Genomic DNA, 142,272 nt, shown 5'->3' with positions numbered 1-142,272 from the left:
TCACGTGGAAAGTTTGATTTCTGAAAACTAAATATCACATAAATACATCAGTTTGTAGCAATGTGAAAGGGACAGTTGTTTAGAGTTACACATATCTGGCATTTGGTGTGACACCTCCACAACAAAACGAAGGTAAACTATAGGAAAGTTCACACTACCTTACAACTGAAAGCAGTGGCTACATGGAGTGCAATAAAGATCTTGAAAGTGCTTAGAAACTGTTAACAGATAGAACTTTGAAAATCTAGTGTGAACCCTTGACAAGCTGCAGCTTTTGCTACCCAAAAATCCGATCACATTACCACGACTGAGAAGAGACCACAAGATATTGGCAAGCAAAGATACAGCACCTCTTGTGCTACAGGCACTTGCTGGACTGCGTGAACCTGGAGCTGCTGCACTTGTCCCGGTTTAGCAGCAGAGCTGCTGTTCTGGACAGGGGAGCGCTGAAAGGCAAGGAAGGAGACTTTACTTTTGGGTATGGACAAAGGAGCAAGGCATAACTGCATGATGTACTACTGTCTCAGAATTCATGCTTACTTTCTCTCCGCCTGGAATCAAGTGGTGTCCCTCCCTCAGTCATGGTGCACCCTACTTCTAAGAAAAACTTCTACATGGTCGTTATACTGTTGATGAACATTTTATGGAAAAGAAAGGTTGTCCAGAACTACCAATTTTTATAACAAAAAAGCAGGAGGGGACACCACACACACTGCTATATTCTTTGCTTAAGTCTGTCGGTTAGCAGAGGGACACTGAGTTGTGCCCAACATTGGGGGCCCCGTCACGCGCATCACGACATTGTGCAGCTGTCACAGACCTCCCAAGTGTCTGTGCAGCACCTCCCAACACTGCGCAAGCAAGGCAACTTTCTGCCAGGCCACACCGCTCCATGCAGTGTCTCTCAAAACTGTGCGGCTGGGGTGACCTTCAGGATGGTGGAGGACCATGGACAAAGGGAGGAGGGAGGAAGGAGACAGGCGAGAAAGGGCTCAGCCTCCTTCCTCTGCCCCCTCAGGATGGAGGGGGATGTTCAGCCCCATCGCAACAGATATGGGGGTGGGGCTGAAGACGCCTCAGCTTTATAGAGTTGGTGCCTATGGAGGTCAGAGATCAAATATTCTAAGTCACTTGCATTTCCTCCCAGGTTACATATGGTGCTATCTTCTAACAATGGTCTTCTATGGTTTACTGAATGTAGGTCCCTACAAAAATGACAGAATGAACGTAAACTGGATATTGAAAAATGGCAACACACAGAAACCAGTCCAGTCTCGGTCTCCTAGGACATTAATTGTCTAACCTGTATATTGAAGCTTTACGGAAACAACAGAATATAAGACTGCTAAATGATCACAGCCTGGGCACAGTAACACACACATACACACACGACGCAGAACAGACATGTCTTCTTCTTTGGCGATCACTCGTAGTCGAGTAAGATTGTCTTCCATGAATATGGTCTTAACAGTGTGTCCGTAAGTGACTGTGGAGACCAATTCTAGGGAGCGGGTGGTGCTGTGGTCTAAACCATTGAGCCTCTTGGGCTTGCTGATCGGAAGGTCGGCAGCTTGAGTCTGTGCGACAGGGTGAGCCCCCGCTTTGTCCCAGCTTCTACCTACCTAGCAGTTCAAAAGCATACCAGCGTGAGGAGATAAATAGGGACCGCTGCAGCGGGAAGATAAACAGTGTTTCTGTGCACTCTGGCACTCGTCATGGTGTCCTGTTGCGCCAGAAGAGGTTTACTCATGCTGGCCACATGACCCAGAAAGCTGTCTGCAGACAAACGCCGGCTCCCTTGGCCTGAAGCGAGATGAGCGCTGTACCACACAGTCAAGTTTGACTGGACTTAATCGTCCAGGGATCCTTGACCGTTACCTAGCAGGCATGTGGTAGGGCTGTAACCCTTCAAGTAATCTGTCAATTTCTTTAGGCCACAGTAACTGAAACTCATCCTACAGCCCTAGAATAGCCTACCCCAACCTCCCCACCCCCAATATCTTGGACTACAACCACCATTGGTCCCAGTTAACACAGATGAAGGGGCTTGTAGTTTGCAACACTGCAGGGCACCAGGCTGAGGAAGGCTCATCTAAACAAGCTGATCTGTAAGCTAGAGGAGTCCACATTAAAGCAGATACAATCTACTTAATCCTCAAAGTGGCTAACAAATATGATACAGCAGGTTTCCAAGGGTTCTGATGTCACCCTGTGGGCCAACTTCAAGTAGGCTCCCAAATCACTTGGAAAAGCCCCACACGATGCAACTGTGACAGAGAAATTTTGTGTTTTCAGTGCCACCACAAAGTGGGCTCACTAATTAAATCTTTTTTGATCAGATTTGCACTGAGATTTATGCTGTGCACATCCTAGTAATCTTTCATCTTGCCTCATTGCTCCTACCTCACTGGTAAGCCAGGGAGCAGACTGAGCTCTGTGATGTGCGAGAGGATGCTTAGGGGCAACTGAGGTTGGATAAGAACCCATTGCCAGGTAATGAGAAGATGTTCCCAGGTCTCACAGAATATGATAGTCACAAGGGAGCTTAAGAGGAAACTGGAAATGGGCATCAACTGTGGAGGAACCAGGAAGTAGCTGATGAAGAAAAGAAGTATTGGGCTGATCAGGCAGATAAATAAATGAGCAACATCATTCAACACAGTGAAGGCAAAACTAGGCTTTCTTTGACTCATGGCGGATGGAACATCTGAACAGGCTTTCCAAACATCTGGCCACCCACCTCAGGTGAAGAGTGGACCTGCTGCACACCATGGACGGCCAGCGCAACAGCTCCTCCTTTACTAGCCTGTGAAGTACTCTGTACCACCAGCCGCTGAAACAGGATGACATAAAAGAAGCAAGCCCTGGTTAATTACCGTATCTCCAGGAGACTGTTCAGAAGCTACTGACCAGTGGGCTACCAAAGAACTGCTCACCAACACGCACACCTGGTGAATTATAATATGAGCAATTTTTTTACTAGCTACCTTTCACGTAGGCAATTACCTTCCCACCCCACCCTGCACTACTCACTGTCGTTTTCTCACTCAGTTGTCAAGGCAGCCATACCAGCTAAGAGAAGGGTTTTTTGTTTTTTTTAAAGAAAGAGATTCAGGAAAGCCTGTTGAGAGGATCAAACAAAACATGGAACCACCTCCTCAAATGGGATGCTCTGCAATCAACCACTTCCGGTTTGCCACCAAGGGGAAAGGAAGCCGGAATCACTATTGCAGCGAACTGGCTGCTGTTTTTGGAGTTTTGGGGTGGCTCATAGGCAGCGAGCGCCCCAAAGAAGGTCCTGGGGATGACTAGGACGTCAAAGGCTCCCGCTGAGACCAAAAGTGAGCTCCCAACAGGTCTGATGATATTATGTGCTTGTAAGCATCTTTAGAGATGGGTTAAAAGCTCTGAAACCAAGAACTGAGGATTCCCTTGGCCAGACAAATATAGGTTAAGTGTACTACTTTTTAAAAAACATTCTATTTCTACTTTTGTGCTTCTTGAATACTATGTTAACTCTTATTTCCTTAAATTAATGTAGTGGATTCTCATCTGCTTTTGACTCCCTTTAACTGCTTTAAACCCTCCAGGAACTTCTAGGCCTGGTGCAGATGTGATGCCACAGATGAATGCAGAAAGTGTATGGCATCACAATTATGTGTATTCTACATATATCTTGTCCAAAATATATCATGTCCATAAATATAGATAATTGATAACAATGTTAGTCATTATGCCTGGATTGGGACAGGAATATTTTATGAAAAATCACTGAAGGTTTATATTATAAACTTCACAACAAAACCTTTTTAAAGTGTAAATCTTACCATTATATAATACTGATTTGTTACAATTGTTTCCTGCCCTTCTTCCAGTGAGATCAGCACAGCACACATATGCCATTTCTATTATTCTAAGGACATTTTAAGCACAACATACAATTCACTAGCAGGATTTCACTGGTTAATAAACAGGCTTACTAAAAGGGTAAGATTATTAAGGTTGTTACTACTGCCTGTTTAACTTTTATAGGTTGATATTATTGTTTTATACTATTGTAATGATTGTTGAATGCTACTTTTTTATGGAGGTTGCCTATTTTAAAGTTATGTTTTATTAGCACATTTTTGTATTGCATTAGATTGTTATAAGATGTACATTTTTTGTTTCTTCAGCTTGTAAACCGCCTTGAGTATTGTAAGATAGAAAGGCGGTATAGAAGAAGAAGAAGAGGAGTTTGGATTTGATATCCCGCCTTTCACTCCCTTTAAGGAGTCTCAAAGCGGCTAACATTCTCCTTTCCCTTCCTCCCCCACAACAAACACTCTGTGAGGTGAGTGGGGCTGAGAGACTTCAGAGAAGTGTGACTAGCCCAAGGTCACCCAGCAGCTGCATGTGGAGGAGCGGAGACGTGAACCCGGTTCCCCAGATAACGAGACTACCGCTCTTAACCACTACACCATACTGGCTCTCAGTACAAATTAAAAATGATGAAAATTATGATGATGATGCCTGGTGCCTGGTATGACACTGGAAAGATTCAACCAACCAACCAACCAACCAACCAACCAACCAACCAACCAACCAAGTGAACTATGGCAAAGATACCAGAAGGTTTAGAATGCACAAGTGACAAAGAAGCGTTGAAAAATAATGCCCTTGTCAGGAAGGCACCTAGACTCAAATTCAAATATGTACAAAGCTAGCTAGTACACATAATGAAAGCCAGTTGGCAGGAGCCTCTTAATATTAGGAGAAGTCTGTAAACTGAAGGTGAACATCAAGATGTTGTCTTTAAAGAAGCATTCATTCTTTGGCAGTGGAAAGTATTTCTACTAAAGACTGTACCTAGATATCATCTCATGAAATGGCACCACACAATTTTAAGATGCTTCAGGTGAACATGCAGAGAAAGCAACAAATAAAAATTATGTATGCACTCACCCATCTATATCTATGCACACACAATCATATCACTCATCCTTCCAAATGCAGAAAAGAAGAGCAAATGAAGTCTTTGGACAAGCTCAAAAATACCCAGATTGTCACCCAACATATCCAAAACACAGGTGACTAGGGTACATGAGCCCTGCTGCACTTAAAAGCTTAACCCAACCTCTTCCAGGGTCCAAGCCGATACAGCCTGTTGCCTGGGTCAATTTTTTTACACTCCCAACTGTTGCAACAGGTCAGGTCCCAAAGCATGAATGCAGCCAATCCACTACACCTCTTTGATAGGAGATTCCCTGAGCACCTTAGCAGAAGTACACAATATCCAACAGCTCATTTATCAATTATTAAGATTGTTTTTGCCATAAAGCGGCCTACTTCAGTGCAAGAAGACAGAACCGATAGCCCTGAAACACACATACAGTACAAATCTTACACCATGTTTTGGTAAATCTCGCCATCAGTGCAAGCAACATGTACTGATACCCCCACTCGCCACACTGTTCTGGGGCTTCTCCTGACCACCCTAGAGCCAGTTTCAGGGGGTTCCAAGTCGCAAGGAAGCGGAAGGGAAAGTCCTATTGCACAAATGGAAGCTCTCAGGCAGGGTTTGAACTGACAGGACTTGTTTGGTGAATCCCACCCTGAGTGAGTCCCATGCAGAATCATTAGTGGGATGACCACAAGGTTGAAGTTTCAACTAAAAGTACATAATTTTTAAGAGCTGGGAAGGGCTAGATGGAGAATCAAGAACAACCACTCACCCTAATGTTTGACAGTGGAACAAACTCCCTTGGGAGGCGGGAGGCTCTCCTCCCTTGGAGGTTTTTAAGCAGAGGCTGGATGACCATCTGTCATGGACGCTATAGATGTGATTCCTGCATTGCCTGGGGTTGGACTAGATGTCCCTTCAAACTCTACGATTCTATGATTCTAATAGATTCTATACACAGGTGACTATAGAACTGTAGAGATGGAAGAGACAACAAGGGTCGTGGAGCCCACTCCCTTGCAATGCAGGAATCTCAACTAAAGAATCCACGGCAGATAGCCACCCAACTTCTGCTTAAAAACCTCCAAGGAAGGAGAGATTTCTCCAATGAAGGAGAAAACCATCAAATAAGGATTCCCTCAACAGAAATACTGGAAACTGTAGTTCTGCAAGAGGTCTATGGGTGTCTAATATAGAAATCCTAGCAACCTAATAAAACAATTCACCCTTGGCAAAGATTATGCTACTTTACAGCTATCTGAGTTAGTAGCATACAGGTGCCCTATTTCTCATGACAATAAGCTAGAATAGCTAGAATATATTCTCAGGACAACATCTGTATCACTCAGATGCAGACACAGCAGGCAGGCCGGCCACTGGGCAGAGGTATGCATTTTAAAACTGCACCAATTACTTGTGGCAGCGTCACAGAGAAAGTTCAGACTCACCTGCTGGGGTACTTGTACACTTGTGAGCTGTAGAGGTGATACCGTTCCAGGCTTCGTCTGCACACTAGCTTGGACCAATAACCTCTGCCAAAACAAAAACAAACTAGCCAAGGATCAAGGCAAACAAAGGCAATTCACAGGAAACATTTTATCTGCTGTCAGTTTCACCTGCATTCCCCCTCAAAGATAGCAAGGCTCACTGTAAAGTCCACAAAGCACTGATATTTGCATTTAGCACAGGGGGATAATGATCCTGGCTGGGTGAAGAACCTTTGCTATTGGTTTCTCATACACAATTTCAGGAAAAGAATATAGGAGCTCTTACTTCCAAACCTCCCACCCTACCTACATGGCCGTGTCCGTCTTTTGCTAAAGACTTTGCACCCTTCTTCCAACCCATATAACTGAGAACAAAACACAGAATTACCTACTTCTCTGATCCACAAAACAAACCCACTTGTTCTGGTTTCCAGGACCCTTCCCCTGCTCTTACAAACAATATCCCATTCTATAGTTATGGAACCCAAGAACTTTATTCACAGCTCTCCTCACCTTTTATTCTAACACCACTAATTCAGAGGTATCTGGACTTTTAAAATGTCAAAGTAGTCCTGATTAAGAGAGTGGCCCCATTTGCTTCATTACAGGGTGGCCATTGTTGAACTAACCACAGAAACCATGGCTGAACTACATACCTGCTGAGTAGCCTGGACTTGCTGGACCACCTGAGTTGGCACCCCTGACTGTGTGGCTGTGGAGCCTGGACTGGACTCTGAAACTGTGTCACTGGGCCTCATGGAGCTTTCTGTAGAGAGGCAGATGAGAAGAGTTAATAGCACAAGCCCCAACTCTCCAGCCATCTATTTAAAATCTCAACAGCAAAGTAGGTGATGCGTAAGACTAGGCTCAGAACCCCCTAGCTCAACATTGGGAGTTCAGGTGTCCATTGCCCTAGTTTATAATATGATTCAGTGAAAACTGGAAGGCCAAGAGTAATGATTCCTGTGTCTAACTGCTAGCTCTGTGGAGTGTTCACACAATACATTCTGCCACCCGACATAGTATAGCACACAATGAAAGGACTTTGCCCCAGCATCTCTTGCAACATTGCAGGGAATCTTGGGCCACATTTTACAGATTGCACCTAAATTATCACCCCCATAAACTTTGATGCCCCAAGCAACTGCTTGAGATGATGGCCCGTGTTTTGGAGGGGAAGAAATTCTGATCAGAACTACATTTCAATGAATTTTGACCTATCCAGAACTTTCACTATCCAGACCCCAACCTCAGATAGTAAAAGGAATTGTATGTAGTAGTTAAACATATAAAAGGCTGACCTCCCTGAAGCAGGAATAGACAAGAAAATATCTCCCTAGAATATTTCCAAATTACTGTTATTCGTTGCAATAAGCATGCAGCTGTTACTTGTTTGTGGAGAAGGTTCCATAGGTATTTCCTCAAGGCAGTGATTGCCAAGGGGATATCTCATTTTCTCAGCACTCAGTCTGCAATTTCTGGTCACTACAATTCTAATGTGTAGTAAGAAGTATGTACCCTTGAGACCAATGGGGGTTCTTCCCAAGTAAACTGTGCATAGGACTACCGCCTGAGAAAATGCTATTTGCACGCAGTCACAAACACAACACTCTCTTATCACATTCATTGTGAATTAGTGCTGTGTGAAACAGGCTTGTGTGTTACAGCCACCTAATGGATACTGCCTGCAACATAACTAGTAATAAGCAGCACAACCCCTCTCCACCACTCCTGCCATTTTATGAATTTTAAAATGCTTTGCCAACTTTAGAGTCTGAATGAACTCTCTCACCCTGTCAGAATAGCAACAACAACAAAAATAAATACACCAAAAAGGCTACCCAATCCTGCCACAGCAACATTTCACTATTTTATAAACTCCTAAAATAAAAACAACGAAACTCTGACAACCATGTGCTCCTATTCCCATGACTGGTACATGGATATTCTGATTTTTTAGATGTGGCAAACAGCTGTATGTCTCTCTCCTGCAGAAAGGCTATCTCCACTGTATAAACCCACTCTCAATTATGTCAATATAGGATACTGTGTCCCTGGCACTTAATCCAAACCTGATGAAGTTATCGTGCTATAATAAATAATTCCAGTGTTTCTCATTTTCTAGCTCTCACCCCTCCCCTATTTTTCACAAATTGGCAAAGGAAGCAGGTACATCTATTTCCCAAAAGCAAGGACTGACCACTTGAGGCAAGCAGTAGTTGTGATAACTAGGAAGCTTCCAGTGCCAAGTGCAGAATTATGAACTCTTGGTGCTCAGGAGTTGGTTTTAACAATGCCCTGCTTGAATAGAGTTTGCTTCTTTTTTGCTGTAATTCCAGTGACCACAACAGATTTGCAAAAAAAGCAGAGAATGTGATTTAGAAAAGCTCTGACCTTTGTCACAATTGGGCCGATCCTAAGCAGAAATCCCTTCCCAAGTACTTACGGTCAAAAGGCATTGCATAAAGGCAATCATAATACATGGTGAGGCTGTAAAAAGGGTTTCAGTTCTAGTTGTTCCTTTCCTTGAGAATAAAACAGACAAGGCTTTTATAAACTGTAACCTTGGCCAGATAATCCCTGCTAGTTCCTACCAAAGCTCCAGACAGGTTGGTTTCAAATAAACATTCGCATTGTAGTAGGTACACCCTCTGTTCTTCTCAGGATGGGGTGGCGGATGCCGGCTGTTCACCTGATTGTAATCACGAAGCAGGAGTTCACGTTTCACGAGTGTCTCATTTAACATGCACAGCGGGAGGGAGAAAAAGGGCAGGTGAAGTCACTCTGGGCCACCTGCAATAGGCTTGTGCATTTATGTCCTTAGAAAAACTAGCGTCATAAGTAGGGTTTCAAAACCGTTCTGTTTAAAAGCTTCAGCTCTTTTAACATGAAGAATGATCAGCAACTACATAACCAATATGACTATGCACATGTCTGAACTGAGGAGTGCAAAACCATATGACAGACATCTCAACGATGAGAGAGTGTTCCATCTACAAAATAGCTGGAAGAGATCTATTCAGTTAATGACAAGGCGCTTGCAGACGATCCAATTGTCGCTATTTTCCAGGGACGTCCCTGACTTAGAGAAGCTGTCCTGGTTTCTGATTTGATCCTGGAATGTCCCACTTTTCCTTAGGATGTCCCTATTTTCATTTGAGAAATGTTGGAAAGTATGGTAGGATGTCCCTATTTTGATTGGAGAAATGTTGGAGGGAACAGAGTTATCTGACCCCAGAACCGTCTGCAGGTAACCCTATTTAAGTAAGTTTTTTTAATGTTTAATGTTTTATTATGCTTTTATACATGTTGGAAGCTGCCCAGAGCAGCTGGGACAACCCAGTGAGACGTGGGGGGTCTAAATAGTAAAATTATCAATATGGAATGGGACGTCCCTATTTTCATAAGAGAAATGTTGGAGGGTATCCGCTTGTACCTCCCAACATTCACAGAGCTACCTTCAGTTCTGGAACTCTAAAAATCCTACTTTAATCAGGATATTCTGCTGTGGCTAACAGAGGGCCTGGTGTTCTAGGCTAGAGGGTCAACAGACTGTCATAATGAGCCTTCCTTGAAAAGACAACTATAGAAAATGCAGGCAAGTTATCTGAAAGCAGTTGCTCTTTTCTGGGGAATGAGAGCATATAAGATCAAAGCAAACAGGAAGAAGCAGGACCAGAAAAAGGGGGACTGAAAAAGAGCCCGACAAAAATAAAAGTTAAAAGGGTTGGACCTGTGATAAGAAGAATTTAGCTTGCAGTGATTGGGCTTTACACTGTACAAGACCTGAACCACTGCCAGATGGGAGCATTTTTGAATAGGCCCTTTGCCTGGAATGAACAAGCATTCTGTTCAATGCCCCAGTGACACAATTTCTAGATTTGCCAACTCTGACACGCTAATCAAGGAAAAATGGACAGGCTTTGATCCCTGGAAGGGAGAACCTTTCCACAGCTGCCCCTCCTCTTACTACTGCTCTTACCTCAAGGCCCAAAGATAAGCAAACTTTCATTCAATCTTTCTTTTCCCCTTGCTAATTTCAGGACATTTTGGTACTAGAACTATTTTTACCAGAGTATTAAAGGAGTATACTTCCAATTACAACAGGGTTTATGATCCCATGGGAGCTCAGCAGAGGAACAAGGGCATGTATTTGCACAAGCGTGTGTCTGCATGCACACAAACACATATGAACAGCCTTAACTCCTTTTGGAAACAAGTCACAGGAATAAACCTAAAGGAACAAAGCCCACTGGAATTAGCACTGATCCTGGCAACTTTGCATGGCCGGTATCCTTATTCCCATATTGCAGAATGGACAGGTGAGAGACTTGCTTGCCTAAGGCAACCGTGGTTTGCTGACAACCATGGTTTGCTGACATTGTCATTTTGTTAAAAGAGAAAGAGATTATCAAGCATCTCTGTGTTCTTTTCACTATATTTTCTGGAAGCTTGTTGCCTGCCTTAATTTTCCATTTTTCTTTCTAGGCTAATGTGTACTGTTGCTCTGGTTTGTCTCCGCCCTTAGTTGAAACATCATCTTAATACTGTGACCAGATGCGGACTCCATAGCTTCAACATAAGACTTTTGTTTGTTTGTTCTTCACTTTCCATGATTTTGTTTAGCATCTAGCCCAATGAAGAGCTGGAGAACTCAAAAGCTTTCACACTATTTGGGGATATATTTTATCAGCCAAATAAGGGTATTGCCTTGATATGGATTTTGGAATATCACTGCTAGCCATCATTTAATGAGGTACACACTTTGGCAACTCAGCTGAAGGACATAATTTAACTAGGATTTGAAAAACCTGAAAAACAATAATGGCAAGATTATCCAGAAAAAATCTTTGAGCAAAGTCCTCAGCTGCTATAAAACTGTTCAGTTCGACTTCACTGAAATGAAGCAGGACTGGCTATACAGTATACAGTGGTGCCTCGCAAGACGAAATTAATTCGTTCCGCAAGTTTTTTCTTCTTGCGAGTTTTTCGTCTTGCGAAGCACGGTTTCCCATAGGAATGCATTGAAAATCAATCAATGCGTTCCTATGGAAACCGCCTTCAGACCAGGTCCGAGGACAGTCTGTCCCCCGACCTCTTCTGAAGGCTGGGGGGGGCGGGCAAGGGCTTTTCTTCCCACCGCCAGAAGGCTGTTCTGAAGGCTGGCGGTGGGAAGAAAAGCCCTTCTCCCCACCTCCCGCCCCGCAAGCTCCGGGGACAGGAGGGCTTTGCTGCCGACCGCCAGCATTTTAAAAGCCCCCGGGACAGCGGAGACTTCTCCACTGTCCCGGGGCGATTTTAAAATGCTGGCGGGCAGCAGCGAAGCCTCCGCTGTCCCGGGGCGATTTTAAAATGCTGGCGGGCGGCAGCGAAGGCTTCGCTGCCGCCCGCCAGCATTTTAAGATCGCCCGGGACAGCGGAGAAGTCTCCGCTGTTCCGGGAAGGCAGGCGGGGGGAGCAAAGACTTTTGTCCCCCGCCGGCCTTCAGAAGAGGTCCAGGACCTCTTCTGAAGGCCAGCGGTGGGCGAAAGTCTTTGCTCCCGACGGCCAGCATTTTAAAAGCGGTCCAGGATAGCGGGAAAGCGCAGCGCAATTCCCTGCTATCCCGGACCGCTTTTAAAATGCTGGCGGTGGGGAGCAAAGCCTTTCGGCCCCCGTCGGCCTTCCTGGACCTCTTCTGAAGGCCGGAGGGGGGCGAAAGGCTTTGCTCCCCACCGCCAGCATTTAAAAGAGGTCCCCGGAGATTTCCCTATGGGCTTTCTTCTTGCGAAGCAAGCCCATAGGGAAATTCGTCTTGCGGAACGACTCAAAAACGGAAAACTCTTTCGTCTTGCGAGTTTTTCGTTTTGCGAGGCGTTCGTCTTGCGAGGCACCACTGTATCTCCAGCACCAACCCAAAGAGAAACCTGCTATGACCACAGATGCCACTCTGCCAGCTCGCTCAAATGCGCTCTGCGTTGTTTGACAAAGGAGGGGGCACAAGGTAATGTGAGTTTTCTGAACATCCAAATAAAACTCTCACTGGCAGCGGAATGTCTACTCAAAAGCAAACTGAATTCATTGGGGCTTATTCCCAAATGAGCAGGGTTATGATTGCAGCCTGAGAAAAAGTTTCAAAAACAATTTAGCAGAATACATGAAGCAGGAGAGTTGGACTTCATCTAGAGTGAATTTGAACACTCCCTTCCTAGCCATCTTTATTTCTGTTTTTCAGTGCACTTGTTTTTCAGTGTAGCTGAAAATTAGTGGCTTTCTTCCATTTGCTGAATGAACAGGTCAGTGTAACTCGAAACCCTGCATATCCCTACATCAGCAGAAGATATCACCTTACTCTTTTGTGATCTCTGATTTTGTCCAAAGCACGTGTTATAACAGCAGCGGAGTAAAAGAATAATAAGAATAATAATTCTGACAACTTACAGAAAATGCGACTTTAATATTAATGGATTGATTTTTAAAAGCTGATAAATTCAGACAATGTAACTTGCCAACAAGTAAATATAAACTGAGAGAGGTTGTGTTTTCTGTTTTCTAAACAAGCACAAGCATATAATTTGCCCAGTGGTCACTTATGGGATACAAAGCAAGAAAGAAGGAGATCAATAGTGGTGACTGAAAATAAAGATTTTTAAAAAACCCAGAGATCTGTTCTAGACTCAGTTTCTCAAATAAGAGGAAAGGAAGAAGCTGTTTTGAAGTAGTGGACTTCCCCCATCACCTGCTACTTGATTATTTTAACTGGAGCTGCCAGGGATTGAACCTGTGGGCTTCCCTCTGAAAAGCATGTATTCTACCAATGAGCTCTGGCCCTTCCCCATGAGGCAAGGTCAAATATTATTCCACTCCACTGCTGAAACATATGAAGCTGCCATTGGTCTGCTTAGCCCAATTTTGGCTGAACTGACTAGGAATGACTCTCTCTGTGACTGTCTTTATGCAGAGCCTCTCCTGTCCATTTACCTCCTCGCCTTCTTGTCCAGTTTTGACACAGTGTATGAAAAGAGCTATACACTTAAGTAGAAACAGAAGGGATAGCAGCTGAAGCAGGGAGGAAAATGTAGAAATGTGAAACAGGCAAAATGCAACCAATATCAAACATTTTCTGAACTCACAAAAATACCACCCTTCCCTCATCTATACGCTGTTCATGCTTAGAGGCACTTTCCTTCAATACTCCTTCACTTCTTCTAAGATTAGACCCTGATACTGAAAACAGAGGTTCCGAGTCTGGATCCTGGTGAGAATGTACTATTTTTTAAAGGATTACATGAACCTTCGCTTGAAAAATCCAGCAGAGTTTCCAGCTCTACTGACTGAAAAGAGTAAGAACTAAGCTGAAGGAAAGACTAGAACTGGGAGAAAACACCAAATCCAACAGACATTCAATATTTCAACAGGACTCAATAGTGTGAAGTTGAATTCTGCCGGTTTTTTCAGTTGCTTTCCATACATATGTAAATCTACACACTCTGGAAAAAACTCAACCACAAGGCAAATCAAACAACTTCACTCTGCAGCTTAGGAGCTACCTGATTAGAATCAGAAGCAGTCCAGGTTTCTTTGGATCATATTTCAGGCCAGCTTAAGTGCTGCATTACACTACGAAAGACAGCAGGAATTCTATCTGGCTGTTTGCCTTGCCTTCTTAAGATACGGAGAAGGCTCCACCAGGAAGCAAGGCAACACAACTGATCCTAGGAGCCATTAAGATAGCAGAATTGAAGACATGACAGACATGACCCATCAAGCACAATGTCTGTGCGACCTCTATCCATTTTAATGAAGCGTGCACAGAAGAACTTCCTAGAGGACTGCATCCCATGTCAATTAGCAGATGGCAATGCATTTTCTGCCTCAGCAGCCAGAATATCTTGGGCCAGCTCTGTCAAACACACACACACACACACACACACACACACACACACACACACACACTTGTACAAGGACCTGAACACCCTTGAAGTGGAGCAGATCATAATGTATGGCTTGTACTGATCACCTTTGTTTAGAGTTGTACAAGTGCCATGGAAGGCAGTATCATTCATGTGTTTCTTCCACCAATCAGGTCAAAACATTCAGTGAAAATGGCTGCAGAGATTTTCCCTCTTAGTCTAATCTCCCTGGGTGCCCATGGCAAGAAACGGAGTGTGGAGAGTCCAATGCAATATGCTGCAGCAATCAATGAGCTCAGCTCTAAATGCCTATTTGTGGCATAATCCAGTGAAAGTTAAAACATTTTCAAGTATCATTAACGTATAAGTGGAAGAGTTCAGTATGTGCTTGAACCTCTCCCATTTAAATTGGCTGGAATCTCACCACTGATCAGTAGGCCTGCGCAGAGCTCTGATGCAGAGTTCATGTCATGTCTCCCAGTAGACTGGATGCAGACTATAGACCAGAATAACTAAAAAAATATGTAGATAATTTCACTGACAATCATAAAAAACTGATTAGTGACAGCAAAGACCTGCTGCGGAAGACTAAGCTGCGTTCTATTCTCATTGCCACACTTAAGTTCTAAATGCAAATCTTCATTGTTGATGCTGGAGCCAGAAAGAATTCTGCAAAACTCTTTTATCAACTGCAATTCTGTATATACATTCTAATTTATTAACCTTTCTGAAGTGAGGCTACTGACCCTACTTTATGGATCTGCACCAGAGCCAAGATTAGGAAATGACTGCTTTTTCTTTTATTAGACCTGTGCAGCCAGCATATCTCTGTTCTGGTTCTACTGGATATATTTTTTTTAATACCTATTAGTCTGTCTTGAAAAGCAGTAGGCTGACCTGCAGAACTTTTGTGGGTGGAGTAGGGCATCTTTTATGCTTTATTTATGGAATTTACAGAATTTTAAGGGGACTAAATTTTAAAACATTGCCAACATCATGACCTTTTGTGGACTGACAGCTGTGCTTTTCCATGACAACTGAGAAAAGAAAAGAGTGCTGGCAGCTTATAAATAACAACTAAAAAGACAGGAAAAACCATATAATCAGAAAGTCAGGTAAGCAGGGGCCGAAATCCTGATGCAACTTTAAGCATTCCAAATTTTAGCATATTGCGATGGGGATCCGATATCCAATTATCTTGTTGTTGACATAGGTGATAAAGTTATACCATGTTACTACAAAATTGTCCAATTTTGTATGCCCACGTGGAAATCGAAGCTTAGAGGTAAGTTTTTCTGAAAGAGCACTATGCCAAATTTTGCCATGCCACTTTGAAATCATTGCCCATTAGGTATTTCCAAAATCTTGCTAAAGTGAGACGATCTGCAACCAAGGTGCCCTAGAAGCTCCTTGCTATTCAAATTCTCATTCACACCAACAAATACATTTAAAAGTGCCAGTTAAGGTGTTTTGTCAATTTGTTGATGCATGCTACGTTGCAGATAGTTGAAGATAAGGATGCAGAACTATTGTGCTCAGTGACAGGACCCCTACATACCACCATTACATACCACCATTTCTTCCAAGGAGCTTGAGGTAGTGTAGATGGTTCTTCCCCGCCCCGCCCCCGTTCATCTTCACAGCAACCCTGTGAGGTATGTTAGGTTAAAAGATGGTGACTAGCCCAAGGACGCTTAATGAACTTCATGGCTGAGGGGGGATTCAAACCCTGGTCTCCCAGGTCATAGTCCAACACTCTAACCATTACGCCATACTGGCTCTAATAGCCAATGTAAGAACCCCTGGCTTGGTGCAGATAATAAGCCTAGGGAAGTTGGCATGCACAGTGTTCAGATGGCAAGCCAGTTCAAATTAGGTGTTATGAAGTGTGCAAATAATACTGCATAGCCACAGCCTGAGAAGGACCGCTTGAGAAAAGATGTCCTGAACCTATGAACTATTATGGACAAAAATTCATTCAATGTTTGAAAAGCAAAGGTTGACAGGTGGAAAGAGCTGCACATAATGGTTGCCAAAAAAACCCTAGAAAATAACCTTCCTTTTAAGACCCATCAAACATTGAGCCTGACAATCCTTTTTAAGAGTACAAAGAAGTAACTTTTTTTTAACTAAACCTGACTTTTGAGTCAGGTTTAAGCTAGTAATCAGTTGGAACTATTTTACAAACACATGGATGCATGCACACACACACACACACACACACACACACTTGCTCTAAGCTTTCAAGATGGTCTGGGAGATATATTTAAATACAGTTAAAATTGTGCACTCTACATGGGGGGTCTCACACAGAAAGAAGGGCCTATACCGAGCCTATAATGAATAAGTTCCAAAACAAGTAAGTTAATGCTATTTGCACATATCTCTCAGGACTAGACAGACCTGGTTTTGCCAAAAAACTACCAAAAGACAACCATCTGTGTCGTCCCCCCCAAGTACCCACTGAGGACAGGATAAGAAGCAATGGGATGCAAATCATTCAAAGGCAAATTTAAGGTAGCTATTTGAGGACAATTTCATAGAATTGTGAGCTTATGCCTTGATTGGGTTCAAGAAATAGCTGCTGACGAAACTCTCTCCTCTGCCATAGGTGACTGTTTTGTGATGACAGAGTCAGTGGAGGACCCTGGATTTTTCTACAAACTACTTGCCTCCTTTGCAGGCTGTAAAATGCTTCACCCGTTCAGGTACCAGGACACACCCTTTCCCCCTTGCCGCACACATACTTACCAGAAACAGTTACTACTATGTACTGCTGTGGGGCTGGCGTTGGTGTTTGTTGCCCAGTAGGTGGAGCCTGTGTCTGGGGAGGTGGGATTTCCGAGACATACTGTTTCGAAGCAGGCTGTTGCTGCTGCGCACTTTGCAATTCTGCCACATATTGTTGCTGAGCTGCTGCCACCACCACAGGTGCTGCTGTGGCCACTGTTGCTGCTGGCTGTTGCTGTGACTGTTGCTGCTGTTGTGACTGTTGTTGCGCTGCCTGTAATTCTGTAACGTACGCCTGTGTTGCCATGCCAACAGTGGGGAAAATGATAATAAATAAGGCTTTTTTTTTGCTTCCTTTCGGTGAAGAAAAAAAAGAGGAAAAACAAATAAAAACAAAAAAGAAGGAAAAATTAATCAATTATAAAGCATTCCATAGACAGAAAAAGCTCCGTACAGTTCTATTCACTGAACACTAACTTAATAACACACCATGCTTAATACCTAAATGCAGCCAATTACAGAAAAGAGTGGCAACAGGTATGCTGCAGAAGATCTGCCTAGAAATCTCGGAGACCAGAGAACACCACTTTGCATTTACTCAAGTGTATTCTGAATGGCCGTACAAGTCGTATTTCACATTCACAACTTTCTGAAATTCAGTATTCTACCAGTAGCAAACAGATTTACCCCATGTCAGATACGAGAAACTGAGGGCTGAATCACAAGCTGTACAATCTCCAGGATTATTAAAATATAAAAACACAAAATTACATAGCATAGTAACAAACAGAAACAATACCCACTCATTCACCTTCAGTTTAAAAGGTCATAGATTAATTAGTCAAAGGCCTGGTTGAAGAGGAATGTTTTCGCCTGGAGTCTAAAGGTGAATGCACCAGCCAAACCTCCCTGGGAGAATATTCCACAAATGGGGAGCCACTGCAGAAAAGGCTGATAGTTACAGGGTCTGGGTCGGTTCATGTGGGGAAAGGTGGTCCTTTAAGTATTGCAGCCCTGAGCTACTTAAGGCTTTATAGGTCAAAACTAGCACTTTTAATTAGGACCAGAAAATAATTGGTGGCCAGTGCAGCCGGGCCAGGATTGGTGTTATATACTCAAATCGTCTCGTCCCTGGCTGCTGAATTCTGCACCAGCTGAAGTTTCCAAAGCATCTTCAGAGTCAGCCCAACGTATAACACATTGCAGTAATCTAACCTAGAGGTTACCAGAGCACAGACAACAGAATTTCGGCTATCCCTGTCTAAACAGGGGCGTACCTGGGGCACCAGCCAAAGCTGATGGAAGGCACTCTGAGCCATTGAGGCCACCTGAGCCTCAAGTCACAGCAATGGATTGAGAAGTACCCACAAATTGTGTACCTGCTCCTTCAGAGGCAGTGTAACCCTAATAATAGGACCACAGAAACAAATGGCAAAGGCCCAACACTTGGTAATGAGCAGAGAAGCATCTTATCAGGAAGAACAATGGGCAATTCAAGTGCACCAGGCACTACTATGATTTACTAACTGGGTATGATGAAAATTAAACATGCAAAGAAAATTAAACATAGAAAAGAAATAGGCTTAATTTATGGAAAAGCTTTCCTCTGAATTAGTACTGAACAACCCAAAAAGGGAGGTACATCTGTGCTAAGTCCCCTTACCGACAACAAACTACACCAAATAAGCTGTGCTATTTTTTACTTTTACTGTAGTCATATCTGTTCTTATTATAGTCAAAAAAACACTCAGACCATTCTTATTGCTTTGCTTAGGGCTGAAATTAGATGCCCTTTATGTTTTATATCACACCACAGTGGTTTTCAAACTCCTCCAGGAAACTCAGGAATTCTATGGTACGATAAATCAATAAAAATCAGTAATGGCAGACCAGTTTCTGGGGGAAATAGCTGCCCACCACTGCCAATCTTCACTTTCAATCTGAAGCTTTAGAGGAATGCAAGTGGGTATTTTAAGACACACCTTTGGTTTACATTATTATTTGTTATTCTCGTTTATTAATTTATATACAGTATTGCTTATATGCCAAAATATCTTCTAAGTGGTTTACAACTATAAAATCAACCCGTAATTAAAATAGCAATAAAATTATCTTTAATTAAAATATACAATTAAATGAACAATTGAAAAACAGAACAGTTAAAGCAGTTAAAGTAATAAAATCACAATTTCTGCTTAGGGAAATGCTTGCCTAAACAGGTCCCCCCCCCCCCCCCTCAGGAGCTGGCAGAATGCCCACACTGAGGGGGACTCTGGTATTTCAGCAAGGAAGCATTTCAAAACACTTGTGCCTCTAGTGGAAAAAGTCTACCCCTATGTTAACGTAAGTCAAAATCATCAGGCCATGGCAAAACTGTATTCCACTGGCTGATCATGGTGCCCTTACTGGGTGATGAACAAGAAGGCAGGTTTTTTTGTAACCTGGTCCAGAGTTATTTAGGGCTTTGTATGTAAGTAATAAACTGGCTCTGTGGCTAATAGGCAGCCAGGGCAGATTCCTCAGCACTGGCATGCTGAATAAAGAGCAACCCCCAGGCTATTCCGGATCAGCTGCAAGCGAAGCCCCACACAGAGTGTATTACAATACTCCAGACATGAGGTTGCAAACGTATGTGTCACAGTGGCCAAGTTATCCCTGTCCTGGAAAGGATGCAGTTGACACATCAACTGAAGCAGATGATAGGTGCTCTTCAACACAGAGGCCACCTGAGTCTCTATGGGCAAAGATGGTTTTAAAAGGAGGCCTAAACTGATTACCTGTTCTTTCAGAGGGAGCACAACCCTTTCTGGAACAGGCAGACTCCCCAGTTCTTGGACCTGAAAACCACTTACCCCCAGTGCCTCTGTCCTAGCAGGATTCAGCTTCAGTCTAATAATTCTCATCCACCCAATATGAGTGCATTCAAGAACTGGTTCAACATCCAGGTTGCATCCAGGCACTGGTTCAGCTGACAACAGGATGACTAACCAGTCCTGGCCAGTATCAGGAACATGTCACACTTTTTAAGGTAGACTGCTAACAAGGTAGTGTGTGAATAGGAACAATATGTGCAGAATAATGTATTAGAGAGCCAGCCTATGCAGAAAATGTTCTCTGAAGTGTGTGGATTATTGTTATTACTTTGCATCTTAAGGATATCTTGACGAGCACAAGAAAAAGTGTATTGTTTTTCAATGGATCCATTAATGTAGTTGGTGCAAAAGTATGCAGTCATACCTTGGTTGACAAACGCCTTAGCAGTAGAACGTTTTGGCTCCCAAATGCCGCAAACCCAGAAGTGAGTGTTCCAGTTTGCGAACGTTTTTTGGAACCTGAACATCCAGCGGGGCTTCCACAGCTTCCGATTGGATGCAGGAAGCTTCTGCAGCCAATCGGAAGCTGTGCCTTGGAAGTTGAAAAGTCTTCTGGAACAGATTCCATTTGGCTTCCAAGGTATGACTGTACTAGCTTTCCAGTATCTATCTGTGCCTGGGGGGAGGGGGTTGCCCAGCAAAAAACTGCAGCCTTTGTGGAATTTAAGAAAGAAGACAGCTCCATCTGAATGGTGCACTACTCCTCAAGGTCAATGCCAGAGGCCAGTTGACTTAAAAAAACCAGAAATTGGCATCCTGTACTATAGAATTAATGCCTCAAAAAATAGGTAGTCCTGGATGACTGCAGGCCAGCTCTCACTATTTGTGACATAGCTTTACATAGAGAGCCAAGGAAAAACAAGTGCTCCTGCAGTTACTCCTGTGGTGAATCTCTTCAACAGTATACATTTTCCTTCTTATTGCCATACATCCAGAATTTCCTGGACATAGCCAGAATACAAGGAATATTTGGGTGGAAAATGCTGAAATGTCCTGGAAAATCCAGACGTATGGCAACCCATGTCGGAAGTCTAGATTTTGTTGAATTTCCTTAAAAATAGCCAAAAACTTCAAATTTCCAAAACAAAAAGATTTTCACTGCTTGAAATATGGCGACCCTATCCAATAGTAATCACTGCCAGCAGGAGACCATTCTTCCTGTGGCCTATTTATTCTCTTTCATGGTACAGACTTTTCCTTACAACCATAGTGACACAGAGCTGCTCCTTCTGCACTTGGCAGAAGGGAGAAGACACTTAGCAGTTCAAACACCAAGACTGAAAATACTGTTCTCTTGAAATGTCCAGCTTGTCTGATTCAGCATTGCTCCTGGAGATGCAGTGGACTTGGTGCTACAGTGAGATCCAGGTTAGGGCAGCTGCCACTGTAAGGGATCATTTTTTTTTAGTGGGTGATCTGGCCTCCTCTGGAATTGAAAGTGTAGCATGTATGTAACAAAATGAGAATTTTGCCTGTTTATTTTTACACAAGGATTGGGAGCCCAGTTTAAAATGTGTTCTTCAATGGACTCTAGTCGGAACACGGTATGAGAAATATGACTCAGACTTGTAAGCAGCCACCTGTGTGTGCCCCTGCAGTGATTATTCCTAGATAACCAGGTAAGGAAGCTTTTGTAAAATAACGAAACTCAATTTTCCTCACTCCCATCCAGCTAGTTATAATACGGGGGAAAGAAACTGCTGTGCACTTAACTGTATGGGCAAAGCGGCTGTCTTATTAGCACTGGTATTTACAGTAGCAGAAAGCAGGGTGAGGCAGCAGTACACATCAGACCTCGTCACTCACATTGATGCTGGATACTGGGGCAGAAAAGGGAAAGGCAAGATGGCAGTGAGGTCAGTGTAGTGCAAACCCACCAGCAGGAGCATAGGATTGCACCACACTTACCTCATCACAGCAGCAACACAGGCAACCAGAAGTCAGGTGAAGTGAGAAATCACTTCTCCTCTCTGTCTGCTAAAGGTTATTTATGGCTTCAAGTCTTGCTTCTGAGCTGTCAAGTTTCCAAGAATCTACTGGTGAAAATTGTAAGGTCTAGGATAAAGCTGCCTTCCTCAATTTTTCTATCCTCAATTAAATGCGCAAAACAATCTTAATATTATTTTGAGTTACACAGTTTGGCAACCTGTTGGCTATGTACATCTGAAGCTGACTTATTTTGAGTCAGACCACTAGTCACCTGTAGCCCAGGACTATCTACTCTGAGCGACAGCAGCTCTCTAATACCACTACATTTTTCATAGTTCTATACTTAAATTCATACTCTTTCTTCCGGTATGCTATGAAAGTAGTGCGAATAAAATGTCAATACTCATTCAATTCTAAGTAAATTTTGTTCAGCCCTGTAGAGGGCTGATGTCTAAAACCATGATGGAGGCTGCTGGGAATCTGACCAAGTTTTTTCAGTCCTAATTCCAAACAAGTATCCCTTCTTGACTTTTCTCCCCTTTGGAAATGTGCTGGTAGCTAGACTTTACCTTCATGCCAATGGAGTCAAGAGAGACAGGATCATGTCATCCACAGCGCAGTTCTCTGCTTAAGCTACATTCCAAAGGTTCCAATACACTTGGTCACTCCTTTTGGAACAAGCCAAACTTGGAAATGACCCGGCTGTTTTTAGATTCAGAGAGTCACAGCGAAGAACAACTGGGCCTGATCCCAATCAGAACTGTGTACTCAAGACTCTCACTGGCAGACATGGTCCATTATATTTGAAGCGCAAACTCTCGGCAAGTTGCTAGCTTCAGAGGCTCTGCTGACTCTTGCTGCTCACATTAACCATGTTCTCCTTTTCATAAAACAAGCAACTATTCCTATCCACAGAACTCCACAAACAGGAGGGGGAACAGGAAGTACTCTCTGGCCTGCAGCTGATGGTATCATTATACAAAAAGAGAGGGGAAGCAATCCTGCACTGACTGTCAAACATGACTTGGCAGCAGAGTAACTATATCTATGTCACTTGTTGGATTTACCTCTTGAATTGCAGCCATCTCTGAGAAGGAACACAGATGTCTGAATGCAGACAACATTCTTATTTCTTTAGGGCTTAAGAAGAAACCAGGGGCATTGCATCTCATTTCGCTACTGGAAGTGAAACGGGAAATGCCCCCCTACCCTGCTGCTGTCGCCCAGCACCCACCCCACCACCTGCATTGGTGCCAATTTCACAGAATTTCACAGAATTCTCATGAGAGCTTGTGTGCTCCACAAGATCTCCTGAGATCTCACTGAAAATACTGCTTCTCAAGCAGCAGCAGCAGGGTAGATAATTAAACTGAAAGGTTTAGTCTTGCTGTATATGACACACATGTTCAAAAGGGCTCAAAAGGGTCTCTGTCCAAAGCAAGGAATGACATTATTCTAGACAGAGAGCTTTTCGGAAATGTTTTTGGCATAATCCACTGGGTGAGAAATCACACAAACTCCAATTGAATAAACAGGAGCTGTGCAAGACCACAGGCAACCAATACATTTGGCACTGCTGCTGACGGAGGATTATTTCCAGGGCCTAGGTCAGGCATAGGCAAACTTGGCCCTCCAGCTGTTTTTTGCCTACAACTCCCATGATCCCTAGCTAACAGGACCAGTGGTCAGGGATGATGGGAATTGTAGTCCCGAAACATCTGGAGGGCCGAGTGCCTATGCCTGCCCTAGGTTCTATGTGGATTTTTAGCTGGTTGACTGACTGAACCCAAAGAGTGCTCACCAATGGTTTCTCGTCATTCCAGGGGAAAAGTGACAAGTGGGGTGCTGTAGGATGCTGTCCTGGGCCTGTTGTTGTTCAGTATCTTTATAAATAACTTGGATGAAGGCATAGAGGGGATGCTCACCAAATTTGCAAAACACACCACACTAGGAATTTTCTGTTGCCTCAGAGAGTGTTTTTGTTGACTAAATCCAAGCAAAATAGCTTAAAACTTTGAAACGGAAAAGCTTGCCAAATACTTATTTGCAACTGACACCCATTTATTGTTATTAATGAACTCATCAAAGAGAAAATAAAGCACTAGAAAAATTTCTGCATCACATCACTGACTTATTTGGAAGCAAATATCACTAAAACAAGTAGGTTTACTGTCAAGTAGAAGTGCTTAAAATTGGGCTGAATGTGAGGAACTAGTGACCTTCCAAGGCAGAATGGGCACTCCTATTGATAGGGTTGCCAACTGATCAAAAAGTATGAACTGCTCTTGTGCCAACAGTGGCTTGTTGTACGCATATCTGCAGGTTAAGTTTCCCAAGGCATAGAGATAAGCATTATCACCACCTAATGCCTACATCTCCGGCTGTTGTTAAAGATACAGTTGAAAAGCTGGTAACATTCCCTCGGGACAAAAGAAAGGTTAGGAATGAAAAAGGCTGTCACTGTGTTCTCCTTGCATTCTTAGTAGCTTGTCTTGTTTTTGAGATACTGTACAACATTTCATTATCACCATTATCATATGCCTTCTCATGCAGAGAATTTTAAATTCCTGCATTGAAACGTATACAGATATTATGGGCCAGGAGCCAAGGCAAACGTACATCACTGGAAAATGGAGACAGAAAGTTAAAATCCATTCCCAGCTTACCTGAACTAGTGCCAAAATAAGCACATTTTTCCAGGCACAATGAGTCTTTATCCATATTTTCCTGAATTGTCTCACTTTTGTTGGCAGGATGCTGTCTGAAAGTATTCCAGAGTCTACTCTTTGTCTAAAGAATACAGTTGCTGTATACTAAAACTTACCTCCTTCCCAATACAATAACTGAATAGTATTTTAAATCACTGGGCAACAGTACATCATGCCATATAGTCAGAAGAATACAATTATCAGATTCTTTAATATATCAGCACACTGTCTTAGGCCTCCAAAATTTTGCCTTCACCACTTAATGGAAGGAAGGAATCAATCAATTAGGAGCTAAAGTTAAAGCTGTGTGCTATGGCTATCCTGGCTGCAGCTTCCACGTGACAGCCCTGCCCACACGGCACAAATTCCATCTTTTCTGTGATGCAACCACATGTTTGGATGGAGCTACAACCTGGGCTGTCATATAACTGACTCGCTGTAATTTCTGTCCCTGCAGCAGCTGCTATGAGCAAGTAACAATGTGCTTTTCAGCTGCTGGTTTTCGGCTGTTAGTTGAACTCAAGATAAAAGAGCGTTTTGATGGCATATAATTAATACATTTTGGGACACAGGGGGGATGGAACAATTCTCATATACACCCAAGTCATATCATCTAGTAAATATAATGTATCCTTTAGCATGTAACCAATGGAGCTACAGACCTAACTGGCCTGTAACAGGAAGAACCATAAATCATGTTGAAGTCCAATATTATAATCCAGTCCAAAAGAAAGGATCAGGATAAGTAGATACGGCAGCTTCAGCTTCTCCTACCCTCAACAGCCCATTAGTTCCTCTTCAGGGGATACAGGTCAAAAGCCCAAGGAGGACAACTACATGTTTATTAATTATTTTTAAATTTCTGCTCTGCTTTTTCATATAAACAACACAAGGCAGCCAAAAGGTTCACGATTTTAAGTAGCCCCTGGATGCTGAGAATATATCAGTTCCAAACATTCCATAAACCTGGATGGGAACAAGCCCTCTATGCTGTTGCACTTCCTTGTCCCCTCTGACACACCACTTCAATTAGTTCCCAATTGCATCTGAATCAGGAAGTTATGGTGTGCTCTTGCCCTCCCAACCAGGACTGACCAAGCCAGGTAGAAATTTATTAAAAGTGCTCGTCTGAAGTAGCAACAAGTCTGTTTATTGTGAACCAGCACAAATAAGACCATTAGTGCCTACTCACACTCACTCCAGTTCTCAAAATCTTTCTCAGACTATCTATGATCCCTTAATGGGAGATGCCATTGACTGAACCTAAGAACTTCTGCATAGAAGGCAGGTCCTTTCTCTGTACTGAGATACAGCCTTCCAGCCCTTTAATATGTGTCAAATATAAGTAACTGACTCATAATTGGGAAGGCCACTGGTACATCTTTAGGTCAGTACTAACCATCGCCTAACTGCAGCTCTCTAAGGCAGCCAATATTTCAGAAGCTTGAGGTTCTTTTTAAATTAGAGATTGAATCCTGAACCTTCAGAATCCCTTTATCTACTAACCTATGGGCTCTTCCCATAAAAATCTCACTTATGGAGTCACTATGACATCATTCCTCCCAAAACACCATAAAGGCACCAATGTTTTGCTTTACATCACTGTAGACTCTCTGAATTCTCTGCTGTTACTACTATCTATTGATGTTTAACCACGAAGGGAGGCAGTGATTTTTATTATTATTATTTATTTATTACTGCTGTGCGACGTCACAATCATTTTTATCCAAACAGGAAAAAAACCACTACTCCACTTGACGTCACTGCGACGCCATGACGCGTCCGTGAGTCACTGTTTTTCTCTCCGTGTCTATGAGGGAGCAGTCGACGCCCGCCTCCCCGTAAACTCGATTGGCTAATCTCAGGGCCTCAGCCGGCGCCTATTGGTCCGCCCGCCCACCAATCACTGCGGAGCGCCGAAGCCCCGCCTGTCAGGGCCTGGGCCCTTTCCCGACAAGCCCTGCTTGGAGTGGCCGCCGCCGCGGGGGCCAAAGCCCGGAGAAAAGCCGCCGCTCACTCGCTTCACCCTCCTCGGCTGCCTCGGGGAGTCAAGCGGGAGCCGCGGGCCCCGCCATTTTGCAGCGGTGGGGGGGGGGGGGAGGAGGGGAAACGGACTCGGACCCACCTGGACCGTCCCGGCCCCGCGAGGCCGCGTCCCCTCAGGGGGAGGGCGGGGACGGAGTCGCGGCTGTCGTGCCCTTTCTCGATTTTGGCGGGAATCGCGCTGAGGAAGAGAGGGTGGGCGGTTGTTGTTGTTGTTGCCGGGTTTCCTGGTCGCCACGACTACGGTGGCTATGGCGCCCTCCGTGTTCCCTCACCGGGGCAACTGTTGCTACCCACCTCGGCGAGGGGAGGGGAAGGGAGGGGGAAATAGGCGGCTCCCGGCGCCGATTGGACGGCGTCGATGGCCCATTGGGCTGTGCTGCTGTCAGTCACTTGTCGGCGCTTCCTCCTCTCCGTTGGTTCGAAAGCCGCGCCCCTCACCGGATACTTCACCCTTTTATTGGCCAGTCAGGCATTCCGCAACACGGATTTGACTGGAGGCCTGTCTGTCTAGTAGAAAGGGCGAGCCCAATGGGCGGCTGTAACGAATTGGGAGTTGGCAACTTTCTACTGGCCGGAGGCCTTGTCAGTAAACTGACGCGTCCGTGGAAACTGACTCATTATACAGGAGGCCGGGACGCATGCGCAACTTTCGGCATGCTGGGAATTGTAGTTCATAATTGGCAGGAGAGCCCGGTTTAAAGGCAAGTAGGTGGCGCGCGTGCTCGTCGCTTCACTGTGTTGCCCACGCCTTGTGTCAGAAGCAGCTCTGCAATATGGATATGCCTGCGATAGTTGTAACTGTGTGGTAAAGTAAAGGTAAAGGGCCATTAGGTAAAGTAAAGGCGGGGCCATTAGGTCCAGTCGTGACCGACTCTGGGGTTGCAGCGCTCATCTCGCTGTATTGGCCGAGGGAGCCGGCGTACAGCTTCCGGGTCATGTGGCCAGCATGACTAAGCCGCTTCTGGCGAACCAGAGCAGCGCACGGAAACGCAGTTTACCTTCCCACCAGAGTGGTACCTATTTATCTACTTGCACTTCATGCTTTCAAACTGCTAGGTTGGCAGGAGCAGGGACCGAGCAATGGGAGCTCACCCCGTCATGGGGATTCGAACCGCCGACCTTCTGATCGGCAAGTCCTAGGCTCTGTTATTTAACCCACAGCGCCACCCAAGTCCCAGTGCATGTCTAGTTGGCATTTATTGCTACATTACAAGAGTCCTTGGCAACTGACCTACCTGTTTGTAATACCCTCTAGCAAACCCCACTCCTATCTTGGGTAAAAATGAGCAGAGGTCCTTTCTTTAATTTTCTGGTTGTGACTGAAGGGAAGGCTGAAACACAGTTGCATCATTGTTTGAAAACCAGAACTCTCATTATGTTGGCCAATAATACCAAGCCATACTTAAAATCATCACCTGTTTATGGCACCTCTGGATTTTCCAACTCAATAGGGCCTTTGAGTGTCCCATCCTACTTTCAGGCATGATATCTAATAAGGGGAGCCTTGATTAATAAGGGGTAGCGGGAGACCTTCTTTTCTACCTCACCAAAGGTGAGCTCACCCCGTCGTGGGGATTCGAACCACCAACCTTCTGATCGGCAAGCCCAAGGCTCTGTGGTTTAACCCACAGTGCCACCCCCGTCCCTATAAGTGTGTGGTACCTTACCATAAAACTGAAAGGACCGTTTGCTCCAGCTCAGTGGAAACATGGATTAAAATATTGTTGGAACAAAAAATATTAATTTCATGTATACGCCCATGGGAGTGAGGCACAGCTGTCAACTTTCAGATTTGAAAATAAGGGATCAGCAGCCTCGAAAATAAGGGATCAGCAGCCTCACCTGTCCCAGGGACAGTCTACGGGATATCTAACAATCCGGGATAGCAGTGGGAAGTAGCGGGAAATGGCACTGGAATAAGGGAATTTCCCACAAAAAAAGGGAAGGTTGACAGCTATGGGGTGAGGTGGAGGGGGCAGATAATGATAATGTGCGGTAGCTGTGAGAAAGGCAAACTCCATACTAGTGATTGTTAGGAAAGGAACTGAAAAATAAAACTGTCAGTATCATAATGCCATTTGGAGTACTGTGTACAGTCCTGGTCTCACCTCACCTCAAAAAGGATATTGTGTAACTGGAAAAGATTCAGAAAAGTGCCACCACAAAGATCAAGGGATGGAACAACTCCCCTGTTAAAAAAGTTGCAGAGTTTGGTACTTTTTAGTTTAGAGAAAAGGCAAGTTAGAGGCAGTGTGATAGGGTTGGCATATTTCAAAATATGAAAATCTGGACACAAAAGTTGGGGGAAGTGTTTTCCCTCTCTCATACCCCTAATGGAAAGTGAGAATGCATAGAGGTGAAATTGTGAGCACAGTATGTGATATAGCACAATGTCTGTACATGATGACATAAATTGTAGCAAATTATTGGCCGATGTTTATGCACATGTGTGCACATACAGTTGTACTTTATAGAATCTCTAAGAAGCAGTCACAGGATTGTTGTTTTTTTATCTTCAAACTTATCACTAAGAGTAAAATGCAACATCTCTTCCCACCCCAATGTTGGAGTGAGGTGGGGGTGGCGATGTTGCCCTTTACTGTTAGAGAGTAGGTGGCGGGGTGTGTGTGTGATCTCAGTGCTGTGGTGCTTAGGGCTAAGATACAAGATCATTCTGTCTGCTGTTTGGAGAGGAATTGTAAAGATAAGGCAAAATGCTATGTCTCCCTCCCAATTGGATTGGGAGATAAAGTTGCATGGCTGACAGTTCAGTTCCTGGGACCTAAGCAATCCAAATTTCAGCCTATACACTTGATAGGAGAGTTACACCTGACCTAGGCCACGGGTGAACAAAAGCTAGAGCAATATCTACTGGTAGATCTCTGGGTGGTTTGCAGTAAATCCCAGTTGTTTAGCAACTATTCCGTTAAATACCTTGGCCATCATTTTGCACCAAACTCTTCCATGCTCGATCTGGAAGCTGCAGTTATTACAGATTGCAGCAGCATGATTGCTGACAGAAGTGAGGCCTTGTCAGCATATAACACCCGTGCTCAGAGATCTCCCCTGGTTGCCGATTTGCTCCCAGGTCAAGGGGTTATTGTTAGCATATAAAGCCCTTAACAACTTGGGACCAGTTTACCTATGAGATTGCCTTACCCCACATGTGCCCACTCAACTGGTTTGATAGGCATAATTAGCACTACTACAAATGCCACACAACGCCCGTTCTATATTTGTCAGAACTCATTTAGTGTGGTGGCACCTGCACTTTGGAACTCCCTGCCCATTGAGATCAGTCAGGTGCCTTCAGTGTACTCTTTGGTGCTGGAGGAGACTCTTGAGAGTCCCATGGACTGCAAGAAGATCAACCCTATCCATTCTTAAGGAAATCAGCCCTGAGTGCTCACTGGAAGGACAGATCCTGAAGCTGAGGCTCCAATACTTTGGCCACCTCATGAGAAGAGAAGACTCCCTGGAAAAGACCCTGATGTAGGGAAAGAACAAGGAGCAGGGGACGATAGAGGATGAGATGGTTGGACAGTGTTCTTGAAGCTACCAGCATGAGTTTGACCAAACTGTGGGAGGCAGTGGAAGACAGAAGTACCTGGCGTGCTCTGGTCCATGGGGTCACGAAGAGTTGGACATGACTAAACAACAACAAAACATTCTTGGAAAGGAGGTGATTTTAATCTGTTTTAGTAATTTAACTTTTGTATGTTTTAAAGTTGGGTCATAATTTTTTCTTGATTCTGTTTTATTTTCTTGTAAACTGCTTTGAAGTTTTTGTTTTATAGTCAAGCAAATTTATGAAATAAATTTTAAAAAATGAATTTGGAGTGTCAGGTGCAGAGATCATCTATACATGTGACAGAGAGCAAAACTGCACAAGCTAATTGCAGCTGCAAGTCTATTTTTTTAAATCTCAGAAGCATGTTATGGGACGCCATAGCAGGGTTTTTTAGCTTTGTTTCCTACCACCTCTTGTTTCCCCCCACCCCGACCCATGCCTCCGTATTTCCTGTACATGCATAGACTCTCTCCTCTCACATATGGTGGGTGGGTTGTTCTCTGGGGTGGGCTCAGATGTGGGTGTGTTTAAAGGTCATGTACCACAAAGTGGTAAGATAGAAACTTGAGACTTCCGTTTAGGTTAACAAAATAGGAGGGGCTTGTGCAAGACAGATGAACGAAAAGAGCTGAAAAATAATTTAGGCGACGAGGAGGTTAAGGCGGTAATGACACACTGGGCTAAAGATTTTGGTCGTAATATTTATTTCGAAGAGTGGGAAAAACTTTGGAAACATCACCTTAATTTTACGGCCTGTGTGTCACTAAAAGAGAACCTAATGAAAATGTTCTACCGCTGGTATTTGACCCCGGTAAAACTAGCCAGAATGTACGGATCCTGCAACAAATGTTGGAAGTGCAAAGAAAGGGAAGGGACCTTCTACCACATGTGGTGGGAATGCCAAAAGGTCAAAGAGTTCTGGGAAAGTATATATAATGAAATAAAGAAAATGTTAAGATACACCTTTACCAAAAGACCAGAGGCGTTCTTACTAGGTTTGGTAGGAAAGGAGATAAAAAAGAAGGACTACAAACTGTTCCAATACGCTACAACGGCAGCAAGGGTGTTGATAGCTAAAAACTGGAAACAAGAGAGTTTGCCGACTATAGAGGAATGGAGAGCCAAACTACTAGACTATGTGGAGATGGACAGGATGTCAGGAAAAGTTAGATACAAAAAAGATCAGAGGTTTGTCAAAGATTGGGAAAGTTTTACGGAATATCTGGAAAGCTTAACTGATGAACAGATAACACTAGCGGGTTTCAAAGGTGTTCTGTAAGAAGCTAAGGGTAATGCCTATGGAAAATGGAAGAATGAGAACGACTTATGGCATTACACATAAAAGAATGCGGATTTACTTTTTTGTTATTATGGACGATTCGTGGAATGGCAGAAGGAAGTCCTTTTTATTTTCTCTGTAAAGCAATAAGAGTATTGATATAGTTTGATTTGTATTTTGATTTTTACAAATTAATAAAAATTATGCATGAAAAAAAAAAAAAAAATAATGTCCCTAACCTGAAGTGAGCAAGATGGAGCATGTGTATACAGGCAACTCCCCATTTGTTCAGGGATTGCGCTCCAGGTCATTGCATGTGTGGGTGAAATTGCGCATAATCGAAAAAGCTTGCGAACAGGCTATTTCCGCCCCTTTTTGCTCCCTCTCCCAACCAAGTAGGAACTCCAAAAATGTCTCTTGGAGAAGTTAAAAGAGTACTTGGGAAAGTGGGAATAAAGATCAAGGATGTATGGTTCCTCAGTACTGGAGTCAAAGCTGTTATGCTGGACTGGAGGAAGACTATGATGAACTTTTATTGATAATAGTATTTGGAGAAGCTCTTTTAGACTTTTTGTGTAGAAGGACAATGAACTTGAGATGCCCAGAATTGAGTACTGGAAAAAGATCGCCTAGCAGAAGGAGGAACAGTTGGACACCATCCTGGAGCAAACATTTCAAATATTTTGAAGAAATATTGTATATACAACTTACAAACTGATAGTTGGAAGTCCTTTTTATTTGTATTCTTTCCTTTTCCTTATCTGTTTTTCTTTTATTATCTTTCCATTCCTTTATTATTCTTATATCTTTGTTATTAGTTCTTTTCCTTTTCTGTTCTGTTCTTGCTTCTGTTTTGATTTTCTGGTGTTGCTGCTGTTGTCCTCTACTTTGGGGTAAGGAGGGAATTGCATGCAGATGAAGGTGATGGATTGTTGGAGAAGGACCCTGTGTGAGAGGATGGGAAGGGGAGATCTCCTAGGGTGGGAGGCCAGGGGAAGAAAGGAAAGCTCCCGGGTGAGGGCTGTGGGAGCTCCCCTTTTCTGTCTTGAACAAAGGTTAAGATATACCTGTGAGAGAGGACTTTGCATCTTTCTTTCTTTCAACTTTTGTCTAGATTAGTTTCTTTTTTATTGTATTATGAAAAGTCTTAATAAAATTTCATTAAAGAACAACAATGTCTCTTACTTGTTGAGGTGTTGGAGAGAGAGAGAGTGGAATTGCTCCTTTTTTATAAAAAAAATAATGTTGCATTTATCATGCAGCTGAAGGCAAACTAGCCATTCAGCATTTGGGGCAAAGTTTATCTCAGTTGCAGAAGGCTTGGATGGTGGCATTTGCCAGCGGCCGGGGAAGCGGTGGATTTCTTATCGCAGGGCAGAGAAGCAAGGTCTCTTATCTTCAGCAGGCCGAAAGGACAGTATTCTGGGAGATAAGGAAAGTTCAGTGATGCTCTGGCTGCCAGCGCAGCATGAAAGACAGTCTTATGCAGCAGGGAGTCGTCGTGGCTCTGCTTAAGGCCGCCTCAGCTATGTGAAGGCAGCAAAGGGGGAGGCGAGCAGCTCTCACCCGGATGTACAATCCACTTAGAGCAGGGGTCAGCAAACTTTTTCAGCAGGGGGCCGGTCCACTGCCCCCCTTGTGGGGGGCCAGACTATATTTGGGGGGGGGAATGAACGAATTCCTATGCCCCACAAATAACCCAGAAATGCATGTTAAAAGCACACATTCTACTCATGTAAAAACACCAGGCAAGCCCCACAAATAATTCAGAGATGCATTTTAAATAAAAGGACACATCCTACTCATGTAAAAACACGCTTATTCCCGGACTGTCCGCAGGCCAGATTTAGAAGGCGATTGGGCCGGATCCGGCCCCCAGGCCTTAGTTTGCCTACCCATGACCTAGAGGGCCCTCGTTTGCAGAGGGTGGTCCTCTATTATAAAGTGCTGTCAGAGGATGGTCCTCTAGGACAGTATCATCTACACAGCAACTGGCAGTAGCTGTCCAGAGTTTCAGGAAGTGAATCCCAGTTCTCCTTGGGAATCTTCATGCAAAGCAAGTGTTCTGCTATTGAATTCGGCCCTCCCCTTTAATGTGGGATTATATTAAGGATTATTGCCTATAAATGTAAGGAAACAGTTACACAATGCCTCTGAGGTCTCTCAAGGAGGTATTCATAACATGGGGGAAAGTTCAAACATGTGAATCCCCACCCCCACATCCTTGGTTCAGACCAAGGAAGAGGTTTAACCACGGCTTTTTTTCAGCCAGAACTCGACAGTTCTGGCACATCTCACGTGCACACCATTGCCATTCTCAGAGAACAAAGGAGGTGTTCATGGAAGTGTTTTCTAGAAAAAATAACTGTGAGTTTACCTACTTACTTACCTACTTATTTCTGCCAAACATAGAGTTAAACTGTTTATTTGTCTGGGCTACCAGATAGACCTTTGAAACATGAAATACAGTGGTACCTCAGGTTACAAACACTTCGGGTTACAGACTCCACTAACCCGGAAGTAGTACCTCGGGTTAAGAACTTTGCTTCAGGAGGAGAACAGAAATCGCGCACTGGCAGCGCGGCGGCAGTGGGAGACCCCATTAGCTAAAGTGGTACCTCAGCTTAAGAATGGTTTCAGGTTAAGAACAGACCTCCGGAACAAATTAAGTACGTAACCAGAGGTCCCACTGTATATTAAATAAGCAAAGAGTCCTGGGTACCCACAAAAACACTACACCTGAAAGATACCTGCTGTATCTTTGCATGATTTCGCTGTCCTGGGTTTACCTCCTTCCATTCAACCTTCATATGGGGTTGTTGAAGAGATTCATCAGAAAGACCCACCCTTGAAGGAGTCTTCCTGCTTCAGGTCTGCATGGATTTTCTACTCTGACATTTGATGATTTCCATACCCCTGAATTAGTTGGTCTTTGTGGTCTTTCAATCACACCCCCAAATGCAGGGATGTAGCAGAACTTTCAGGAAAGTAAGCCCCTTGTATCTCTGACTTGTTCAGCCTCTTTCTTATCCTTCCTCTGCCTGGGTCAAATAATCTTGCACTTGCAATGAGGAATCCAGGCCAACGGCTCAAAAACCAAGACTTGTGGGTTATCAGAATGCAGCATATGCTTTATTGAAAAGGTCAAAGAAATGGCATTACAAGAAGCAATGGAGACACCCAACAAGAATGATTTTGTTTTGTGGACTTCAAAGCAATTGGGCATGTGAAAAAGACTGAGCTTCTGCAGGCAGTTTCTGAGATTCAGCTCTTCTGAACCAGGCCACCATATCTGTATCAATTTATCTGGTTATCGGTTGTTTTCTATCTCATATTATTCTTGGGTTCAATCAGCCTAATGGCAGATGCTACCACAATGCTCCTTCCAATAAGTGAAGCTCTCTTCCAGCCCAAGCCCCCATAGTCAGAGCCTCTTACCAGCCCAGAGCCACCAACAGCACATGGAGTAGTTCCTCCAACAGCAACAGGCTCGCAGCTGGCAGAGAGGATGGGTCCTGAGATGGTGACAATGGAGGAGGGTGGTTGGATCATGATCTCTGCTGGTGGAATCTGGTTGATGGGCTGAGGAATAACCCCAGACAGAGAGCCAAGCACTGTCGCGTTTGTGCTTCCTCCGACAAGTGCACCAGAACCGTAGCCATAGTCCAATCCACCACCTAGACCATAGCCAAAGCCCAGACCTCTGTAACTGAGACCGGAGCCACAGCCAATGCCTCCTGCTGATCCAAAACCATAAACTGGGCAATGGATGGGACAGCACAGTCTGGACCACAGTAAGCCATTATATGAATGATGGCGTGAATCTGGAGCAAGGGTTGAGAAACAGATACCCATGAGAATCCCATTGAGTGTAATTTGCATTCTTTCTCCCTCATTGTACCATCTCTGGTGTTTTCAGAGTATCACAAGAGCTTTTCTGTTTCAATAGAGTTTATTTCTATCTGAGGGCCACCCTCCTTTCTGAGCAGTCTTTTGGGGGCCACTTACCAGTCGTGGGCAGAGCCAGCAGGAAAAGAGTGTGGAACATGTAATTTTTACCTTTGTACAGCAGATGTACAAAGGTTGCAGGTTCGATCCCCATATGGGACAGCTGCATATTCCTGCATTGCAGGGGGTTGGACTAGATGATCCTCAAGGTCCCTTCCAACTCTACAGTTCTGTGTTTCTATGAAACACACCCCTCTCTAACCTCCATCCGGGTAAACAGGAGGCAATATCAGATTTCAAGGACCTATTCAAGCCAGACAAATACTCAAACAGGGTGTTAAACAGGGCTAGTGAGAGAGGTGGTTATGGAGGGCACTTCAATCTCTGACATCTTCAGGAGGTTGAGAAAGACTCTTGCTTGACATCCTGGAGAGCAATTATCAGTGTAGACCAACGTTGGGGAGCTGGTGGCCTTCTAGATGTTGTTGGACTTTAGCTCCAGCCAGCATGGCCAATGAATCAGGGTGATGGAAGTTGTAGTGTGGAAGGCTGGTGTAGACAATACTGGACCGCTGGTCTGACTCAGTATATGGCAGCCTCCTACGTCCCCATGTTTGATCTCAAAGTACTCTGGATGACACAAAGAGCAGGCTGGCTGCTCTTTGATCATCGTTTTTCAACTCTATGCCAAGGAGAGCAGGATGATGAGCATTAGTTACCCCAGGGCTTGCCAATGTGTTGTCCTACAAGTGTTGTTGGTCTCCAGCTCCCATCATTCCTGCTAATAGACCATGCTGGTTGGGGAAAATGGAAGTTAGAGTCCATTAACATTTGGAGGATTACCACATTGACTACCTCCTGAGTTACTCCAGCTTCATCAAAAGTTGGGCCCGGGGATAAGAGCTGGCTATCCCACTGAGCATCACTGCTGAACAAGGCCTCATCCAGCCCCACTCTTGTCTCCACACACGGAATGAATAGCTAGAGGAGAACATAAGGGCAAGAGAAGAGTCACTCTAGATCATTAACCCCATTATCAACCGTGACCAGCCTGATGTTTCTGGGAAGCACATGAGGAAGTGAAAACAATAGCCCACTCGCACTATTGCTCCTCAACAACTGGCATTCAGAGACCGTTCTGAACCACACTGCTAAGAGGCTGTCACTTTTGTGAAGCAAGGTTGGCTAACGTGACTCTCCAGAGAAGTTGCTGGACTGCAAGGTCCACCAGCCCCAGCCAGCATGGTATGGTTGGGGCTGGTGGAGTTTTTATTCCAGGTCAACGTTTAGCTGCCCCTGTACTGAAGAACCAGAGATTCTAGGTGGAAATTCTATCTAGAACAGGGGTTGTCAACCTGGTCCCTACTGTCCATTAGTGGGTGTTTAGGTGGGCGGTAGGGCACAAGCTGAATCCTCCTTCCATTGAGCTCTGGTGGGCGGTAAGGAAATTTTACCATCAAGAAAGATACATTAGTGGGCAGTAGGAATAAAAAGGTTGACTACCCCTGATCTAAACCCATATTGAACTGAACTTTCTACTCGCCTGCTTCTCTAAGGAGGTGCTGTAGTGGCAATGGGAGAGTCAAATGAAGCTGCTGGAATTTCAGAGAGCTATTATTCTGTCAACATCCCTAGTAGTTAAGACACTCCTTTTTTGTTTTGGTTTTTTTGTTCCATTTTCCCTTTGCTATCAAAAATTTCCTTTACATGTGCAGAAATTTACGTTACTAAGCAGAAAGAGATTAATCTTTAAGCTGTTGTTTTCACAAAGTAATAAGAACAGACTTAAACTGTTATCTTCTATCATTGACTTGCTTCGAATTACGCACCGTTGAGAAAAAAATTAATTAGAAGCACCAACATGAAAGAGATATAATAAAAGCCCTTCAAAAAGCAATCATCATAATTTGTACAGCTTTTAATGGTTCATAATATCTTTGCAACAGACACTGCTTGTTGTAGCAGTAGCTTAATGTTGCTCATTACAAAATGATGAAGCCAACCCAAATAAATATATCATTTCATTTTAAAATTGCTCTGTGTGTGTGTGTGTGTGTGTGAGAGAGAGAGAGAGAGAGAGAGAGAGAGAGAGAGAGTTTATATCTAAAAATAGGGCAGAATTCAATTTTGTCTTCATTTTGATTCACACTTCTTGAATCTCTGTATAAAATGAAACGGAGCTATCCTTTGAAATTTGCACTTTTCTAAATGTTGTGATGCAATTCTCCAACCAATGTATACAAAAGTGCACATATTAGGGGAAAATATGCATAAAATACTTATATTTGTGAAATTTACAGACAAGAATTAGGGGAAGTATTAAAAAGCTTATGAATTTTAATGAGAATTTTTTTAAAATAAAAAAAAATCAAAGATTGTGGTGAAAATGTGCCTGGCATGCTCTGGTCCATGGAGTCATGAAGAGTCGGTCATGACTAAACGACTAAACAACAACAAATTTTACTGAAAAAATGAGAAGCTGAGAGAAACTGATATTGACAGATACATCCATCCCTTCTTGTATCCAACTATGGGGCTACTTTGAGTAATATTAATGTTGGATACAACCCTCTGTTTCAAAATTCTGGATGTTCTGCTCTTCCATATCCTAGGTATGTTGGATCCTTATTACTGAATTATTTTTATTATACTGTTTTACTGGTTTCTGTCTTGTAACCTTTGTTTTTTCTACTGTCTTACTGGGCAGGGTACAACAAAGTTGCTGCATGCATAAAACAAGGTGCAATTGCACAATGGGACTTCCCCCCTCTTCTCTGCACCCCCTAAATCTGCTCTGGAGGGTTAGGGAAACCCCAAAGGAGGTTTAGGGGGCATGTGGTTTCTAGGTGAGTGGGGGAAAGTCCCAACAGGCAAACAGACCTCATTTAGCTCTATGTTGGATTCCACCCATTGCTTTTTATGCTGTACTTTTTGTATGCTGCTTAGGGATTTTAAAATATTAGGCAGATGAGAAATCTTTTTTGGGGGCAGGAGATATAGAAGTATAATCAGCTGTAAAGGTAAAGGGACCCCTGACCCTTAGGTCCAGTCTCGGACAACTCTGGGGTTGTGGCGCTCATCTCGCTTTATTGGCCGAGGGAGCCGGCGTACAGCTTCCGGGTCATGTGGCCAGCATGACTAAGCCGCTTCTGGCGAACCAGAGCAGCGCACGGAAACGCCGTTTACCTTCCCGCCAGAGCAGTACCTATTTATCTACTTGCACTTTGATGTGCTTTCGAACTGCTAGGTTGGCAGGAGCAGGGACCGAGCAACAGGAGCCCACCCCGTCGCGGGGATTCGAACCGCCGACCTTCTGATAGGCAAGTCCTAGGCTCTGTGGTTTAACCCACAGCGCCACCTGCGTCCCATTTTATCTGTATCCATATTTAAAAATCAACAAAAGTTAAAACAGTAAATGGGGGTGAAAGACCCATGCAGTGTGAGTAAGTACTCTCTGTCCTGAATCTTTTAACCTTCAACTTCAACGGGATGGCTCTGAGTTCAAGTGTTATGAAAGGGGGGGGCACCTCCACTTCCTCCGCACCAAGCGGTACCTCCGTCAATGTGCAGCTCCAAAAGGCCAGGTAAACACTGAACACAATTCCATACTTACCATGCTGATAACAAAGAAAAGGTTATCTCTGACTAGCTAGCGTTATCAATAGCAGTCATCCGCTCCCCCCCCCCCCCCCGCCCCCAAAAAACCCTGCCCAGTGTCCAAGAAAGGTCTACATCCCTCCCTGATGATAATTGGGTAGATAACCTTGAAGGACATCCTCAGTCACTCATGATGGTATAAAGAGGAGCAAGGCACATTGAGAGCAGGCAAGAAGGCAGATAGGAATTGCGCAACGACCAGCATCTCTCGACCATCCTGCCCGAGTCCAGCCATGCCCAAGATCCTCCTGGCTCTGGTACTCGGGGTGCTGCTGTCTGAGTTGAGGCTGCCAAGTGAGGCCAGGACACCACCCTATGGTGTCAAACTGTGTGGCAGAGAGTTCATCCGCGCAGTCATCTTCACTTGTGGAGGATCTCGCTGGAGACGGGCAGGTGAGTGCTTGGAGAGCTGGGGACTGTTGACCGGAGGGGTGGGTGGGAGAGAGGAGGAACGAGGCTTCGTCTAGCCAGGACCAGTCCTAACATTGGGCAAGAGTGACACAGCTGGTTTTCAGAGGTCCAGCAAATTGTTAGTCATTTGATTTTACTACAGTGGTAACTCAGGTTACAGACGCTTCAGGTTACAGACTCCGCTAACCCATAAATAGTACCTCGGGTTAAGAACTTTGCTTCAGGATGAGAACAGAAATCGTGCTCCAGCGGTGCAGCTGTAGTGGGAGGCCCCATTAGCTAAAGTGGTACCTCATGTTAAGAACAGTTTCAGGTTAAGAACAGACCTCCAGAACAAATTAAGTTCTTAACCCAAGTTAACACTGTATTGCTATAGTTTTATAGTTTTTCAAAGGGACGTGGGTGGCACTGTGGTCTAAACCACTCAGCCTCTTGGGCTTGCCGACCAGAAGGTTGCCAGCTCGAATCTCCATGATGGGGTGAGTTCCCGTTCCTCTGTCCCAGCTTCTGCCAACCTAGCAGTTTGAAAGCACACCAGTGCAAGTAGATAAATAGGTACCGCTGCGTCAGGAAGGTAAACAGCGTTTCTGTGCGCTCTGGTTTCCGTCATGATGTCCCGTTGCACCAGAAGCAGTTTAGTCATGCTGCCACATGACCTGGAAAGCTGTCTGTGGACAAACACTGGCTCCTTCGGCCTGAAAGCGAGATGAGCTCCACAACCCCATAGTCGCCTTTGACTGGACTTAACCATTCAGGGGTCCTTTACCTTTTTTTGCCTTTTACTGCCAGAGAGTGAGGCAAGGGACTCGGGTGACAAAATAACTTGGCTACGATGCAGTTTGCCTAGATGCACCATTTGTTTATTTATTTTATTGCATTTATATCCTGCTTTTTCCTCTAAGGAGCTCTGTGTGGCATACACAGTTCTCCGCATTTAATCCCCACAACACTGTGAGGTAGGTTAGGCTGAGAGGCAATGACTGGCCCAAAGTAACCCCAGTTAGCACCATGGCCAAGTGCAGATTTGAACCCTGGTCTCCCAGGTCCTAGTCCAATGCTCTAACCACTACACCACATTAGCTAAAGGCAGGTCCTGGTTGGGGACCCCTAGCTCAAGGCTGTGGATGGAGGTGAGCTGTGCACTGCCCTAGCACAGATGCTACTGATGAGATTCTCATAAACTAGACTCCAGCTTTGCATGGAATTTGCCCTCCTAATTATTCTCAGAAATGATCTTCTGTGAATTATGACATTGAATACGTGCGTGCATGAATGTCCAATACGTATTTGACATTTGGCACCAGTATTTGATAGCCAACGGTTTTTCAGTAGCAGTAGTACATGTTTTATATGCCCTATAAGATATCAAGCGACAGAATAATTTGGCCACAATAAGGAAATTTTGTCCATGGCATGATTATTTTCCACCTAGTCATTTTGACACTTCGGCACCCTATTTGCAAAATTTAACAATTCCAAAATACAGATGCACTTTCACTTTCACAAGATTGAATATACTGCCTTCAGCTGCATTTGAGGGTCAATTTCAAAAATTCCACTGGAAAAACGGTTACCGTACTTTTCTGTGTATCAGACTAGGGTTTTTTTTTAACTAAAAAAAAATGTTTAAAAAGTCTTATACACGGGAAATCTCCCCCCATTTTCTTAATTTTTAGTCCCCCAATATCTTGTGTCTTATACACAGGGGCGTCTTATACATGGAAAAATACAGTATGTCCCTGTGGAGATGGCAGTATTGAGTCAGTGGCTCATGTGCTTCTGGCTTGCACTCTTTATGAAGATTTGAGGAGTGAGGTTATTACCCCTCTATTATTGTCCATGCCGGGTTGCTTGCCGTGTCCTTTCTTTTAGCAGATCAAGATGATCAGGTGACAGCAAAAACTGCAAGGTGTTTAGTGGGCGCACTTAGAATAAGACCTATTATTTGATTATTGATGTGAACCCCCAAAATGTATTTTCTATAGCTAAGTTTTTACCTCTATCTTCAGTACATTTTATTTTATTATATTGCTATGGCTAGTGGCTGGTGCAAATAAATATTCTTCTGATTCTGTTTTATAGGATGGCTGACCTGTATTATCATAAAGTTTTTACTAACGTCATTCATTCATTCATTCATTCATTCAGCCACTCAGAAAGCATCCTCTTGAACAGGTGGGGGGGGGAAAGAACAGTCAAATTTAAATCATTACTGCCAATTCATTTATTTGCTTACCATATTTATATGCATCTTTTTTTCAGATGACTGTCCCCCAGGCTCCTTTGTTGCTGGTGGCTTATTCTGAAATTTGAACTCTAGCTGAAAATTGACAGTTACATTGCAAAGTTTGAAAATTTGCTAGAAGTGGAATTTGCAGAATGTTTTGCTTCAGCTCTGCTGTCCCCCATCCATCCCTTTCTTTCATATAATATATTGGATTGTTAACAGGGGCATCGCTGGGTCCTTAAATGACTGTGGGATTTATACCCACAGGAGGCAGCAATGTCTCTCAAGTGGGATGACTTTAAAAGAAGCTTAGACAAATTCTGGAGGTTAAGGCTATCCGTGGCTACTAACCTTGATGGAAATGTTCTACCTCCAATGTCAGAGGCAGCATGTTTCAATTGCCAGTTGCTGGGAATCGCAAGAGGGCAGAGTGCTATTGCACACAGACCCTGATGGAGGGCTTCCCTTAGGCATTTGGCTGACAATTAATAATAATAATAATAATAATTTTTTATTTATACCCTGTCCTTCCCGGCTCAAAAACCGGGCTCAGGGTGGCTAACAACAAATTTAAAACACTTCAAAACACTTAATTATAAAAGCAGCATAAAATACAGTATAAAAACATGAATAACAATAAAATTCAAAAATAAAAAATCAATTAGATAATCCCCAGGGCTAGCTGGCTGAATTGACCCTACTTGGGCCAGCGAGGAGGCCAGGGGAGAATTAGCTGTGGGGTCTCAGAGCAGGTGATCTTCATAAATGGGGAGGGGGAGGGAAGAGAGGGGAAATAAAAGATCAGGCTGAATTCAAATTAAATTGTGAGAACAGGATGGTGGACTAGGCTATCCTGATCCAGCAGGCTCTTCTTATGTTCTTGGTGGGACATGGGTGGCGCTGTGGTCTAAACCATTGAGCCTCTTGGACTTGCTGTTTGGAAGGTCGGTGGTTCGAATCCCCATGACAGGGTGAGCTCCCGTTGCTCTGTCCCAGCTCCTGCCAACCTAGCAGTTTGAAAGCACGCCAGCGCAAGTAGATAAATAGGTACTGCCAGTGCTCCCCCCCCCCAAATGTTTAGGGGTATTCTCATTTTGACTCAAGAAAATCACCATTTTATAGTTCAAATTGGGGGAAATAACTTTGCTTCAGGATATGAACAGAAATCGCGCAGCGGTGGCAGTGGGAGGCCCCATTAGCTAAAGTCGTGCTTCAGGTTAAGAACAGTTTCAGGTTAAGAATGGACCTCCGGAACGAATTAACTACTTAACCCGAGGTACCACTGTAAATGGACAAAAGTACAAAGATTCACTAAATGTTATGGGGTATGCGTACCCCTGCGTACCCCCAGGAAAAAAAGCACTGGGTACTGCTCTGGTGGGAAGATAAACGGTGTTTCTGTGCGCTCTGGCTTCCGTCCCGGTGTCACATTGCGCCACAAACGGTTTAGTCCTGCTGGCCACATGACCCAGAAAGCTGTCTGTGGACAAACGCCAGCTCCCTCAGCCTGAAAGCGAGATGAGCGCCACAACCCCAGAGTCGCCTTTGACTGGACTTAACCATCCAGGGGTCCGTTACCTTTTTTACCTCTTATGTTCTTATGACTCAAGGTGCAGGTCCATGCCATGACACAAATTTGCATAATATTTGCTTACAGATGCAAATTTAGGCTGACTTTCAGAAAATACCCCTGGTAGGGGACGGCATGATTTTGAACCCTGATCTCTCTTTCTGTTTGCTGAGCTACATGCATTGTGCCTGCTCCTCCCAATTTTCCATATTGGCTTCTCATTGCAGGAAATGTTGGTGCCCTCCCCGGAGGAGATTCTGCAGAAGCCTTTGCTGCAACTTCCTCATCCAATGAATGGGTCCCGATCCACGCCCCGCCGAAAGATCCGTCTGACTATTATGGGAGCTGGCATGGCCAGCAGAGCCACAGTCCCTCGGAAGAAACCTGGGGCTTTGACCGTGGAGCCCGAGATGTTCTGGCAGGACTGAGCAATGCTTGCTGCAAGTGGGGCTGTAGCAAGAGTGAAATCAGCTCCCTGTGCTAAAGGGCAGCGTGCGAGGTTGAGTGTGCGTGTGGCAAAAAGGGAATTCAAATATTCAAATATTTGTAAACTTGAAGCTCAGACCATCAGACACAAAAATGTGCACACAGCTGACCATAAATATCTCCATTAAAGCTCCACCCCTTTCACCAAGCTAGGAAAATGTGCCCAAGAATTATAATTCCCAGCATCCTATGAGACAAGGTCTAAATCACTGAACCTCTTGGGCTTGCCGATCAGAAGGTCGGCGGTTCAAATCCCTGCGACAGGGTGAGCTCCCGTTCCTCTGTCCCAGCTTCTGCCAACCAAGCAGTTCGAAAGCACACCAGTGCAAGTAGATAAATAGGTACCGCTGTGGCAGGAAGGTAAATGGCATTTCTGTGCACTCTGGTTTCCATCACCATGTTCCGTTGCGCCAGAAGCTGTTTATAGTCATCCTGGCCAGAGGACCCGGAAAACTGCCTGTGGACTAACGCCAGCTCCCTCGGCCGGAAAGCAAGATGAGCACTGCAACCCCATAGTTGCCTTTGACTGGACTTAACCATCTAGGGGTCCTTTACCTTTACCTTTACCTACACCACACTGGCATACTGCCAAACAGCTCTCCCAAGTGGCTGCCTACACAATTTGAGTGGGATTTAATGATTCTGGCAAGTCCCAATTAATTGACAAATTCCCACTCTAGCATTACTTCCCTTATGCTGCTCCCCTCCTACAGCTGCTGTTGTGATAAACCTGAAGTTTGTTTTCCTACAGCCATTACTGCAATAGGAAACCAAATGCACCTGTAGTCACAGTAGAACAAGGAACCCTCCCAAGTGGTGCACAGAAACGCTCACGAGGAATGTGTCATGCCCTGGTCTCTTGACAGGATGTGTGTGTGTGTCCATGCCTGTGTCTGTCGCACGTTTTATCTTACGAATGTGCAGCTGAGTTTTGCTTTGAGTAGGATGGCATTGCAAGCAACAGTCTTTGCCCTGCTGCTGCTTCTCTGTTCATCAGTTCCTTCTTCCTGGAGAAAGACCGTGTTTGTTCTCTTTTAAGATTGCACATTACATGAAAGCTGAAATAAAAAGCTGAAATGAAACAAAACAGAGAGATGAACTTTGTTGACATGGAGGGTAACAAGAAGGCCCTTCAAGGTGGATTTAATAATAGTGATAATGATAATGATAATGATAATGATAATAATCTGAATTATTATCTGAATTATCATTCAGATAAGTATCTGAAGAAGTGTGCATGCACACGAAAGCTCATACCAAGAACTAACTTAGTTGGTCTTTAAGGTGCTACTGGAAGGAATTTTTTTTGTAATGATAATAATATCAGTGTTGATGACATAAGCAGGCCTAAAATTAGAAATGCCACAGCAAGTTTGCCTAAAGTATGTTTTAAACCAATTGGTGGGGGTTACTCCATGACGGTGCCATCAAAGCGAAATTTCAGAGAAGCCAATGGCCTCCACTAAGCTCCCTCAGCCAATAAAGTGAGATAAGCGCTGCAATCCCCGAGTTGGCCACGACTGGACCTAATGGCCAGGGGTCCCTTTACCTTTTTAAGCAGAATGGGCAGGAGGGCCCTCAAACACAGGAAAGCTAGCTTACCATCATTGTGACATATATCACAACCCAGAGTCCCCCCCCCCACATTAAATCCAGAATCTAAAATGACCAAGCTGCTCCACTGTCCACCCTCCGAGAAGTGCCTGAAGAATTCTGAGCAGATTCTGAAGAGTTTTGATAAGACCAACGAAATCTCTCAAGGTGGTTCTTGCATCTGCACATACTTCCAGTCTGTCCAAAGTTTCATTAAAGCCCTGGGTATGCAGGCAAAGTTGAAATTGGCATTCCTCGTTCAACTGGGCTAGGTAAAGAGGAATGACTCTTGCGGGTCTAACCAAATGAATGCTGTATGCTGGAAGTTTTCAACCTTTTTGAGTCCACGGCTCCCTTGACCAACTACCTTCTTTCTGTGGCACCCCTGAGGGGCTCAGGAGCCCAGTTATGCCACCCCTTGCCTGCAAAGCTGGCAGCCTCTTGTCCTTTTTCGAACACCCTCCCTTGTGGAGTATTTCCGCAGCCTCCTCTCCTCTCCCCTCTCTTTGGGAGTCCTCCAGGCAGCCGCTGCTGCCGTCCCTGGTCTCTGAGCTGCCCCCCGCACCCCAAAGAGAGATGCCTCCAGGGACGCGGACTTATAAAAAATATTGGGGGGGCCCGGGAAAGCTCATGAATAATAAATAAGCTCATGAATATGCAAATAAAGTGGCGCCGCCTCCTCGTGAGCGAATAGGGGAGAGCGTGCTGCGCCTATTAATCAGCTCCAAAGGAAATTGGGTGGAGCTTTTGCTCGGGAGGGAGGGCAGGAGGCATGCAGCCCGCCCCTCCCTGTGCATTTTGGGCTGGGGGAGGGGCGGCGATGGCGCTCTGCTGGAGGGGCGCCGGAGATTATTGGGGGGGCGGAGCCCCCCCAAACGAATTTTTGAGGGGGCTCGGGCCCCCTCAAGCCCCATGGAGTCGGCGCCTATGGATGCCTCCTCACGTCACCCCACAGGGGCCTGGGCAGAGGAGGCCCCAAGCCTTAGTGGCCAAACGGAGAATGGCCAAAGGTAACCAGGCACTCACCTCCCAGGCAGGCCTTGCACACAGCAAGCACAAGAAGGCCAGCACAGTGCCTGCTTGCCCGCCCGACCTCCCACTTGTCTGTCAATTTCGTTGGACAGGCAGCAAAGGTTGACAAACTGACTGGCTGGGCTCCCTCGCCCACTTCTTGCTTACTCCAAGGCCACCTCAGCTCCTGGTAACCAGCACCTCCTGGCCAGCCCCAGAAGCACCATTCGCCTGTGGAGCTTGTAGCCAGGGCTGCTGCAATGAACAGCTGTGCAAGCCTTTGGGAGGCAGAGAAACAAGAGGGCATCAGAGGAGGGAGGGAAGGAAAGAGGGACAGAGGTTAGGGTTGCCCACAGCAGTACCCAAGAGGCGATGGTGGAGATAGTTTCCAAAATTTGGCTCCAGAATCTCTGCACCATGCAGCAATCCCACCACACATGGAGCAATGTTCCAATGTGACCACAACCATGCCAGCATAAATTAGAGCAGGGGTCAGCAAACTTTTTCAGCAGGGGGCCAGTCCATTGTCCCTCAGACCTTGTGGGGGGCCGGACTATATTTTTTGGGGGGAAATGAACAAATTCCTATGCCCCACAAATAACCCAGAGATGCATTTTAAATAAAAGGACATGTTCTACTCATGTAAAAACACGCTGATTACTGGACCGTCCGCAGGCCAGATTTAGAAGGCGATTGGGCCGGATTTGGCCCCCGGGCCTTAGTTTGCCTACCCATGAATTAGAGTAATCTTTGCCAATTCTGGATAGGTGGAGTCAGAGCTGTAGCTAGGGGGTGGGACATATAATGAGAAGAGTGGGGGGGTCGCCGACAGAGCAAACCCCACCCACTGCCCGCCCGGCTTTGAGGGGCGCCCTCATGGCGAACTGCGACGCTTTGCAAGGCTCGCAAAAATAGCGCTGAGCTCGCAGGGCGCTTGAGCTGCTGCGTCCTTCTCAGTCCGGCTGCGCCCGGAGCGACGGTCGCCGCCCTGCGCCCACGCTACGCCTCTGCTAACGTTTTCCCACATTGCAGGGGGTTGGACTAGATGACCCTCGGTGTCCCTTCCAACTCTACAATCCTGTGATCCCCCCTCATAGCCCCGCACACGTGCTGGGAGGAATGGGCGCCCTGCCCTCCCACCCCACCCACTCCCCAAGCAGGGGAAACGAGTGAGTTTGTCGTGTGAGTCACGATTTGGATGAGACACGATTTCCTCTTTACGGAATCCCGGCGTGGCTCTCTCTTCCACCCGCTTCCCCCTCCGCTCTCAAAAAGCCAGGAAGGCCAAGGGAGGGAGGCTTGTCGCCCCTTCCACCCAGGGAAGACGAGCCCCCATCGTCCCCGGATTGCGCTCCAAGAAGGAGCAGCCCGTCGCGGAACAGGCTTGGTGCGTCGCGGGGCGGAGCGTGATCGGGCAGCGGGAGGAGCGAGCGCCCCGACACTTAGTGCCCTCGAAAAGGGAAAAAAAGCCCCGAGCTCATTTCCTTCCTCCGCGAAGAGAAGAACCCGGCTCGGGGTCTCGTCGCGCCTGAGTCCCGCCGGGATCCCCGAGGGGCGCCTTGGGGAGCGCGCGGCTGGGGTGCCGCCGTCTGGCCCAGCGGGCGCTGGAGTTGCCTCCCGGCGCGCAAAGGATGCCGTGTAAGTAACGAGGCGAGCCGATGACTTTCTCCCCTCTGGTATCTCTGGGGGGATCCTGCTGGCACGGTGGGTCCTCCTCGGCAGCGGCGTAGCGTGGGTTGTCAGCACCCGGGGCAAGGCAAGTAATTTGCGACCCCTAACCCGTGGATTTGCGCCCCCTAACCTGTGGATTTGCGCCCCCTAACCCATGGATTTGCCCTAACCCCAGATGTTGCGCCCGGTGCGGCCGGCCCCCCCTGCACCCCCCACGCTACGCCACTGCTCCTCGGTCCTCTCTCTTGGCAGGTGGGACTTTGGCTCGCGCCCTGGGCGGAGGGGAAAGAGGATCCGGAGATGCGCATAAGATCCGGAGGCAGGGCATAAGAGCCGCTGCATCATCGACGAGGCTTGAGCTGGGCAGGCTGCTCGCTCGTTGTCTGGGGCCGGAGCCGGGAAGGGCTCCACCACGACGTGGTCCCCGGCTCTCCTTTCATCCTCTTCTCTCCCTTTCTCCAGTTTGACGTTGTGTACGCGCTATGCCTTTAAAGCGCATCTCGTCCCCTCCCGAAGAATCCCCCCCCCCCATTTTTTATTGATTTTCCAAATTTGTGACAAACATATAAAAGAAAACATCAAAAAGAAAAACAAGCAAACATAAATCCTAACTGTAATCATTCCATTTTTGTTAACATTGTTGGGTGACTTCCTCGAATCCCCCTGGCTGAATTTCCATATATATCATTGTAGCAGTTTTCCAAAACTAATTTCACCTAAAAATTACTTAGTCAATTAACCTCTTTCTTTCTTTTCATTTTAACTTTAAACATATTGTTCTATAACATCACATACAGTGGCACCTCAGGTTACATATTCCTCAGGTTACAGACTCTGCTAACCCAGAAATAGTACCTCAGGTTAAGAACTTTGCTTCAGGATGAGAACAGAAATCGTGTTCCGGCGGCGCGGCAGCAGCAGGAGGCCCCATTAGCTAAAGTGGTACCTCAGGTTAAGAACAGTTTCAGGTTAAGAACAGAGCTCCAGACCGAACTAAGTACTTAACCCAAGGTACCACTGTATTTACCAAACTGCGGGAGGTAGTGGAGGACAGAGGTGCCTGGCGTGCTCTGGTCCATGGGGTCACGAACAGTCAGACACGACTAAATGACTAAACAACAACAACAACAACCACTGTATTTAAATCCTAGGCCAATCTCATACTTGCAAGTAATTCTGTTTAAGTTATCTTAACACATTTAGCTAAATAGCTAAATACATTTCTTCCATTCCTCCTGGTATTCCTCCTCCTTTTGGTCGCGGCCCTCCCAAAGAATTCTGGGCACTATAGTTTAAGGGTTGCTGGGATTTGCAACCTTGCAAGGAGCAAACTACGGTGCCCAAACTTATTTCAGGGCAAGGATGGGCTTTGGGTGGTTTTTTAAAAAAAGTCTCAGTATAGCGCTCAGACAGCCCTAGAAGCCTGCTTTCAAACCATGGGATCCAGCTCAGCTGGGAAAAGTGACAGTTCTTTTCAAGAACGCAGAACTACAGTGACAGTTCTTTTCAAGAACGCAGGACTACTGCACACTGTAGGCTGGCAACCAGTTTTATGGGTCTGTCCCTTTAAGAAAGTGGAGGGGACTGCACTGGGTGGGTCAGGTTGATCTCTATGTCCTAAAGGGGACTGGCAGTAAGTTCCCATTGCTACAATCACCTTCACTTCCCCCAGGAACTTACTTCTGCAGTGGCTCTTGGGTGAGCGAACTACTTGTATTTTAGGGGCGGGGGTTGCCTTAGTTAGGATCCCTATTGTCAGGGAAGAAGAATAAATACTGTGCCCACATAGGTGCATGGAGCCCGATTGCTTCTGCCTCGCAGGTGGGGAAACCTGGAATCATAGTTTGTTTCTGCTTAACAAGCCAGGATTGCTAGCCAGGTTTTAAAAACCAAGGTTATATGTTGCTTTTGAATGCTGACTTGCTAGGAAGAAATAAACGCAGATCCCAGGTGCAGACATTGCACGAGGCTGGTTTGCCCACCTTCTCGCACCGGGGGAGGAGCAAAGTAGAAACACAGAGTGGTTTGTCAAGGTAGACCTTATTGTTGCATGAAGACACGTCCAATGAGTGCATCTTTCAAAATGGCTGCTTCTTCTGTTAGGGACACACAATTAGTGGCATGGGCTGTAGAAGCTGCAAACAAAATGAAACTCTGACCGTGCATTTGTTAAGCCTTATATGATCACTTTGTCCAGTAGTGGCCAGAGGTACATAAGGGACCCACCTCCCCTTTGTGGATCAAGAAGTAAGAAAGGTGAGCCTTGGTGGCCAAGGGTCAGCCAAAATTTGTGGACTCCAGGTTAAGCAGTGGCGTAGCGTGGGGGGCGCAGGGGGGGCCGGCCGCACCGGGCACAACATCTGGGGGTTAGGGTTAGGGGGCGCAAATCCACGGGTTAGGGGGCGCAAATTACTTGCCTTGCCCCGGGTGCTGACAACCCACGCTACGCCACTGTGGTTAAGGCAACAAAACATAGTTAGCCCTTACCATTCTTATGTGTAATATTTCAACCATTGCCACTGCGAGAAAGGGATGTGGTCTAAACCACTGAACCTCTTAGGCTTGCTGATCAGAAGGTCCACGGTTCGTATCCGCACGGTGGGGTGAGCTCCCGTTGTTCTGTCCCAGCTCCTGCCAACCTAGCAGTTTGAAAGCACGCCAGCGCAAGTAGATAAATAGGTACCACTGCAGCAGGAAGGTAAACGGCGTTTCCATGCGCTCTGGTTTCTGTCACGGTGTTTCGTTGCACCAGAAGGGGTTTAGTCATGCTGGCCACATGACCTGGAAAGCTGTCTGCGGACAAACGCCGTCTCCCTCAACCTGAAAGTGAGATGAGCGTTGCAACCCTATAGTCACCTTTGACTGGACTTAACTGTCCAGGGTTCCTTTACTTTTTTACCTTTACTGCAAGAACAAGATTTCTCCACCTGTCCACTGCTGTGTCAAATGATATGTGGAATGTAGTTAAGAACATAAGGCAGGGGTCAGCAAACTTTTTCAGCAGGGGGCCGGTCCACTGTCCCTCAGAACTTGTGGGGGGCCGGACTACATTTTGAAAAAAATAAATGAACGAATTCCTGTGCCCCACAAATAACCCAGAGATGCATTTCAAATAAAAGGGCACATTCTACTCATGTAAAAACACACTGATTCCTGGACCGTCTGCGGGCTGGATTGAGAAGGCGATTGGGCCGGATCCGGCCCCTGGCCTTAGTTTGCCTACCCATGACATAAGAAGAGCTCTGCTGGCTGAGACCAATGGCCCATCTAGTCCAGTGTCCTGTTCTCATTTTGGCCAACCAGATGCCTCTGGGAAGCTCAAAAGAATGACCTGAGCACTCTCCCAACAACTTGTGCTCACCTGCAGCTGGCATTCAGAGGCACACATTGCCTCTGACATTGGAGGCAGAACATGAGTTATGCAGTCAGCAATGGCTCCCACTGGATGGTACCTTTGGCATTGCCAGTGGTGAGTCCCACACAGCTGCTTCCCTTGTCTTTGTTTTTTTATTCATTTTTATTAAATTTTCCACTTTAACAATCCAATCAAATCACATTAAATATTCAAAATTATACATATACATATCAAATAATCCAAATATTCTGCCAAATTTTAAATTTTTAGTAGGACTTCCCATGCTTCAAGTTTGGAGGGTTCTGATCATCTCATACTTCTACTGCTTTTCATAGACACTTCCGATGGTTCCTCTAATTCTTTCTGTTGTTAACCTTATTTCACAGGCTCTGAGTTGTTCCCACAAGCGAGTTAAAACAAGCAATGATGTGTTTCTGTGTGGATTTTATGTCTATGATTCCCCTCTATAAGTTCGCAGCATCTCCTCACACGCTGGTGTTTCTGCCGAATCAATCCCCTGCCGGTCTTTGAGCTCATAAAAGTTTTGTGCTTTAGTTCCTCAAAGGCCCCAATGTGCCGTTCTGACATGGACACACATATAAAGTCCACATAAATAAATATAGTAAATGGGGGGGGGGGAGGCATTTAATTCAGTGCTGCTTGACTTTGTCCTTATCTCATGATCCACCATTGCTGTCTCTTAATTCAGGACATCGCCGGCACTATGGGAAACAGGGGGAATGCAGCATGGCTGTTGCTTCTGTCGTTAAAGGTCTTTGGGCTGCAAAAAGGTAAGGGATCAGCATTCATCATTTCCTTCATACAGGACTGTCTCCAAAATTTCATAGCTGAGCCGATTACGACTCCTGCTATTGTCTCTCACACACAGCTGTGTGGCAACTGATTATTTGTGGCACTGTGCCACTTAGCTGTAGCATTTGTGTGAGTATTCCAGCTCCCGGTATGCCCCATGGAGGACCTCAAGGTCCATAAATGGCAACACCCTAGTGGTCCCGGGCCCTAAGGAAGTCAGATTAGCCTCATCCAGAGCCAGGGCCTTTTCAGCACTGGCTCCGGCCTGGTGGAACGCTCTGTCTCATGAGACCAGGGCCCTGCGGGATCTGATTTCTTTCCCCGCAGGGCCTGTAAGACAGAGTTGTTCTGCCTGGCCTTTGGCTTGGAGGCAATTTGATTCCCTCCCCCTGTTTCGTTTTTCCTTTCTCTTCCTGTGATGAGGCTGCATTTTAATGTTTCAGTGTTTTAATGTTGTATTTTAATCTTGTTTTTAAGTTGTATTAATTCCATTTGTGTTTATTATTGCTTGTTAGCCGCCCTGGCTGGGGAGGGCGGGGTATAAATAAAATTTATTGTTATTATTATTATTACGTGCGAGTCGCTGGTGGCGTAGGTCTTCAATGCCGCGAGTCTAAAATTTTGGGGACGCAAACCAGCCTGGGCACCACAGTTTGTGCTGCTAATTAGCTAGGCTGGTGTGATATCACCAACACCAAGCTTGTCTGGGAACTAAGCTCTCTCGAAATGGAAGGAGACAGGTGAAGCAGTGGGTTACAGGTATCTGAAGGAAGTGGTGGTGTAGGAGACAGATAAATGCACGAGGGAATAAGTGCAAGGGAGATAATGTTTCAGAATGAGAGAGGTGTGAGAGGGCAGGGGAGCAAGGACAGGAAAGGCTTTGAGCTCTTGGGGAGAGAGGCCAGGAGGCAAGGCGGACAGAGCAGGGAGTGTTTGAGAAGCAAAGACTTGAGAAAACAGTAAATGGTGGAGGCATGAAGGTGCAGGCTAAGGAGAAAGCAGGGCTAAGGCCTAGAGACAGCAGGGGCCTGTGTGGTATTGACAGGAAGGAAGTGAAGATGCTGAGAAGGTGTGTGTGGTGGGGAGCTGTGGGTCAGAAATGCAATTACTGTTGAGCCTTTTAAGCTGCATCTGTATAGGAATGATGAGTATGATTTATTAAATTGTTATCCTGCCCTTCATCCAAGGAGCCCAGGGTAGTTTATAATATATAAACATCATCATCATCATCATTCATTCCCCCACCCATACAGACAGTTTACAGTACGTATAAAAACCTGCCAATACAGGGCTGCCTTCAGATGTTTTCCAAAAGTCATATACAGTCATACCTCGGATTACAGACGCTTCAGGTTGCGTTTTTCCAGGTTACGGATGCGCCGAAACCCGGAAGTACTGGAACGGGTTACTTCGGGGTTTCGGCGGTTGCGCATGCGCAGAAGCGTTAAATTGCGCTTTGTGCATACGCAGAAGCGCCAAATCGCAACTCACGCGTGTGCAGACGCAGCACTGTGCTGCGGGTTGTGAATGCTGTGGGTTTCGAACATGGCTCCCGCACAGATCACATTCGCAACCCAAGCGTCCACTGTAATGGTTCATTTCCTTAACATCTGATGAGAGGGCGTTCTACAGGGAGGGTTCCACCACTGCGAAGGCCCTCTACCTGGTTCCAATAACATAGTAATATACAAAAACAATACCCCACCCCCCGTTCAAAATGCCATAGATTGCTTAATTAGCCACAGGTCTGGGAGAAGAGGGATGTTTTTGCCTGGCCCCTAAATATAAGCAATGAAGGTGCCAGGCAAACCTCCCTGGGGAGAGCATGCCACAAACGGGGAGCCACTGCAGAAAAGCCCCCTTGTTTTATTCTGGATTCTTTGGTGGGGATGTTGTAAACCCCTTTGAGATTTGTTTTCTAAAATATAAATCAGTATAATAACAATAACAACAACAACAATAATAATACCACCAACGGGGGGGGGGAGGTGGCACCTAGAAATTCCATTGTGGTGACTGCCATCTAGGTTTAAGGTGCCATTTGGTGATTAGCTTATACAGTGTAACCTCGGTTTTCGACTTCCGAAATGTTCGAAAACCGAGGTGCAATGGGCGATCGGCAAAATCCATTGAGAAAATGGAAAAACACACAGCGGAAGCTGTTTGACTTCCAAGGTGCGTTCAAAGACGGAAGCAATTACTTCCGGGCTTTCGGCGCTCAGCTTCCGAAACGTTCAGCTTCTGAGATGCTCGAAAACTGAGGTTCCACTGTATATTGGAGATGTTTTACTGATGTTTTTATTGCTCTGTCACTTGTTGTTTGCTGCGCTCAGCTCCTTTGGGGGGAAGGACAGGATAGAAATGTAACAAACAAACAAATAGTGAGAGAAGGGTGCTAATTCTGTCTGGACAACTAGGATCACTTCCCTTGAATTTTAACAGTGCAAGATAATGGCTGTGTTTTCTGTGGCTTGAGTGCTGATTTTGGAATATGTCTCTATTTGCAGGTGACCCTGATGTCCCCACGGACCTGAAATGTTACCAGTCAGTGCCCAGCAATATTGTGAACTGCAGTTGGTCTACCAGGGAGCCTCCAGATGCTAATACTACCCATGTCCTCTACTATAAGAGCCTGAAATAGTAAGCAAGGCATTACGTGTGTTTCCCTGTGCTGATCCAGCCGCAGAGAGCCTGTGGATTTTGGCATGAAAGAGGCAAAACTTGCAAAATGTCAGGAAGAATTTGCTTTGTTGGCCTTAGGAAGTGTGTGTGTGTGTGTGTGCGCGCGTGCGCGCGCACATCGGTGCGCTTGGGTGGCAGTCCTCACAATGTGCTGCAACTTCCTCACTCTATTGTTAGCCGCGTTGGTCTCAAATGCCATTTCAGCATTTTTCTGGGAGGCAAAAGGGTTTCTACCAAGGTCTTGTCAGCAAAAGAAGTCACTGCATTTGATTGACAGAACCTTCCAGGGAGTTTCTGACTCTGGAAGTTACCTGCCTGCACAGGAGTTGTCTGTCATTATGCTTCAGACAGCTTTGAAAATAAGTCCAGACTCATCATTAGCCCACAGACCTTGTTTTTAAACTAACCTGTCTCCTCACACATCACTCTATTGGCTGGCGTCACTGTGAGCTGGAAAGTCCCCTGCCAAAAATCTCACATCTGCTTGAACTTACCAGGTACCCTTAGGCAAGCCAGAATCCAATGAGCCCCACATCTGCAGTATGGAGACAATAGTAGTACCTCATAATTATACCTCATAATTCCTCAGATACCCTATTACTCGGAGGGAAAGTGTTCAGGTTGACTTTAACAACCTCTGCATATAGACCACTTCCAGGCTGGTCAGGAATTAAGCTTCTGTTGCCTAGTATTCATTATGACCTTTCTCTCTGTGTCTTTGCATGGGGCAATCGCTACTTCCTACCTACATCTCCAAATTCTTGATTATTTTTCACAAACCATCCACATTTGCCTGTTGCTTACCTTTTTTAAAAAATAAGTTGAATATGTACTGTTCTTTGTTTGTAGATGAATTAGCATTGGGGTTTTTTTAGTAGGCATTCCTAATCATTTCAGAAAGCAACCATTCTCTAAAATTTGTGGCAGTACTGTATATTTATTTATTTCTATATCACATATGTATTATTATTATGATTTCTGTAGCCAACACAGAGGCATGTGTATGAAAGTGCATAGTCTTGGGAGACCAAATTTACAAATTCCACACTCAGAACAAAACAAATTACCCACTTTACATAACTCTTTGTTCTGAATTGGAAATGGAGCATTTTTGTGGCAAGGTTTTGCAAGGAATGGTAAGTCCTGGGCAATATATTTGTATAACCATTAGGTCCAGTCGTGACCGACTCTGGAGTTGTGGCGCTCATCTCGTTTTATTGGCCAAGGGAGCCGGCGTACAGCTTCCGGGTCATGCGGCCAGCATGACTAAGCCGCTTCTGGCGAACGGAAATGCCGTTTACCTTCCCGCCGGAGCGGTACCTATTTATCTACTTGCACTTTGACGTGCTTTCGAACTGCTAGGTTGGCAGGAATTTGTATAACTAAGGAGTGGCAAATACTCACTTTGGATTCATGCCGGAATTGCCTTTCCTCTTTCTGCCTCTTTCTCTAGTCATCCTGGCAAACCCCCCAGGCGTGGAGCTCCGGGCAAGCAGAACTGGTTGCTTATTGAAAGGCGCAACCTGACACAGGGAGACAGCTACAGTGTTTGGGTGGAAACCAATTACGGCATGGCTGGGATTGCAACTTCCGCTAAGTTAAACTTCAGCTTGGATGAAATAGGTGAGAGAAAATAGGCACAGAGTGCTTTGGGGAAGGGTCTAGATAAACTTGCAGATGAGGATAAAAAATATTACTAAAAATAGTAAGGTAAAAAGGTAAAGGATCCCTGGACAGATAAGTCCAGTCAAAGGCGACTCTGGGGTTGCGGCGCTCATCTCGCTTTCAGGCCGAGGGAGCCGGCGTTTGTCCACAGACTGCTTTCTGGGTTAGCATGACTAAAACGCTTATGGCGCAACGGAACACCATGCCAGAAACCAGAGTGCACGGAAACACCATTTACCTTCCTGTCGCAGAGGTACCTATTCATCTACTTGCACTGGTGTGCTTTCGAACTTCTAGGTTGGCAGGAGCTGGGACAGAGCAACGGGAGCTCACCCCATCATGGGGATTTGAACTGCCAACCTTCTGATCGGCAAGCCCAAGAGGCTCAGTGCTAAAAATAGTACCAGTGTGCTTGCTCACTTTTGTGTATCAGTGCAGGTGCAGTGTCAGCATCAGGTAACTCTTGGCAGTTGCTGAGACCCCAACAGGGGAGCTAGTGGCAATGCTGGCCTTCATCCCCAGAATTAAACAGCTGGGCCTGTGAGTCACCACTTTGGAATTTCCACAGTGCCTAAAGACCTAACCTGATGTAGCATCACTGTGGGGTATTGTGGGAAATTCATGATGCCACCCACTTCCACCACCATGAAAGCTTGTGGATGGGGGACCAGTGATGTGGGAGGCTGGGCTGCCAGAGGGCACTCTGCCAAGGGCCATCTCACATCTGGAGCTGATTTTGCATCTGTGTGGTACAGGACAGCTTGAATAGTGGGTGTCATGCTGCGACAGAGGATCACACCTACAGATTCCACAGTGATGTCACGAGCTGTGAAATTCCAGACACCTCAGCTTTTCTATTGTTCAATAAAAAATGGCAACTTACATCCCTAAAGACTTTGACACTTGAAATTATGTGGCTGGGGCTTTCAGTGGGTCCTGTTAAATTTACTTAAAGCAGCTTCCAGCCCATCCAAGTTATCTCTAGTTCTGCAGCACTCACCTCTTCACTGCATTCAGTCCTGTGTGTGCCTTTCAAAAATGTGTAAATTGTGAAAGTGAATCAAATGCGCTATCTCATGTTGCATTTTTGTTTGGTTGGTTTTGGCCTCTCAATATTTGGATTCTGAAAGAATTTAGACCCCCTTGAAAAATCACCACGCTGACTGCAGAAGTCCACCTAATCTCTCCCTGACTTCTGAGAAAAACACTAGACTGCTTCCTCCTGCTTATAAGAAACCAGTAACTTTAGTAATAAAAACACTGGAAGTTGTGATGTGGAATTGCAGGCCACCTGCTCTGTGGACATGCTGAACCTTGATCTTACTCTTCAGCATTTGTTTCCTGGGTTTTGTTTAGAGTTTGTTGTTATAGCATTGTTATGGCTCCATTCCTGATGCTTAGAGTGGAGAGTGGGAAGTGGGAGCGAAGGGTAAGCAACAAGACTTCGTCTGCCTGAGGCCTTTCTCTGCGTTGCTTCTTTCAGTCAAGCCTCCTCCTCCTGATCTGGAGCCTGTGGTGTTTGAGTCCTCTGTCGCGATGGTCAGTTGGAAGAACCCTCACTGGTCTGAATCCCTTCATCACCAGCCGCTCACCTGTGCCCTTCGATACAAGATGTCCAAGGACCATAGCTGGACCTACGTGAGTCTGTTTTGTCTGGACGCATGGGTCTGTTTCCCCATCCCATCTGCTGTTATCCAGCTTGTATTCTGGGAAAACTGCAGCCTAAGGAGTCTGAGACAATTGTGGCCGTTTGGCACATCACAGCAACAAACCTGGGAGACCAAGCATATTCTCTGTGGGTGCACCTTGAAATGATTTGAGAAGAAAGCACAAACAGAGACCTCAGTGGAACTTAATCAGCTTCCCAAACTGGAACAGAACCCAGGAGTCTCAGCTCCAATTGTTTGGCACTGCTTTCCCTCTCAGTGATAAAAAATAACAACAACTTCTTCTTCTTCTTCTTCTTCTTCTTCTTCTTCTTCTTCTTCTTCTTCTTCTTCTTCTTCTTCTTCTTATTTATACCCCACCTTTTTCCCTAAGAGGGGCTCAAGATGACTTACAAATAAAAATAAGAACAGAAAAAATACATTAAAAACTAATTAAAAATTGATAGAATTAAATTTATCGATTTACCTATCTATTAAAGGTAAAGGTAAAGGGACCCCTGACCATTAGGTGCAGTCGTGACTGACTCTGGGGTTGCAGCCCTCATCTCGCTTTATTGGCTGAGGGAGCCGGCGTACAGCTTCTGGGTCATGTGGCCAGCATGACTAATCCACTTTATGGCAATCCAGAACAGCACACAGAAACGCCGTTTACCTTCCCGCCAGAGCAGTACCTATTTATCTACTTGCACTTTGACGTGCTTTTGAACTGCTAGGTTGGCAGGAGCAGGGACCGAGCAACGGGAGCTCACCCCATCACAGGGATTCGAACCGCCTACCTTCTGATCGGCAAGTCCTAGGCTCTGTGGTTTAACCCACAGCTCCACCTGCGTCCCTACCTATCTATTAGAACCATACAATTAATTGCTGTAGAAATAGCATGGCCCTAGCCCTTTCATTAAAAGCAGTTAGTTTTCAAAAGCCTGTTGGAACAATAAAGTCTTCGCTAGGCGGCAGAAAGACAACAAGGAAGAAGGCAGTCTGGCTTCTCTAGGGAGGGAGTTCCACAATTGTCTGGCGCAGCCAGCACCAAGAAGGCCCTGTCCCGTGTCTCCACGAAGTGTATCTGAGGTGGTGGTGGGACAGAGACAAGGGTGTTCCCTGAAGATCTCAGAACCAGGACAGGTTCATAGGAGGAAATATGGTCTCCTAACACCTCACTCCCCATGCTCTCCTGCATCTACTCCCCGCTAAACTTCCTGCTATTCTGATGAATGTTTATGTTGATGATTTTTGTTTCGTTTTGATTTTTTATTTATTTATTTGAAGGTAAGTGTATCAGCACAGCAACAATAACAGGAGAAAATGGGGTTGGGGGTTGTTTTACCTGATTTGTGAGATGTTTTCTATAGATTCTTACTTTAAAAGAGGAATATAACTGCTACTTCTATTACTACAATGAATAATAAGAGTAATAATAATGATGACGATAATGTTCTTTCCCAGCTGAGTGAGGAGCATGTAGACCAGGAAGGGTATGACCTGGAGGACCTGAAGCCTTTCACTTCCTACGAGGTGCAGGTACAATGCATTCCAGAAATGAAAAAAGGCTTCTGGAGCGAATGGAGTACTTCCCAGACCTTCGTAACCCCGGAGGCAGGTAGGTACAGCCCTGGAAGGGACACAGGTGGCGCTGTGGTCTAAACCACGGAGCCTCTTGGGCTTGCTGATTGTAAGGTCGGCAGTTCGAATCCCCACGACAGGGTGAGCTCCCGTTGCTCTGTCCCAGCTCCTGCCAACCTAGCAGTTCAAAAGCATCCCAGTGCAAGTAGATAAATAGGTACCACTGTGGCGGGAAGGTAAATGGCATTGCCGTGTGCTCTGGTTTCCACCACGATGTTCAGTTGCACCAGAAGCGGTTTGGTCATGCTGGCCACATGACCCGGAAAGCTGTCTATGGACAAACGCCAGCTTGCCTGATAGCGAGATGCATGCCGCAACCCTATAGTTGCCTTTGACTGGACTCAACCGTCCAGGGGTCCTTTACCATTACCTTTTCCCTTCAGTTCAGTAGCAGTTCAGTACCAGAATTTCATGTCATGTTGGACTTCAGTTTCTTCCTAGCAGTCTGATGTCAATGTGCTCCCATTATGGTCCCCTTCCCTTCTCCTCTTTTCCTGGAGGAAACATTCTGTCTTTAGAGACGGATGTGCTGACATCACAGCAGGAGCTTGGCTGATACACTTATTTCACACTCCTGTCACTCACAAAATGTGAGATATACACTTGAAAATGTAGGTGTACAACTGAAAAATATATATGTAAATGTGGGGAGAGGCCATTGTATAAGGAATTAACCTTGTACTCTCTGCCCTTATGTGGAATGGTTGGGGTTGGGGTACTGAATCGTAGAATTCCAAAGTTAGAAGGCATCTTCAAGGTCTTCTGGTCCACCCTCCCTGATGACCCCATTTGAATGCAAGTTTCACAGCGCAGGATGCAGCCGCAGAACCTGTGACAAGGGGGCTGCACAGCATTTGCTTAAATATATCCAGAGCCCACCAACCCCTTAGGCAGGTATTTTTGGGATTCAAGATTCTGTTCATCTTTGGGGGAACTGGTTCCAAGCAGCAAAATTGGAGTATAAACCTGATCATTACTAAATCACCATTGTGCATTTTGTTTCTGTCTGCTTGGAAAAAGTCAGTTGTGCATGGTGCCTTATTCATTGGACTTATTCTTTGAGGAAAGCACCTGTGATTGTCCAGCTGCTCTGTTAGCTCTCACTAACCACCTGTTGCATCTCTGTTGCCTTTAGCTCCCCTGGGTCAGGTAGATGTGTGGCAAAAAGTTGGTGTTTCTGAGAAAGGTGTTCCAAGTCGCTTCCTGCTGTGGAAGGTAAAGTGAACCTTGCTGGTCTCCTTTTTACTGTACATACACAAGGGATGAATGAAAATTGAATTTTAAAGAATTTTCATCACGGAGCCTTTTGGCAAATGAGCAGACATACATTCCCTGCTATTGGCTGGCTGGATGGGGGGGGGGGGAACCTGAAGTTTATTTAGTTTAACTGAATTAACGTCTCCCCTGAGCTGTAATGACTCTCTGTGCTCAGCTTTTGGTCATAATAGCTTCTGGGAACTGATGGCGCTACACAGACCACAGACTGCTAGCAAATATGCTGAGCCTTGCAGCAAAATGAAGTTACTCTGCTGTCAGATAACAGGGATGTTAGCAAATCATGGTCACTTCCTCTTAGGACTGGTGCACTGTTTTTTAATTACGGCTGTGAGCTGCTTTAGGGGAACCTTCTGGCACTTCCCTCACTGCGAGAAGCAAAGTTACAGGGAACCAGGCAGAGGGCCTTTTTGGTAGTGGCTCCTGCCCTGTGGAATGCCCTCCCATCAGATGTCAAAGAGATAAACAACTACCTGACATTTAGAAGACATCTGAAGGCAGCCCTGTTCAGGGAAGTTTTTAATGTGGGACATTTTAATGTATTTTTAATCTTTGTTGGAAGCTGCCCAGAGTGGCTGGGGAGGCCCAGCCAGATGGGCGGGGTACAAATAAATTTTCTCTCATTTTTTTTAAGGGAGCTTTGTGCTTGCAGGCCTAGAAAGCAAATTCTAATCAGGTTTGCTTTAGATCTGACCTCCCCATAACCACGCACGCATTTGTCCTGCATCAGGCTAAACTCTACAATTCTATGATTCTGTGTTTAGTTTCCTGCATGGCAGGGGGTTGCACTAGACATCCTTTGGGGGATCCCTTCCAACTCTACAGTTCTATGATTCTATAAGAAGAATGCATACTTTTGCCAAGTTTGCCGATTGCCATCTGTAAATTGATGTCCCATAAATGTCTGTGGTGCACTCACGGCCTATAAAACAACAACAACAGGAAAAATACTGTGCAGGATAGGGTTACCAGATGTCCCCGGTTGCCGGGGACAGTCCCCAGATTTGCAAATCTGTCCCCGGACAAATTCCGTCCCCGGAATGTCCCCAGATTTGCAAATCTGTCCTGGGAGATGTGGCAGCGGCAGCCTTAGCAGCCCAGAGCCAGCCTGGTAGCGCAGTTGGTTCTGTCTGGCTTCAGGAGCTGCTCACTGCCGTGGTGCCCACCATTTTCCCTCGCCAGAAGTCCCCATACAATGTGTCTTGTGCGCATAGGATGTGTCTTGTGTGATCTCCTGCCCCCTTTGTTTTGACTGATCAGGGGAGGCTCGGGAATTGCGGGTGGGCGGCCATTGCCCAGTTTTTTAAAAACTGTGCATTTACCGTTTTACAGGGTGCGAAAGAATGGCTTTGCACCTTTATACAATATGCATGTGTGCTTGGGCCCAGGGTCTTTTGCCTCACCAAAAAAAAAAAAAGGGGGGGGGTCCCCGGATTCATTGAAAAAAATCCAGTAACCATAGCGTAGGATTCTGTCTGATAAAACATACAAAATAATGATGCAGTAGTGAAACTATGAGTCACTGGCTCACATCCTGATGTGCAGCTTCCCAAAAAATGTTCAATGTGATGCTGAGTTCAGTGGGTTTTAATCCCAAAAAAGAATGCATAAGATTACACAGTGTTAGTTTTAGGAAAGCAGTTCAGCAATGCATACTACAAGTGGGATCTGTCTGGGGTGCTTTCATGCCACCACGAACCTTGCCAAGGCTAGGGATGAGAGCCAAAGCCAGGTTTGCTTTCCAGCATGCCAGTGAGCTCATTGCCCGCTGCTTTCTGTATTGGTCATTCTGCCATCCCCACACCCTGGTCACCTTCAGGCTTAACCCCCCAGAGTCCAGCCATAATGGAGCCACTGTCTCTGGACCTACTTGGCAAGCTTTCTAAGGTTTATGAATTTCTTCCAGAATTACTGCTCTGGGACATGGGCGAAGCATCAAGCCTTGCCAGTCTTTCTGCAATTGTCCATCTGCTTCTAACAGCCGAGCAGCCTTTCTCAAAGCCTCCTGCAGCAGAGGCAGCTTCTCAAATGGCAACCTTGCTAGTGACCCCACCATTGTCCAGAAGCCTGTACATTGAGTCTAAACCACTGAACCTCTTGGGCTTGCCGATCAGAAGGTTGGCAGTTTGAATCCCCACGACGGAGTGAGCTCCTGTTGCTCTGTCCCAGCTCCTGCCAACCTAGCAGTTCGGAAGCACGCCAGTGCAAGTAGATAAATAGGTACTGCTGTGGTGGGAAGGTAAATGGCGTTTCTGTGCACTCTGGGATCATCACGGTGTCCCGTTGTGCCAGAAGCAGTTTAGTCCTGCTGGCCACATGACCCGGAAAGCTGTCTGTGGACAAACACCGGCTCCCTGGGCCTGAAGCAAGATGAGCGCCGCACCCCATAGTCACCTTTGACTGGACTTAACCGCTGAGGAGTCATTTACCCTTTTTTACCTTTACATTGTGGAATTGGGGGGGGGGAGGAGAGGAGGTGACGAGGAAGGCCAGTCCTAACTTATTTTTCTTTTCTCTCTCCCCCACCTACCTTTTTTTTGGAGGGGGGGCGTTATGAAAACACTAGAATGACATCTGTGTGCTTTTTCATGCAGTTGCTGTTGATAAAAAACCTTATTTTGCCCATCTTTCCCTTGCCAGCTTCCTGCCCTTTAGCAACAGCCCAACCTTTTCTCATCACCCCATTCCCTTGCTGAGAAGAGATGCACCCTGCGGACCTTTTGCCCTGTCTTTGCAGTGTGTTAAAGGCACAGGACTTTCCATCTACTTAAATATAAGTAGTTACACCATCTATGACTCTCTGGCTGCTGTGAGTGTGAGGAGGGACTGCCGTGCAGCTGTGTCCTTAGTGAGCACGATCCGTTTGACCGGGTGGGCTTCTTCAGGGTTTTCCCCCCCTTTGTTTTCTTTTACAACCTCTTTTTTGACCGGAGGAACCTCTGCTCACCTCCCTTTCGCAGGCACCAGACCCCGAAGCAGCTCGGGGAGTCATCCTCGACTACGAAGTTGTTTTCCGGGACCGCGACAAAAAGATCACTACGATGGTGTGCCTTTGCTGCCATGCTGCCCTCCCTCTTTCCGCCGACTACGCCTGGGTATCGGCCCGAAATTCCGTTAAGAATACGCTGCCTGCCAACCTCAGCTTGGAACAAGCAGGCAAGAGTTGTTGATAATGCCTTATCAAAGGGCTGCTTCTAAGGGGTCTTTCCTCTCACACCCTGTTTCCTGCCTTTTGGGCCGAAACTGGAGCTGAGTCATCCTCACCGCTGATGGGGGAAGGTGGTGTTGCTGCCCTCTGTGCTCCTCCCCTAACATCCTGTTCATGAGAAAGCGCATTGCCTGTCACCCAAACTCTTGCCAGACCTAATAAGAAAATGCAACCCTTTATGCTAATCCTAACATAGCAATTCAGCTACTCGAGTTCGCTTGGTTTGGAAGTGAAGTACAGTGGACGCTCGGGTTGCGAACATGATCCGTGCCGGATGCACGTTTGCAACCCGCAGCAGCGCATCTGCGCACGTGCGGGTTGCGATTTGGCACGTCTGTGCATGCGCAAACCGTGATTTAGCGCTTCTGTGCGTGCACGACTGCCAAAACCCAGAAGATACAGTGGTGCCTCGCAAGGCGAAAAGAATCCGTTCCGCGATTCTCTTCGTCTAGCGGTTTTTTCGTCTTGCGAAGCAACCCTTAGCGCTATTAGCGGCTTAGCGGCTATTAAAGGCTTAGCGGCTAAAAGGCTATTAGTGGCTTAGCGGCTTAGAAAAAGGGGGGGGGGGCGAAAAAAATTTGCAAGACTTGCAAGGCGTTTTCGTCTTGCGAAGCAAGCCCATAGGGAAAATCGTCTTGCGAAGCAACTCAAAAACGGAAAACCCTTTTGTCTAGCGGGTTTTCCGTCTTGCGAGGCATTCGGCTTGCGGGGCACCACTGTAACCCGTTCTGGTACTTCCGGGTTTCGGCGGTCCGCAACCTGAAAAAACGCAACCTGAAGCGTCTGTAACCTGAGGTATGACTGTAGGGCCAAAATTGTGTCGTGCCCTTCATTGCGCTACAACTTCCATCAGCCCCAGCAAGCATGGTGAATAATTGGGGGTTTCGGAAACTGTAGTACAGGGAAACCTGTGGTTCTCCATAGGTTACTGAGCTACAGCTCCCGTCAGACCAGGCAGCATGGCCAATGTCCAGGAATGATGGAGGTTGTAGTTCAGCAACATCTGGAGAGCCAAAGGTTCCCCATACAGTGGTACCTCAGGTTACATACACTTCAGGTTACATATGCTTCAGGTTACAGACTCCGCTAACCCAGAAATATTACCTCGGGTTAAGAACTTTGCTTCAGGATGAGAACAGAAATTGTGCTGCGGCACAGCCGCAGCAGCAGGAGGCCCCATTAGCTAAAGTGGTGCTTCAGGTTAAGAACAGTTTCAGGTTAAGTACGGACCTCCAGAACGAATTAAGTACTTAACTTGAGGTATTACTGTACCTGCTGTAGTGCAACAACATATCTGGTTGTCCAATTCCCCCCCACCCTCGCCTTAATAGTTTAAAGCACCTTGAAGGTGGAGTTAGGATACAGTGGAACCTCAGCTCCTGAACGCCTTGGGAGCCAAATGTTCCAGCTCCCAAATGATTGAAAACTGGAAGTGATTGTTCCGGTTTTCGAACGTTCTTTGGAAGCTGAACATCTGGCATGGCTTCCAATTGGCTGCAGGAAGCTCCTGCAGCCAATCAGAAGTTGTGCCTTGACTTCTGATTGGCTGCAGGAAGTTCCTGCAGCCAATCAAAAGCCGAGCCTTGGTTCTCAAACTATTTCAGGAGTTGAATGGACTCTTGGAACGGATTAAGTTTGGGAACCAAGGTTCCACTGTGCAAGAAAAGAGGCAAAATACAAACTCTTCCTTCAAATGCTGGTACATAAGACAAGGGAAATGTCACTCGGGCAACTATTAAAGAAAACAATTGAACCCAATGGGGAAGTACTACAGAATGTATTGGGCTGGGAGAAAGCAGCAATTTCATCATTGGTAATGTAATGCTTGTGTCTGACATACACGCAGAGAGGGAACCACAGAACCCCAGAGAAACAGAAAATAAGACCCACAAAACTGCGTCATTCACTTGTGATCGGCTCTCCTTCCCCATGACTTGCGGTCGCCCCTTTGTGGGACAGGAAGGGGAGGGGCAGGAGATGCTTGGGGAGGGGCTGTGCTTCTCTAAGCAGCTTTTGATAAAAACTGAAGAAAGGCAATGGTGCATCAGCTTTTGTTTTCCAGAAAGACCATGCGCTAGCGTGGCATGTTTGGTCAGGCTATCTCTTCAATGCAAATGGGGTAGGGGAAGATTGGGGGATAGACGTAAACATATATATTTCTATTTTATTTTTAAAGATACCTATAAAAATAGTTAGCTGTTGATGCACCACTTGGCCATTTCCAGCTCTATACAGTGGTACCTCGGGTTACAAACACCTCAGGTTACAAACACTTTGGGTTACAAACTCCACTAACCCGGAAGTAGTACCTCGGGTTACAAACTTTGCCCCAGGACGAGAACGGAAATTGTGTGGCGGCGGCAGCAGGAGGACCCATTAGTGAAAGCGTGCCTCAGGTTAAGAACGGTTTCGGGTTAAGTACGGATCTCCAGAATGAATTAAGTTCGTAGCGCAAGGTACCACTGTAATTCAATGATTCTTAGGAATAACTTTGAAATCAATAGTTACCTGTTCTCCTCAGGATGGGTTTTCTCCTCCAGACACACAGATGCAATACATGGGTACCTCAGGTTAAGAACTTAATTCGTTCCAGAGGTCCGTACTTAACCTGACACTGTTCTTAACCTGAAGCACCACTTTAGCTAATGGGGCCTCCTGCTGCTGCCGTGCCGCCGGAGCCAGATTTCTGTTCTCATCCTGAACAAAGTTCTTAACCTGAAGCACTATTTCTGGGTTAGCGGAGTCTGTAACCTGAAGCGTATGTCACCTGAGGTACCACTGTACCAGAATACTCTGGAATTTCCTCGATGACTTTCAGGAATTTATCTCCATGTTCCTGATAAACAGAGGTTTATGGGACTGCAAGCAGGCCAGGCACTCATTTCACACAGGAATTTGTAACCTTTTGAACTTTGCCCCCTTCCCACACCCTTCTCCTATTTCCCTGTACATACCTCTGTGACTGGAATGTTAGAAAAGATAGGTTTCAGCCCATTCAGGCAGTTTTGCATATCACCATGCCTCACTATCATTATTAGTCGTATCATTACCAGCAGTGCCCGCAGGACTAAGATGCTGTCAGATAAGGAATTCCTTTGCTGATTTCCCCCTCTGGCTGCCATTCTAAGACTCGGAGTAACTGCATTTGGGCACAGCGTATTATTATGCGTTTTAAGAGGAAACGTGGAAATTCCTTTTTACTCCTCTCTCTTTCCCTTCCTCTCCTAAATATGGCTTTGGACTCGAACAAAGCCTCACATCTCCCTGGCCCTTTTGGGTTGCTGTTGGGTTGAGAATGAGATCGTTGTTAGCAAACGAAACAAACTGGAGGATGTGCAAGCTTACAGAGTTTAGCTAACATGCTGCCCACCCACCCACCTCTCTGACACACACCCCTCCAAATCCAGACCAATAAAAGTGCAAAAATAGCACAGATCTCTTCAGCATGGTCCTTCTGTGCCAGAATGGAGAGACAGCAGCAACCACAAGCTCCTATTCAGCCCAGGCTTCCCCTTTCCACATGAAATATACTCAGAGTCGCAAAGCGATTTCATGCTCTTTATTCAGCTCATAGTGGTGAGGAGGAATGAATGAATGTCCCCTCAAAGTATCTGTTTTATATACATTATTTACACAATGGGCTGCACATGATTGGCTAATTCTGGAATTCTACTGTAAGCCAATCAGGTTGTGGATTCACTTATATCTGGAGCATGATTGGGTGGTTCCTGCCAACCAATCATACTGCTGCATTGTTCTAGGACCAATCAGACTGCTGCATTCTGAATCCTATTGTTCTAGGACCAATCAGACTGCTGCAATTTGGATCCTATTGTTCTAGGACCAATCAGACTGCTGCAGTTTGGATCCTATTCAACTCAGTACATAACACCACACAGGCTTGTTTGTTCTCCCCCATCTCTCCAAGTCCTCCACATTTCTCCCCTGTGTCTGAGTGCCTTCTCTGCAGATTGACCCTAGGAGCCAATTCTCAGTAGCCGATTCTCCTCTTTTCACTCTGTTCGGTTCCAATCAGCACAAAGGGTGAGAAGACATCTTCTCAGTGGCTGAGGAGCTCCACTTCCATGCTGATCCTGGATGTGGGGACCAGGATGGAAACTGGCTGCTCTCTTCTGTGCCACAGATTCCTCCCACTTCCCTTCACTGGATTGCCAATGGTCTGTTGGCGTGCTGAAGCGCATGTCAGTAGCTGCAATGCATGGATCCCTTGTTGGCTCAAGAGGTGCATATTAAATGTTGAAGAGCTACAGGGTTAATATTATATGAATGCACTTTGTATATGCACCCAGCAATGGAGTGGGGGGGGGGGAAGCTCTTTGTTGTGGGGGCACTTGTTCCCCTGGCACCATCCTTGCAGAGAGGTCTTTTGCCTGGCGAATGTCCCAAGCAGTGATGCTGTCACAGGAGTCTTCTTGGACCATAATATAATAATAATAACAATAATTTATTACTTATATCCCGCCCATCTGGCTGAGTTTCCCCAGCCCAGGGGTCTGCAACCTTTAAGACAAAAAGAGCCACTTGGACCCGTTTCCGAAGGGAAAAAAAACCTGGGAGCCGCAAAACCATTGTGACATTTAAAGCATGCGCGCCGCTGCCCTCCAATCTGACAGTGGGTGGGAAGGTGACGACGGGACGGTGCGTGACTAATGCACGCACTGCCCCCATGCAACGTCACAGCCAGTACAGCGCTCGACACAGTGGGGAGTGTCGGGGCACACAATGCACCTCCTCCCCTCGCTAGTATCCGCCCCGGAGCTGCGGCAAAGGTGTAAAAGAGCCACATGCGGCTCCGGAGCCACAGGTTGCAGACCCCTGCCCCAGCCACTCTGGGTGGCTCCCAATCGAGTGTTAAAAACAATACAGCATTAAATATTAAAAACTTCCCTGAACAGGGCTGCCTTCAGATGTCTTTTAAAAATAAGATAGCTGCTTATTTCTTTGACATCTGATGGGAGGGCATTCCACAGGACGGGTGCCACTACCGAGAAGGCCCTCTGTCTGGTTCCCTGTAACCTCACTTCTCTAACAGCTAGAAGGCCCTCGGAGCTGGACCTCAGTGTCCGGGCTGAACAATGGGGCTGGAGATGCTCCTTCAGGTATACAGGCCCGAGGCTGTTTAGGGCTTTAAAGGTCAGCACCAACACTTTGAATTGTGCTTGGAAACGTACTGGGAGCCAGTGTATGGTCTCGGCGGCCACTCCCAGTCACCAGTCTAGCTGCTGCATTCTGGATTAATTGCAGTTTCTGGGTCACCTTCAAAGGTAGCCCCATGTAGAGCGCATTGCAGTAGTCCAAGCAGGAGATAACTAGAGCATGCACCATGCCTGAGCCTCGAGGGTTCTTTTTCCTGATTTGTTCTTGGGTGTCTCTGTATCAAAAGCCTTTTTTAAGCCCCCAAAAATCCCAAGTGGAGTTACAGATGTGCCAAACCAGTGACGGCAGCACTGGGAAAGAACGTGTTTCCACTTTCTGTGCATACGGGAAAGGCATCCCCAAGAACCCATGGCATTGTGCTGGGGAAGTTAGCCAGCGCCTCCAGGGATGCTCTTAATGACAAACAACTTGGCCTTTCTCCAGATCTTCCTGGCCCTGAGGAAGTCCAGGTGATGGCTGTACCAGGCCTGGGTCTCAGAGTGATGTGGAAGCCCAGTGCAAGCACTCGGTGGCTCCAGCCTGAGGAGTATGTGGTGGAATGGAGAGAAGAGATCTCCAGCAACCCCGCCGGACAGTTGCTGAACTGGACACGGAGCCCCAGGGGCAGCAGCAACGCCCTGTTGAGAGGTGAGGAGTGTGGGAGAGCTCTAAGGGGGGGGGGATGGACTCCCAAGCCAAAGTAAATGTGTTGTTAGTGGTGTGAAATGCAGTTAGCAGACTTTTTGTGATATAGATAGCAGTGTTGAGGGAAGCAGGCTTCCGGTTCCGGTCTGCCTTAATGGAGGCAGCTCCCACAACAGCGAGAGATTGTTGGCAAAGGAAAAACAAGGATATCAGTTTTGGCACTGTGGGGGGGGGGGGGAAGAGGCAGATTGGTCCTCTCTTCCCCCTGCCACAGTCCCAACAGAAATGCTCTCTTCAGAGGATGCTCTTTGGTCTTCACACATGGACTCTGGCGGAGACTTCCCTTAAATTGCAAATAGCATCTTTTGGGGGTACTTTTTTTTTTGTCACAACCATGGCTGGGAGATAGTTACTCTTCCACGTACTCCCACCCAGCCCCACAAGGTCTCTCAGGGCTTTCCCACGCTTGGGTGTTCACCTAACCAAAAACATGCGAGTCCTCTTTGGGTGTGGAGACAGCTAGTGGCCCTCCTCTGGATAATCACGTGGGGTGCGTGGAGTGAAAAGAGACAGGCAACAAACCCCAGATAATGTCTGGCGCCACATGGTCTCTGTGCTTGCAGAAAGAGGCTTGTCCAGCTTGTACCTCCTCAGGTGGCCTGACGTTGCTTTTGCTCCCCACTTCTCAGATAACTTCAGAGCAAAGGTGCCCTACCTTGTCTGCGTCTATGCTGTGTATGCTCATGGGAGCAGTGCTTCGGTCCCTGTGCGAGCCTACTTCAAGGAAGGAGGTAATCTTGATGGGCAAAGGGAATGTGGAGGTTGGCAGTGGGGTGAGGAACAAGGTAGAAACTATCCCTCCTGGTGTACTGGTTTTCTTTTGGCAAGGAAGAGGGGTGGTTTTTAGCTTTCTGGTGTGAGATCCTCTGCCTGTAATCTTGAAATAGGGCAGTCATCTTGTTTCTGCTCACTCTTCATATGTCGACCTTGCTGTTGTTCCAGCTTGTAGAAAGGGGAGCTTGCTATTGACTTGGGTCTCCCTTAGTCACAATCCCAGCTGTTGTAAGAAGATTCCCTTCAAAAGTGTATGGAGCTGCTTATTAATGTAAATAATAATAATAATAATAATAATAATAATAATAATAATAATAATAATTTCCCCAGCCACTCTGAGCGACTCCCAACAGAATATTAAAAACACAATAAAACATCAAACATAAAAAAATTCCCTAAACAGGGTTTATTTCCTTGACATTTGATGGGAGGGCATTCCACAGGACGGGTGCCACTACCGAGAAGGCCCTCTGCCTGGTTCCCTGTAACCTCGCTTCTTGCAGTGAGGGAACCACCAGAAGGCCCTCGGAGCTGGACCTCAGTGTCCGGGCTGAACCATGGGGGTGGAGACGCTTCTTCAGGTATACTCAAAATATAATTCTCAAAAGCACATCTGTTTGCAAAGGAAGCTTTGTCACCAGCTGTATATTCTTTGCCACGTAAAGCTGAATTTTAACAGGACCACCAGATTTGTTTAAAAAACATCATTTTTCATTTTACCTCAAACACCAATTAGAGAAAGGATAAAGCTTACTTAGTCTGGATGGCATGTAAAATAATTAGTGCGAGATTTTAATTCTCTCTCCCCCCCCACTTTATTTATTTCTTTTTTTCTCCCCCCCCCCCACCTTTAAAGCAACGTAGGCCAAAAAATGAAAGCCTTTCTTCAACAGATAAGACCAAGCTTTCCTCTTTACTCATTTTAGCCTGTTATATACTGATTTATTTTACTAATCATTGTTAAGATTTATAGGGAAGTGGATGTTCCCCAGATTTCCTGTGCGTTGTGCAGAGGTTCACCCATAGTAAGGCACTTTCATTGAGGATTATGGCAGAATGGAGTGTCTTCCATTTGCCTTCCTTACATCACCTGAAAATGAAACCACCGCTTGTACCACGGTCTCCTGCCATTCTCTTTAACTGACAGGCCGTCCTCCTTCCTTCTCCTATTATTATTATTATTATTATTATTATTATTATTATTATTATATAATCAAATACATATTACATGTTAATTAGCATAAGGTTTCAACATTATACATAACATATAGTGTATTTAATTACAAATTCCCCACACCTAACCCTATACCCAAATACCAAAGAGACTTCCTTCACCCACGTGCATGATATCACACTCATTTCTCGAAATTCTAATATTGCGTTCATTTTTATTCATCCCAATAATCATTCACCTATTAGAAGTATCAGTTCTTAACTTAATGGCTTCAGTCAATACTTATCCAGAGGTTTCTGTTACAATGGTTTTGTACGATATATTTTTCAAGACATTCCCATTCCTCCTCCTTCCTTCTCCTTTCTAGCACCAACAGCTGCTCCCCAGGCACTGCAGGACAGAAGCATTTCACCTACAGCCTCTCTCATCTCCTGGGGGGAAATTCTGCTGGGAGATCGCAATGGACACATCACCCACTACACGCTTTACCTGGGACATCCCACTTTACGGAACGCCAAGGCAAACAGGACCAGTGAGTGACGCCCGAGACCAAGAGGCAATTCTCAAGTTTGCGGGGAGGGAGGGGCTGGGCCCAAGACCCTCTGAGTTGCCGACACGGAGGTCTTCCTTGCAGCTGCCTACATGGATTGCATCTGGAATCTGCAACCCCTGGATCTCGGGGTTGAAAGATGCATTGAGTGGACCAAGGAAACCAAACAAGGTCCCACTACTGTGCAGCATGCGGGTTGCACTAGTCACAGACTGCTATGCCAGTGTGACATCTGGTGCACATGCATTGGGGCTGGGCATGATTGATTCCATGTCTGCGCATGGGATTGACCTTGTGTGTAGCCATAGGGCTTTTACCATAGAAATACAAGGATGGAGTTACAGATGGGTGGGGTATAAATAATAAAATCATTATTAACTCAGTGGAGCATAAGGGTCATTATCTGCTTTCAGTTTCAGTTCAGTAAGGCGCTGTGGTCTAACCCACTGAGCCTCTTGGGCTTGCCGATTGGAAGGTCAGCGGTTCGAATCCCCGCGATGGGTTGAGCTCCCGTTGCCCTGTCCCAGCTCCTGCCAACCTAGCAGTTCGAAAGCATGCCAGTGCAAGTAGATAAATAGGTACCACTGTGGCGGGAAGGTAAATGGTGTTTCTGTGCGCTCTGGCTTCCATCACGGTGTCCCGTTGCGCCAGAAGCGGTTTAGTCATGCTGGCCACATGACCTGGAAAGCTGTCTGTGGACAAAGGCCGTCTCCCTTGGCCTGAAAGCGAGATGAGCACCACACCACATAGTCTCCTTTGACTGGACTTAACCACCCAGGGGTCCTTTACCTTTTAACTTCAGTTCAGTAACAGTTCCGTACCAGAATTTCATGTCGTGTTGGACTTCAGTTTCTTCCTAGCAGTCTGATGTCAATGTGCTCTCATTATGGTCCCCATCTCTTCTCCCACCCACCCCAGCCAAAACATTGAGATTCTGGTGTAGTAAACTCTTGGATGGTGGGTGCAAAATGCCCCCCGCCTATGCTCAGATTATCCACCCCTTTCCTAGTTGCAGTTGGTGCTGCAGAGAGGAGCTACAGTCTCTCGGACCTGACGCCTGGGACTTCCTACCAGCTCTGCATGACGGGATCCACCTCAGCTGGGGAAGGTGTGCCCAGTCCTGTGCATCACTTCCACACTCCAGGTAGGAGAGGCTTCTAGGACTTCTGTTGCTTGGACCAAGCGAAACCTACTTGGCATGTGCAAAGGCTATGCAACAGCTCACTAAACCCAGCAGCCGGAGCCATCTTGAAATGCCTTGATAGGGAAATATCAAACTTTGGGACAAGATCAGGCCTCGTCAGCAAGAGGTCTTGGGGAAGTCCCGATTTTTGCGCAAAGACCTTTCTGGCATCTGCAAAGGTGCACATGCACAGCCACAGCCATGGGAGATTCTTCTGGTGGAGTCAGGGGCCAGCTAATGCCATGGGCCGGGGCAGGTTTCCCCCATGGCTCAGGGCTTTCTCCAAGAGAAGCTTTCTTTCTACTTTGTTCCATTGGTCTGAATGGCGGCCGTCTAGTCAACAAGCAAAGCAGCTCACACAGTATGTTCTGGTTTGACTCTGAACAGTCTGTGCCCAGTGAGGGTCATCTGAGTTTTATCCCCATGATCTCCTGCAGATTCCCATTGGCAGACCCTCCTAGCAGTCCTCCTGGTTCTGGGATTCCTGCTTTTCGTGGCCTTCCTTGTGGTGCTGGTTAATTACAGAAGGTGAGTAATAAAAGGCAGAGTTGTGGTGGGGAGGCAGGCTGGCCCGTGCGACATCATGCCCAGCCTCTGTGGCTACTTACCTCCCCTCCCCATCTCCCCCTCATTCATTGTATACATACAATTGTGTATCATCTGACCCGTCTACTGCAATTATTAAGTTTGCAGATGACATCACCATAATGGGTTTAATAACAGGTGGAGACGAATCAGCATATAGAAGGGAGGTCCAAAAAATATCTACACGGTGCCTAGGGAACAACTTGCAACTTAATATCAGCAAGACAAAGGAGATGGTGTTGGACTTTCGGAGGAAGAGAGGAGAACTAGCCCCGCTGTACATCGGGGAGGGCTGTGTGGAGAGAGTCTCTTCCTTTAAATTCCTAGGAGTTTATCTCAGTGAAGACCTTACTTGGAAAATAAATACAACCCAGGTGGTTAAGAAAGCCCAACAGAGACTCCATCTCCTCAGAGTATTGCAGAAGAATGATGTCAATCAACATTTGATGATCTCCTTCTACCGGTCCACAATAGAAAGTGTCCTTTCATACTGCATCACGGTGTAGTACGCTGGTTTGACATCAACTGATAGGAAGTGCCTACAGAGGGTGGTGAATACAGCACAAGATATTATGGGCTGTCCCGTGAATCCGCTGGATGAAATAGTGGAAGAACGTTGCCTCAGGAGAGTGAGGAAAATTCTCAGGGATGATTCACACCCTGGCCAGCACTTTCTTGATCTCCTGCCCTCAGGCAGAAGATATAGAAGCATGATTAGTCGCACCAACAGGGGAAAGAACAGCTTCTATCCGTGGGCTGTTAGGCTGCTGAATGAACAGATAACAACAGGGCCACTGACTTTCGGGTTTGGTGGGTGGGTGTCAGTAAACGAGGGGAATTAATTTTGACTAAGAGAGCTGAGTGGGGGGTGCTCGTGTAATCTCACTGTATACAAGTTGTACAAGTGACAATGAAGTATTTCAATTTCAATTTGCAGCCCCATGTGAAAACTCTTGTCGATGTCTCTCCTCCGCAGGGTCCTTGACTTCTGCCATAAGATCCTGCCTCCGTGGTGCTGGGAGAAGATTCCAGACCCAGGGCACAGTGATGTTACCTCGAGGATTGATGAGCACCACGCTGCCCCTGGCATGGTAGGAAGTCATTGGGTTAAAAAAAACACAACCCAGATATGTACTGTCTCTGTTTGTGGTGGGAGCAGATCGGAAGGATCTGGTTTCTGGAGAGAACTAGCCATCCCAGTTGCCTCGTCCTCTTCACTTGCTGAGCGGACCCAAAAAGAACTTGTGCCAGATTTTAAGGACTGATCAACCCATCTTCTAACAGACAATAACTGATGATATATTTGAATAAATGTGCTTATCTGGGACGCTCTCCCCGGGGAGGTTCACCTGGCGCCATTATATATATTTTAGGCGCCAGGTTGAAAACATGTTAGAAGACATCTGAAGGCTGCCCTGTACAGTGGTACCTCTGGTTAAGAACTTAATTCGTTCTGGAGGTCCGTTCTTAACCTGAAACTGTTCTTAACCTGAGGTACCACTTTAGCTAATGGGGCCTCCCGCTGCCACCGCGCCACCACTGCGTGATTTTTGTTCTCATCCTGAAGCAAAGTTCTTAACCTGAGGTACTATTTCTGGGTTAGCTGAGTCTGTAACTTAAAGTGTCTGTAACCTGAAGCGCCTGTAACCTGAGGTACCACTGAACAGGGAAGTTTTAAATGTGTGACGTTTTACTGTGGTTTTATAATTTGCAGGAAGCTGCCCAGAATGGCTGGGGCAACCAAGCCAGATAGGAGGCAAATAAATTATGGTTATTGCATTTGTTTTGCAGGATGCCCTAAGCCAATGCCCAGTCAAGTTCCCAGAAGAGCTAGACATTGTTGAGATTAAGGAACCAGCCCCAGAGCAGACCACGCCCCTTGCCCCAGTGGAGTTCTCTGGCTATGAGAAGCGATTCATGCCCACTTTGGAGGAGCTGCAGAGGCTGGCTTGAGAAGAGACCAATGGGAGAGTGGGGACCTGAAGCTTATTCCTACAGCCTCTGATCTCTGGCTGGACCATGGTCAGCAACCTATGCTCCCACATTTGTTCTTCAGCCTTGGACATACTGTAGGAAAAGTGCCCTGCCAATTTCTTTGGCTATCAGAGCATCTCTTATGCCATGGATCAAAGGGCAGAACTGTCGGTTACAGACCCAGGTGCTCTAACCGGTGCTTGTGGCCTCAAAACAGCCACAGAGAGATTCCTGGGAAGGAGGAAGCACAATGAAGTTGTGGACTGAGCCTGGATCTTCCTCAAGGCTCCTGGTGTTAAGCTGTTACTACTTGGCTCGGTCTTTCTGTTGTCTCAGCTGTTTGATCTCCACCTGGATGCTGGAGCCTATTGGTGTTTCGCAACTTTCTGACTAGTTGCAGGACCTTAGCCAGACCTAGCAGAGTAAACGTAGAGTTCACGAAAGCAATTGGCAACTGGCTGCAGACAGGATGGACGAAGCAGGAACCAGGAACTTGTAGTTATAGGTGTTTATTATTTACAGTGGACTATTTACAGGAACAGAACAGAACACGGATCTTTGACTTGCTCTCTCTTACACGACTCACAACTCTCAACCTCACTCACTGACGCTGAACTCTGAACTCTGAACTAACACATTCCAGTTAGTAGGCCATAAATCATCATTCCCGTGAGAGAGCTTGACCAATCATGGAGCTGTCTCCATGCCTCTGTATCACCAGGCAGACTTACTCCTTCACATTGCCTTGGCTGTCGGCCAAACCCTAATTGACTCTGTGTGTGAAGCTGAACGTATTCAGATTCCCAACAGAGCCATGGTGTCAGTGGGGGGGGGGGTTGGTTCTTCCTTCCTTAAGCAGAGGCATCGTTCATCTCTTTGGGGGCCAGTAGCTCAGAAGCACAAAGCAGGGGTATAGGAAGGGGGCAGGGGGAGGCAGTCCACCCCAGATGTAATCTGTGAGGAGGGTGACAAAAAGGCACACCATGGGGGGCATGCCCTGCTGCCCCTGTGTGCGGTAGATGCCCCCTCCCACAGCTTGCCCCGCCCCCGGGTGCACGGCATGACCGCTGCTTCAGGTGCCCATGCAAGGGCTAACTGGACAAGGGTTACACTGGTCGGTTTAGAAGCCAGTAGGTTGTTTGGGGAGAAGTCTTTGGGGCCACCACAAATCACACTTCTTGGTTGTTGGGTGACCAGATGGTCCCCAACTCCTACCTTGGGACCGAGGAGAGGGGAGGAGTTGGCCCTCCGGAATCCTTTTTGCCCAGCCTGGCAGGCTTGAGCTTCCTATAGGGACAGAGTCAAGACAACAGATCCCCGGGAGGGGGCAAACACCCCCCCCCCCGATTCCCGAACTTATTTTGCATCCAGAGGTGCACGCTCTCCAGGACGCAGTGAGTGGATCTGAGCTGGATCCGTACTTTAGATGTGGGTGAGAAAGAAAGATGAAGTAAGAGGAGTTTGCTTTGTTTTGCCATGGGAACAGAGGGTGCCAGCATGGAGTAAGGCAGCGAGAAGGGATTTGGGTAGGTGGGCAGGGAAATGGGAGAGCGGGGGCCTCGGCCTTCGTATTCCCAGCGACTCCGCTGTGCCGAAGACCGGGCGCTCTTTCCGGCGCTGGGCAGGGTCTCCAAACCATGTGCAACCCAGCAAGCGGGGCGCGTTTAGGGTGATGATGCCTCTCTGCCTTTCTTTGGCTGTGAACCCATTTAAACCACACACACCCCAAGAATGCTGAGAGGTGTCTCTCCCAAGCCTACCCCGAGCCATCGATTGGGGGGGGGTGCTGACAAAAGAAATTCCGCACCAGCTACCACCTTACCTTGTTACGCCTCTGGCGCAAAGCACACACTTTTTGTGCAGAAGGTTCCTGATTCAATCGCCATCATTTCCGGGCAGGACTGGGAATGTCCCTTCTGAAACCCCAGAGAGGCACTGCAGATTATACAGAGCTAGATGGGCCAGTGGTCTGATTCAGCATAAAACAGCTTCCTGTGTTGTCCTATCAGTGTATTCAGCTGCTTCTAGACCCAAACCCCACACAGCTGTAGCCCCAAGGCAGCAGAATGCCAAAGTGCCAAAGAGGAAGAAATGCTGCTTGCTTCTGGGAAGGGCTATACATCTCTCACCTTTGGATGGGGCCTGGTTCCTGTGCCCAAGTGTAACTGTTACTTCTGACCTTTTGTTGGGGTTTTGTTTTTTTTTAAAAAAACACGTTTTGGTGGTTTTGTTTTTTTTAAGATTTGCTTTTTATATCATTGGTTTGGTTTTGTGTCTTTTAAGCTGCTTTGGAAGTTTTCCCTCTTGGAAAGCAGCAGTTCATTAAAAAGGAGCCTTGTGCTTAAGGCAGTGGGGTTAGGAAACACACCTGAGAGGTGCTCCCTGATCAATAAAGACAATTAAAAAGAGAAAAAGAGAGAGGTGCTCCCAGGATGGATAAAGCAGAGGTGGAGATTGAATTGGGGTGGCCTCCCTGTGCATGCAATGGACAGGTGTATTTCACACTTGATGGAAACACAGCTAAGACAACTTGCAGCCACCTGGAAGATGTCTATGCAAGATGGTGTCATTACCAATAAAGGTATGGAGAAAGAGAAGCCTGCAGTTACACCCCACCTGTCACATGGTGCTTCTGTAAGACAGTCGCATACTTTCTTGTAGTAACTTTTGGCAGATCCGGTTCAAGTTTAAAAGGTGCAACAACTCCCTTGCCCCCACCAGGGGGCAGGAAAGCTCAGGGTGCTCTGGATACTGACAAGTTACAGCTGCTTTATCAAGTTTTTATTTGGGGGGTGGGGTATGTTTGGTTTGGTTTTTAAAATAAAAATGTCTCCCTCTCTTCCCCCCCAAGCCACTGGATTCCTATTTCATTGCTTGTCTTGTGTATTCTGCAATGACCCCCCTTTCCAAATCTGTGTGTGATTTCTCGCAGCCTTGCATGCCTCCGATTACAAATGGCAGCCATTTCCTTTGCCACCCATTGAAGGATTGATCAGAAGGGAATTGGCCCAGGTTCCCCAGTGCAGGCAGAGTTGGGGCTGCAGCCTCTGACTCTTCTAGGGCCCACCTTTGGGCAGCTGCATGAAGTCCCCTCTTCCCTTGAGAGCAGCTCCCCTTCCCTGCCCTCCTGTCTCCCTTGTAGAAAATGCTGTGGATATGAAAGAGGCAGCTTCTTTCTGTTCAGGAGGTGGGTCTTATCTGAGCATCCCTTAGTTATGTGTGTGACAGATGCTTTTGTACACCCACTTGCTGCTACCTGCATGGTCAAGACAGCTTAGAGCCCACTGAGCACAGTTGTATTTGGTTGTGTTTCCTACCTACAACTTTTAGTGTGCGGATTTTTGTATCTGACACACATTTCTCCATTTTGAGGTCTGTTTCCCTGCAAGCCATGTAGAATTAAACATCTTCATCCCCCTGCCAAAAGAGCCACTATCCTTCACTTGCCTTGGCCATGGGCTTTTGCTGTGTGTTTGTACCACAGTTTGCAGTGGTACGGGTGGCGCTGTGGTTTAAACCAGAGCCTAGGACTTGCCGATCAGAAGGTCAGCGGTTCGAATCCCCACAACGGGGTGAGCTCCTGTTGCTCTGTCCCTGCTCCTGCCAACCTAGCAGTTCAAAAGCACCTCAAGGTGCAAGTAGATAAATAGGTACCACTCCAGCGGGAAAGTAAACAGTGTTTCCGTGTGCTGCTCTGGTTTGCCAGAAGCGGCTTAGTCATGCTGGCCACATGTCCCGGAAGCTGTCCCTCGGCCAATAAAGTGAGATGAGCGCCGCAACCCCAGAGTCGGCCACGACTGGAACTAATGGTCAGGGGTCCCTTTACCTTTACCTTGCAGTGGTAAATATGATGATGCTTCAAGCAGAGAGGGATGCTCAGCTCTCCCCCGGCTGTTGTATGTTTACAGTCAAATCTCTTTTTCACGCTTTTATACATCAGCTGTATATGCCTTGCATTTAGTTATAGTGGAATTCACCCTGATCCTTTCCGAGTTCCTTTCCTGGCTTACCGGATAGAGGATGGGGCAATGGTGCGGCTGTGCTTCGAAGGTCTCTACCCCACAGCCATCAGTTTTACGGCTATTTCATAATCATGGATGCCACACAAAGAACCTCTGGTACTGTAATGGGTAGGAGTGCCATTTGTGCCTGAAATCCCAACACCAGCACAACATCATTTTCAAACTACAATTCCCAGAATGCCTTTGCAATTGACATAATGCCTGGCTTGCCCCGTATGTCCTGATGTGACCATTTGACCAGCTATCGATCAGAGGTATTCCAGCAGCCTCAATACTTGTGAAGATGATCTGCTTTGTAGACATAACTCCCCCCCCCCCCCCCCCGTGAAAGGACTCTCCCTTTAGTGCTGCCATCCGTAAGAGCTCGGGCAAAAAGTCGCTCCTTGCCTCCACACTTGTACTGGTTTATGGAGAGGGTGGTAGAAAGCAAAATTATTAACAATAAAATATCGGCAGTTGTCTTCCTTTGGAACGTGGTGTTCCAAGCAACGGCTTTCGTAGTGTTTCACAGTCGGGCAGTAAGAAGAAGGGCGTGGTATGGGATTGGGAGCCAGGGTTCTCCTTTCCCCAATAGTGTTTACTCTAGACCAGGGATGGCCAACTCCCAAGAGACTGCGATCTACTCACAGAGTTAAAGACTGGCAGTGATCTATCCCCTTTTTTTGGGTTCAGGTCAAAGTTGTTGAGCGTTTTTTGGGGGTTCATGCTGAGCTTTTTTTAGGGGAACCAAACTTTTTGAGCTCTTTTGGTGGGAGCCAGTGATCTGCCAGTGATCTACCACAAACGTCCAGTGATCTACCGGTAGATCACGATCTGCCTGTTGGACGTGCCTGACCTAGATAAACGACACTTCTTCTGCTTTCTGAACTGCCCGTGAGAAAACAGCGCGGCTCAATCCTTTGGTTGAAATAAAATCATATTGCTTGTTTTCCGGGGCTGGCAAGGCCATTGAGCGCTCTGCTTCACTGGGCACCGAACAAAGGCTTCACCCGATCAACTGAAATCTGGCCTCATACTAGGGCTGCCTTTGGTGCCAGCACAAAGACAGGCACATTACATGAAATCTGCAGGATTTGTCCTGGACAAATAACTCCAGGAGTAGAAACCTAAGCCTGAATAAGGCAACAGGAAAACCCACTAGAAGAACTCTGGGTGCTCTGATCCTTGCACTGATTCTACAACAGAAGCTTGGGTGTTCTTGAGACCAAGGTGAGTGGCCCAGGAGTGGACCCAGCTGGCAACTCACTGGCCTGGCTGTGGGTGTCGTAGGGACAGGCTCACTTACCTGCATGCCTCTCTTAGTAGAACAGAAGCACTTCCTCTGTGGTTGGGGAGGTTGCATATGCATTGCGTGGCACCATCTCCTGTTGGCACACCTGCCCCAAAGCTTTGCCCCACCACAGCTGCCCTCCCTACAGGTGCTGCTTAACATGGAAACACCAAGCCTTTGCCATGAGTCTGTGGCCCAACATCACCTTGGCAGCTTTTCCTCGACTCCTAGATATGGAAGGGAGCTTGGGGGTCACCAAGTCCAATCCTCAACACAAAACAAGGATCTTGCAAATACAGCCTCCCCACATGGGCATAGCTGAACAAGTAAATAAATAAAAATACTTAACTAACAGACCAATTGCGCTGCAGATAACTCGGTTCTGTGTCGCCCCTAACAATGCCTGCCCCCCCACCCGAAATAAATCCTGGCTACACCCATGCCCCCCTGTCAGCATCTGCTGAAATGCCTCCTCTCGCCTCTCAGTATGCAAGGGAGCTGGAAGTGGGGCTAGCTGGGAAGGCCTTTAGGGCAGAAGTCAAGGGCCTCACTTGCTAGAAAGAGCAGGAACATCGTGACGGAAGCGAGACGTGGGTGGCGCTGTGGTCTAAACCACTGAGCCTCTTGGGCTTGCTGATCAGAAGGTCAACGGTTCAAATCTGCGTGACGGGGCGAGTTCCTGTTCCTCTGTCCCAGCTTCTGCCAACCTAACAGTTTGAAAGCATGCCAGTGCAAGTAGATAAATAGGTACCGCTGCAGCGGGAAGGTAAACAGCATTTCAGTGCGCTCTGACTTCCATTGCACCAGAAGCGGTTTAGTCATGCTGGCCACATGACCGGGAAAGCTGTCTATGGGCAAACGCTGGCTTCCTCGGCTTGAAAGCGAGATGAGCGCCGCAACCCCATAGTCGCCTTTGACTGGACTGAACTGCCCAGGGGTCCTTTACCTTTGCCTATTTAGGATAATCCCAGGACCCCCAATTACCTGCCTGTGTTTTCTGCCCTGACATCTGGGTCGTGCTGTTCCTCTAGCTGTGGCTGTTAGTAAAAAGATGCTGGTAGCTGGAACATCCCTGCGGACCACCCCTTTGCCAGCTCCAGAGCACCAGACCCATTTCCTCACCCCAAGCATAGCCAGAGGTCCCGCTCGTCATTGCATCTGACTTTAATTGAGACTCTTCCAGTACTGCCCAGGAACTGACCATGTAAAAGGCTCTTACTGACTTTGGTGGTGGCCCTAACAGAAGTTAGATAATTAGAATTAAAAACAAAGTGCATAGAATAAACAGTCATGGGAAGGGTGTGGGTGGTTGTGAGGAGGAGGGCTGGGAGTCCCTGTACTCTGGCTAGAGCATGGACCCAGTGGCTGTGATAGGAATGGGGGGGGGGGGGTTCCACAGTTAGGAAAGGTCTCTCAGTCTGTCCTTGTGAGGGAGAGCATTAAGTCTGCACCACGTGAGATCTTAGCTGGGAGGCCACATCCAAGCTGAGAGGGTTCCAGCAGCTCATTGTCCAGAGTCTCTCTGTATCGCCAGCTCCTGCTGTCCCAGAGTCCTCTTGTGCCCAAAGTGTCACAGTGCTGAGTATTTGTGGCAGAATCCATCGTGGCACAGCTGGGGCACCTCAGCCTATGTGCAGAAGGCAGTACGAAGGGAAGAAGGTATTGCTCAGTTTCTCTGGAATGCGCCCAGACTGATTTTGGAGAGTAATGTCAAGCTGGCAAGAGGGATTCAGGCACATGCGGAGAGTGGAGGTGTCAAGAGTTCTGCATGCATAGGTGTAGCTCTCGTATCCAGCCCAATGCGAGTTATGTACAAGCATGTGGAAGCAGATGTCTTTTCGTACTGGCACATGAAACCATGGGGTGTGAACTGATGCACTGCAGGCCAACATGCAAACGGATATGTGACTGTATGTGCCTGTGTATGCATGTTAACAACAGCTGTGCATGGATATGTGCATTCCAACTACGCAACTTTACACAAATGTGTGTGTCTGGGGGAGAATGCATACACAGGAAACACAGGCGGAGGGAACATGTTGGTGGAGTCTATGCGTTAGTGCATGACAATGCATGGTCAGCAATGTGGACCCATGTTGCTAGTGTGCAGAGTGTGCCTGCTGCAATTGTGTGGGTGCATGTCCATGTGTTAGTGCCTACGTGTGACTATGTCATGTAGAGACACACTTGGAGCCTCCCAAACAGCTAGAGCATCAGATTTCTCTCCCGCCTGTTCACCCACTCCAGGGGAACATGGAGAGATAAACATGGAGAGGCAAATCCACTATTTGAACACAACCAGCATCAATCTCCTCCCAGGGAGTGTGTGTGTTTGTGTGTGTATGAGAGAGAGAGAGAGAGAGAGAGAGAGAGAGAGAGAGAGAGAGAGAGAGAGAGATACAGTAGACTACTGGCAGGGCATGTTACCAACTTCAGAGCCTGCCACTGGGACCAGATCAACAACTCCTGTTCCTGAGGAGGGCATCCTAGCCAAGCTCACATGACCGAGCAGCACTGGCATGACTTCTGCTTGCGCCTGCTCTGCCCCTGCTCTGGGTCTTCCCCTTGCCGGGGTGCCGTGGGCTGGAGCTGGCATGAGGAGGCAGTGTTGGCAGAGGTGGTGGTGTAGGTTGGGGCCTCCTGGTTAGTGGCTGCCTGGAGTTTTAAGATCCCCGTCTTGGGCTGCATGTCTCCGACAGAAATGTCCAGAGCATCTGCTGAGGCCTCCTGCAGCAGAGGTTGCTGTTCAGCGTGGAGACTTTCCAGGACTTCCTTCGCCTCTTCTGCTGCTGAGGCCAGGCTGGCACCTCCACCTTCTTTCAGCTCCTGGTTCCCCACTGATACAGTCTTGTCCAGGAGAGGCTGGCCAACGTCCTGGCTGGACAAGAGCAAAGCATCTGGAGCCGTTGGGTTAGGGGAAGGGGCTTGGCCTGGCATAAGGGGCACTTCTTCCAGCTTTTCTGGAAGAGACTTTTCAGGTTCCTGAAGGGACGTTGCCTGGCCCTGCATAGAGATTGGCACCTGCTCCATTAGCATGGGTTGAGCTTGGCCCTGAGGTGACCCTTTAGCTTCAAGGAGACAAGGTGAGGTCTGGCTTGGCAGGGATGCCTGCATCTGGTCTGTAAGGCATCCTCCCGCCTCTTGCAGAGAAGAAGGGGCTGCACCCTCCAGAAATGTTGGGTTCTGGTCCAGAAGAGCTTGTGGGATCGGCTCTGGTACAGATGCTGGAGACTCCCCTGGAAGTAAATGCTTACCTTCATCCACAGGGAGTGGGATCTGGCCTGGAAGAATGACGTCTTCCTCTGGCAGAGAAGGGATCCAGGCCTCTGGAGCTGTTGGCATTTGATCCTGCAGAATGACTGGAATCTCTTCCAAGGACAACCCTTCTGATTCTTGAAGGGAATTTATTTGATCAGGCAGAGAAGTGAGCTGGTAGGGGATTATGTCTGGAAAGGATCCTTTAGCTTCCACCCCAGAAAGTTCCTGGCCCTGTGAAGTTGTCGATATCTGAAGCGATTTCTCTGTTTCATTCAAAGAGGAAGGGATCTGCTCTGGCAGAGATGTGAGCTGGTCTAGTAGAGGTGACAGGACCTGATCTGGCAGAGCAGCACTCTGTTCTTGTAGAGATGTTGGGATCTGGTCCAGAGGTTTCCCATTAGCTTCACGTAGAGGCGATGGGATCTGGTCCTGCAGAGAAGTGACCTCACCCTGCAAAGAGGATGGGTTCTCTTTTGGAGAAGAGGAAGGATGGTCCTGCAGAGATGGTGGGGCTGGATCTAAAAGGGACTCTTGCTGTGGGGGTGGAACTGGGGCTGAAAGCAGTTCCTTCCTTTCTTGCAAAGGAGCAGTCTGGTCCGAAAGAGTGGACAGGCTCTGATTTGGTAACAAAGGCTCTAGGCGTGAACCCTCCATTTCCTGAAAAGATGGAATCTGGTCTTGCAGGGGAGGAAGAATCTGTTCCTGAAGTGTCACTGGAACCTGGTCTGGCAGAGGTGATGATGACGACATGACTTCATCTAGAAGTGGCATCTTGGCTTCTTCCAGATCAGGGATCTGGTCCAGCAGAGGAAGCTTAGGCTGGTCCAGCCATGACCCCAGGCTCTCTCCGCTTAGATTTTCCTGTCTCCCCATCACTGGCTCCACATGGCCAACTGCTAGGCCTCGGGCAGGATCCGCCTCCTTGGCACCCTGTTCTGGGAACTCCTTCTGCCCAGCTCCCATCAGTTCTGCTTCCTTGGCCAGGGAGCCCATCTCCAGCTTGGCCTCTGCCTGCCACTTGGGAGAATCAAGGCAGCTATTCTCAGCCTGCGGTGCCTTAGAGGGACTGTGATGATCCCAAGAAGTGGGGGACTCTCCCTCAGGACCGTCACGGCTGCCCAGTTCATTGTCCACCCGGCTTTCTGTAGCTCCAGGGGCCTTCACTGAACTCGAGGCACTGCAAAGGTGGTTTGGCTTGCTCCCTTCTTCACCCTCATGCCCTAAATCAGGGTGGCCCTCCAAGTCTTCCTCCTTCCCAATGGAGCTCTGCTTCTGCCCCACAGCATCCATGCTGCCCACTTCCTGGCCCAAGTGGTCTCGGATGACCATCTCCTCCACTGCCAGCTTTCTTGGGCAGTTGGGAGAGGCTTCACTGAGGCCCAAGCTCTGGCAGGCCAGTTTCACGTCCGGAGCAGCTTCAGCACTTCTCTGTGGGGGCTGGACGTCCCCACCTTCTTCAGTCAAAGGGGTCACATCGACTTCTGCCTTCTCAGGACTGCATTCACTGCCAAACACACCTTTGGAGGAAAAAGCAACAACATTATCTCAGGCACTCGGGTCCTCTGATTTACCAGTACAGTGGGCGCTCAGGTTGTGAACGTGTTCCGTGCAGGATGCACGTTCGCAACCCACGTCTGTGCATCTGCGCATGCGCAGGTTGCGATTCGGCACTTCTGCGCATGCGCAAAGCGCAATTTAGTGCTTCTGCGCATGCGTGACCACCAAAACCCAGAAGTAACCTGTTCTGGTACTTCCGGGTTTCGGTGGTCCGTAACCCGAAAAAACGCAACCTGGAGCGGCTGTAACCAGAGGTATGACTGTAACACAAAGAAGCAAAGCTGGACAGGAAGCAGTATAATATTCTCAATAAAATAAACTACAGCTCCCATCAACCCTAGCCAGCATGACCAATGGTCAAGGAGGAGGAAGAGTTGTAGGCTGGAGGGCCAAAGTTTAGCGAACCCCCATAAGACACAGTTACTTATATAAAGAGGTGTTGTGCCGAGTCCATTGTCCAGAGTCTAAATTGACCAAACCAGAGATGAACTTTGAAAGGGGTAGACAAACAAGGACACGCGCACTTTGCATAATTCACTCTGCTTTTGCAAGTCATGGGGCGAGACAAGAGGCTATGAAGTGATTGATACTGACCTCTGTCGTGATACCACGGAGAGGTCCCACGTGCCGCACACTTCAAACCTTAACATTTGCATCCCCAAACCTGCTTTTAAGGGAAAACTCTGGTTTTCAGGATTCCAGCCAAATGCTCTGCCGCTCAATACCAAAGTCCATGTTTGCAGAAATTTGCTTCACCCCATGCTCCACTGGAATGCAAACGCTTGAGTTGAAGGGTTTGCCTCTGGTCCTCCTAGCCTGATCCCTCACCCCTGCGGTGGGAAAACTCAGCCCCAGGGGCCAAATGTGCCCCTCCAAACCTCTCTCTCTCTCTCTGGCCCTGGGGACTCTCCTCAAGCCACATCTCCCCAGCTACACACAGGACAGATTTTCCTTCGCAGGCTCCTGGAGCATTTCTGCCCAGCAGGAAGGTGTCCCCTCGCTCAGATAATGTCTGGCTGCACGGAGGGCAGAAAGGAGTGTTTGAGCATGTGTGGCAACTCAGCACACCAAGGTAAACTTTACATGAGTTACTCGGCCCACGTTTGCCTCTGGCTCTGCCCACCACCGACATTTGGCTCCCGAGAGGTTGCGCAGGACGGAAGGTGGCCCTCAGGCTGAAAGAAAGCTCCCTCTCCAGCTTACTCAAGGGCAGGCCTTGCCAGTCTCCAGCACCCACCTCCTCCCGGCATGTCTCCATTCTGCAGCTTCTCTTGGGCTGTTGCTTGCAGAGACCTCTTGGGTGGAACAGGAGCCAACACAAGCCTGGACTCAGGGCCACTTCTCTCTGCAAGGAATTAATGGTCACATTCAGACGAAGTTATCAGGTCCTCTGAGAGGGGTGTGTCATAGGTCAGAGGGCAAAGCCTGGTGGGGGTAGGAGACAGCAGCACCTGGTGGCAGGTCAAGGGGGAAAGGTATTTCTCTGTCTTGGCAGTTCAGCCTGGACCCTTGTGGATAATGGGGGCAGAGGTAACAGGTGTTTTCTATTAATATTATACTATAAATATATGTATTAAGGGACGCAAGTGGCGCTGTGGGTTAAACCACAGAGCCTAGGGCTTGCCAATCAGAAGGTCGGCGGTTCAAATCCCTGCAATGGGGTGAGCTCCCATTGCTCTGTCCCAGCTCCTGCCAACCTAGCAGTTCGAAAGCACATCAAAGTGCAAGTAGATAAATAGGTGCCCCTCCGCTCTGGCGGGAAGGTAAATGGTGTTTCTGTGCGCTGCTCTGGTTCACCAGAAGTGGTTTAGTCATGCTATCCAGGAGTCCTTTACCTTTTACCTTTTTAGCTTAATGATCAGAGCATTGGACTATGTAAAGATAAAGGTAAAGGGACCCCTGACCATTATGTCCAGTCGTGACCGACTCTGGCATTGTGGCGTTCATCTCACTTTATTGGCTGAGGGAGCCGGCGTACAGCTTCCGGGTCATGTGGCCAGCATGACTAAGCCGCTTCTGGCAAACCAGAGCAGCGCACGGAAACGCCATTTACCTTCCCGCCGGAGCGGTACCTATTTATCTACTTGCACTTTGACGTGCTTTCGAACTGCTAGGTTGGCAGGAACAGGGACCGAACAACGGGAGCTCGCCCCGTCGTGGGGATTTGAACTGCTGACCTTCTGATCGGCAAGTCCTAGGCTCTGGTTTAACCCACAGGGCCACCCACGTCCCTTTTAAAGGTGGGCTAGAGGTTGCCTAAATGACAAGGCTTCCAAACTTGAGGTTACAGAAGGCAAAGAAGAAACCTAAGCTTGGAACAGGCTGGAACACGTCCCAGGGCTGTTTCTTTATCTGAATGCCCTACAAGGCTGTACCAACAATCTAGAATAGATAAAGAAACAATACACACAGACATGGATCATGACTGTGTTCATTCCTAGTTACTCTGTCCTCTGAGCCTGCCCTTTTCACACAAAGAGCTGGCTGGAGATCAGATTTCAGTCCGGCAGGTGTGGATCTTTCAACACACATCTGGGAAAGTAAATCGCAGAATACGCTTGGGGAATAGGGGGCCCACCTTCTGTCTTATTATATCCGCCAACTGGGCTGCAGAAAACAAGAGAGGAAGAAGTGGAAAGCTGTTGCTTAAAGCAGTGTTTCCCAACCGGTGTTCCGCGGCACACTAGTGTGCCGCGAGACGTTGCCTGGTGTGCCGTGGGAGGGAGGCGGGTGAGTCGGGCGGCGAGAGGCGGGGCGGCGGCGGCGAGGATCCGCGTCGAGCCGGGGGCGGCTCCGCGGTGGTGGTGCCGAGGTTTCTCTCTCCATTCTCCCCTCACACACACACACAGGAAATAACACAGGATCAGCTGACAGGACCCGGCCAATGGGGCGGCGGCGGGGCAGCGCGCGCAAAAGGGAGGAGCGCGAGACAGCGGACGAGGAGGAGGCCGGCATGCCCGGGCAGCAGCAGCAACAACAGCAGCAGCAACTCCCGGCGACGGCTCCTCAAGCCCCGGGCAACCCTACTCCCTCACCGGCCTCGGCCGCCCTCCTGCTCCACCCGCCGCCGCCTCCCCCGCCGCCGCCGGCCACCTCGGCCCCGCCGCCGCCCCCTCCTCCGCCCGCTATCGCCGCCGCCACCACAACAGCCGCCGCCGCCTCAGCTGGGCCCATGCCTGCCGGGAGTGGCGGCGGCAGCAGCAGCAGCAGCGCCCCGGCGCCCTTCCCTCCCGGCGTGACGCTGCGCGCTGACGTCACGGGGCTGTAATGGTGGTGTGCCTCAAGATTTTTTTCATCAAACAAGTGTGCCTTTGCCCAAAAAAGGTTGGGAAACACTGGCTTAAAGCACAGTGGGATGTGATTTCATAGGTCCTGGATGGGACTGAACCAGTTGACCTGCATAGTTCAGAAAATTGCAACTGACAGTTGTGAGATTCCCATTCATTCCAATGAAGCTTGTGCAGAAGAACTGCCAGGCAAATTGCACCCACTATGATAGAGGTATGCCAGCAAATAGAGAATGACTCACCTTCTGGAGGAGAGGAAGAGGTCCCATCAACCTGAAAACAAAAGAAAGGAACTTCATGGCAACAGTCTCCAAAGAGATCACTAGTACAGTGGTACCTCAGGTTAAGTACTTAATTCGTTCTGGAAGTCTGTTCTTAACCTGAAACTGTTCTTAACCTGAGGCACCACTTTAGCTAATAGGGCCTCCCGCTGCCGCCACGCTGCCAGAGCATGATTTCTGTTCTTATCCTGAAGCAAAGTTCTTAACCCGAGGTACTATTTCTGGGTTAGCGGAGTCTGTAACCTGAAGCGTATGTAACCTGATGCGTATGTAACCCAAGGTACCACTGTAAACATCTTTTTAAAAATAAAATTGAGGTGGCTTTTGCTCATTCTCAAATTCTTATTTATTCAACATATTGATTCTTTGTCTTTCCTCCAAAGAGCTCAGAAGAGCCTCCATAAGGATCTCTCTCATTTTATCTGCACAAAAATCCTGCAAAGTATGAACACAGGAATCTGCTTTATACAGTGGTACCTCAGTTTACAAACTTAATCCTTTCCAGAAGTCCGTTCTTAAACCGAAACCATTATTAAACCGAGACACACTTTCCCTAATGAGGCCTCCCGCTGCTGGTGCCCTTCCACCATTTGGCTTCCATTCTTAGACCGAGGTAAAGCTCGCAAACCAGGACACTATTTCCGGTTTTGTGGAATTCGTAAACCGAATAGTTCGTAAACAGGGCTGTTCTTAAACCGAGGGACCACTGTACTGAGAAGAAGAAGAAGAGTTTGGATTTGATATCCCGCTTTATCACTACCCGAAGGAGTCTCAAAGCAGCTAACATTCTCCTTTCCCTTTCTCCCCCACAACAAACACTCTGTGAGGTGAGTGGGGCTGAGAGACTTCAGAGAAGTGTGATTGGTCCAAGGTCACCCAGCAGCTGCATGTGGAGGACCGGAGACGCGAACTCGGTTCACCAGATTACGAGTCTATCGCTCTGAACCACTACACCACACTGAGTCAGACCATTGGCCCTGCTTAGTATTGCCAAACTCCAAAGTGACTAGCAGCCTCTCTCCAAGGCTTCAGACAGGAGTCTTCTTTCCCAGCCCTGCCTGAAGATGCCAGGAAGTGAAACCGAGACCTTTTCCACACATACCTTGTGTTTTACCACTGAGCTAAGGCCCTTTCCCAGGTTAAAGCAATGACTAAGACAGAATACAGTGTTTGCACAATGCTTATTGGCCAGTACCCGTGACATCACCAAGGCATCTCTTCCCCCAATCCCTGGAAGAATTTTCTGCTTTAAAAATATTTCTATTAAATTTAAAGCGTTAAAATCAGGATGTGGAAAATATGGAAACAACAAGGAGAGGCAGGACTGAGATTTGGAGATATGCTTCAGAGGTCCAGACTATGGGGAGTCCCGAAAAATCAATAATTATGATTATAATTTGGTCTTTTTTAAATTTTAGTTTTTTATTTTAATTGGATTATGATTGGATATATTAATTGGATGTTTTTTATTGGAAAATTAATAAAAATGATTTTTAAAAATTTATATTAAAAAAAGAAGAAGTACAAACGAGCATTTAAAGCACATGCTTCTTTATGGCTGCAACTGCATACCATTACCTGGAAGTAGATTCCACTGAACTCCATGGAACTTACTTCAAGGTAGATTCTGTAAAACTCCTTTTCAGCTGAGGTCAAAAAGCCCCCACCCCACTCCCATTGTTGACCTTCTGGCACTTACTGCATACTTTTAAAAAAATCCCAGTAGGTTATTTAACTGAATTGGGATTTTATAGTGTCAGTTTATTGACAGGCCTATTGTATTGGGTCTCTAGCACTCCGCTTAGAGATGTGGTGATTAAGCATTTTCAAACTGTTGAACTAAATAATAAATAACATGCAATGTCTGCTTTCACGCTGTAATGTAAGATGACAAAAACGATGGCACCCAGGCCTCCTTGGGGAGGAGGGGTGGGAGAGAAATTTAATTGACTTAATTTTTTAATAATATCCACCAATTCACTGCCTTGATCACCACCCCGTCCCACTAACTTATTTTTTTGGGGAGGAGTGTTTCCACTCCCACAGAGATATCCCTCCCCTCTTCTTTCTGCACACCTCATGTGGCCTGACTTGTGTGTGGGTGTATGAGCACAATTCAAGAGGAGGTGGCTCATCTGTGTGAGAAACAGGCATACAGTGGTACCTCGGGTTAAGTACTTAATTCGTTCCAGAGGTCCGTTCTTAACCTGAAATTGTTCTTAACCTGAAGCACCACTTTAGCTAATGGGGCCTCCTGCTGCCGCCGCGCTGTCGGAGCACGATTTCTGTTCTCATCCTGAAGCAAAGTTCTTAACCTGAAGCACTATTTCTGGGTTAGCGGAGTCTGTAACCTGAAGCGTATGTAACCTGAAGCGTCTGTAACCCAAGGTACCACTGTATATCAACAATAAACCAGAGGAAGCTGAAAGAAAGAATATTGCATATTGGTGCAGACACATTATCACAGGGTCTGATTGAGATCCACATCGGGGGTTCAGAATGGAAAGAATGTTTTGCTTTCCTCTAAAATGTGTATTGTGGCTCAGTTGCTGGAGTCTTCTGGAGACATTTGCACTCAATCAGGGGTGGGAAACCTGCTGTGGCCTTTCTGATGCCACAAGGGACCCCTGACCATTAGGTCCAGTCGTGGACGACTCTGGAGTTGCAGTGCTCATCTTGCTTTACTGGCCGAGGGAGCCGGCGTACAGCTTCCGGGTCATGTGGCCAGCATGACTAAGCCGCTTCTGGCGAACCAGAACAGCGCACAGAAATGCCGTTTACCTTCCCACCAGAGCGGTACCCATTTATCTACTTGCACTTTGACGTGCTTTCGAACTGCTAGGTTGGCAGGAGCAGGGACTGAGTAAAAAGGTAAAGGTACCCCTGCCCGTACGGGCCAGTCGTGTCCGACTCTAGGGTTGTGCGCCCATCTCACTTAAGAGGCCGGGGGCCAGCGCTGTCCGGAGACACTTCCGGGTCACGTGGCCAGGGTGACAAGCTGCATCTGGCGAGCCAGCGCAGCACACAGAAACGCCGTTTACCTTCCCGCTAGTAAGCGGTCCCTATTTATCTACTTGCACCCGGGGATGCTTTCGAACTGCTAGGTTGGCAGGCGCTGGGACCGAGCAATGGGAGCGCACCCCGCCGCGGGGATTCGAACCGCCGACCTGACGATCGGCAAGTCCTAGGCGCTGAGGTTTTACCCACAGCGCCACCCGCGTCCCTTGAGCAACGGGAGTAGGTTGACCTAAAGTAAGCTCCAGTGACTGATTTTCTTTCTTTCTTTCTTTCTTTCTTTCTTTCTTTCTTTCTTTCTTTCTTTCTTTCTTTCTTTCTTTCTCTCTTTCTTTCTCTCTCTCTCTCTCCCTTCCTTCCTTCCTTCCTTCCTTCCCTTCCTCATCTCTTCCAGATTGCATCCAAAGTCATCCCTCATCTCTAGATGGAAAATTCAGTTTCTCACTAGATAATGAACCCACAATTTTGAACTCTATCTAAAGTGAAACATTTACAACCTTTTATTTATTAAATGTGTAGAAAGTTGTATCTTGGTTTTTGAACATCTTAGTTCTTGAAAGTTTTGGCTCTCAAACGCCGCAAACCCGGAAGTGACTGTTCCGGTTAGTGAACTATTTTTGGAAGCCAAATGTCCGGCGGGGCTTCCGCAGCCAATCAGATGCCGTGCTTTGGTTTCCGAACATTTTGGAAATCAAACAGACTTCCAGAACGGATTCCGTTCAACTTCCAAGGTACGACTGCACCGCCCTTCATCCCAAGATCCCAGGGAGGTTCACAGCATAAAAACGCAAAATACACAATAAAAACAAGAACAAAACAATAACCCCCCCCAGCACATTTAAAAAGACATAGAATGTAAATCAGCAGAAGACTTGGTTGAAGATGAACATTTTCACATGGTGCCTAAAGATGTCTACTGAATGATGGATCAGAGGTGCTTTTGCAACTCTAACACAAAATACTCTGTTTCCAAGATCCAAATTCTAAAAGAGCTTGGAAAATGTTGATAGAAAGGGAGAGAATATGGACACTGGAGGCAGGTAGGCTGTAGGAGCGAACATTCAAGAATTACAAAACAGGGCACAAAGCATTGATCATTAGGTCCTGTTGCCTGAATAAATGAAGACCCGGCTTTTGAAATTTCATTTGTTGTTGGCCCGTTTGCTGAGCCAAACTATGCATATGTGGGCCACTGGAGAGGAGATTGGGGTCTCTTTTTTGCTTCCCTGAATCTCCTGCTGCTACGCTGAGCTAAGCCTTAGTTTTGGCGTAGCTTATCACCCAGGTCTGGTCTCGTGGCTTAGCTCTCCCAGACAAACCACAAGCCGTAAATCATGGGATAAACCTTGGTTACATGATTAGTCTGGAGAGTGCTAAGCTTTGAGCCTGGCTTGAGACAACATGCAAAGCCAAACCATGCTTAGCTCAGTGCTTAGCTCAAGCAGCAGCAAAATGACTAAAGAGTAGTAAAAGTGGCCCCAATCCCCTCTCTTGGACCCCACATGCTTGCACATTCCTACTGAGCCATGGTTTGGCTGAGCGTAACATGCAAATAATGTCAAATTCTGTGCTTGATAGGCAGTTTTGCATTTTCCACAACAGAGGAGATCAGGAACTACTCATACCTTCCCAATGCCATCCAATGCCTTCACCTCCTTCAAAGCCTTCACAGGCTCTTCTGGCTGCTGCAGTCCCTGGTGAAGTTCTGGATTATCCAGCTGCTGCATCTGAGTTTGGAGGCTTCAAAAAGAGAGGAACAGCCATTAAAGGACAACAGTTCATGTCCCTGGCAAGCAGTCACAGGGAACAATGGTGGCCATGACCAAATCTCTACATCAGGGCTGGTGAACATGTGGCTCTGCGGTTAGAGCTGGACGACAATTCCCATTACCCCTCATTACTGGTCCTGCTGGCTGGGGCTGAAGAGAGTTGAGAGTTCAACAACATCTGGAAGGCCACAAATTTCCCACCCCTGATCTACATGATTATTGCGACACAGAGATGTGCAAACCAGGACTCTGTTCACAGGAAATTGATGCGCTTGATTATCACAACACATGCCTTGGTAACATCTAGATGAGTGGGGCCTCCTTCTTACATGCTTTTGGAATCTGCAAATCTAAAATACAGCAGTCCAATGGTAGACTGGAACTGGCCATAGAAAGCATATCACATCTACCTTCAAGATTGTCCTCTTCCCCCGTAATTTAAAAACCTTCTGAGGAAGTTTGGCAAAAGGAAGCATAGCATGTAGCTATGACAGACAGGACCTACTCGGTGGTTGCCTCCTCATTCTGGAAACCTGCCCGGCTTGCTCTTGTCTGATCTTTAGCCAGCTGGCTAAGACCTGGCTTTTTAGATGCATCTGCATGCTACTAAGAGTGCTATGGACTGGCTTGAAATAACTTGTGCTTTATTGATTTGGTGTTGATTTATTACTGTGTTGTGTTGTGGAAAACAAGAAAAAAAAATTCTGTATCTCAGAAGCCAGAACAGCAAGAGGGATCGCTGCGCAGTGAAAGCAGCAATCCCTCTTGCTGTTCTGGCTTCTGGGATAGCTGCACAGCCTGCATTCACTCCATAAGACACACACACATTTCCCCTTACTTTTTGGGAGGGAAAAAGTGAGTCTTATAGAGCAAAAAATACAGTATTTCATTGTTCTGAGTGGGGTTTTAAGCCGGAGATCTTCAGCCCCATTCTAAACTTACCAGTCACTATTCTGGGAACAATTTGCTCTCCTGTCCTTCGGAATTAAGTAACCTTATGAGCTGAACCTTAGCGCTATCCTTCATGAGCAAGTACTGTATTCTGACATCCTTTGGTTAGACAAATCCTGGCTTCTTGCTTGTGCGCCTGGGTATGAAAAGACCCCCACCCCCTCATTTACAGCCAGGCTGCTGGAGGCTCTCCACCCCTGTCGCTGAGTTATCACTTTTGCACTGCCTGGGGGATTCTGCCCTCCTCCTCCCCCTCCTCCTCCTCCTGCTGCTGCTGGAGGGTGATTTAATCCTCAGGAGCCTTGCTGACTAATCACTCCGTTGAGCATCCTTCCCTCCAGCTCCCTCAGGCCAGGAAATGGTTTCAAGCTTCTCTGTCCTGAGTGTTGGTTGTTGTTGTTTTTAGTCTCAGGCATCTTCTCTTCCGGAAAGAAGAAGGTGCAGAGGCATGAGGGGGACACAAAGTGCCCACGAAACATCCCTCCTTCACGTCCTCCAGAGACCTTGATGTCATCATCAGCTTCCATCTGCAGCTTCAGCCGGAACAGCACATTATTGTGGCTGTAGTTGCTATTTATGTATATATTGCAACTAGCGGCCTGACTGGCTTCCACTAGGAGATGGACATTTAAGCGTTGCTAGCCCCACGTTGCCTCTTCCAGCAGAGATTCAGAAAGCATCCTCATTTTTTTTTAACTTTCAGGTATCTCTTGAATATATATATATATATTTAAATGCAAACAAGCCTGAGTAGTTGCCCAAAACGTTCTTTGAGTAGCCAGTCATTTTTATGATTGCTTTGTCTCATTTTAAATGTTCCTGTTGTACACCAGCCTAATGTTTCACGAGGGGGGGGGCATATAAATACTTTTATAAATAAAAACAGAATGTGAGATGCTTTGTAGAGAGTGAAGAGGACAGGTCTCTGCCCCGAGGGCCTTACAATCTAAAATTTGACACAGGGAGGGGCAAGAGAAGGGGGGGACTGAGGTGGCTGCTCCTCTGTGCTGGGTAAAACCATGAAACCCCTTTGGGTGTGTTCTTCTCAGTGCTGCTCCTCCACCACTGCCCCGCCATCACCTAAGACACACCCACCTGGACAGATCTTGCTCTAATTCCTGAATGCGATTCTGTGCCTCCCAGACAGAAGACAAGTGGTCATTGTCGTCTGTGGGTGAGGATGTTCCCTCCATCAGCCAACGATCACGCAGGGATTTCCTCTGAGAAGTAAGACAGAGAATGCATTTGTCAGCAATCCTGCACTGGACACTCACGCCGACAGAGACACGTGGGCTGTCGGGACACATCAAGACAAGACAATGGGCTTACAGTCATGCATATATGCACAGGCACACATGAGATCATTCCTGCGCATACCCAGAATTGCATCTTTGTTCAACCACATGCACATATAGGTCTATATGGGCAAGCAGTCACACACGAATCACCGACAGTACAATCTTTTCACGCCAGGCTACATGCCCAGATATTTTCAGCATATTCAGTGCCGGCTCTGTCAACTGCTTTTATTGTTTGGAAATGTATTTTAGTGGTGATTTTTTTATTTAAAAAACTGTATTGTTGCATTTGCTAGGATTGTCGGTCATGCTCTTTATATACTATCCTGGTACCGGTAAAGGATGGAGGTCGGTTCAGAAATACTTTAAAATAAATAAATAATGAAGCTACATGGCGTTGACAGCAGATGTTGAACACACCCACTAGTGCGGATGTTCAAATGTACTCCAGCCACAATCCTCACCGTTTCTCTCTCTCTCTCCACAACCACCACACATCATGCAAGCATTTGCACACAAAGGGCCACACAGTCAGAACTTGACTCCTACAGCTTTCAGCTTCTAGGGGCATGAAAATCTGCACATAGGTGGTCCTCTTGGCCACTTGCACACCTTTTTCACACAAGGTTGTGAAAACACAGGCCAAAACAGGAAAAACTTGCAAGCAAACCCATGGCTCATATCCCAGTGACTGTGTCAGAATGCCCAGTGAAGCTCGTTGCTAAATGTGGGCTATAAATTTGATTAGACATGTTTATTTCTAGTGCAGAACATTGGAAAGTGAAGCAAGGTTGTTGCTGTTTTTTGCTGGGACTAAAACATGCAATTCTCAGGCCAGATTACGATTGGTTGAAACCTTGGAGCTGTCCTAATTATTATTTTTCTGGGAGGTGTGCAGAAAAAATATGATCCTTTATAGAACAAAGATGCATTAGTGGGGTTAAAGGAAGCAACATTTGATGCCTGTGATACAAGCACTAAGTTCCATTTTGCAGCCATTTTATACCTCCTCCTATATCTTCACAACAGCCATGTGAGGTAGGTTAGGTTGAGAGTTAGTAACTGGGCCAAGGAAGTGAGCAAAAGCAATGGGGAGTTAAATGAACATGCACAGAGTATTTTCTATTTGTTTATCAAGGTGGACCAAGGGGGGGGAAAGTCCACAAAAGCATGTGCCATTATACATGAGTTAGTTTATACACTCCAATACTTTTTCTTTTTTTTGGTAGTATCTTATTTCAGGCTCTATTTTTTTTGGGGGGGGTCTATTTTGGGAACTACAACAGGGCCCCCAACCACCTTAATCTTGGGGTCTGACATGCCCCCTCCTCCCCTGGTCCCTCCCACAGTGGTACCGCACCCCCCACCCCGCCATCGTTTCACCTCCTTCATCCCCCCCACTCCAGCATCCCAACCTCCATCCCTCTGGTCCATCCATTCCTGCATCCCTCTCCTGGGCGTTACCTTGAGGCGCTGGGCTCGCAGTCTCTCCTCCTCCAGCTCCCGGCGGGTGGCCAGGATACGCTCCTGCAGCCTGCGCCGCTCCTGCAGCAAAGCAAAAAGGGGACCGAAGGGGTGGGAGGCGAGGCGAGGCAGGAGCCGCCCTGCAGAGAGAGAGGGGCGGACAAAGGGCCCGCCGCCGCCGCCGCCGGTGGGAGGCAGGGCGCGAGCGAGCCCACGTGGGCGGCAGACAGGCGAAGCGGCGTGCCTGCCTGCCCGACCGCGCCGAGGACTTAAGCCCAGCAGAGCCGCCCCTCCTCAGCCTTGAGCAGCAGCATCACCTGGGTGCAAGAGGAGCAGCAGGGAAGAGACCCACCCCCGCCGCCACCCCTTTGTGTCTCGCCCTGCGCTGCTCTCTATCTCTCTGTCTCCCTCTCGCCACCGGTTAAGGAAAAACCCATCTATGCCAAACCAGAGGCCACCTTGCAACTGTGCCAGCGCCTCCCCCTTTTAAAGGCTGGAAGAGCTGGGGGGGGTGCGGGTTGAGGTGGGGGGAGAGACTGCCCTGTCTGCAAAGGGCCTGCCCCCTTAACCCTACCGGGATGTTCAGGGTCTTGCAGAGCCAGGCAGAGGCCAGGTAGATAATGTGCCCCCCTTTTTTTAATCCTGGGGATAACTGAAGTCTTATAAATAAGTAAGCATGTAAATAATTTTCACAAAAGTTATGCTGACAAATAATTTTGTTTCAAGGCTTGAACCGTATCTGCATATGAAGACAAAATGGAAAATATAGATACAGTGGTACCTCGGGTTAAGTACTTAATTCGTTCCAGAGGTCCCTTCTTAACCTGAAACTGTTCTTACCCTGAAGCACCACTTTAGCTAATGGGGCTTCCTGCTGCTGCCGCCGTGCCGCCGGAGCACGATTTCTGTTCTCATCCTGAAGCAAAGTTCTTAACCCGAGGTACTATTTCTGGGTTAGCGGAGTCTGTAACCTGAAGCGTATGTAACCCGAGGTACCACTGTAGTCCATTAATTTCATCTGCCATTCTTCTTTCGTTGGAATTTCTCCTTGCTTCCATTTCTGGGCTAACAGCGTAAGGCAATAAGCCTCATGACGGGTCAGCCTTTGGTTCACCTGCCTGACACCTGCCTGAAGTTGGAGTCACCACAAAGGGGACTCTTGGACTATTTCTGGGTTAGCGGAGTCTGTAACCTGAAGCGTAGGTAACCCGAGGTACCACTGTATACAACAGTGCTTTTTAAAATGCTGACCGAGGCCCCCTTTGGAATCAGAGGCCCGGGCCAAGTGGCCCATATGCCCCCCCCCCCTCTGTCTGGGCCTGGAGAGAGAGAGAGAGAGAGACCCTGGGGGGGCGGGTTTCCATGCAGCGAGAGGGAGACTTTACTGCCACCCTCCCCTTTTGGCTGGGCTCTCTGTAGCCTCGTGGCACCTAAAAGGCGGCGGCATATCCTTGTGAGGACGACTGGTACACAGACCACGTCTTTGGGCTGCGATCCATGAAAGTGTGTGTGCCACAATCAATCAAAGGAGGCTAATCCTCTTGGAGAGACTGGTTTTACCTCTCGGTCATTTTCTTTTAACAGCGTGGTTTTTCAGAGTTTAGGGAAATCATTAGAAGTGTTCATCATTAATGCTTTTGAATTAATATACAAAAATAAATAAATCAAAATGCTATTTGCACTGGAGTTACATATGGGCGGTTTGTTTACATGAGTCTTCCTGATGTTTTGTACCTTTCAGCTGATGTAAGTACTAGTCAGAAACATCAGGAAGGCACTAGGCTGGGGAAGGTTGCACTACGTGGGTTCAAATAATGCTGGTATTATCAGACTGATTTAACTGTGTTAATGAAAGATCCACACTGTGTAGATCTAAATATATATTTAAAAATAGTTACTTTTTGGCACCAGACTGCAATGATCTCAAATAATTCAATTAGAACACTGGAGACAAACACAACCAGGTCTATACAACCTGGGTGTGCCCAGCGGAATCTGGAGTTTACAGTCTATTGTGTTGACATTTAAAATCAACATGTTTATGCCACATCTGTATGTGCCAACAGACTTCCATACGCATAAACAACCCTTAGGAGACTAACAGGAATTACGAATGAAATCAGGGCTCTAATCTTCCTTGGTGACTGAGCATATGAAATTAAAAGAGAGGACATAACATCAAATGAATTGTTACCAAGTAAAAGGTAAAGGTAAAAGTAAAGGACCCCTGACAGTTAAGTCCAGTCGCAGACGACTCTGGGATTGAGGCGCTCATCTCACTTTACAGGCCAAGGGAGCTGGCGTTTGTCTGCAGAAAGTTTTTTGGGTCATGTGGCCAGCTTGACTAAGCTGCTTCTGGCGAACCAGAGCAGCGCACGAAAATGCTGTTTACCTTCCCGCCAGAGCGGTAACTATTTATCTGCTTGCACTTTGATGTGCTTTCGAACTGCTAGGTCGGCAGGAGCTGGGACAGAGCAACGGGACCTCACTCCATCGTGGGGATTCGAACCGCCGATCTTCTGATCGGCAAGCCCATTAGGCTCAGTGGTTTAGACCCTATCACCAAGTACAAAGGTACAAATGTTGATGCAGTGTTTGGGTGTGTGCCTACACGGAGGTGACAATGTGTTTACCAAGCCAGCATGTGTTGCATGCGCTCAAAACACCCTGTGGCGTGCATAAGGTCATGGGTGCGTCTGCCAGTATTCACGTACTGAAGGCTCCTCACTGCTGTTTGTAGCTCCATCTCCCTTTGCCCCGATTCTCTCCCTGCACAGAAACATCTCTCAGCTGCCGAAACACTTCTCGCAACAATAAATGTTTACTACACTTCCTGGCATGCACCATTCATGACAACATCTCCCATCTGGATGTGTGCGTGGGGCTGAACACAAGGACAGCCGGGCTGCATCGCAGGCATCAACCCCAGACCGGCCCCTGTTTCTTCCAGCCTGGGCAGCCCTCCAGATCCCTCTCCTCCTGTTTGGTTCAGGTTGGAGCTATTGCCTGGTGAATAATTCATTTGTTTCAAAGGCAGGATGAGCAAAGGAATGGCAGCTCAAGTTACACCAGGCCTGCACAGTGTTTCCCACGGAGGAGGGGAAGCAGCCCAGATTTAGCCCAAATCCAAAAACGCTGGGAATATATTCAAGGGCTGAAATAATAATAATAATAATAATAATAATAATAATAATAATAATAATAATAATAATTTATTATTAATAATAATAATTTATTCCCCAGCCACTCTGGGCGGCTTCCAACAGAACACTAAAATACAATAACCTATTAAACATTAAAAGCTTCCCTAAACAGGGCTGCCTTCAGATGTCTTCTAAAAGTCTGGTAGTTGTTGTTCTCTTTGACATCTGGTGGGAGGGTGTTCCACAGGGCGGGTGCCACTACCGAGAAGGCCCTCTGCCTGGTTCCCTGTAACTTGGCTTCTCACAGGGAGGGAACCACCAGAAGGCCCTCGGCGCTGGACCTCAGTGTCCAGGCAGAACAATGGGGATAGAGACGCTCCTTCAGGTATACTGGACCTGGCCACTTCCAAAAGCCACATCACTGGGCAGAAGAGATATGCACACACCAGGTTTTCCACTTGTGTGTCATCAAGAAACAAATTTGCATGAAATTTGCATGTGCAATGCAAATTCAGAAGCAACTGCTGCCATTTAAATAGAAATACAATATATCTCTCATATTTCTCTGACTGTGGCCTGGTGACCTGAGGGCTCGCTCAGGCTGCTCCTCACTGTTATTATGGACAACTTCAAGGCTCCTAATCTCCCTTCTTATGGTTCCTTATCTTTAAATTGAACTTAAAACAGAAGTCTTCTTCAAAATGCATGGCTTTCTTCTCAAAGAACTTCAAACCAAAGTTCTCTGCCCTATGTGTGGATGCATTACTCCACAGACAAATCATCACATTTCTGGCTGTGCTATTTTCTTCTAGAGAAAACGGGTTGCCATACAAAACTGTATTTTGAGAGGGGCTCTTTTTCACTAGAGCCTCTCCCAGTTGAATGCGCGTGTGAGACTGGAAGAAAGACTCCCCAAAAGTTCATCCCTGCAAGTCATCTTTTCAGTAGCACTCTTCCCACCTTAGATCAAATCTATGCTGCCAGGTGCCATAAGAAAGCTGCAGAGATAGTGCAGGATAGTGCGCACCCCGGAAATGATCTCTTTCAGCTTCTGCCTTCTGGAAGAAGGTACAGGGTTATAAAGACCAGGACTAGCCACCTAAGAAACAGTTTCTACCCAAATGCAATTCTGGTTTTAAACACAGTATAAGGAGTCTCTATAGGAGTATATTGTATTTTAAAATGGGGTTTCAGGGTTTTTAGCGGTTTTTTAATGTCTTATGTAGTTTTTTTCAGTTTCATTATTCTGTATGGGACAATGACAATAAAGATATTGTATCGTATTTTAAATGGAGGGGGGTCCTCTGGCTGCTTCCTTTCCTGCAGGGGAATTTGGGATTGTATCCAGAATTGTGCAAGCAGAGTTACACTCATTCAATTTCCTCTCCCCACGCATGGGAGTAACCAGGGGGGACAGAGAGGGGCAGCTGCCCCCAAATCAAAAAAAATAAATAATAATACATAGCAAACTGAGGTTCTGCCCTCCCTAACAAAAAACCTGCCCCGCTAACAAAAATCCTGGGGATTCAGAATACAGCAGTCTGATTGGTCCTAGAACAATAGGATTCAGAATGCAGCAGCCTGATTGGTCCTAGAACAATAGGCTCCAGAATGCAGCAGTCTGATTGGTCCACAGGAGCCACCCAATCCAGCTCCAGGTGGAAGTGAATCCGTGACCTGATTGGCCTACAGGAGAATCCTGGAATTAGCCAATCACGTGGGGGCCATGGTGTAAAGAATGTATATAAAGCCGACATTCTTGGGGAACTTCCATTCCTCCTCACCACTATGAGCTGAATAAAGAGGATGAAATCCACTCTCGACTCCGAGTATATTTCACAAAGCACATTCTAAGCGCCTTCTTTCCCTCAAGGAATCCCGAGCACGATAGTTTGCCCCTCTCAAACTACAATTCCCAGCAGTCCTGAGCAACCACAGCACTCATAATTCTTTGAGGGGGGAGGGAATGTGCTTCAAATGTGCTTTAAAGGTATAGTGCACACACATCATACATTCCAAGCACCCCCAAAGAATCCTGGGAATTGTAGTTTGTTAAGGATGCTGGGAATCATAGCTCTGTGAGGGATAAACTACGGTTCCCAGGATTCTTAGTGGTGTGCGCTTTAAATAGGCTGCTCAAGATAGACAGCTCCTGCTGCTTGCACCTTAACCGCCACTCATGAGAAGCTGTAAAGCCAGAAACAATTTTTTAGAAATATATCCCACAATCTCCCATCCCCTCAGCAATAGCTGGCCAGCCACGTGCCACCAACATCCTCCTTCCCACCAGCAGCGTCCCCACAGCTGAATGCATTTGACTGTGTCTTGTGTCCACACCATATGTTGAAAGCACATGACTTCCCCCAAAGGATCCTGGGTACTGTAGTTTGTTAAGGGTGCTGTGAATGGTAGCTCTTTGAGGGCTTATACAGCAGTTCCCAGAATCCTTTGGGGGAAGTCATGTGCTTTCAACCTACAGCCATTGTTAGGCTATAGGGCAAATGAGCAGCTCACAAAGCACCGCTGGGCCTGGCCTAGCTGCCGCAATAAGCCTCCCTGCCAATTCATGTCAGCCTTTTAAAAATGCCTAATGATGCCAAACTGATAAATACAGTGGTACCTTGGGTTAAGTACTTAATTCGTTCCGGAGGGAGGTCCGTACTTAACCTGAAACTGTTCTTAACCTGAAGCACCACTTTAGCTAATGGGGCCTCCTGCTGCCGCTGCGCCGCCGGAGCCCGATTTCTGTTCTCATCCTGAAGCAAAGTTCTTAACCTGAAGCACTATTTTTGGGTTAGTGGAGTATGTAACCTGAAGCGTATGTAACCCGAGGTACCGCTGTAGAGCATTACATATTGCAATGTGGCTTTGAGGGTCGTGAATACATAGCAGGCACTGCACCCCTTCTGCCATAGCTGTCAACGTTCCCTTTTCTTGCGAGGAATCCTATTCAGAATAAGGGAATTTCCCTTAAAAAAGGGAAACGTTGATAGCTGTGCCTTCTGCCCAGGTTGTGCCTGGTGCAGTTGCCCCTATCGCCCCCACCCAATAGTTACATTACACTATTATTATGAGAATCGCTTAGTTCTGGCATACAGATCTGGGCACTCTGCCTTCCCACCCACCTCTCCCCCTCTCCCACAGCTTTGGAACGGGGGTGGGGGGCAGTTCCTGTGGGCAACAGAGGCTGGACCTCATCTGAGGACCCTGAGCCCCATTTCTGCACAAGTGGGGCAGGGGTAGTGGGGGGGGAGGGAGGAAGAATACTTACAGTAATGGCCTGCAGCCGCTGCGCAAACAGGGAGCTCTCTGCCATTTTCCCTCTGAAAGACAAACAGAGCCTCTTGGGATGTGTCCAAAGGACATTGGATGCCAGTTGGATGCCAGCGCTCACCTCTTCTTCCCCCTCCCCTCCCCCAGCTCCCGTCTCGCATTCCTGCCTGCTCTGATCCCTGGACGCAAGCAGACCCCTCTCCCCTTCTCCCACCTGACATCTGGCCACTGCATTCATGGCATTCAGCAGCAAGCCCAGGCACGGCAAAGATAAGCAGGTTTGCAGGCACAAAACCTCTTCTCCGGCTTGCTCCATCATTCGGCACATGGTTGTGTCTCTTCCTTTTACCTGCCCACAGTGCCATTCACAAAGTCAAATAACCTGGAACAGTTCAGCTAAGACAGCTGAAAAATATCACTGATGTTTTACGTTTCAAACTACTTTTATTTTCTTTTTAAAGTGGCATCTTCTGAAAGGTAAAGGGACCCCTGACCATTAGGTCCAGTCATGGCCGACTCTGGGGTTGCGGCGCTCATCTCGCTTTATTGGCCGAGGGAGCCAGCGTGCAGCTTCTGGGTCATGTGGCCAGCATGACTAAGCAGATTCTGGCAAACCAGAGCAGCGCACGGAAACACCATTTACCTTCCCGCTGGAGCGGTACCTATTTATCTACTTGCACTTTTTGGCGTGCTTTCGAACTGCTAGGTGGGCAGGAGCAGGGACCGAGCAACGGGAGCTCACCCCGTCGCGGGGATTCGAACCGCCAACCTTCTGATCGGCAAGTCCTAGGCTCTGTGGTTTAACCCACCGCGCCACCTGTGTCCCCTTCTGAAAGGTACTCGGGGCCAAGTCACATCAGCACTTAACTGGCAAGTCCACAGAAAGTATTAAATTGCAGGAATGGCCAATCATGTGCTAATTATTCTTATTTTATCAGTAAACTGCATTGAGTCCCTGTCAGGGAAGAAGGAAGGGCAATAATTGATTGATTGATTGACTGACTGACTGACTGACTGACTGACTGACTGACTGACTGACTGTCATGCAAATCAGCCTTCTGCCTGCCACAACAACCGTGTCTTTTTCAGGTCATTGCAGTGGCTTATGGAAAGCTGTTGTATGCAGAATTCCACACTATGCTTAGTGGTGATGCAGGCAAGCCAACAGAGCAGGAAAGAAGGACTTGTTAGCAGCAGGGATTGCGGGGAGTTTGTTGCTATGGGCAGATCCATCCCTGCTGAGACACCTGGATGTGGCTGTATCTCCTCCTCTAGGGTGGAAGATCCATTAAGATGGTCTGCCCCCCCCCCCCGAGATGAATGAATGAATGAATTTTATTATTTCGGTCACAGACCAGTTCCAGCCCACATACAATATCAAAGAAGTCATAAAACACAATAGGGATGCATTTGAATTTGCAATTAGGTATAACAGAGACAATACAGATATAGCCATAGCTGTCAACGTTTTCGTTTTTTTAACAATGTAACTGTTGCCATTTTCTAAAACTATCCAATCACTGAACATCACTTTCGATCCTTCATTTGCATACAAACTATCCAATCACTGAACGTCACTTTCGATCCTTCATTTGCATAACTATCTACAGTATCCCCCTGCTGGCCCAGGGTGAGAACTTCAGTACATAACAATTATACTTGACAGACCACTGTAAACACTTGAACTCTTTGGCAAGTCTTAAATAACTCTTGTAATGATACATAGACTTGGGATACAATGGAGGACTGAAAGTTCTGGAAAAGGGGGAATGATTCTCTGAGTCCCCCAAACTGGCGTGCTTACTGATGACCAAATCCCTAGATACATAGACAGGGAACTATGGTGTATCCCCTAATAATACTGTTATGGATGCTGGGTGACTAATCTGTTGTTCAGCAGAAAGCTGGCTAATTATCCAGGATAATTATTGGATGCATCTTCAAACAGAGCTAATTATAGGAGCTGTTCTCCTGATAGCTGAGGATCCCTTTTCAGCCTTTGGAATGGGATACCTGTTTAGAGTTTGGGATGTGTCAGCTGCTGCCAGCTGTGGGGAGAGAGCTGTTTCCTTCCAAATTGCTCTGCTCTGCTTGCTTATAAATAAAGCAAACACTACAAGGACACCATGTAGCACTATCCCTGGAACTTGTCACTGCTCAGAAGTGAAGAGTACATGTATTCAAGACTGTACAAATAACCAAGAACAAAATATGTGCATCTAACCTTGTATCATTTGCGACACACTGAAAGAGGCTTGTTTTTATGCATAATATCTTTACCCACAGAGCTCCTTAATGGATTGCCTATTTCTTCTTGTTGTTGACATCCTTCTCTCTTGGGAGACATTTGGGTGGGAAAACGTATGGTTTAGACATACATGCGCAGTGCAAGTCTTATCCTGAGGCACAGTAAGGCAGCCCACCTTAGATTTGGGTAGTGAAGTGTAAGTTTATAGGTAGTGAAGTGATAACAGCAAGAACCTTTATTGAACTACATAACTGGGAAACAGGGGCAAAGCAACTGCTTATATACATTCCTGAAAGCCTGGGCCACTCCCACTCCTAACATGATTGGCTGTCTCTAAACTTCCAAGCTGCGAATCACAACTCAGAGTTCAGGGGCCAATGGCAGAGGCCCAAATCCTGAAATGTTCTGTGACTGGACATCATGTATCGAATCAGAGCACAGGAGCTCAGAATCCTTACTCCAGACTCAAGCTCAGGCAAACACAGACCACTGAATACATAACCGGTAGTAACAGCGGGAAGAAGCAGGAAGATCTTATTCCAAAGGGACACACAGCCCTCTTGGAAGATCTCCCTGTGTGAGATTGTAATGAGAGGGAGAGATTGTTGATGCGCACGGGCTCACACACAGAGGCAATGTTCAGAAAGGTAAATGTGAATCCAGGAAGTGAGGATACATAGGGGCAAATTATGCTGTTGTGCCACAATTTATGTCCATTGGTACAAATGGCCTGTTAACAGGCAGGGAAAATGAGAGAATGAGTGTGTGCCCCCAAGCCACACACAGAGAGGGTTTCATACGCACTAGGGGAGCTGCACACATAAATACAAATAATGTTCCACGATGCCCAGTTGGTTATACACTGCTCTCACAAGCTCCATGTGGGATGCAGGCTGAGACCCTACCTGCCTGTGGACTGTGTTGCCAGAGTGGTGCATGCTCTAGTTATCTCCCACTTGGACTACTGCAATGCGCTCTATTTGGGGCTACCTTTGAAGGTGACCCGGAAACTACAACTAATCCAGAATGCGGCAGCTAGACTGGTGACTGGGAGCGGCCGCCGAGACCATATAATACCGGTCTTGAAAGACCTACATTGGCTCCCAGTGTGTTTCCGAGCACAATTCAAAGTGCTGGTGTTGACCTTTAAAGCCCTAAATGGCCTCGGCCCAGTATACCTGAAGGAGTGTCTCCACCTCCATCGTTCTGCCCAGACACTGAGGTCCAGCGCCGAGGGCCTTCTGGAGGTTCCCTCACTGCGAGAAGCCAAGTTACAGGGAACCAGGCAGAGGGCCTTCTCGGTAGTGGCACCCGCCCTCCCACCAGATGTCAAAGAGAAAAATAACTACCAAACTTTTAGAAGACATCTGAAGACAGCCCTGTTTAGGGAAGCTTTTAATGTTTAATAGGTTATTGTATTTTAGTGTTTTGTTGGAAGCCGCCCAGAGTGGCTGGGGAGGCCTGGCCAGATGGGCGGGGTATAAATAAAATTATTATTATTATTATTATTATTATTATTATTATTATTATTATTATTATTATTATCTCACAGTGAGTTTCATGCTGTTTGTGGGTATTCAATGAGCATCTGATTCTGCATGGGGAGGGAAGTATTTGTCCCCATGATCCCATGGGTGTGCTCCCAGTAAAAAGTGCTGCAGCTCCATCACCAAGGACTTGTCGCATCAGCATCTTTCTCTCTCAGTGACCCTGAGCTAATGCCCATTTATTAAGCGAATGGATTGCCTAATCCTATGGACTTGCACAGAGCTTAGCCTGGCTGCACAAGTACATTCACCCAGGTTAACTCACCCCATTAACCTCTCACTGGACATCATCTGGGAGAGGCCAGCTCTGCTCAGAAGCTGCGGCCTGGCTCTCAGGGGCCTCCTGAGGCTACCTGGTTAATATTGCAAACCGCACAAACGTCACAAAGTGCCACTTCGGGAGAAGAGGGTGGGGCTTGCGTTTCCCAGCAGCAGCTCCAAAGGTCACTATGTAGGAGGGTGGCAAGGTAGCCAATGAAGAGAGCTGCCATTTTCTGCCTGATGCCTCTCGTCAGGCCTCCAAACTAGAAGAAAAGTTATGGGGCCTCAGCTTGACGGAGCTGTGTTTGGGGGCTCCAGGGCCTTCCAAGTCAGCAAACCCTCAAGCCGGCTCGGCTTAACCATAGACGCAGGCTCTGCATTACCTTGCATGGTCAAGGAGTGTACTCCCAGTTCAAGTTAGGATGCCGTCAGGGCCGGATTTAGGTTGGATGAGGCCCTAAGCTAGTGAAGGTAATGGGGCCCTTTATATGTCCAGCTGTCCTTTGTCAACAACATATTGTTGCTGTTTTTTGTGTTGAATATATGCTATATGGTCATTTATGGACCTAAAGCCATTTGCACATGATGCCATGCAAACCAGTCCATGCAGAATGTGGGCACCCTATACAGTAGTACCTCGGGTTAAGTACTTAATTCGTTCTGGAGGTCCGTACTTAACCTGAAACTGTTCTTAACCTGAAGCACCGCTTTAGCTAATGGGGCCTCCTGCTGCTGCCATGCCGCCGGAGCCCGATTTCTGTTCTCAACCTGAAGCAAAGTTCTTAACCCAAGGTACTGTTTCTGGGTTAGCGGAGTCTGTAACCTGAACATATGTAACCTGAAGCGTATGTAACCCGAGGTACCACTGTATATAGAAATGAGCAAACCAGTGATATTTTAGGGAGAAGGCTAGCAGGCGGGGCCCATGACTTACATCATAGGAGTCTACACAACACAAAACACTGTTGCTGTATGTCGGTTTTATTTTATTTGTTTTTTATCTTATATTTTGTCTGTCAGCCTGTCTGTCTACCCCCCCTTACCCCTAAGAAGTTCAAGGCAGCATCCATGTTCTCCAGCCATCCATTTTATCTTCAAAACACTCCTCTGAGGTAGGCTAATGGTGACAGATACAGTGGTACCTCGGTTTACGAACTTAATCCATTCCTGAAGTCTGTTCTTAAACTGAAACCATTCTTAAACTGAGGTGCGCTTTCCCTAGTGAGGCCTCCCACCGCCGGTGCCCTTCCACCGTTCAGCTTCCATTTGTAGACCGAGGTAAAGTTCGCAAACTGGGACACTACTTCCGGTTTCGCGGAGTTCGTAAACTGAAAAGTTCGTAAACAGGACTGTTCGTAAACCAAGGTACCACAGTAATGAGTTTGCTCTTTGGCTGAGTGGAATTTTAAACCTGGTGCTCTCCAGATTATTGTTGGACTACAATTCCTATCACCCCAACCAACAGGTACATAGTGCTGGTGGAAGCTGGATTCTAGCCTTGTCTGGAGGGCACCACGTTGGCTACTCCTGTTCTGACTGGTTCACCATACTGCCTCTCTTAAGAATCTCATCATTACCATTGCACAATACAGCTCTATGAATTCAGATTGCCCAGTTTGCAAAATTCACACACGGTTATGCATAACAGGGAGCACATATGCACTGCCAAACTGTGCCTCTCCCTGCACCCATGCCTCCCTGATAACATTTTTTTAAAATATACCAATGGCTGGCACAACATCATTGCATCACAGGGCCTCTTCTGAACTGGGCCCCTTATCTCTGAAATACCCTCCTGAGGGAAATTTGTATGACATCTCCCTCTTCCCCCTCCCCCCCCCCATGCTCTGTCGGCCTTAAAAAGGTAAAGGGACCCCTGACCATTAGGTCCAGTCGTGTCCGACTCTGGGGTTGCGGCACTCATCTCGCTTTACTGGCTGAGGGAGCCGGCATTTGTCCGCAGACAGTTTTTCCGGGTCATGTGGCCAGCATGACTAAGCCGCTTCTGGCAAACCAGAGCAGCACACGGAAACACCATTTACCTTCCCGCCGGAGTGGTACCTATTTATCTACTTGCACTTTGACATGCTTTCGAACTGCTAGGTTGGCAGGAGCAGGGACCGAGCAACGGGAGCTCACCCCGTCACGGGGATTCAAACCTCCAACCTTCTGATCGGCAAGTCCTAGGCTCTGTGGTTTAACCCACAGCGCCACCCGCGTCCTTCTGTCGGCCTTAGAAAAGCCTTAAATACTTATTCTTTCTGTTTTACATTTGGATGATTTAATGGTTGTGATATTTAATGACTGTTTTATGCACTGCTATTTTAATGTTAGGTTATTTTAGAAAATCCCATTTTAAATTTTAGGCTTTTAACGTCGACTCGTATTGATCTGTTGTAATCTGGCTTGGGAGAACATACACCTTCACAGGCGGGCTAGAAATCTATTAAAATGGTGCTAGCTGTGAAGCCATTTCTGTGTCCTCCCCCTCCTTGGCAACCCGCCCCCTCTCCTTACACTTCACTGCCTGCTACCTGCAGGGAGCTGGAGGTGTGGAAATCCTAATGCAATGAATTATTGTGACACACCTTCCCACATGTAGAGACACAAGGAGACAGGGGTCAGTGACAACCGGTCATTTGCCCACATTCAACTTCAAAGCAGCTTAGCATTTCAGTGCTTTTTTCGGGGGGGGGGCACACACAGGGTTACGCATGCCCCTAAACATTTTGTGAATCTTTGTACTTTTGTCCATTTACTGTATTGATTTCCCCCGATTTGAGCTACGAAATGGTGATTTTCTTGAGTCAAAAGGAGAGTACCCCTAAACATATTTTTTTTAGAAAAAAAAAGCACTGGATAAAATCATACCTAGACACAAATGAAACTATGCCATTGCTACATCGAATCACAGAATTGGAAGGGATCCAGAGCACTGCTTTTTTTCCTGGGGGTGTGTGTGTGCGCAGGGGTACACATACCCCTAAACATTTTGTGAATCTAACGGGAGAAAAATCTAAAAAAAAATATTTTTTTTAGTTTCTTCCCTAGCAAGGTGAATTGTCAGTTGCATTGCTACCCCTGATGGCGGCCTTTTGTCCATTTACTGTATTTATTTCCCCCGATTTGAACTATAAAATGGTGATTTTCTAGAGTCAAAATGAGAGTACCCCTAAACATTTTTTTAAAAAATAAAGCACTGATCCTGAGGATCATCTGTTCTGACCCTCTGCGATGAATGAACACTCAGCTGGCCCATACAGGGATCAAACTTGCAAGCATATTAACATGGATCATGGATGATAATACCCTAAAGATACAACACGCACCTGCACAGGATAGCCTTGGAAAGAAGCTGCAAGTCCAACTCTGTCGGGACACCTTAGGAAGTGAGTCACGGTCTTGCGCTGCCTCCGCAGCCCTGCTCCATGTGTTGGCACAAGACAGAATCCTTGGGCAGGATTTCACCTCCCCTAAAGAGTTTATAAGTGATAAGGCAGCCTCTGGTACGACATACGCAGGCTGTAAAGGTCTTTAAGGCTAACCGCCGGTGCTTTGAACTAGGCCCAGAAGCGAAGAAGCAGCCGGTGGCGGCATGTTCATTTCATACTCGCAAGCAAAAGGAAGTGGGCAGCCGCGACGTGCGCTAGCTACAGCTTCAAAGCAGTCTTTTAAGGACACACCGCACACAGCACATTGTAATTGTCAATCACACTTAAGTATGTAACAATGGGGGGGGAGGAGAGCTGACTGTAATGCCAATATAAAAAGATAAAGGTAAAGGACCCCTGGACGGTTAAGTCCAGTCAAAGGCGACTATGGGGTTGCAGCGCTCATCTCGCTTTCAGGGTGTTTGTCCACAGACAGCTTTCCGGGTCATGTGGCCAGCAGGACTAAACTGCTTCTGGCGCAACGAAACACTGTGATGGATGTCAGAGTGCACGGAAACGCAATTTACCTTCCCGCCACAGCAGTACCTATTTATCTACTTGCACTGGCGTGCTTTTGAACTGCTAGGTTGGCAGGAGCTGGCACAGAGCAACAGGAGCTCACCCCGTCATGGGGATTCGAACCAGCAACCTTCCAATCAGCAAGCCCAAGAGGCTGAATGGTTTAGACCACAGCGCCACCCACATACAATATGCATCACCTCTGGCAACCAATGCATCCCTTTGGTTTCATATAGCACAGGGGTAGACGAGTCTAAAAAGCCTGGGATACAAATTTCCGCAGCCCTCCATCAGCTATGGTGGCTCATTTAACAGATGTAATGTATTTAACATTAACTTGGGAAGTGTATACTCGATTCTGACCAAACTAAGCCTCCTAGAGCAAAATATACATCAGAACAGGCCTTTTCTGCAGTGGCTCCCCATTTGTGGAATGCACTCCCCACGAAGGCTCACCAGGCACCTTCACTGCAGATCTTTAGACGCCCAGTAAGAACATTCCTCTTCTCCCAGGCCTTGGGCTAATTACAGAATCCGTGGCCTTTTAAAGTGAGGGGGATGATTGTTTCATTTGTTTTTATGTTATGTGTTTCTGTGTTTTTATACCATAAACTTCCTGTGATATTTGGATGAAGGGCGTTACATGCATTGTAATAATAATAATAATAATAATAATAATAATAATAATAATAATAATCAGTACTTTTTTCTGGGGGGATGCAGGGGTACGCACACCCCCTAAACATTTTGTGAATCTAATGGGAGAAGAAACGTAAAATTTTATAATATTTAGTTTCTTCTTTACCACGGTGAATCGTCAGTTCTGTTGCTACCCTCGATGGCGGCCTTTTGTCCATTTACTGTACAGTGGTACCTCGGGATGCGAACGGGATCCATTCCGGAGCCCCGTTCGCATCCTGAACAGAACGTAAGACGCGACAGCGTGTCTGCGCATGCGCGTGTTGGGTTTTGCTGCTTCTGTGCATGCGCATGACATCATTTTTTAGCGTCTGCGCATGTGTGAGCTGCAAAACTCGGAAGTAACACGCTCCATTACTTCTGGGTTGCCACGGAGCGCAACCTGAAAGCGCTCAACCTGAAGCACATTCAACCCGAGGTATGACTGTATTTATTTTTCCCAATTTGAACTATAACATGATTTTCTCGAGTCAAAATGAGAGGACCCCTCATTTTGGGGGGGAGGGAAAGCACTGATAATAAGAATAATATAATAATAATTTCATCCAGACTGACCACCCACATTCATAACAATACCTATTAGGTTAAACCAAATGACCTGTGCTGAGCCATGCTGTAATGAGCTTCCTCATGGGCAATCCCTGACCTCCGGACCTTCCAAATGTCCCTATTTTCCAGGGACGTCCCTGATTTAGAGAAGCCATCCCAGTTTCTGATTTGATCCCGGAATGTCCCTATTTTCATTGGAGAAAGGTTGGAGGGCATGGAGTTATCCGACCCCCGAGCCGTCCGAGGGCAATCCTGTACAGGGAAGATTTTTTTAAAATGTTAAATGTATTATTATGTTTTTATATATGTTGGAAGCTGCCCAGAATTGCTGGGGCAAGCCAGTAAGATGTGTGGGGTATAAACAGTAAATTTATCATTATGGAATGGGACGTCCTTAATTTCTTCTGAGAAATGGACGGCTCAGAAGGTCGGCGGTTCGAATCCCCACGACGGGGTGAGCTCCCATTGCTCTGTCATAGCTCCTGCCAACCTAGCAGTTCGAAAGCACCTCAAAGTGCAAGTAGATAAATAGGTACCGCGAAAGGTAAATGGTGTTTCTGTGCGCTGCTCTGGTTCACCAGAAGCGGCTTTGTCATGCCAGCCACATGACCCGGAAGCTGTACACCGGCTCCCTCAGCAAGTAAAGCAAGATGAGCGCTGCAACCCCAGAGTCGGTCACGACTGGAGCTAATGGTCAGGGGTCCCTTTATCTTTAGTATTGAATTAAATTTGCATGGCAGCCCGTTGAAAGACACTCTAGGTGCTAAAGTAGCAGCATCATGATGTACAGTGCAGAAATGCAAAAATGCCATGATCAGAGCAACAACAACAAAAAAAACCCCAGGTTTTTAAAAAGCCCATTCTTGCTGAGACAGAATAGACCGATGACTGCTTTGGGCTTGCCTAGCTCCAAAAAGAAGCCTCACTCCGAACACTGACTCACGCAGAAGCACAGCGGTGGGCTCTTCTGAAGGCAGCTACGGTAATTCACACTCTGTTAATAAGTCTTTTTGGGTGCAAAAGTGAAGCAGCCCCCAGCTTTGATTCAGAGAAAAAAAAGTGCCCCAGCTACCAGAAGTTTGGGAAAGACTGTTATATAGCCAGCTTTCTTTTTGATGGACAGATAAATGATTAATTAGATGGGAATAGATGATTTAATAATATAGGGTTGCTTATTAATTCCTTTTTGCAGAGTCCTGCATGTCAGCACTTTGCTGAGAGCCTTCCAATAAGGAACTGAGCTAACAGTTGTTTGCTAGGACAAAAGGGACTAATGGTCGGATCCTGTTCCTGGCTGGGATCCAGGAAGTCTGACGTCAGAAGTCCAGAGACTTACCACTCATATGTATAGATGCCGGAGAAGGGGGGGGGGGGTGCCCATAACTGAGGGAGGTGGGCCAGACTGAAGGATGCCTGGGACATACCTGAGAAGCAGCAGAGGGTGAATGATGCAAGTGAGGTGCAATGCTGCACGCCAAGAGGCCCCCTGGCCTAGCGTAATTATTTTTCCACTTGGTAGCTGGATGTTGGGACCTTTCTATCTACAGTCTACAACTTCATTAACATCTATCTACAACCCCACTTGGGATGCGGGTGGCGCTGTGGGTTAAACCACAGAGCCTAGGACTTGCTGATCAGAAGGTCGCGGTTCGAATCCCCACGACGGGGTGAGCTCCCGTTGCTCGGTCCCTGCTCCTGCCAACCTAGCAGTTCAAAAGCACGTCAAAGTGCAAGTAGATAAATAGGTACCACTCCGGCGGGAAGGTAAACGGCATTTCCGTGCGCTGCTCTAGTTCACCGGAAGCGGCTTAGTCATGCTGGCCACATGACCTGGAAGCTGTTCCCTCGGCCAATAAAGCAAGATGAGTGCCACAACCCCAGAGTCGGTCACGACTGGACCTAATGGTCAGGGGTCCCTTTACCCTTTACCTTTTGTTGGTATCTTCATGAACTTATCTAAAAGACTGAGTTAAGCATTTGAAAAATCTATTGAAACCAGACATTATAATTCCATCTTAGGTTGGGTAGTTTGCAAGTCTCTGTGGCTTTGTTTAATGTTTTGTATTTTTCTCAGAAGGTTGATTAAGAATGTATAATTGATTATTCTGTGTATATTAATCGCCAATGTGTTGCATGAGTCACCCTACTTCTATCAGCAGCACAAGTTGCATTTTTCAGGATTTTGGGATTTTGGCATGCCCCACCAACCAGGGATAAGCCCATCCTGGTTACCTCACCCCCCATACCCCCCACCCCCCACTAGGGGCTCGCCAAGTGCAGAAGCAACCCAAACCATCCTCTAAGCTGGACAGACACCGTTTTTAAAGGTCCTAAATTGACCCGCAACCTACCATTTGAGAGGCGCACCTCTAGATTTCTTGCAAAACCATGGAGCAGAAATGGACAACTGGGCTGGAACTAGGACCTCCCCCAGATAAATTTATCCAGCCCCTGGTGGCCCTACAAACTTGTAATCAAGGCATGTCAAGGCATGCTCGTCATTTCATGGGTAATAATAATAAAAATAGCCTATATGTTTTCCAAGCATTTTTGGATTGCACATGTAAACCACCATGCCTGATCATACATGATCTGAAAGCATTAATCCTTCATTGCTATGTGGCACCCAGCTTATTATGGAGTCTGATAATCTGTAAGAACCGTTTGTGTTGCTAAAAAAACACTTCCAGCCCTCAGAGCACTGACTGTGAGGAAAAATTGGTCCTGAGCCTACCGTATTTTTCGCTCTATAGGACGCACTTTTTCCTCTCCAAAAATGAAGGGGAAATGTGTGTGCATCCTATGGAGCGAATGCAGGCTCCTTTTCTTCAGCGATAGCAACGCGAAGCCTCCGAAGCGCAGAGGGAGCGCTCCCTCCGCGCTCCGGAGGCTTCGCGTTGCTTTTGCTCTCCAGGCTTCAGGGATAGCCGCCTGAAGACTACAGAGCGCAGCGCGAGTTCCCGCTGCGCTCCACAGGCTTCAGGTTCCTTTCACTGAAGCCGGGAGAGCAAGACTCTCCTGGCTTCAGCAGAGGGGGAGAGCTGAGCAGCGCCCCTTCAGCGAAGCGGGAGGAGAAATGGAAGGGGCTCCGTTTCTCCTGCCGCTTCACTGAAGGGGCGCTGAGCAGAGAGGAGGAGAATTTTTTCCCCCTGTTCTCCCCCTCTAAAACAAGGTGCATCCTATGGTCGGGTGCGTTCTATGGAGCGAAAAATACGGTAACTTGAACTAAAAAGGATGCTGAGTCACAACTCTTTCATTGCACACAAGGTTGTGAAGGCTCTGGAAAAGGCACTCCTAGCATCTTTTACCAGGTTCCGTCACAGATGAAGTACTGGGGGAACCAAAATGCCTGGGCCAGCCATGCTTCCAGCGTTTAATTCAGTCCTGGTTTTAGCAACACTGTGGTTATTTATCTTCCTGTGGTTATTCCCTCCATTGCTCTAGTGACACAAAGTTTCCATCCTCCTAAGTGGTCAGGCATGGCAACAAATCTCATGGGGTGTGATATTTAATCGCACAAACTGCCCTTAAGAGCATGATAGGACAGAATGGAAGCTTTATAATGATGCACGATGTGCTGGTGGCAAGCAGCCATGCCATTTGTGTAATGTGTAAAGGGGATATCGGGTATTGCTGATCCTTAAAGCCTCAGCCGTCCACCTACTGAGGCTTGTTGCAGAGAGCACTTGTTGCATTAATCAGGGCTGGGGAAATCTTTTACAGAGTGACACCAACCCTGTTCATGCAATCCAGGGGTCAGCAAACTTCTTCAGCAGGGGGCCGGTCCACTGTCCCTCAGACCTTGTGGGGGGCCGGACTATATTTGGGGGGTGTGTGTGGAATGAACGAATTCCTATTCCCCACCAATAACCCAGAGATGCATTTTAAATAAAAGCACACATTCTACTCATGTAAAAACACGCTGATTCCCAGACTGTCCGTGGGCCAGATTTAGATGGTGATTGGGCTCCTGGATCCGGCCCCCGGGCCTTAGTTTGCCTACCCATGATGCAATCAGTGCAGGTAATGCTGAGCAGCATTGCAATGGCAGGCCTTGCCTCTCTCTCTCTCCCTCCCTCCCTCCCTCTCCCCCCTCCCTCTCTCTCTCTCTCACACACACGGAGTTATACCTTGGAAGTTGATGGCCTTATTTCGCGATGATGGCGTGCACCTTTCCGATTGGGGGAATGATATATGGTTGGCCGATATTGCAGATGGCTTGAGGCATTGGTTAGAGATGTGAGGATATTAGGCGGCGAGCCTTTCGGCTCTTGTGGCGGCTAGGCATTGTTTGACCTTGTGTGGGGGAGGGGAGGTGTGGCCATCACCTGCCCCTCCATGCTTAAGGGTATTCCGTTAAAGGAATCCGGGGGTGTTGATCTTGTCTGAAGGCTAGGTTGGGGGCTAGGGCCTTGACACGACCCCGATGGGAACACCAAGGGGAGCTTGAGTTGGTCTGCATCAACAGGGCTCCCCGTACCGGTGGTTTACCCTTACCGGACTTCCTGCACAGCGGGCAGGAGTCAGATATAAGGTAAAGGGACTCAGAGGGACTCCTGACCATTAGGACCAGTTGTGACCAACTCTGGGGTTGCAGTGCTCATCTCGCTCTATAGGCTGAGGGAGCTGGCGTACAGCTTCTGGGTCATATGGCCAGCATGACTAAGCTGCTTCTGGCGAACCAGAGCAGCGCATGGAAATGCCATTTACCTTCCCGCTGGAGCAGTACCTATTTATCTACTTTCACTTTGACGTGCTTTCGAACTGCTAGATTGGCAGGAGCAGGGATCGAGCTCACCCCGTCACGGGGATTCGAACCACCAACCTTCTGATTGGCAAGTCCTAGGCTCTGTGGTTTAACCCACAGCGCCACCCGCGTTCCTAGGAGCCAGATATAAAGGTAAAGATACCCCTGCCCGTACGGGCCAGTCTTGACAGACTCTAGGGTTGTGCGCTCATCTCTCACTCTATAGGCCAGGAGCCAGCGCTGTCCGCAGACACTTCCGGGTCACGTGGCCAGCGTGACAAGCTGCATCTGGTGAGCCAGCGCAGCACATGGAACGCTGCTTACCTTCCCGCTGGTAAGCGGTCCCTATTTATCTACTTGCACCCGGGGGTGCTTTCGAACTGCTAGGTTGGCAGGCGAGGAGCCAGATATAGTCAGGTCCAAACAATGCCTAAGCCAATACCACTAATATTCTGTAATTCAATAAAGTTGTGGACAAATTTGCCCAATAACATAAACTTAATATCTGTGTCCTGGTGTGAGTTGTTTCCCAAGGAGGGGGTGGCTGCGGGGTCTCGACACGCAACTGTTGTTGTGCTGCAACAGTCATCTTGCCTCCTGGGCTGAACCTACCAGCTCATCTGGACTAGCAGCAACAAGAACTGAGATTTCTCTCCCTGCCCGCCAGCTCTCTCACCCACTGCTGCTCTCGCATCACATGATGTAAAGGAAGCGTTACTATCTGGAAAAATTCAGAGAGCGCAGATAAAGCGCTAGGAAGAAATTAACACGGCTAAGGAACACTTGTATTAGGCTGGAAACAAAAATCTCACTAATTGCCTCTCCCAAGCGCAGCCAAGTAAATCCAAGGCCAGCCTGAGGCTATAGCTGCTCCCAAACATGCATGATAAAAACGCAATATATCACAAGGTCACAGACTTTTATATTCTGTGTTAATCTGGATTAAGCACACACACATCATGGTGCGAATATCGGCATTTCAGATTCCGCTCTTCCTCCACAATCAAATTCTGAGGTTAGGAAGGTCACCCTGTGTTTTTTTGCTACATTTTATTTAACATGCACAGTTGTGCCTGAAACATGATGGTTAAAGGAATAAGATGGGAAATTCATTCCCTGTAAGTCATCCTATGTATGCTCCCTGCAAATTCCTGCAAATCTAGGTACAAAGACCTTTTTTAATCAGTCACATTGGGACAGTGTCCTATAGGCTGTTGTGCTTTCCTTCAGATTTCCCCTTCAGCACAGCAGCTTCTCGTGGGAACCTACTGTCATTATGTAAAGTACCCATAGAAGTGATGGGATGCGGGTGACGCTGTGGGTTAAACCACAGAGCCTAGGACTTGCTGATCAGAAGGTCAGCGGTTCAAATCCCCGTGACGGGGTGAGCTCCTGTTGCTCGGTCCTGCTCCTGCCAAACTAGCAGTTCGAAAGCACGTCAAAGTGCAAGTAGATAAATAGGTACCACTCCAGCGGGAAGGTAAACGGCGTTTCCGTGCGCTGCTCTGGTTCGCCAGAAGCAGCTTAGTCCTGCTGGCCACATGACCCGGAAGCTGTACGCCAGCTCCCTTGGCCAATAAAGCGAGATGAGCGCCGCAACCCCAGAGTCGGCCATGACTGGACCTAATGGTCAGGGGTCCCTTTACCTTTACCCATAGAAGTACAGGTGAAAGGTTTGGTGCCCCTGAGGTTTAAATGGGCACAAGTGCTCTGGGCCACAGTTACCTGCACATGCAAACAACTTGATGCAACTTATAGGGCCGTCCCTTTGCCCCACATTGCATACCTGAGTTTGTTATTTCCTTTGCCTCCGCAAAACAATATTCTGTATGGGGAGGGGGACACCGTGTTCCTCTAGATTAGGGTTTCCCAGACTTCTCTGTTTTTACACTACAACTCCCTTCTTCCCTAGATAGCAGGACCAGTGGTCAGGGATGATAGGAATTGTAGTCCAAAACCAGCTGGAGATCGATGTTTGGGAAACCCTGGTGATGGAAAGTGAGAGTTTGGAAGTCTCCGCAGATGCAGCTTTTCTGCTCCTTACCTAATAAGCAAGCACCACCTGCCAAAATCCCCTCTTCTGCAGAACTATTTAAAAAGCAGCCAAATTGGTGCCAGTCTGAGAAACCACTTTGGCCAATTTCCAGATTTCTTAAATGGCAAAAGGGAGCTACCTTGGCCCTGTTCCAATCCAAGAGGAAAAAAATAATAATCTCGGTATTGTGCTTTTATGAGTTTTGCTTTGCTTTCAGTCAAAGCATTCCTCCTTGCCCAGCACTATGCCACCCTCTCAAAGCCTGCAGGCCAACACTGGCACTGTAGGCCCTTTCCTTCATTGCGGGGGGGTTGGAATAGATGACCCCCTGGCATCCCTTCCAAGTCCACAATCCTACCTCCCGACTGCAGCTACTCTGCTTTTACCCTTCTGCTCTTTTCACTTACCTTTGCAGCAGCCAGTGCCCCAAATGTGAGCTGCCTCTCCTCCAGGTGAGACCTCCGCCTGTGCCTGGGGGGTGAAGCGTGTGCCCTGGGTGGGGAGGGTGCGCTCCCAGCCCCCCTCTGCCCCACTCAGATCAGAAGCACAAAGAGATGCCTCTGCATAGCCCGAATGGCAAAGTCAAAGAGGAGGCATCTCTCCACATCTCCAACTCGGCAGGGCCCAGTTTGGCTTCGATCCCTGGTGTGCGTGTGTGTCCAGAGGCAGAGATGGAGAAGAAAGCTGGTCAGGCCGGTTTGAGTTCAGGGAAAGCTGAGAGGCAGGCGGACTTGGGCAAAGGGAAGAGAGTTTCTCCACAGCCGGCAAAAGTGATTCCGGGTCCTGGCGCCCTTGAAAACCTTCCTCCCCTCCGCCTTCCTGGGTCAGAGACGTTATCAGCTGTCTGGCTGAATTATTTACCAGCATTCCTGGGCTGCCTTGTTTAGTTACCTGCCTGTTTTTCACCCTCTCCCTCTCTCTCTCTCTCTCTCTCTCTCTCTCTCTCTCATACACAGCCTGACAATTAGCCTATGTATCCATTACTGCTTACTGCTTACTCCAGCCCAAAATGTGCTCCTGGTGCATTGAAGGTGTTTGAAGGCAAGTACATATGACCGTTAGCCACAATCAATAATAATAATAATAATAATAATAAACAAAAACTATTATTATTATTATTATTATTATTATTATTATTATTATTATTATTATTACCCCACCCCAACTGGCTGGGCTTTTCCAGCCACTTTGGGCAGCTCCCAACAGAATAATAATAATAATAATTTTTTAAAAAAGTGATAAAACTCCAAACATTAAAAACTTCCCTAAACAGGGCTGCCTTCAGATGTCTTCTAAAAGTCAGATAGTTGTTTCTTTCCTTGACATCTGATGGGAGGGCGTTCCACAAGCCGGGCGCCACCACCGAGAAGGCCCTGTGCCTGGTTCCCTGTAGCTTAGCTTCTCACAGTGAGGGAACCGCCAGAAGGCCCTCGGAGCTGGACCTCAGGCTGGAGACACTCCTTCAGATATACTGGATCGAGGCCGTTTAAGGCTTTAAAGGTCAGCAGCAACACTTTGAATTGCGCTCAGAAATGTACTGGGAGCCACTGTAGGTCTTTCAGGACCGGTGTTATGTGGTCTTGGTGGCTGCTCCCAGTCACCAGTCTAGCTGCTGCATTCTGGATTAATTGCAGTTTCTGGGTCACTTTCAAAAGTAGCACCATGTAGAATGCCTTGCAGTAGTCCAAGCAGGAGATAACTAGAGCATGCAGCACTCTGGCAAGACAGTCTGTGGGCAGGTAGGGTCTCAGCCTGCGTATCAGATGGAGCTGGTAGACAGCTGCCCTGGACACAGAATTGACCTGCGCCTCCATGGACAGCTGTGAGTCCAAAATGACTCCCAGGCTGCACACCTGGTCCTTCAGGGTCACAGTTACCCCATTCAGGACCAGGGAGTCCTCCACACCAGCCCACCTCCTGTCCCCCAAGAACAGATTCAACCTCAATCCATTAGCCGCCATCCATCCTCCAGCCGCCTCCAGGCACTCGCACAGGACCTTCACCGCCTTCACTGGTTCTGATTTGAAAGAGAGGTAGAGCTGGGTATCATCTGCATATTGATGGACACCCAGTCCAAACCCCTTGATGATCTCTCCCAGCGGCTTCATATAGATGTTAAAAAGCATGGGGGAGAGGACGGAACCCTGAGGCACCCCACAAGTGAGAGCCCAGGGGCCTGAATACTCATCCCCCCCCCACTTTCTGGGCATCAACACTTTGAATTGCGCTCAGAAACGTACTAGGAGCCAATGGAAGTCTTTCAGGACCAGTGTTATGTGGTCTTGGCGGCCGCTCCCAGTCACCTGTCTTGCTGCCGCATTCTGGATTAATTGCAGTTTCCAGGTCACCTTCAAAGGTAGTGCCATGTAGAGTGCATTGCAGTAGTCCAAGCAGGAGATAACCAGAACATGCACCACTCTGTCGAGACAGTCTGCAGGCAGGTAGGGTATCCCGTAGTAGTTTCTCGAGAAACGCCTCTGCCTGTCACTGGACGGCCATCTTTCAGGGTTTCCTGCATTACGGGGCTTGGACTAGATGTAACCAGTGGCGTAGCGTGGGTTGTCAGCACCCGGGGCAAGGCAAGTAATTTGCGCCCCCTAACCCGTGGATTTGCGCCCCCTAACCCGTGGATTTGCGCCCCCTAACCTGTGGATTTGCCCTAACCCCAGATGTTGCGCCCGGTGCGGCCGGCCCCCCCTGCACCCCCCACGCTACGCCACTGGATGTAACTTTGGGTCCCTTCCAAGGCTGTAATTCCATGATGCAAGAAATGTTGCTCCTGTTCAATGCGCTTTCGCTTAAACTAGCTTCTATCCAACTTGAAAGCGCAAGCTGTGGTTAAGCTGAGCTATTTACGCTTCAGACAGCCTCTGCCCTTGTGCGGTTGACAGCTTCCTTGAATAGGAGTTGGGAGGGTTGAAGGTGTGGGGAAACAATTTGGGTAATACGCAGCAAATGAAGACATCCTTACACACACACACACACACACACACACACACACACACACACACCAGTGTGCACAGCAATGCACAATGATTTGAAGCACAAAAATGAGGGCGATGACCTCACTGTGTTTTAAGCCGCTAATGTATACATTAGATATCGGTCACAGTATAGACATGGAAGCATGGGAACGACTGTGGAATATGGATATAAAATTTACAGCATGTTATGGTTTAAGACGCGGGTGGCGCTGTGGGTTAAACCACAGAGCCTAGGACTTGCCGATCGGAAGGTCGGCGTTTCGAATCCCCGTGACGGGGTGAGCTCCCATTGCTCGGTCCCTGTTCCTGCCAACCTAACAGTTCGAAAGCACATCAAAGTGCAAGTAGATAAATAGGTACCGCTCCGGCGGGAAGGTAAACGATCTTTCCGTGCGCTGCTCTGGTTCACCAGAAGTGGCTTAGTCATGCTGGCCACATGACCCGGAAACTGTACGCCGGCTACCTCGGCCAATAAATGAGCACCGCAACCCCAGAGTCGGCCATGACTGGGCCTAATGGTCAGGGGTCCCTTTATCTTTACCTTATGGTTTAAGAGAAAATTATATTTAAATGATATATCGTTGGTATCTAACACCTAGTAAACTGGCAAAAATGTATAAATCTAAATCAAATAAGTGTTGGAAATGTAAAGAGAAAGAAGGTTCCTTTTATCATATTTGGTGGTCTTGTAGTAAGGTTAAAGGTCACTGGGAAATGATATACAATGAATTTAAAAGGATGTTCAAAATAACTTTTGTAAAAAAACAAACCAGAACCTTTTCTTTGGGAATTATAGGGACAGAGCTACCTAAGTCCCAGCAAAGGAAGAATGGATACAAAAACTTATGGAATATGCAGATATGACAAAACTGACTAGAAGAATAAGAAATCAAGATAACAAACATTTTATAAAAGAATGGAAATGGTTTATTGAATATTTGCAGATAAATTGCAAACAGATCAAAACATTGGCAGCATTATTGTAATAAGAGTACATATTTAAAGTAGATAATTAAATGAGCAAATTAAATGAACTTGGATGTGCGGAAGATATTAAAAAATAAATTTAAGGAACCGCAGAAAGAGGGGGAAGAAAGTCAAACTTTGAAATGTTAAATTGATTGTAAAACTAATGAAATGTATAAACTTGAAAAGTATAAATAATTTTTTTTTTTTAAATATAAAGACACCCTGGGGAATGCTGCCAGGTGGCCAGTGCAGGCAATAAGGAACTAGAGAAACCAAGGGCATGATCCGGCAAAAGGCATTTCCTGATGCAAAAAGATCTGGAAAACCACAAGCTATTTGGAGAAAATACGAGATGGAAATGCAATGTATCATGCTCTCTAGTATTCCGGCAAATTGTCATCCACGAGGTTGGTAGAACCCAGCCCATAAAAGCCAGCACAACAAAACACTTCATTCCATGTGCGTTAGATCTGAGCAGCTGTCACTTTGGGCAGGATGGGTAAGAACATTTCTGGTTAGTTCTGTTGCGCCCCCTGCTGGCAAGCCAATGTAGTGCGCCTACTTCCCAGCCTCCCGCAGCCTCCTTCCTCTCACTTTTCTGTAACTGGCTGCTGGGTCTTCTTCCTCACACCCCACTGCCTTTCTTGCACCCCCATATTTCAGTACCTACTGCCAGCAAGTATGTCCTTCATCCAGTGGCGTAGCGTGGGGGGGTGCAGGGGGGGCCGGCCGCACCGGGCGCAACATCTGGGGTTAGGGCAAATCTACAGGTTAGGGGGCGCAAATCCACGGGTTAGGGGGCGCAAATTACTTGCCTGGCCCCGGGTGCTGACAACCCACGCTACGCCACTGCCTTCATCGTATGCATGTGCTGCTTCTTACCTATTCCTCTTAATTTGCAAACTGCTTTTACAATTGCTCAAATTTCCATTGCACAGATGAAGCAAGAAAAGCAGTTCTTAACAAACTAAACACTTGGCCGCCCAGCTGCTAATTCTTATTGCTTGACAATGAAATGCTGTTAATTTAGGTTAAAAGGTTATTTATGTATGCCAATCTGTGGCCAGTGTTTTGTTAGCCCCAAAATGGAAAACGAGCGAGGTCCCAACCAAAGAAGGATGGCAACTGAAGCTGATGGAATATATGCTCAGCTTGCGGACTTAACATATAGGAAAAGAGAACAAGAAGAACATACATTTAGAGAAGATTGGAAAATGTTTATTGAATATATGGGGGGAAATTGTGTACGCTTGAAGACCTTGGCAACTTTAAGATAAATTCAACAGTGTAAATAAATTTTGGTGGATGTAATACAATGGTACCTTGGGTTACATACACTTCAAGTTACATACGCTTCAGGTACAGATGCTTCAGGTTACAGACTCCACTAACCCAGAAATAGTACCTCGGGTTAAGAACTTTGCTTCAGGATGAGAACAGAAATCGTGCAGCGCTGGCACAGCGGCAGCAGGAGGCCCCATTAGCTAAAGTGGTGCTTCAGGTTAAGAACAGTTTCAAGTTAAGAACAGACCTCCAGAATGAATTACCGGTAAGTTCTTAACCAGACGTACCACTGTAATGGAATACTGAATGGTTTAGTTTATGTAAAATATTCAGGGCTTTATGATATGCAAAATGAAGCAGGGAAAGAGAAGAAGGGAAGTCACTGATATTTTAAGGATGTTTGAATGAGTATTTAAATTGTAAAACAGAAAATTTAATAAAAAATTTATACACACACACACACACACACACACAATAAAATGCTGTTTTTATTTGCCTAAGGAACCAGTGGTGCTTTGAGGTTCCATCTCCTCTTCGCTAATAGTTCTTCCCTGAGGTTTCCCATCTCTCCTTCAAGGAATATTAATCAGCTTAGGATGCTAAAGACGACTGTGTACCAAACACTGCCCTAGCAAGGCAGGGCTGGCGATTAGCAAGACAGAAATAGATGACATTCTTCTTGATTGACTTGGAAGGGTGTTGGAGTAGGAGAGGGGAGGATTCTTCATCATCTACTTATTATTCAAGATCCACCCAAGATCTGTCTTTCCACCCCACTCCACCCTGTTACATTACATGATCTAGGAGATCTAACAGGGATGATGGGGTGCAATGCTCTGATATTGTGTCAAAGGTCCGTACTTAACCTGAAACTGTTCTTAACCTGAAGCACCACTTTAACTAATGGGGCCTCCTGCTGCTGCCACGCCACCGGAGCACGATTTCTGTTCTCATCCTGAAGCAAAGTTCTTAACCTGAAGCACTATTTCTGAGTTAGCAGAGTCTGTAACCTGAAGCGTATGTAACCCGAGGTACCACTGTACGATGGAATCCTTTTAAATAAAAAGGATGTTTCCTGACAACTCAGAAGTTCTCTGCATACATAATACCCGCCATGACCAAAGTATGTGCCTGGTGCCTTGGCACGGAGTCTTTTTTTGCTTTCAAGGCACAGAGAATACTCTCTCCTACTTACAATGAACTAAAGGCATTTCATATCTGTGTAGGCCTTGTGTGTTGTTCTGTGGCCATTAGTATCAGTGAAGAGCTGCTAGCCTGCCGTTTACTTCGCATTTTTCTTTGCTTCTGTTTTTTATGGGGGCCTATAATTCAGCTTTAGGGGACGCGGGTGGCGCTGTGGGTAAAACCTCAGCGCCTAGGACTTGCCGATCACATGGTCGGCAGTTCGAATCCCCGCGGCGGGGTGCGCTCCCGTCGTTTGGTCCCAGCGCCTGCCAACCTAGCAGTTCGAAAGCACCTCCGGGTTCAAGTAGATAAATAGGGACCGTTTACTAGCGGGAAGGTAAATGGCGGTTCCGTGTGCTGCGCTGGCTCGCCAGATGCAGCTTGTCACGCTGGCCACGTGACCCGGAAGTGTCTGCGGACAGCGCTGGCTCCCGGCCTATAGAGTGAGATGAGCGCACAACCCTAGAGTCTGGCAAGACTGGCCCGTATGGGCAGGGGTACCTTTACCTTTATAATTCAGCTTTATAGGGGACCCGGGTGGCAGTCTGGGTTAAACCACAGAGCCTAGGGCTTGCCAATCAGAAGGTCGGCGGTTCGAATCCCCGCAACGGGGTGAGCTCCCGTTGCTCGGTCCCTGCTCCTGCCAACCTAGCAGTTCAAAAGCACGTCAAAGTGCAGGTAGATAAATATGTACCGCTCCGGTGGGAATGTAAACAGCGTTTCCGTACGCTGCTCTGGTTCACCAGAAGCGGCTTAGTCATGCTGGCCACATGACCCGGAAGCTGTATGCCGGCTCCCTCAGCCAATAAAGCGAGATGAGTGCCGCAACCCCAGAGTCGGCCACGACTGGTCCTAATGGTCAGGGGTCCCTTTACCTTTATAATTCAGCTTTCAGATGATTGCTGAGCAGCAATCTCACAGGAGCACTCAAGGCCACTAGGGTGGGAAAGATCTGAACTTGGGAAGTATTGGCTCAATAGATGAGCTTCTGGTTTGTGAAAAGTCTTTGGCAGATGGGGGGGGGGGGGTGGAGGAAAAAAAACAGGGTGTGAAAGAAGGCAGAGATCTGTTCCTCTGCGGCAATCTAGGTATGAAACCAGTCATACAGAAACAGAGTAGAAAAGTCAATTGGGGATGGACCCTGCCACTGGTTTCCTGCCCATTTCTGTTTAGAAAGGGTGCACTGTGAGGACCAGGAATCAGTTTCTGAACCTGGAGTCTGCATATGCACCAAACGCCTTTATTTCTCCTGCTTTCTGTCCCTGGTAAATCTCTGTCACTAACTTGCGCCTATGTCTGTGGTATTGAACAGAATGTTTAATATAATGAATATTTGTAATAAATGGAATATAATATTTAATTTCTTCGGGTATATTGGAGTGTAGGGGGACGCGGGTGGCGCTGTGGGTAAAAGCCTCAGCGCCTAGGGCTTGCCGATCGAAAGGTCGGCGGTTCGAATCCCCGCGGCGGGGTGCGCTCCCGTTGCTCGGTCCCAGTGCCTGCCAACCTAGCAGTTCGAAAGCACCTCCGAGTGCAAGTAGATAAATAGGGACCGCTTACTAGCGGGAAGGTAAACGGCGTTTCCGTTTGTTGCGCTGGCTCGCCAGATGCAGCTTTGTCACGCTGGCCACGTGACCCGGAAGTGTCTCCGGACAGCGCTGGCCCCCGGCGTCTTGAGTGAGATGGGCGCACAACCCTAGAGTCTGTCAAGACTGGCCCGTACGGGCAGGGGTACCTTTACCTTTACCTTTATATTGGAGTGTACTTGATTCCTTTCCTCTCCCCAGTCAAATAACAGCCTTTCCAAATAGTAAAAGTTATTGAATGTACTTCCGTCTAAGAGAAATGTATGCAGTAAATAAGAGAGACAACCAGGAGGTCCTGTATTTATGGTAAGCTCTCTGCAGGTGTCCCTTTGCCTGTCTACACTCAGAGTCAAACCAGGTGGCAAATTCTGTTAACCTTTTTGTGGCAGTATTTTGGATCACGGTTGTTAAGTGTAGTTTTAGCCTTTCTGTGAGTGTCTTGAATAGTTTCATGGCCTCAGCAGTGGAGTTAGCCGATATAATCACAGTATGGATGTCCTTTAGCTCAGCTGTTTGAAGAAGGTGAGCCAGGGCTGCGTTGAGTAGGGGGGACCATTTGACTCTTTTAGCTGCGGATATGCCAAGATTTTAGGGACGTGGATGGTGCTGTGGGTTAAACCACAGAGTCTAGGACTTGCTGATCAGAAGGTCGGCGGTTCAAATCCCCATGACGGGGTGAGCTCCCGTTGCTCTGTCCCTGCTCCTGCCAACCTAGCAATTAGAAAGCACGAAGTGCAAGTAGATAAATAGGTACCGCTCCAGTGGCAAGGTAAACGGCGTTTCCGTGTGCTGCTCTGGTTCGCCAGAAGCGGCTTAGTCATGCTGGCCACATGACCCAGAAGCTGTACGCCGGCTCCCTCGTCCAATAAAACGAGATGAGCGCCGCAACCCCAGAGTCGGCCACGACTGGACCTAATGGTCAGGGGTCCCTTTACCTTTACCTATGCCAAGATTTGCATTAGGGATATATTGCGGTTTTACGATAGAATTGTTGAGGAGCGGACCTGCAAAAGCCAGAGTTAAGGGTAAGTGGTCGCTTTCAATGTTATAGCCCACTTGGAACTCTGTGACAAACTTGTATGCAAATCTTGAGATTAAGATCTAATCTATGACACTACCGCCAAACTTTGTGAAGTGGGTGTATTTCCCAGGGCAATCCCCCTCTATATTGCCGTTTAATATCAGAAGCTTCCTCTGCTTTGCGGCCTGGGCTAAGCAAAGTCCTGGGTAGTTGCATCTAAGATCTTTAGAATGTGCCTGAGCTGCTGCCAACAAGCAACACAACTTGATCCTCTGGATTCTGGAAGATTAAGCGCTCTTCATTTTTTCAAAAAGAAATCTCTTACGGTCCATTTACTGCAAATAACCCCATGCTTCGGAAGCCAGGGCAAGACAGGCTGCCGCGGAGTATGTATGCTTTCATGAGTTTGTTTGCCTCATGCATTTCAATCTTTTTGCAGAAAGGCAGCATAAAACAAGCAGGAAAGAACTTTTAGCAGTGCTAGAGAAGGCAGACGCCCAGAATTTACAAAGAATGGGAATGCGTACAGGAATATATGATAAGATTTGGTTTCAGAGCTTAAATTTAACATGCAGTAACCTGAAGTTCGCAAGGATACAAGAGAATATTACAGTACAAATGGAAAAACAAACTTCATAGCTATCAACACAACAAGAAATAACAGTATGAAGAGAAGATCGCACATGGCTGAAGGGAAGTACAGTGGTACCTCGGGTTACAGACGCTTCAGGTTACAGACTCCGCTAACCCAGAAATAGTACCTCGGGTTAAGAACTTTGCTTCAGGATAAGAACAGAAATCGTGCTCCGGCGGCACAGCGGCAGCAGGAGGCCCCATTAGCTAAAGTGGTACCTCAGGTTAAGAACAGTTTCAGGTTAAGAACGGACCTCCAGAACGAATTAAGTTCTTAACCCGAGGTACCACTGTAATGGGTAAAGGGGGAGGGAGGTATAAGGCAGTAATTGGAAAATTGTAGAGGATAAACATGCAATTTAGGAGGTTAAGAACAAGGAATTAAAAGAAGACTTAAGTTAAAGAATAGTAAAATAAGGAAATCTGAGAAGAATTTAGTACAAATGAAAACATGAGAGTCGTGTTACTGCTTCTATCTTGGTTTATGTTGGTTGTAAAGTCCTCTGTTGTAAAGATTGAACATAAAATCAATAAAATATTTTTTAAAAAACAGAACGAGGGACTATGGATGAAACCAAGTGTGTGGCTATTGAGAGAAGAAGTTGTGGTCCTCCTGCAATGTGGTGATGTAGTTCTCTCTGCCAGCCCCTGGCATTTGACCATCTCAAGCAGCTGTACCTCATGATCTGGAAAAGGCACCCAAGGCTCCCTTGAGCTGGGAAAAAGCACGCTGGGCCCCAGTTCGCAGACCACGTGCAAAGGAATGTGAGGTGCATCAAACACATGCTACTTCACTGCCACCCCTAAATATGTCTGTGCCCTGCTTTCACCTCTGCTCCCCTGGCAGTGGCCCTCTGAGATGTGGGTGCCATCTATGAAATATTGCAAAGAAGAGAAAGAAGAGGGATATTAGTCTTGAGATTTAAATGTAATAGTGAAAATAACTTGCCAACAAAGGTCCGTATAGTTAAAGCTATGGTTTTCCCAGTAGTGATGTATGGAAGTGAGAGCTGGACCATAAAGAAGGCTGATCGCCAAAGAATTGATGCTTTTGAATTCTGGTGCTGGAGGAGACTCTTGAGAGTCCCATGGACTGCAAGAAGATCAAACCTATCCATTCTTAAGGAAATCAGTCCTGAGTGCTCACTGGAAGGACAGATCGTGAAGCTGAGGCTCCAAGACTTTGGCCACCTCATGAGAAGAGAAGGCTCCCTGGAAAAGACCCTGATGTTGGGAAAGATGGAGGGCACAAGGAGAAGGGGACGACAGAGGACGAGATGGTTGGACAGTGTTCTCGAAGCTACCAGCATGAGTTTGACCAAGCTGTGGGAGGCAGTGGAAGACAGGAGTGCCTGGCGTGCTCTGGTCCATGGGGTCACGAAGAGTCGGACGCGACTAAACAACAACAGCAGTGAATATAAGAAATCTAAATCACGTACCGTATTTTTTGCTCTATAAGATTCACTTTTTCCCTCCTAAAAAGTAAAGGGAAATGTGTGTGCGTCTTATGGAGCGAGTGCAGGCTGCGCAGCTATCCCAGAAGCCAGAACAGCAAGAGGGATTGCTGCTTTCACTGCGCAGCGATCCCTCTTGCTGTTCTGGCTTCTGAGATTCAGAATATTTTTTTTCTTGTTTTCCTCCTCCAAAAACATGGTGCGTCTTGTGGTCTGGTGCGTCTTATAGAGTGAAAAATACGGTAAATAGATTCGAAAATTTTCAGATGTGATTGATGGAAGTCAAAAAAAATTGTATAAGATGTTAAAGTACGTTTAATTATAGTTGAAAATGATATGTTGAAAACTAGTAAAACAATTATATATTTTAAAATGGGATGTGGGTGCCGTCACGCTCACCCTGCGTGGTTGACCTTGGGCCCTGCCTCTCTTTCCCTCGGTTCTCCCCCCCCCCCCCGCTTCCATTCACAGAACTGATCCCAATCTCTCCTGGGTGACGTGAAACACTTTTGAAGGAACATTTCCTCCTACCAATTGCCAGAGGCTCTGGAATCTGGATTTCCCCGGTTCCAGCCTGGATAATCATAACGTCGCCAGGCACGGGGTGACTTTGTGACTCTCAGATCCCACGAAGGAGCAGCACTGAGCTTGGTACCTTGGTGTACCAGGCCTGCCTGCCTCCAACCTGCACGTGGGAGGGGGCGGGGGGGCGGGGAGTGGATCCAGTCTGTGCTGGGCAGCAAAGGGTGGTTGTGCAAAGCCTCTCAGCCTGATCGCAGTTATTCAAGTCCTTGAGCGTCCTCTAATCCCATCAAACAACAGAACTTGAGCTGGCTCTCTCTCTCTCTCTCTCTCCACCCCCCAACCCCCCCTCCTCGCCCAGGTCTCATGGCACACAGCTGCAGTCTTTTCAGGGGTGATGCAGCCTGTGACTGGGGGGGGGGGCAGTAGTACTGCAGAACATGTGGCTGTATCAAACAAGACGCCGGGATGCAGCCCTTAGATCAGGGTAGGCAACCTAAGGCCCGGGGGCCGGTTTGCAAACTATTTTTGGAAGCCGAACATCCGAAGGGGCTTCTGCAGCTTCCGACTGGCTACAGGAGCTTCCTGTGGCTAGTCAGGAGCTGCGCTTTGGTTTCCAAACATTTTGGAAGTCTTCTGGAACGGATTCAGTTTGAATTCTAAGGGTGTGTGTGTGTGTGTGTGTGTGTGAGTGTGAGTGTGAGTCAGAGAGAGGGGGGGGGCAAGGCCTGCCATTGCAATGATGCTCAGCATTTATAGCTGTCAACTTTTCCCTTTTCTTACGAGGAATCCTATTCGGAATAAAGGAATTTCCCTTAAAAAAAGGGAAAAGTTGACAGCTATATCAGCATTACCTGCACTGATTGCATCATGGGTAGGCAAACTAAGGCCTGTGGGCTGAATCCAGCCCAATCGCCTTCTAAATCCGGCCCGCGGACAGTCCAGGAATCAGCGTGTTTTAACATGAGTAGGAAAGGGACGCGGGTGGCGCTGTGGGTTAAAGCCTCAGCACCTAGGACTTGCCGATCGAAAGGTCGGCGGTTCGAATCCCTGCGGCGGGGTGCGCTCCCGTTGTTCGGTCCCAGCGCCTGCCAACCTAGCAGTTCGAAAGCACCTTCGGGTGCAAGTAGATAAATAGGGACCGCTTACCAGCGGGAAGGTAAAACAGCGTTTCCGTGTGCTGCGCTGGCTCGCCAGATGCAGCTTGTCACGCTGGCCACGTGACCCGGAAGTGTCTGCGGACAGCACTGGCTCCCGGACTATAGAGTGAGATGAGCGCACAACCCTAGAGTCTGGCAAGACTGGCCCGTACGGGCAGGGGTACCTTTACCTTTACCTTAACATGAGTAGGATGTGTCCTTTTATTTAAAATGCATCTCTGGGTTATTTGTGGGGCATAGGAATTCGTTCTTCCCCCCCCCTTCAAAATATAATCCAGCCCCCCACAAGATCTGAGGGACAGTGGACCGGCCCCCTGCTGAAAAAGTTTGCTGACCCCTGCCTTAGATCATGTGCTGGGGCAGCTTGGGAGCACAATGGCAAAAGGTCAACCCTAAAAGCTCTGCCTTTATTCCTGTCCTTCTTTAATCTCCCCTTGGAATCCTCCCTGGGAAGGATGAAATGGCCAGTGCATTACAGTATGCCCCCCCCCCCAAAAGCCAGAAAATCATACAGCCCTCCCCTTGCCTTTTAGCCAACTATTTCCCCACTCCAAATTCAATTTTTCTTATAGCCTTGCCTAAAATTCCACGCTGCACCTTCCTTAAGCCAGGAGCATAGACACTATTTGTTCTCTCGATTTGCATTTTATCGCGTGGCAGCAAAAGAACCACTGAAGGGACAGGTCTCACACTGGGAAACTCCTGCTGGTGAAAGCGTAGCAGGCAATGCAAGTTGGGAGAGACCCCTCTCCCTCTGTGTAAGGCAATAAGCCTCATGACGGGTCAGCCTTTGGTTCACCTGCTTGACACCTGCCTGATGTTGGGGTCAAGGGGACTCTTGGACCAGGAGCTGGGAAGGAAAGAACTTTTAGGAGGTACAAGGCTCACCTGTTCCATCCACAAACAACAGCTAGGCATTCATTGGCATCTAATGGGTAGTTCAGCCCAAACAGGAAGGTATTTAGAGGTTTTTTAGAGGATGCTCCCCAATTTACACGATTTCACTTACGCGCTTGGGGGCCCAGAACAAAAACCCTGCATAATTGGGGGGGGGGATGCTTGCATATCTCACAGAAGCTGAAATGTGAACTGCTGTTGATGAGAAGAGCCCAGCCAGATCAGATCGTGGCCTTTCTAGTCCAGCACTAGACGTGGGTGGCGCTGTGGTCTAAACAACTGAGGCTCTTGGACTCGCCAATCAGAAGGTCGCCGGTTCGAATCCCCGTGATGGGGTGAGCTCCCGTTGCTCTATCCCAGCTTCTGCCGACCTAGCAGTTCGAAAGCACACTAGTGCAAGTAGATAAATAGGTACCACTCCAGCGGGAAGGTAAATGGCGTTTCTGTGCACTCTGGCTTCTGTCATGATGTTCTGTTGTGCCAGAAGCGTTTTAGTCATGCTAGTCACATGACCCGGAAAGCTGTCTGTGGACAAACGCCAGCTCCCTTGGCCTGAAAGCGAGATGAGTGCCGCAACCCCATGGGTCGCCTTTGACTGGACTTGACCATCCAGGGGACCTTTACCTTTTTTACCTTACCTTAGTCCAACCAGAAACCCTTGACAGTCCCACCAAGTTCTGTGACTGCTCGTTGATAAATGTGGTTTACAAGTATTAAAAGGCCTACCGTTCCTGATCCTGATTTATTTGTATGCTGCTTTTCCACCAAAAAATAATGCAAGGAATGTTCTGAGCAGGGAGCAGGAATTCTGTCTCTGCCGTGAATGTATGGGGCAAGAATGTTAGTGTATAGCAGAGGCAGGGGGTGTTACTAGCCTGGTGAAAGGAAGACCCTGCCCCAGGGAGTTCCCATGTCCCCCCACTTCCCTGGAGTCTCTCCAGGAAGGGGGTCAGAAATTCTGCTGGTGAAGAAAGCTTGATTCTCCCCAGGTCCACAACTCATTACCTTTCCCGCCCCAACCTGGCCACAGTGATCCATATGACAGTCACCTCCAGGCTTGACTACTGTAATTCGCTCTACGCGGGGCTGCCCTTGAAGCTGTCCCAGAAACTCCAGCGGGTGCAGAATGCTGCAGCGAGGCTCCTCACAGGGTCTCTGCCATGGGAGCATATTCACCCAGTGCTTTTCCAGCTGCACTGGCTCCCGGTGGAGTACAGGGTCAGATTTAAGGTGCTGGTTTTGACCCTTAAAGCCCTTCACAGCCTAGGACCCTCGTACCTACGGGACTGCCTCTCCCGGTATGCCCCACGGAGGACCTTAAGGTCCATAAATGGCAACACCCTAGAGGTCCCGGGCCCTAAGGAAGTTAGATTAGCCTCAACCAGAGCCAGGGCTTTTCAACACTGGCTCTGGCCTGGTGGAACGCTCTGTCTCATGAGACCAGGGCCCTGCAGGATCTGATTTCTTTCCGCAGGGCCTGTAAGACAGAGTTCTGCCTGGCCTTTGGCTTGGAGTCTATTTGATTCCCTCCTCCTCTTTCTTTTTTTCTTTCTCCTCCTGTGATGAGGCTGCATTTTAATGTTTTAATGTTGTATTTTAATTTTGTTTTTAAGTTGTATTCATTCAACTTGTTTTTATTACTGGTTGTTAGCCGCCCTGAGCCTGGCCTTGGCTGGGGAGGGCAGGGTATAAATAAAATTTATTATTATTATTATTATTATTATTATTATTATTATTATTATTAAGAGTTGGGCAGGAACTCCATTGCAGGGAAGAACAGAAAAACACACAGGGGCTGCTTTGGTGGATCGGGTCAAGGTCCTGGCTTGGCATGCAAGTGCCACAGGAGCTGTACGGATGCCTTCCGAAAGCCACAAAACAAGGGCATGAACCTTCCCTGTCAATACAGCATCTGGAAAGAAAAAATTATATCCTGCCACAGTGCGTGAAGGTTTGTTCAGCTTTCCTTGCTAATACCCACCAATAGGCTGAGATTCCTGCATGAATCTCTCTGTTCCTAAGAATGTCCCTTGCACGTGGTTAATATTCAATGCCATTGCACAACTGCCTGTGCTTTGTTGTGCATATTTCGGGGAGGAGTGGCCCCAGGGCTGTGCATTTTCTTGGCAACTCTTTTTGCAATTGTGCGGCAGGGCTGTGTCCTCCCCGCAGATTAGCTTGGGGCGTGTAATTGGCTCAGTGGCTGAGCATAAAGCCCAGGGAAAGCACCTCCCGCTGGGACAGACTGCCAGGGGTCCAGGACTCCGGCCAGGCAGAATCTGGAGAGCGTGTGTCAGTGGCAGGTAAGAGAAGCCCTATGTCTCTGAGATACAGGGTGCGGGCATCACTCTGCAGGTTGGAAGAGGATAATGGAAAGGGCAATCCTTAGGCAGGCAGTAAACAATTAGTTAATCCACAGGGTCATGAGAAGAGAGTGGAAAGAGATGGGGGTGGGGACTGATTAGGGCATGGGTAGGCAAACTAAGGCCCAGGGGCCGGATGCGGCCCAAACGCCTTCCCAATCCGGCCCATGGACAGTCCAGGAATCATTCTACATGAGTAGAATGTGTCCTTTTATATAAAATGCATCTCTGGGTTATTTGTGGGGCATAGGAATTTGTTCATGATTTTCCCCAAAATATAGTGCGGCCCCCCACAAGGTCCGAGGGACAGTGGACCGGCCCTCTGCTGAAGAACTTTGCTGACCCCTGGATTAGGGGCTCATATGGTCAGACTCTGGAGTAGCAAGGGCTGCAATGTCCCAAGATTGAGCCCTGGTCATTACTGGACTGAAATAATTTTTTCCTTCACAGGGGTGGGATAAATAAATCCCTTCCCCTTTCATGTTCCTGGAATATAGCTCCTGCTTTGCTTTTCATGAATGCACTCCCCCCCCCCCCCACTCCAAGGCAGATGGTTGTACAAAGCATTTCAGGGTGTGATCCTGCTTGTTCATATAATATCTATCCCAAAACAGCAGGAGAAGGGTTTGGGAAGGTCTCTGGAAGCTGCATGTTAATATCCTTCATGGCTGTATTTCAGCTTCCTATGCACTTTTTCTGTACAGTGCCCCCAATTTTTGTCTATTGGAAGAGGTAGTTATTCCTGCCACCCGTTGGTGGAGAAGGAATCAAGTTCTCTGCTTGCACTACCAAAAGCACTACGTAGGGAAGGAATAGGTGCTTGGTTGGCCCCTGGGCTGTGTTTCGGATCACCTATATAAAAATCAGGAGGGCTTTTTTTCCCAGCCAGGATTTTCAGGTCCATGTATCCAAGCAGGTTTCTTTCATCCTGGCATTTTCACTGGGATACCTTTGCATTTTACCTCTGAATCGGAGCAAATGGCAATCCTTGGGAAGCCTGACTGCCATTTGCTCCAATTCAGTATTCAAATGTGGGTTTTCCCGCTTGGACATGGATCTGGAAATCCTGGACTTGTGCCTAAAAACATGGCATGAAAGGAAGTGTGGATGAGTGCCGTGTGCGAGGGAAGGAGCCAGGGAAGGGAATAGAAGAGTGCAGAAAATATTTGGCCCTTCTCCACTGGCTCAGGGGTTAGCACAGGGGATCAGCAAAGTTTTTCAGCAGGGGGCCGGTCCACTGTCCCTCAGACCTTGTGGGGGGCCGGAATATATTTTTGCGGGGGAAATGAACAAATTCCTATGCCCCACAAATAATGCATTTTAAATAAAAGCACACATTCTACTCATGTAAAAACACCAGGCAGGCCCCACAAATAACCCAGAGATGCATTTTAAACAAAAGCACACATTCTACTCATGTAAAAATATGCTGATTCCTGGACCATTTGTGGGCCGGATTTAGAAGGCGATTGGGCCGGATCAGACCTCCGGGCCTTAGGTTACCTACCCATGGGTTAGCAGGTAAGGAGGTGGAGGAGGAGGTAAGGAAGCTGCAGAGAAACCCAACTCCACTGCCCCTTGGCACCCTTTGACTCCATTGCCAGGAGGGGGAGCCATCACCTCATTGTTTCTTGAGATCAGGCCATGGGTGTAGTGGGAACCAGCACAAAAGAGATGAATACTTTTGTTCAAGGTTTCTGTTCTGTTTTATTTTTTACAAAAAAAGAGCCACACCCTGGCCTGGATGAGCACCGAAACTCTGCCACTGCCTCCCCCAGCTGCTGGGTTGTGCCACAGAGACCAGGAGAACTCCAGGGTGGATGCATTCAGGGACATGGTGGAAAGTGGGACTATGGCTGAAAATGTCCCCATAGCCACCCCACCCGACGACTCCTTGGTCCCTTCGCTCAATGTTGCAACTGGTTCCCTTGCCAAAGACAATGTGCTGCAGGAACCGTCCACCTCAGGACAGGAGGGCGACCATTTTGAGAGGGGCTCCCCATCTCCAGTCAAGCCTCCAGAGGGGACTGAAATGGCAGAGGTCTCCAAGTCACCAGACCAAGGGCAGGATGACGGCTATTCTGCTCACCAGGACAAGACACCAAGTCCCTCCCTGGAGAAACCGAATGCTGCAAGCCTGTTGGCCCAAGGGGAACATGGCAGCCAATCTGTGTGTCATGACAAGATGCCAGGTGCCCAGTGTCCTACTGGGACCTTGGAACAGCTGGCGCAAGAGGAGGAGGCCGGTCTGAATTACTGCCATGAGAAGAACGGAGCTGGGCCCACTGACTCCTTGAAGCAGTTGGGGCATGGCCAAGAAGAACAAGGAACTCTTCTTCATTGTGTGGAGACCTCAGGTGTTTCATCGGAGCAACAGAACTCCACCAGCACCTCAAATCAACTGGAGGTATGGGAGAAGAGTGGCATTGTGGGTAGTCACAGCCAGAATCCTGCTTCAGAATCTCTAGAGGAACCTGAACTTGCCACCGCTGCATCCTCCGAGCCACCCAGCATCTCGCTTCCGGGGACCAATTCCCCAAAGCAGTCGTGGGAAGGAGACTGTTTGGTCTTTCCCAGCCACCATCCCAGCTCCGCTCTCTGTGCTGAGCATCAGGAGACGTTTGACACTGCCAGCGTTGGTCAAGACGTAAAACCAGTCTGCTCGGAAACGGTAGAGGCTGGCAAGGAGGAACGCACGCCCAGGGAGCTGGGTGATCAGTCCCAAGCTGCAGAGGAATATCTGGGTAACCTGAATGGGCAGTTATTTGGGGAGGGCTCGGTGGATCACTCCCAAACAACGGAGAAGCAAGATGCCCAAGATGCTGAACGCACCCCTGCCGGACTTTCACTGGCATTGATAGACTCTCAGCCAGATGTTGGCACCTATTGCCAGCAGAGGGCAGCAGGCACAGATGGCGACACCCCCCTCCAGGCAGCGCCAAGGCAGTCTCCTGTGGCAACCGGTGACTCCTCCGGACCTGCCCACTGGGGCCTGGCTCCTGACTGTGGCAGACAAGAGAGGGAAGGACTGGCTGCTGAGGAATCGAGCGGAGCCGGCAAGGACAGCCAAGCCCAGGGTGAGGCTGGAGCCAAGGCTGCGCTGGAATCTGAGAAGGGAGAGGAGGCATCCAGCAGCGCTGGGCCTGGGGAAGCCACCTGCGTGCCGGAGAGTGCAAAGGACCTAGCCGGTGCCAAAGATCCAGCCGGAGAATCACCTGGCTTGGAAAGCCCGACTGGCACAAGGGATCCAGCTGGTCCCCAAGACCAAGCTGGGACCATGGTGCTAGCTAGCGCTGAAGATCCACTTGGGGCCAGGGACAGAGCGGGCTCTCAAGATTTGGCCAGCACCACATGCCCAGTTGCTGTTTCGGAGCACGATGCTTCAAGCCTGAAACCTGGAGACCAGTCGCTACTTGGTGCCAGGGACCCTGCCAGCGCAGAAGACCTGGTGAGCCCTGCAGACCCAGTCTGTGCCACATCCACGCCCAGCAGGCCCTCTGGGACTGGCGGCATGGACTGGACGGAAAACACCGCGGAGCATACAGAGGCCCTGCCCCCTGCCACCGAGACCCCGATCGAGAGAGAGATCCGTCTCCACCAGGAACGTGAAGAGCACCTGCGGCGGCAAAGGGGCCTGGCCAGCCCCTGGGGCACTCAGGAGTATGTGGAGGTGCGCATCAGGCCTATCCTGAACCAGAGCGTGGGGCCCCCCATGCTGCCCAAGGAGAAGGAGCGGCAGTGGGCCGGGGTTCAAATGCAGAGGGAGATCCAGAGGGAATGTCAACGTGAAGAGGACCTGGTCCAGCTGGGGAAGGTCAGGGGGGCCTACGACCGTGGCACCCCGCAAGAGATGCAGGAGAAGATGATGATTTTTGAACAGCACCCCAGCCCAGAACCTCCGGCCCCCAGGAAGATGCTGTGCAGCAGCCCCAGAGGGGCGAGGGGTCTCTCCTTTGCGGAGGCCAACAGCACCGCCAACATGGTCATCGTGGACTCTGGTGCTCTGCTGCGAGCCCAACGGCCGCTGGCCGAGAGAACCCCTGCCTCGGCCAACCCCTTCTTCTGCTTGCGTGCCAAAAGCCCCCAGTCTCTGCTGGAGCAGGAGGTCCAAGAAGCTCAGGAACGAGAGCGGGAGCTGCAGAGGCAGAGGCACAACCTGTACGGCTCAGCGATGCCCTGCCAGGCTGCAGAGGCCTCAGCTCAGGATGAGGAGACCCCCAGCCAGCCAGGTAAGGGGCAAGGTGCGATGAGCGAGTGTGGGGAAGAGGGAGAATGGGGGTCACCCGCTGGGACTGAAGGGCCGTTGGTTCAGGACTGGGAGAAGAAAGCGCTTCTTCGCACAACACGTAATTAACGCATGGGCTTGGTTTCCCATAAGATGTATTCGTAGCCGTTGGATTAGCTGGCCTTAGAATGAAACAGGCAAACACACGGAGGAAAGCTCAATGGAGCCTCCAGTTTCAGAGGCAGCGCACTGCAAAACGCCAGTTGCAAGGTTAGATTTCAGGCCACAGGGAAGGACCTCCTGCTGCTGCTGCGCTGCCGGAGCACGATTTCTGTTCTCATCCTGAAGCAAAGTTCTTAACCCTTGGTACTATTTTTGGGTTAGTGGAGTCTGTAACCTGAAGCGTCTGTAACCTGAGGTACCACTGTACTTGTGATAGCTAAGTGGGATTCTTACATTCAGATTTGGCATTGTATTCAAATCTGAATGTAGAATTCCTACTTGGCTATCCTGAGTCCCTGTCAGGGGAAAAGGCAGCGTATGAATAAATATATATTGGTAATAATAAGTACATAAAAGGGACCAAGGGACCCCTCTTGTATTTACCGGTAGTTACATATTTACTGCATATGGCTCCAACTGTTCCACCAAGGAGCCCGAGGTAGAGTTCTCCCCATTCTATGTTATCCTTACAAGCAGGTGAGGCTGAGAGACGGCGACTGGCCCAAGGACGCCAGGTGAGCTGCATGGCTTAGTGGGGATGCAAAGCTTGGCCTCGCAGGCTCAATATTCTAACCACTGCACCATGCTGCTGGGACAAGTGGCAGATCATTACCCACAAGCCCTGCTTGTGGGCTTCAGAAAAGCACCTTGCTGGCCGCTGTCAGAACCAGGCGGTTCAATTAGGTGGACCTTTGGGTGAAGTCCACCAGAACTCTTCTTACGAT

At 47.4% G+C, this 142,272-nt stretch overlaps 5 protein-coding genes across 13 annotated transcripts in view; 3 read left to right on the top strand and 2 right to left on the bottom strand.

Annotated features, from left to right (window-relative positions):
- Nucleotides 1-26,880, bottom strand: part of RFX1 (regulatory factor X1) — a 52,115-nt gene extending 25,235 nt beyond the window's left edge. For 2 of the 5 annotated variants that reach the window (XM_028711560.2, XM_028711565.2), the window contains exons 1-6: nt 26,687-26,880; nt 17,073-17,405; nt 7,086-7,195; nt 6,391-6,474; nt 2,741-2,833; nt 351-446 (exon numbers count right to left, since the gene is read on the bottom strand). In XM_028711560.2, coding sequence (XP_028567393.2) covers nt 351-446; nt 2,741-2,833; nt 6,391-6,474; nt 7,086-7,195; nt 17,073-17,358 — 669 coding nt within the window. In that variant the 5' untranslated portion in view covers nt 17,359-17,405; nt 26,687-26,880. Of the gene's footprint in view, nt 1-350; nt 447-2,740; nt 2,834-6,390; nt 6,475-7,085; nt 7,196-9,023; nt 11,497-17,072; nt 17,406-26,686 lie in introns of those variants that run through there. The other 3 variants (XM_028711561.2, XM_028711564.2, XM_028711563.2) reach the window with 3 other exon arrangements.
- A 12,336-nt stretch (nt 26,881-39,216) lies between these two features.
- RLN3 (relaxin 3) lies at nt 39,217-44,808 on the top strand. Its single transcript, XM_028712730.2, has 2 exons — nt 39,217-39,455; nt 43,498-44,808. Exons 1-2 carry the CDS (start codon nt 39,296-39,298, stop codon nt 43,752-43,754), a joined length of 417 nt encoding a protein of 138 aa, XP_028568563.2. The 5' UTR covers nt 39,217-39,295; the 3' UTR covers nt 43,755-44,808.
- A 2,655-nt stretch (nt 44,809-47,463) lies between these two features.
- Nucleotides 47,464-76,405, top strand: IL27RA (interleukin 27 receptor subunit alpha). The gene is made up of 15 exons (XM_077921563.1): nt 47,464-47,998; nt 52,096-52,177; nt 54,707-54,839; nt 56,335-56,504; nt 58,030-58,184; nt 59,657-59,810; nt 60,969-61,048; nt 64,069-64,264; nt 69,918-70,121; nt 70,808-70,909; nt 72,494-72,658; nt 73,686-73,820; nt 74,297-74,387; nt 75,421-75,535; nt 76,236-76,405. The coding sequence occupies exons 2-15, from the start codon at nt 52,111-52,113 to the stop codon at nt 76,395-76,397; spliced, it is 1,929 nt and encodes a 642-aa protein (XP_077777689.1). The 5' UTR covers nt 47,464-47,998; nt 52,096-52,110; the 3' UTR covers nt 76,398-76,405.
- Nucleotides 76,406-82,859: 6,454 nt separating this feature from the next.
- On the bottom strand, nt 82,860-121,846 carry PALM3 (paralemmin 3). 3 transcript variants are annotated; one of them, XM_077921561.1, is made up of 9 exons: nt 121,450-121,846; nt 112,392-112,535; nt 105,005-105,056; nt 98,591-98,671; nt 96,924-97,048; nt 94,734-94,848; nt 90,055-90,085; nt 87,763-87,870; nt 82,860-86,485 (listed from the first exon to the last, which is right to left on the bottom strand). In XM_077921561.1, exons 3-9 carry the CDS (start codon nt 105,047-105,049, stop codon nt 84,207-84,209), a joined length of 2,784 nt encoding a protein of 927 aa, XP_077777687.1. In that variant the 5' UTR covers nt 105,050-105,056; nt 112,392-112,535; nt 121,450-121,846; the 3' UTR covers nt 82,860-84,206. The 3 variants fall into 3 exon arrangements, with proteins under 3 accessions (XP_077777687.1, XP_028567942.2, XP_077777688.1); XM_028712109.2 differs by lacking the exon at nt 112,392-112,535; XM_077921562.1 differs by lacking the exons at nt 105,005-105,056; nt 112,392-112,535 and having other exon boundaries at nt 121,450-121,845.
- A 14,689-nt stretch (nt 121,847-136,535) lies between these two features.
- MISP3 (MISP family member 3) overlaps nt 136,536-142,272 on the top strand; it is an 18,696-nt gene continuing 12,959 nt past the window's right edge. Inside the window, exons 1-2 of one of the 3 annotated variants that reach the window (XM_028712474.2) lie at nt 136,536-136,688; nt 138,827-141,329. In XM_028712474.2, the coding sequence (XP_028568307.2) occupies nt 136,569-136,688; nt 138,827-141,329 (2,623 nt within the window). In that variant the 5' untranslated portion in view covers nt 136,536-136,568. Of the gene's footprint in view, nt 136,689-136,914; nt 137,041-138,826; nt 141,330-142,272 lie in introns of those variants that run through there. The other 2 variants (XM_028712473.2, XM_028712475.2) reach the window with 2 other exon arrangements.

The sequence above is a fragment of the Podarcis muralis genome, chromosome 17 (assembly GCF_964188315.1).
Source record: "Podarcis muralis chromosome 17, rPodMur119.hap1.1, whole genome shotgun sequence".
NCBI lineage: Eukaryota > Metazoa > Chordata > Lepidosauria > Squamata > Lacertidae > Podarcis > Podarcis muralis.
This window is presented reverse-complemented; position numbering and strand designations above follow the sequence as displayed.

Bases quoted from the DNA above. Each gene is read 5' to 3' on its own strand.
- RLN3 (XM_028712730.2), top strand. From the start codon at position 39,296: ATGCCCAAGATCCTCCTGGCTCTGGTACTCGGGGTGCTGCTGTCTGAG. The intron at 39,456-43,497 runs GTGAGTGCTTGG...TTCTCATTGCAG, and splicing joins ATCTCGCTGGAGACGGGCAG to GAAATGTTGGTGCCCTCCCC.
- IL27RA (XM_077921563.1), top strand. From the start codon at position 52,111: ATGGGAAACAGGGGGAATGCAGCATGGCTGTTGCTTCTGTCGTTAAAG. The intron at 52,178-54,706 runs GTAAGGGATCAG...CTCTATTTGCAG, and splicing joins GGTCTTTGGGCTGCAAAAAG to GTGACCCTGATGTCCCCACG. The intron at 59,811-60,968 runs GTAGGTACAGCC...TGTTGCCTTTAG, and splicing joins CTTCGTAACCCCGGAGGCAG to CTCCCCTGGGTCAGGTAGAT.
- PALM3 (XM_077921561.1), bottom strand. From the start codon at position 105,049: ATGGCAGAGAGCTCCCTGTTTGCGCAGCGGCTGCAGGCCATTACT. The intron at 97,049-98,590 runs GTAACGCCCAGG...CTTACTTCTCAG, and splicing joins TGCGAGCCCAGCGCCTCAAG to AGGAAATCCCTGCGTGATCG. The intron at 90,086-94,733 runs GTATGAGTAGTT...TTTTGTTTTCAG, and splicing joins CATTGGATGGCATTGGGAAG to GTTGATGGGACCTCTTCCTC.